Source organism: Elephas maximus, chromosome 4 (assembly GCF_024166365.1).
Source record: "Elephas maximus indicus isolate mEleMax1 chromosome 4, mEleMax1 primary haplotype, whole genome shotgun sequence".
Classification (NCBI taxonomy): Eukaryota; Metazoa; Chordata; class Mammalia; order Proboscidea; family Elephantidae; genus Elephas; species Elephas maximus.
Genome location: NC_064822.1, coordinates 86480416 through 86624594, shown reverse-complemented (window position 1 = coordinate 86624594; position 144179 = coordinate 86480416). Strand labels below are relative to the sequence as shown.

Genomic DNA, 144179 nt, shown 5'->3' with positions numbered 1-144179 from the left:
AAAGTCACAGAGCTAGCGAGAGACACAGCCAAGCTCTAAAGCTAGGTACAGAGTTCCACAGTCTAGGCTTTCCATCCCTCCACTATAACCCCATTGTTGGAAAGAGGGCTCTACAGACACCAACCAACATGTTAATGGTAGTTACCTTTGGGTAGGAGCAGTAGGGATCAAGTGTCCACATAAGCTATTGTCCAAACCAGGACACATTTGAGAGTGAAAAAAAAATTTTGCCATCAAGTCGATTCCCACTATGGCAACTCCATGTGTGTCAGAGTAGAACTCTGCTCCATAGGGCTTTCAATGGCCTTTCTTCTAAAGTGCCTCTGGGTGGACTCAAACTTCCAACCTTTCAGTCAGCAGCTGAGTATGTTAATCATCGGCACCACCCAGGGACTCCTTGAGAGTGAAACAAAAAAAGACTCAAACTTATCACGAGGGAGTAAATTTCGACTCATGGAGATCCCATGTGCTATAGAGTAGAGCTGCTCTAGAGGGTTTTCTTGAGTGTAATCTTTTTGGAAGCAGACTGCCAGGCCTTTTTGCTAGATGTCACTTGGTGGGTTCAAACCACCAACCTTTTGGTTAGTAGTCAAGCACAAAGAAGCCCTGGTGGCACAATGGTTAAGTGCCCAGCTGCTAACCAAAATGTTGGTTGTTTGAGCCTATCCAGCAGCTCAGAGGGAGAAAAGACCTGGTGATCTGTTCCCATAAACATTACGGTCTAGGAAACCCTATGTTCTACTCTGTCCTATAAGGTCGCTATGAGTCAGAATCAACTCAATGGCACACAACAACAGTTGAGCACAGACCCAGAGAATTGAGAAGGAAAGAGTGTTAATTGGAGCTGAGACTGTCATGGGTGCACTAGGATGAATGGCCTGATTGTGGATTACTGTTTTCATTGTGTCCAGTACACCAAATTTCCTGACTTGAGCATATATCATTTTAATAAGTGGAGAGGCTGCATTGTATACCATTTTTTAAAAAGAAACCTATAGTTATAACTCTTTGATTCAAATCATAAATCAAAATTCACAGAATTCAAATTATTCAGCAGCACAATCATGTAGTGCTAATAGTCACAAACATGGCAATCATTACAACTAAAATACTAATGTTTAATAATAAGTGCTGGGAAGCCACCCTATAAGTTACTCGTCACCAGCTGCCAGCGAAGCAACCCTGGCATCATGGTTTTCACCACACAGGTGGCAAACCCAGAAGTTACGTAACACCTTCCCCAAGGCAAGTTAGTCAGCTTCCGCTCCACCTATTGCTGACTTCTGCTGGTTCTCCAAGCTGAAAGACACTTTCCAGTCCTCTACACCTATTCAAAACTTTCTCCAAAAAAATAAAAGCCGGCATTGGAAGAACATATGTGTTACCGTAGCCACATCTTGCACCAATATACAAACACCATTTACATCTAGGCAAGACCATCAGTAAATAATGTATCTTGACTCAAAACAGAACGCGAACATTTCTTGTAGGGGCGGCCTTGTCTGGACCAGTTCAGATGACTAAGGAACCTCAGGAAGTGGGACCGTGAATCAGAAAGTGACCTCCTTTCCTCTGACTCAATGCTGAGCTCATGAGCCGAGGTGGTGTTGCTGGTGGTGCTGAACTCCTCACAAATATACAGAAACAAAGGGAAAACTGATGACCTTTGATACTGTACCTAAGCCAGACTCTGTGATCCCGTTGTACTATGTGCTTTACATATATTATTTAATCTCCTAACATTATGTGTCCTGTATTATTATCCCATTGTAAAGATGAAACTGAGGCTTGGAGAGCTTAAGTAACTTTCCCCAAATCCACAACCCTATTTTACAATCCCTCCCAATGAGAAGAAATGAGCAAGAATTTAAATAGTGAAAAACATTCTTCAAGCCTCCTATTCATTAATTTAACTATGGTCTATGTCACTTCAATTCAGGTAAGCTCTATCATTAGTAATATTGTTTTTATATACTTAGTTCATTTCTTCCATTATATCACAAACTGGAGAAAATTTATTACATAAATTTGAGCACAATTATGATAATTAGCACATTATCTTCCTTTCATACACAGATAGGTCTAACTTATATTGGTCCATACTTTTTTCAAGGGGGGAATAAGCAGCTCACTTTTTCAGAAAGTGTCTTAATTCCAGCCTGGTCCCTGTGGTTACCTAGTCTGGCATCTGTCTGGCAAACTCCTCAAAAGCAGTTTTTCTCAATTTGGGCACAATGCTTGCAATTTCGATTTTTCCCACTAGGTGAGTAGTCGCACTCTGTATGAAAATGGTTTTGCTGAATAAATTCTAGGCTCTCCTGCAAAACTGATAAAAATTTAAGTTTATAAAGTCAGTTATACAAACTCCAATTAAAGACTATGAGTTCTACTGAAAGACAAGACTTTAATCATTTAAATAGGATGAGGAAACAATAAAGCCGTGTGGCATTAAAAAAAAAATTTTTTTCAGTTTATTATATAAAATCCCACTTAATATGCTATTTTTTAAAAAATAATCTTTCTCAAATAAACATAAGAATGAACAAATCTGACATTAAACAGAGAAGTTGTTTTTTTCTCAAATTGCTGTAATTTAGTGCCTTTCTCACTAAAATTCAATTATTACTGACTGGTGTGGTGGTTAAGAGCTCCGCTGCTAAGTAAAAGATCAGCAGTTCAAATCCACAGGCCGTTCTTGGAAATCCTGTGGGGCAGTTCTACTCTGAGTTGAAAGGGACTTAACACCAATGGGTGTGTTATCGCTTAATCTAATCCTGGTTCTACTTTTTCTAATTTTAGGAGGGAAGTTTTAACTCTTGGTTTTTTTTTTTTTCTGTATGTGGAGTTTCATTTGTCAGGAGAGTCTAGACTGTAAATGTGACTGTGGTTAGGAGCTCCTCCAGCCCCTTACGCTACAGCTCATCCATATCCTGCAATCACCAGGAAAGACCTTACTTCCTTGTCCCTCCACAGCCCAGAACTCAGTGCCCTCAAGTCCCTCCACAGTCTCTTGTTATTTTGTGGCAGAAGACTTCTTTAAGCAAGAAATAGATGGCAGTGGTTAAGAGCTTGGCTGCTAACCAAAAAGTTGGCAGTTCGAATCCACCAGCCTCTCCTTGGAAACCCTAGGGGACAGCTCTCTTTCCTATAGGGTTGCTGAGTCAGAACTGACTCGATGGCATCGGTCTTTGTTCCATTTCCTGGTGACTATTCCCATCACTGTCCTTTGCCAAACCTGAATAATTTCTTTCTTCAAAAAACTCTTTTCCATTCTAGCTCCCACACCTTTGAATCCCAGAACCAGCATAAAACAATAATTATAGTAACAATAAATATAATAACACTTAAAAAACCAAACCAAACCTGTTGCCATCGAGTCAATTTCAACTCATAGTGGCCCTATAGGACAGAGTAGAACTGCCCCATAGGGTTTCCAAGGAGGGCCTGGTGAATTTGAACTGTCAGCCTTTTGGATAACACTCGTAGCTGTTAACCAGAGGTTTCCAATAACACTTTAAATGTCCTTAAAATGTGCCAATCACCATACTAAATATTTTATATATATTAACTCATTTTAAACTGATACATGAAATATTAAAGATTACCTATAAAAAACATCCTAAATAACTCCAAGCACCTTTTTTAAATGTTTTTGCAAAATACCATTGAATTTTAAAACACATTTGAATGATGCCATTTTGAAAGAGATTGTTAATGTATTCACACATATCTTATACACTCATACATATGTACATAATAGTCAGGTATAAACTCTTCTTCCCACCTCTTTCTTGTATATTATTTTTCTAGGTAGCTTGACCCCCATGTGTCTGTCAATTTATTGTACTGTGGCGGCTTGCGTGTTGCTGTGATGCTAGAAGCTATGCCACCAGTATTCAGGTACCAGCAGGGTCTCCCATAGAGGACAGGTTTTAGCGGAGCTTCCAGACTAAGACAGAGTAGGAAGAAGGACCCAGCAGTCTACTTCTGAAAAGAATTAGCCAGTGAAAACCTTATGAATAGCAGCAGAACATTGTCTGATATAGTGCCAGAAGATGAGCCCCCTCAGGTTGGAAGGCACTCAAAAGATGACTGGGAAAGAGCTGCCACCTCAAAGTAAACTTGACCTTAATGATGTGGATGTAGTTAAGATTTCCGGACCTTCATTTGGTGATGTGTGGCACAACTCAAAATGAGAAGAAACAGCTGCAAACATCCATTAATAATCAGAGGCTGGAATGTACGAACTATGAATCTAGGAAAATTGGAAATCATCAAAAATGAAATGGAACGTATAAACATCGATATCCTAGGCATTAGTGAGCTGAAACGGACTGGTATTGGCCATCTTGAATCAGACAATCATACAATCTACTATGCTGGGAATGACAACTTGAAGAGGAATGGTGTTGCATTCATCTTCAAAAAGAACACTTCAAGATCTATCCTGAAGTACAACAGCATCAGTGATAGGATAATATCCATAAGCCTACAAGGAAGACCAGTTAATATGACTATTATTCAAATTTACCTACCAACCACTAAGACCAAAGATGAAGCAATTGAAGATTTATATCTTTTCTGCAATCTGAAATTGATCAAACATGCAGTCAGGATGCATTGATAATTACTGGTATGCAAAAGTTGGAAGCAAAGAAGGGGGATCAGTAGTTGGAAAATATGGCCTTGGTGATAGAAACAATACCAGAGATCGAATGATAGAATTTTGCAAGACCAACCACTTTTTCATTGCAAATACCTTTTTTCACCAACATAAACACATGGACCTCACTAGATGGAATGCACAGAAATCAAATTGACTACATCTGTGGAAAGAGACGATAGAAAAGCTCAATATCATCAGTCAGAACAAGGCCAGGGCCAGCTGTGAAACAGACCATCAATTGCTCATATGCAAGTTCAAGCTGAAACTGAAGAAAATCAGAGCAAGTCCACCAGAGCCAAAATATGACCTTGAATATATCCCACCTGAATTTAGAGACCATCTCAAGAAGAGATATGACCTGTTGAACACTAAAGACCGAAGACTAGGCGAGTTGTGGAATGACATCAAGGACATCATACATGAAGAAAACAAGGTCATTGAAAAGACAGGTAAGAAAGAAAATAACAAGATGGATGTTAGAGGAGACTATGAAACTTGCTTTCAAACGTCAAACACCTAAAGCAAAAGGAAGAAATGATGAAGTAAAAGAACTGAACGGAAGATTTCAAAGGGCAGCTCAAGAAGACAAAGTAAAGTTTTATAATGACATGTGCAAAAAGCTGGAAATAGAAAACCAAAAGGGAAGAATATACTCTGTGTTTCTCAAGCTAAAATAACTGAAGAAAAAATTCAAGCCTCGAGTTGCAATAGTGAAGGATTCTTATAGGGAAAATATTAAATGACATAGGAAGAAACAAAAGAAGATGGAAGGAATACACAGAGTCATTATACCAAAAAGAATTAGTTGACGTTCAAGCATTTCAAGAGGTGCCATACGATCAGGAACTGATGGTACTGAAGGAAGAAGTCCAAGCTGCCCTGAAGGCACTGGCAAAAAGCCAGGCTCCAGGAATTGATGGAACATCAATTGAGATGTTTCAACAAATGGATGCAGCGCTGGAGGTGCTCACTCATCTCTGCCAAGAAATATGGAAGACACCTTCCTGGCCAACTGACTGGAAGAGATCCATATTTGTGCCTATTCCCAAGAAAGGTGATCCAACTGAATGTGGAAATTATCCAGCAATATCATTAATATCACACGCAAGCAAAATTTTGCTGAAGATCATTCAAAACTGCAGCAGTATATTGACAGGGAACAGTTAGAAATTCAGGCAGGGTTCAGAAGAGTACTCGGAACCAGGGATATCACTGCTGATGTGGGATGGATCCTGGCTGAAAGCAGAGAATACCAGAAGGATGTTTACCTGTGTTTTATTGACTATGCAAAGGCATTCGACTGTGTGGATTGGATCATAACAAATTATGGATAACATTGTGAAGAATGGGAATTCTGGAACAGTTAATTGTGCTCATGAGGAACCTGTACATAGATCAAGAGGCAGTTGTTTGGACAGAACAAAGAGGATACTGAGTGGTTCAAAGTCAGGAAAGGTATGTGTCAGGGTTGTATCCTTTCGCCATACCTATTCAATCTGTATGTATGCTGAGCAAATAATCCGAGAAGCTGGACTATATGAAGAAGAACAGGGCATCAGGATTGGAGGAAGACTCATTAACAACCTGCAATATGCAGATGACACAGCCTTGCTTACTGAAAGTGAAGAGGGCTTGAAGCACTTACTAATGAAGATCAAAGAACACAGCCTTCAGTATGGATTACACCTCAACATAAGGAAAACAAAAATCCTCACAACTGGACCAATAAGCCACATCATGATAAACAGAGAACAGATAGAAGTTGTCAAGGATTCCATTTTACTTGGATCCACAATCAACAGCCATGGATGCAGCAGTCAAGAAATCAAAAGATGCATTGCACTGGGCAAATCTGCTGCAAAGGACCTCTTTTAAAGTGTTGAAAAGCAAAGATGTCACCTTGAAGACTAAGGTGTGTCTGACCCAAGCCATGGTATTTTCAATCACATCATATGCATATGAAAGCCGGACAATGAATAAGGAAGACCAAAGAAGAATTGGCACCTTCGAATTATGGTGTTGGCGAAGAATATTGAATAGACCATTGACTTCCAAAAGAACTATTAAATCTGTCTTGGAAGAAATACAACCAGAATGCTCCTTAGAAGCAAGGATGGCAAGACTGCATCTTACTTACTTTGGACATGTTGTCAGGAGGGATGAGTCCCTGGAGAAGAACATCATGGTTGGTGAAGTACAAGGTCAGTGGAGAAGAGGAAGACCCTCAACAAGGTGGAATGACACAGTGGCTGCAACAATGGGCTCAAGCATAACAAGGATTGTAAGGATGGCACAGGACCAGGCAGTATTTCGTTCTGTTGTGCACAGGGTCACTGTGAGTCAGGACAGACACGGTGGCACCTAACAACAACAACAACAAGGTGGCTTGAGGCTCCCTGAAAGGTAATCTTTCCTTTTTACACCACCTATTTTTTTATTATTAATCCACTAACCTTTGCTCCTTAAAAGCAGTGACTGTCCAGTGAGAACCATATGCATTATGTGGGAGCTTGCGAGAAGTGCACTGCCTGGGGCTCCATCCCTACCCAGTGAAGAAGAATCTGCATTTTATCAAGATGCCCAGGTGAATCCTATGAACATATAAGAAGCACTACCCTTCGCAATACATCTGATTAGCAAGATAACTCCATGATTAAGGAGTTAGGAGTTAGTGTGACTGTGGTAGCAAGGCCCAGAGAGTACCAATTTAACATTCCAGAAACCAAAATCCCATTGCTGTCCAGTTGATTCTGACTCATAGCAACACTATAGGACACAGCAGAACTGCCCCATAGGGTTTTCAAGGAGCAGCTGGTAAATTTGAACTGCTGACTTTTTGGTTAGCAGCCAAATGCTTAAACATTGAGCCAATAGGGCTCAACATTCTAGAAGGAGTCACCTATTAAATCCTCTTAGTACACTATGCAGGAAACCCTGGAGGCACAGTCGTTAAGAGCTAGGCTGCTACTCAAAAGGTCAGCAGTTCAAATCCACCAGGTGCTCCTTGGAAACCCTAAGGGGCAGTTCTATTCTATCCTATAGGGTCACTCTGAGTCGGAATGGACTCAAGACAATGAGTTTGGTTTGGTTTTTGGTTTAGTACACTATGCAAGGAGGCCTAGTGGCACAATGGTTAAGGACTCAGCTATTAACCCCAGGAGAAAAGACCTGGTGATCTGCTCCTGTAAAGATTACAGCCTAGGAAACCCTACAGGCAGTTCTATTCTGTCATACAGGGTCACTATGAGTTGGAATTGACCCGACAGCACACAACAATACACTATACTAACCAAAATGTTGGCATTTAGAACCTACCCGGCAACTCTGGAGGAGAAAGTCCTGCTGATCTACTTCCTTAATCCTATGAGGCAGTTCTACTGTATCACACGAGGTCGCCATGAGTCAAAATCTACTTGATGGCACCTAACTAGGAGCACCACAACAACAGTACACCAGAGAGGAATCATACTTCTCCCTAGTGAGTAGTAAGTAGGTAGCAGAGGTAGGCCATTCTGTTTTGGCCTGTTTGGTAAAGTAACTCTCGTAAAAGAGAACACAACACTAATATCAGAAAACAAGAAATATTTTTCTCAAATATTTGATCCTATGGACAAAATACTGCACATTAGCAATCTACCTCTTTTTCAAAGATGTCTATTCAAAGTTATTCAGTTGTCTCCCTTTTCAGATTGATTCATGACCAAATGAAGCAAAAAATATTCATAAATGGTCATGATCATGAATACCATTTGTTCACACGAATGTCTCCCATTTGTACTCACCCCTTGCTTTAATTTGAAAATGAGAAGTGTAAGGTGGGAACTGCAGAGAGTTATTGAGCATCTGAGCTCTGGCTCATCAGCAACCTCAGCAAACTGCTTTAATATCTGAAATAAAACCAAAAAACCAAACCCAATGCTGCCGAGTCGATTCCGACTCATAGTGGCCCTACAAGACAGAGTAGAACTGCCACATAGAGTTTCCAAGGAGTGCCTGGTGGATTCAAACTGCCGACCCTTTGATTAGCTGCCGTAGCACTTTACCACTACGTCACTAGGGTTTCCAATATCTGAAATAGCTAATTAAAATTGAAGAGCCCTAAAATGCATTCTTTAGGTGCCAATAAGTAGAGTGTTTTCATCAGCTGTTGAACTATGTGTTTTTGAAATTTAGACTTGGAGAAAGGGGTGATTTGCAAGAGGTTGCAGCTGCTGCCACTCTAGGTCATGCTGCCTTTCCTCCAGAGGCGCTGCTAAGTTGAGGCCAGCAGTTTTGAACTTTGGGAGGTAGGAGGGAAATCACTGGTAATAAGAGGGTGAGAGAAAAAGCAGAAGTGAGATAGAATTGTGCAGCTATTTCCAGGCCCTCCTCTTGGACATGTTATCAGGAAGGATCAGTCCCTGGAGAAACACATCATGCTTGGTAAAGTAAGTCAGCAAAAAAGAGGAAAACCCCCAACAAGATGGATTGACACAGTGGCTACAACAAGGGCTCAAGCATAAGAACGATTGTGAGCAACTGGGGAGAGTAGGGGGTCTTGAATACCTCTTCTAGATAACATCTCTCTAGACTCCCTATTTGATGTACTGTTTTAAATTTTAAATACAAGTATAAGAAAATTAATGACAGGAATTAGCATTACTATATATCAATATATATTAATATATATCAACACCATGGCTTGGGTCAGGTGCACTGTCTTAGTCATCTAGTGCTGCTGTAACAGAAATACCACAAGTGGATGCCTTTAACAAAGAGAAGTTTATTTTCACTTGAAAGACAATAGATAAGTGGAAACTTTGGTGAAGGGTAAGACAGTACACGATACTGGGGAACCCAGCATAACCTGTACGGGGGCAAGGTCATAGTAGCTCCATAGACACATCCAAACTCCCTGACAGACCGAACTGCTGGGCTGAGGGCTGTGGGGACCATGATTTTAGGGAACATCTAGCTCAACTGGGATAACATAGTTTATAAAGAATGCGTTCTACATTCTACTTTGGTGAGTAGCATCTAGGGTCTTAAAAACCTGTGAGCAGTCATCTAGGATACTCCACTGGTCTCACCCCTTCAGGAGTAAGGAAGAATGAAGAAAACTAAAGACACAAGGGAAAGCATAGCCCAAAGGACTAATGCACCACATCTACCATGGCCTCCACCAGACTGAGTCCAGTACAACTACATGGTGCCTGGCTTCTACCACTGACTGCTCTGACAGGGATCACAGTAGAGGGTCCCAGAAAGAGCTAGAGAAAAATGTAGAACAAAATTCTAACCCTCGAAGAGAAATACCGTACTTGTTGGCCGGACAAAGACTGGATAAACCCTGAGAATATGGCCCTCAGACACCCTTTCAGCTCAGTAACAAGGTCACTCCTGAGTTTCACCCTTCAGCCAAAGATTGAACAGGCCCATTGAACAAAACAAGACTAAAAGGGCACACCAGCCCTGGGGCAGGGACTGGAAGGCAGAAGGGAACAGGAAAGCTGGTAACAGGGAAGCCAGGGTTGAGAAGGGAGAGTGTTGACATGTCGTGGGGTTGCTACCCAGTGTCAGTACAATGTGTGTACTGTCTGAGGAGAAACTAGTTTGTAAACCTTCATTTAAAGTACAATTAAAAAATAAATAAATAAAACAATCACTCTCTTTGGGGGTTCAATTAAAAAAGAAAGAGAAGTTTATCTCCTCAAAGTAGGCTAAAAGTCCAAATTCATGGCACCAGCTCCAGGAGAAGGCTTTCTCTCTCTGTCGGCCTTCAAATCAATCTTCCCCTGGACTAGGAGCTTCTCCGTGCAGGGACCCTGGGTCCAAAGAATGCACTCTGCTCCTGGCACTGCTTTCTTGGTGGTATGAGGTCCCCCATGTCTCTCTGCTCACATCTTTGTTTTATATCTCAAAACAGATTGGCTTAAATACTAATCATGTAGATCTCATCAATATAACTGACACTATTCCATCTCATTACATCATAGTGATAGGATTTACAACACATAGGGAAATCACATCAGATGACAAAATGGTAGATAATCATGAATACTGGGAATCATGACCTAGCCAAGTTGACAGATAATTTGGGGGGACACAATTCAATCCATGACAAGCACCTTAGTCCTTAAAGTGACATCTTTGCTTTTTAACACTTCAAAGAAGTCTTTTGCAGATTTTCTCAGTGCAATACCATTGTTTTATTTCTTGACCTCTGCTGCCATGGGTGTTGATTGTGGATCCAAGTAAAATGAAATCCTTGACAATGTCAATCTTTCCTCTGTTCATCATGATGTTGCTTATTGGTCCAGTTGTGAGAATTTTTGTTTTCTTTATGTTGAGGTGTAATCCATACTGAAGGCTGTAGTTTTTGATTTTTTCAGCAAGTGCTTCTAGTCCTCTTCATTTTCACCAAGCAATGTTGTGTCATCTGCATAATACGGGTCATTAATGAGCCTTCCTCCAGTCCAAGGCATCAGGATTGGAAGAAGACACTTTACATGTAGGCATAAATAATTTTTTTGCACTGATTTTTCCAGAACTATAACTACTATATAAATCAAGAGAAGCTTATACTTCTTTGCACTCAAAATTATACTAAGAATTGTTTACTACTATGGAAATTCATATCACTGATGGCAAAGCCACTGCTGGTACTTGAGTCACTGGTACTGGTACAACACACCTCTATCAGTCTGCATTGGTAGCTGTTGCATTCACAATTCTACATGTAGGTCCAAGTATCTATTTCACTGTCTCAGTATAGCTGTGTCCAAGCATTTAGATATTGATAAACATGTTTAATTATAATTTTTTTTCTTCCATTACCATCAGTGCATTATATCGATTTTTAATTATGTGTGTAATAAATTATGTGTGTAGGGAGGCTATATTATTTATAAATTTCATTTCAGGATAGAAAAGGAGACATTACAAAATACAATAAAAGAAACAGCTGCACGTGGTAAGGTTAAGGCCACTGTTATAGACAATTTACTTGGAACCTAAGATCCAAAAAGGGAGCAGAAAACCAAACAAATGTTCAGTAGAAACACTAGAATGGGAATTTGGAAATGAGTATGTGCTTCTGTCCTGTACAAAGATGGTCTTCGCTTCTCAGAATCTCCTTCTCAGAGGACTTCTCTGTCTGCCCCTCAAATGTGGGTATTTCACTACATTCTGTCTGTTGCCCTATTCTCATCTCACTCTCTCATCTATGGAAAATGTATCTACTCCTAAAGCTTCAATCACCATCTCAATGCAGGTGACTCCAAATTATCATTTCAGGACTGACTGATTGGAGCATCAAACACAGCCTTCAAGTTCCTTTTTTGCATGCACCACATGAATGTTGTGTTATATCCCAAATCCCTGTAGCAAATCACATTCATCATCTTTTCCCCAAAATCTAGTCTCCCACCTGTGTTCACAATATTAACTAACAACATCCTTTCCTCCAAGTTACCCAGAGTTAAAACCACAGTTTAGAAAATTCAGAATCATTGCTAACAACTTTTCAATCCCACACCCATCCCAACCAACGATCAAGGCTTGTGGTTCTACCCAAAAATTATTTCTGAAATCTAATTTATGATGTGCTGGTAAAATGACTCTTCAAAAAAAAAAGATAGTAATAATAAAAACCCCTAATTTGTAGTGTTTTCCAGTTTCTGTGGTATAAATATTCCCACTATGACCAATTTCAATTTACCAATGGCTCATAAAATTCCTAAAAATTTAACAATCAGCTCCGAAGAGCTAGCGTTCCTTTCTATTTTTACTGCCACCACCCTACTTCAGTTGCTTTGTCTTTGTTACCTAATGCTGCTATAACAGAAATACCACAGGTAAATGGCTTCAACAAAGAGAAATTTATTTCCTCACAGTCAAGTAGGCTAGAAGTCCAAATTCAGGGCATCAGCTCCAGAGGAAGGCTTTCTCTATCAGCTCTGGAGGAAGGGCCTTATCATCAATCTTCCCCTGGACTAGGCGCTTCTCAGTGCAGGAGCCTCAGGTCCAAAGGATGTGCTCTGCTCCTGGCACTGCTTTCTTGGTGGTATGAGGTCCCCCTGTCTCTCTGCTCGCTTCTCTTTTTTATATCCCAAAAGAAATTGGCTCAAGACACAGTCCAATCTTGTAGACTGAGTCCTGCCTCATTTAGACTGAGTCCTGCCTCATTAATGTAACTGCTGCCTATCCCCCCTCATTAACATCATAGAGGCAGGATTTACAACACATATGAAAATCACATCAGATGACAAAATGGTGGACAATCACACAGTACTGGGAATCATGGCCCAGCCAAACTGATACATGTATTTTGGGGGGCACAATTCAATCCATGACACACTTGTTACTTATTTTCTGAACTATTCAGGAGCTTGCAAAATAGTCTGTCTGACCCTTGCCCCAGTTCATTCATACATAAAATACTTTTATGTTTCTCTGTTGCATATAAAATAAATGTCAAGTATCCTGGCCTCGTATGCAACGACTTCCATAATATGTCCCTAGTCTGTCTTTTTTCATCTTCTGTCCACTACGCCTCCCACCCACCACCACCACCTCCTACATACATACATACACACATGGCTGCTATGCTCCAGCCCCACAGACACACTCAGCAGTCCCTGAACAATAATATACAGTGCAATTCAGTCCATCAAACTTCCGCTAAATATCTACTATATGCCTAGCATTGTGCTAGGCTAAATAAGACATGCTTCCTGTTTTCCAGAAGCATACAATCCCATGTACTTTGTTCAAGGGTTATGTTTATACTGCTAACTTTAGTCAGAAACTCCCACCACTGTCTTCATTCATTCCAGAAGCATTTACTGAAGACCTACTAGGTGCCAGATTTTGTGTTAGGTTCCGAAAATACAAAAATGAAAAGGACAAAATGTCTACCTTCTAAGTCAGATAGTGGGGAGGGGAGATGTGTAAGTACAGTGGAGGGGCATCCAACTGTCTAGCCTTATTGGTATCAGAGAAGGCTTTGCTGAGAAGATAATTCTGGAACTGATGATAAATGCAGGAAATGTGGCTGGAGAGAGAGACAAAGTCCAGATTATAAAGGGCTCTGCATCCTATGTTTCCTAGTTGTTACTCCTTATAAGTAACAGAATTTACCTTGCTTAAGCTAAGAAGAATTGATTGTGAGAATACAGATGTCTTTCATGGAATCCAATGAAATGAACAGCCAGGCCTCAGAAAGGGCTGGAACATAGCTCCAGGAACTCTGTCACAGAAGTTCATAAGCCTTTATTTCAAAGCTCTGCAATTTATGTGACTCAGCTCCTAAGAGCCTATTTTTGTGTCTCTCAATTTAAATGCAAAATAGATCTGATTGGCCCAGGTTTGGTCAAAAGTGCACTCCTGGTCCAATCAGCTACAGCCAGCTTCAAGGTCATGTGCAAAAATGCTCAACCAGAGAACAAAGATTCCAAGCTTGGCAAGTATCCTCAAAATTGTCTGCTTTAGTCAGAAACAATTCTCTGGGCAGAGGGTGGAAAAAATAGTGGCAATTGTATTAGTTAGTTATGTTTTTTTGGCTGCAAATAACAAAACGAAACAAAAACCTGCTATGATGTCCTAAAAAAAAAAAAAATTCATTATTATTACATACCAAGAAATACAGCCAAAGTTATTACTAGTATTAATTCAGTACTCATCAGTCCTAAGGCTGATAGCTCTTAAGATTCTCTTGGTTTTTCTCTCTTGGTCATATGCTACTGCAGTTCCAGTTATCGCATATGCACTCGAGGCCTTAAAAAGGAGGAAGAGTAGTACCAACTGTGCCCATTCTGTTATATAAGGAAAGCACAAATATTTTCCCAGAAAGTCAGCATAATTTGACCAAGGTAAGGTCATAGAAGGTTTACAGACACATCCAAACTCCCTGAGGGAATGAATTACTGGGCTGAGGGCTGAGGACCACAGTCTCAGGGGACATCTAACTCAATTGGCATAACATAGTCTGTAAAGAAAATGTGCTACATCCTACTTTGGTGAGTAGTGTCTGGGGGTCTTAAAATCTTGTGAGTAGCCACCTAAGGTACCTCTCTGGTCCCACCCCAAGGGGAGCAAGGGGGAATGAAGAAAACCAAAGTCACAAGGGAAAAATTAGTCCAAAGGACAAATGGACCACAACTCCCACAGCCTCCACCACACTGAGTGCAGCACAACTAAATGGTGCTTGGCTACCATCACCAACTGTTCAGACAGAGATCACAATAGACAGGCCCAGACAGAGATGGAGAAAAATGTAGAACAAAATTCTAACTCACAAAAAAATACCAGACTTACTTGTCTGACAGAGACTGGAAATTTCTAATTGCTCTTTTTGCATGATTTCTAGTTGTTTATGTTTACATTTTATTCCTGAATTCTTCCATTGTTTTGTCTGTCCATGATTTTTTCTGTCTTTTTCATGATTTTGTCTATTTTTTTCTTTTTTTGCCTGTGTTTTCCTTCATCTCTTGGAAAGCCCTGAATATTAGAGTTTTGAATTCCCTATCAGGTAGTTCCAGTGTCTTTTTTTTTTTTAATGTTTTAATGATGTCCACTACCTACAGGACATTCAGTAATTATTTTCTTCATTTATTGATTGTAGATTTGTTTGTTTCATCCTGCTTTTTTGTTTTATTTGGTTATGTCTAGGTAGGCGGACTGGGTGTTTTTGTTGTTTGCTCATCTTTGGGTACGATACTTCTCATCACTTTGTCCAAGTGCACAGGGCCAGTTGCTCACCTATGGTACAGCAAGGCAGGCCCGGTGGAGGGGGGGAGGGCCAAGGATGGGTCATTTGTGGCAAATACTGAGGCTGACAGGGGGGCAGTGCAGGGTGGGCTCTGGTGGTCACACTTGTGCCACTCTGGGGTGCAGTGCTCAGCACACAGTGCAGATAGGCAGGAAGGAAGGGGCAGGATGTGATGTGTGGGGCTAAGAGGGTATGGGAAAGAAGACAGAGAAACAGAAGCCAAAAAACAAACAAAAAAAGGTGCAGAGGGAGGCTGCTGTTGGAGTACCATGGACCTGGGGTAGTTGTGTGCCAGTGGCTTTCCAGCCAGTGGTGTGGCACAGCCCATCAAGAAGGGGTGGAAGTGGCACATGCAGTTAGGTGGGCGGTAGAAAGGAAAGGAGAGACAAGAAACAAACAAAAAAGGCATACATGGCCAGGTAGTCGGGAGAAAGGAAAGGAAAGAAGATAGAGAGAGAAAAAACTGAGGGAAAAAAATGCCCTGATGGAGCCCACCAGCATGGTGGTGCAGACCAGGGAAGCTCTGTGCCAGCAGTTCCCCACCCAAGTGGTGTGGCATAGCCCATCAATAAGCAGCAGAGATGGTGCACACAGCCAGGTGGTCAGGAGAAAGGAAAGGAAGGACAATAGAGAGAGACATGAAACTGAGGGGAAAAAGAGAAAAGAATGCCCCAAAGGAGCCCATGAGCATGGCGGCGCAGACTAGGGAAGCCATGTGCCAGCAGCCCTCCAGCTGAGTGGTGTGGCAGAGCACATTAAAAAGCAGCAGGACAGCACATGCAGCCAGGTGGTCAGGAGAAAGGAAAGGAAGAAAGGTAGAGAGCGACAAGAATCCAAGAAAAAAAATCTCTCAAGAAAGCCCACCAGCATGGTGGTGCAGACAGGGGAAGCAGCTCCCAGCCAAGCAGCCCAGCACAGCCCATCAAGAAGGAGTGGAGATGGTACACAGTTAAGGGTGGCTGGGAGAAAGAAAAGGCAGAAAGGTAGAGAGAGACAAGAAATGATGTAAAAAGAAAAAAATGCCCCGAGGGAGCCGACTGGCATGGCAACGCAGACCGAGAAAGTAGTTCCCTAGCCAAACAGCATGACACAGCCTGTCAAGAAGGAACAGAGATGGCACACAGCACCAGGTGGTCGGGAGAAAGGAAAAGAAGGAACAAAGGTAGAGAGAGACAAGAAAACGAGGGGGGGAAATAAAGGAGAAAAAGGCTTCTAGGGAGCATACCAATGTGGTCACGCAGACCGAGGAAGTGACTCCCCAGCCAAGTGGTGTGGCATAGCCCATCAAGAAGGAACAGAGATGGCACACAGCACCAGGTGTTCAGGAGAAAGGAAAGGAAGGAGGTGAGAGAGAAGAAACAAAAAGAAGGGAAAAATACAACAACAAAAATGGCACTGAAGGAGCTGGTCCATGGGGGCAGGGTGAATCCAAGCGGCAAGGAGCCAGCATCTCCCTGGCCAAGTGACTGCAGTCTGCTAGAAAGCAGCACGGTCCATGCAAAGGGAAGAATGGCAAGGGGCAGGAAAGCAAGTATCCCTGGTTACCAGGTGCTCTGTCTCCTGCTGGGAGCTCCATGAAGTTGCCTTCCCATATTCCCTGTCCACTGTTCTTGGTGGATGAGGGGTTCAAAATGGCATGTCTATGCCACATCAGCTGGTAAGGGACCTCCACTCCGTAGTTCTCCTCGTTCTCTGTTCTTCAGTTTCTTATTCCATTCGGAGCTTGGTTGAGTTCTTTATCCCTTCATTTGACACTTAGGGTTCCAGGATTGATGTTTGTATCTGTTTTACTTAGTTTTTTCGGTCTTTGCTATAGAGGGACAGTGTAGTGCTTCTGTCTATAGAGCCATGTTGGCTCCGCCCTCCATGTTTTATTATCTTTCTTAAGTTCTATCTCTAGACCTGCAACTTAAGTCTTCTTCCACACCACTCCCCTCAGGAAATCCCTTTCTTGACTTTATTTACATTGCACTATTCTTGTTTTTCTCTTCTTCTCCTCTAGTTCTGGGTATCCCGGAGATTCATTTCTTGATCTGATGCTCTTCTCTCTGTCTACAATTATCCAGTTCCCTTTTTATATCTCACTGCACATCAAATTCAAGATGGCTGAAACCCAGTATTCCTACTTTCCCTGTCCCACAAGCCAGCTTAACTCCCAAGCCCTCCCCTTCTGTTAGTAGCACCACAGTATTTTCAATTTCCCAGAATCAAAACTTTAAATAATTATTGATTCCCCAATTGTTGATTCTCCAATTCCCCTCACTAAATCCTAGAGATCTTCCTTCATGTTCCAAAAGCATGCATTTCCACTGCTACCACGCTGTTTCAGGATTTCAGAGCCTCTTGTGTATTTTACCACAATTGCTGCTTATTGATCTTCCCACCTCCACTTTTCGGCACTTCAATCAATTGCACATATAATCACATACTGAGCACTTACAGTGGTCCCCAGCTACCTACAGCATCTAATTTAAAGGATAGTGCTTCATTTCAATTTTTTCTGAAATCCTACCTTCACCCATACTACCTTATCATTCTATAGTTCTCTTAGATTAAAGGCTTTATTAAGTCTCTCTGCCCCTACCCCCATCCCACCTTATTCATATCCTACGCTCTCCTGGCCCAGTTCCTTTCTCCTTTGGAAAATCAAAGCCAACTGTATCATCTGCAGATAAAATCTCTCTTCCTTAACTATTTCACACTTATTCTGAGTACAGTGAACAGTTGTAGTTGCTGCCCCTTCCCTCTTCCCAACAGCTCTACACACACACACACACACACACACACAGAGCTACATACATACTGTCTTGTGTAAGGATCCAGACAAGCTGATTCCAGCTCTGGGTTCAGGGGTAAAGGACACAACTTACACTAAAGCAATCAGCCCAGTTCCACACTCCCTATCTCCCACCTCTGCCCTATTGCAACACAGTGTCACTTCAGTGTTACCTAAGTCAGTCCAGTTGGAGTATATCTCAGAACTTTTGCAGAGAATGCTGTGACAAAGATGATCTTTTCCCTACTGGATATAAATGAGGAACAATATAGTTATAAGAGCAGCTGGCTGCCATCTTAAAATCACAGAAGTAAACAACTCCGTGATGACACAGGAAACTCGATACTTGCTGAAATTGCTAAGCCGCTGGATCAAATCTTAAGTATCTCCTAGCTTTAGACTTCTCATTTATTTTCTATCCAATAATTTTCTTCATTGCTTATGGCAGTTTAACTTGAGTTTTCTCTTACTCACAGTCCAAAATACCCTGGCAAATTACCCCACAATTAACATACTGTTACAGTAGAACTCATTTTGGGATCAGTATATAACACAAACATAAAGGACACTCACTTTTCTCTACTTTTCTTAATCTCCAATTCAGATCTGTCCCTGAACTCGATTGCAAGTTCCTTTAGACAGGACATAAAGTTCCTATTTGTTTATATTCCATTGGCAGCAATGACATAGTGTAGTTGCTTAATAAACACATTGAGGGAATCTTAGAATTTTGTCTACCATGAACTTCTACTTTTTAGCTTGACATATGGATATCCAGAATAAAGACTTCGAACAACCAGAAATCATACAAAAACAACAATTATAAACCCAAAATAAACAGGATTTCAGAAATGGACAGTGTCATAGAAGATTTTAGGAGCAAATTTGAAACAATGGAAAACAAGATCAGCAAAATTGAAGACAAATCCTTGGAAAATGCTTTGAGGAAAAATCAGAGAAAAGAATGAAGAAAAATTAAGAAACCCTGAGAACAATGTGAGAAACAATTAAAAGGAAAAACTTGAGTGTGACTGGAGTTCCAGAACAGGAGGAGAAAATGGAAAACACAGAGAGGATCATTGAAGAAATGCTGACAGAAAAATTCCCTAATACATCATGAAAGATGAAAAGCTGACCATTCAAGAAGCTCAATGAAACTCACATAAGATAGACCCCAAAAGAAAATCACCAAGACATATCATAATCACTTTCGCAAAAACTAAAGACAAAGAAAGAATCCTCAGAGCAGCTCAAGAAAAAATGAAAAGTCACATATGAAAGGGAAACAATAAGACTAAACTCTGATTACTTGGCAGAAACTATTCAGGCAAGAAGGCAACTGGATGACATATATAAAAGATTGAAAGAAAAAGATTGCCAACTGAGAATAATGTATCCTACAAAACCTAGGTAATGACCCTCAAAGATAAAACAAAGCTAAAAAAGATTTACAACAGAGTACCAGAGAGGTCAATTTGTAAATGACAACAACATCAGAAAAATAAAACAGGGAATAAACAGTGTAGGTATAGAACTTTCAAATAGAGAAGTCAAGGCAATATCAAGTAATAAAAGACTGATTCAAACTTAGAAAGATAGGGATAAATTTCAAGATAACCACAAAGAAAGTTAACAAACCTACTTATCAAAATAAAGAAGAAAAACACAAAGTCTCAGTAAACACAAAATCTACAACATCCCAGGACCCTGTGTGCACGCCATAAGCATTACTTTAGTGTGATGGTTAACACTGTGAGTCAGCTTGGCTGGGCCATGATTCTCAGTGTTATGGCAATCATATGATATTGTGATCGCTTCCCTGTTGAGATTGGCTATGTAATCACCCCTATGATGGGATCTGCTGTTAACAGCCAATCAGTTGAAACGGACTTTCTTGGGTGTGGCCTGCATTGAAATATAAGCAGACATTCTAGCAAGTCTCAGGGGCTTTTTGCTCATGCTGGATCCTGTACCTGGCTCCTGTATGTCTGAGCTCCGGTTCTTGGGACTTGAGCTAGCAGTTTACCTGCGGTCTTGCCTGCCGATCTTGAGATTCATTGATATTTGCAGCTTGTGAGCAAGAGCCCTGCTCTCTGACCTGCCAATCTTGGGTTTGCCAGCCCCTGCAGCTATGTGAATCAAGAGAAGCCTCTATTCTGACCCATGGACTTGGGATGTTCCAGCCTCTACAACCAAATAAGCCATTTCCTTAATAAAAATCTCTCTCTGTATATATATTTATATGCTTTACTGGTTTTGCTTCTCTAGAGAACCCAGCCTAAGACACTTGGCAACACAACCCCTTTAAAAACCCAGTTGGCTGCTGGTCAATTTGATTTCTGGCAACTCTGTGGGCTAAAGACCCAGACCTGTGGAGCCCAGTTTCTTGAATCTAGAGACCACTTTGTGGTTTCTGCCTTCCTGCCCATTACCCTTTGCCCTCAGTTTGATGGCTCCAATTGTTTCATCTGTGCCGGGAAAGGCTGAAACAGTAGGGGTCTGCCCTTGCCAGTGAATGCTGCTTTACTGCACATGGTTACCTCTGCCTAGCAGGAGATAATTGGGATCAAATTCCCACCCTATTTCTTTGCCTCCTCCAAGGGCCCAGTCTTACTATAGTTTCCTAACTGCTCCTTCACGCACCTTTGATAGAAGCAGAAAACCTAGTGCTTGCGGCTCTACAAGGCACATATTATCTGACCCTCTGCTGTCTGCTGGCTGTAGGCAGAAGCGTTAAAAGCATGGACCCTGGAGCAAGACTGTCTAACTTTGCTTCCCAGTTCTACAGTATCCTAGCTGTGCAGCCTTGGTCAGGTTAGTTAGGGAGCCTTGTTCTCTAACCCCATAGAGAGCTATACCTAAGTAGTATGCTGGTAAATGTCAAACAACCAGCTCTCTTGGGGGAAAAGTCCTAATTTGTAGCATTTGCCAATTTCTGGGATGTAATTCCTTCACCTTGGTCAATTTCAAGCTGCCAATGTGACATGACTGAACACAGAGTCCCGAAGAGATGCTAACAGCCAGTTCTGGAAAGCTGGAACAATCGGCTGCAGCACAGCACTGGCTATACCAGCTCCAGGGTGCCTGTTTCCACAATTCTTTTCCAGAAGAGAAAAATCAACTCTATCTTATTTAAGGCACTGTTATTCTAGGGTTTCTGTCACATGCAGACAAACCCAATCCTATGGTAATTTTCTCCAGTTTTCTCTTTCAACATTCACATTTTCTTTATGTGGACTTTGCTGTATGTTGGATGTGTTTGGATCTAAGCAGGGTAGTTAGCGTATAGTACTAAGTTTCACTTCACACAGTGTTCACAGCAGCTGCCATTTCATTTCAGCCTCTTGCCAGCAAGATTTACCCAGCTTCTCATATAGGAGAACCTGAATGATTTTTATAAGCCCCAGAAAGAAACAGAGGGGTGATTGTGCCAGAGAAAAAAATCAACATGCTTTGCAGAGACCCCTGGGCAGGCACCATGATGGGAAATATTTTGAAGTAATGCAACAAATCTGGGAGTACAAGACATTAAAACACTACTTTACAAAGCTGTCTCTGAAGATTGGTGAAGTTCGAGACCCACAACAGAGCAGAAAAGACTTCAGAACAAATAAACATCAGCTCTGCTAGAAAACACCTATTCACCTCTCAGAAAACTGAGCCAGGAAAACACAGACTGAGCTTTTTTTTTTTTTGATTTTACAGCATAGAATCACTCTATATTGTAATATGCCTCAGCAAAGGAGCCAGCAATTTACCCACCAGCCCGGGGGCCAGAGCTATCTGGAAAATGCCCCCCGACCCAATAACAGGAATTTGTACCAGGAACACTGGCTCTGCCACAGAACAGAAACCAACAATGGCTCTGACCATCCGCAGAAACACTGAATCTTCTTACTCTTTCAGCTCCACTTCGCCCCAGCGTCTCTTCCAAATAAAACTTAGATGTAGACGTCATCCTCCGCTTCTTTACATGTGAGTTATTTTTGAACAATTGCACTGACTGCACATGACCCACCTGGACTCTCTCATCAAATCTCCTTCTGCAGACACATCAGATATTAGGGAAGAGAGGAAGTCATTAAATATTCAACTGGATTTCTGCAAGGTCTTTCATAGCCCAAGAATTATGATCAGATGAATAAGTGCAGCTGCCATGTATTGGGAGTCACTAGGTGGTGGAAATGTTTAATGTGCACCCTGCTAAAGGAAAGGTTGGAGGTTCACGTCCACCCAGAAGCATCTTGGAAGAAAGGCCTGGCGATCCACTACCGAAAAATCAGTCATTGAAAACCCTGTGGAGCACAGTTCTATTCTGACACACTTGGGGTCTCCCTGAGTCAGAATCAACTTGACGGCAACTGGTTTTGTTTTTTATCATGTATTGAGTATCTAACATACGTAAGCTCCTGTGGTAAGTATTTTACAGGCATTTTCTCATGTAATCCTCATATGAAACCAATGAAGTACCTCGTATTATTACCTTTATTACACAAAAGAGAAAACTGAGGTCTGTGGGGTTAAATCTAGGCCATTAGCTAGTAAGAGTGAAGCTGGTATTTACATCCAGGCTGTGTGAATCCATACTTGTTAGACAGGGGTCTCTGGGTATGGCATTCTTGATCCTTCATACAACAGTGTTGAGGCATAGCAACCAGGTGGGCATTTTTAGGACTGAACGCAGGGCCAACTTATCCACGAGGCACAGTAGGCACAATCGGCCTAGGGAGACTTTTAGAGGCATAGAAAAGTGTTTTAATTGTAATTTCTTCTAAAATCAGATGAAAAAAAAACAAATAGAATAGTAATGAATACATATAATTAAGTTTGGATTATATTGTCTTTATACAACATAGTCATAAAATACAATTTTTAATATTTTTTATGGAGGAAGGAGCCCAGAAAAGCAAAAGTGATGAGTGCCCCATGGAAGTTATAATGCAGCACGTATTAAGGGTAAAGTAGATGGCACTGCTGTGGTTACCAACTACATGGAAAAAAGTCCAGAATGTTCATTCTCTCACAGTAAGGCTCTCTTGGTTAAAGAAAGTGTATTCCAAGTCAATGTCTCAGAAGGGTTATGCAGTTGTCAGCATTTGGGATATAGAATATTCAAGAAATATAGCAATAAACAGTGTTAATGAATATCCCCAGTCTGTTCTTTCTCCCCTCAATGGCTTTTCAGAAAAGATAGCTGAATAAACAAGCAGCTTTTTCATGATATCTCATTGGAAACCCTGGTGGTCTGGCAGTTAAGTGCTACAGCGGCTAACCAAAAGGTCAGCAGTTTGAATCCACCAGGTGCTCCTTGGAAACTCTGTGGGCCAGTTCTACTCTGTCTTACAGGGTCACTGTGAGCTGGAATTGACTCGATAGCAGTGGGTTTGGTTTTTTTGGTTTTTTGGGGAGGAATACGTCATATCTTGAGCCCTGGCATTGGATCTGTTTTTGTCATTTTTCTTAAAACAGTGACAGGGCAGGCCTTTGGTGACTTTCCTTTCCCCACAAGTACTCACAGAAGAGGAGGGTTATGACGACTCTGGTATGCAGAATGTTATGGACTGAATTGCGTCCTCCAAAAATATGTGTTATAAATTCTAACCCCTATACCTGTGGTTGGAAACCCTGGTGGCGTAGTGGTTAAGTGCTACAGTTGCTAACCAAAGGTTCGGCAGTTCGAATCCACCAGGCGCTTCTTGGAAACTCTATAAGGCAGTTCTACTCTGTCCTATAGGGTTGCTATGAGTCGGAATTGACTCGACGGCACTGGGTTTGGTTTAGTTTTTGGTATACCTGTGGTTATAATGCCATTTGGGAACAGGTTTTCTTTGTTATATTAATGAGGCAGCAGTAGCACACAGCGTGTCTTAAAGCAATCTCTCTTGAGATATAAAAGAGCATATTAAACAAGCAAGCAATAATGGGGGAAACAGGTGACATACCACATGAAGACAGCCAAAGAACCAAGGAACAGAAGCTGGTCTGACGGTGACTGGAGGAACCCCTGAGACTACGGCCCCCTGGACACCCTGCTAACTCAGAACTGAAGCCACTCCTGAAGTCCATCTTTCAGCCAAATGTTAGATAGGCCTATTGTCTTAGGCTGGGTTCTCCAGAGAAGCAAAACCAGTAAAGCATATAAATATCTATATAGACAGATTTATATCAAGGAAACGGCTCATGCAGTTGTAGAGGCTGGAACATTCCAAGTCCATGAGTCAGGCTGGAGGCTTCTCCTGATTCACATAGCCACAGGGGCTGGTGAACCCGAGATCAGCAGGTGACACAGCAGGGCTCTTGCTCAGGCTGGGAAGACCAACAAATCCCAAGATTGGCAGGGAAGATGGCAGGTAAACTGCTAGCTCGAGTCCCAAGAACCAGGGGTCAGACAAACAGGAACCAGCTGCAGGATCCAGGGTGAGCAAAAGCCCACAAGCCTTGCCAGAGAGTCCACCTATTCTGGATGCAGACCATGCCCCAAAGGAAACTCCCTTTCAACTGATTGGCTTCTCACAGCGGATCCCATCATGGAGGTGATCACATTATATCAAATCTCATCATAGAAGTGATCACATCATCATACTACTGCCAAACTACATCATAACTGCCAAACCACTGAAAATCATGGCCCAGCCAAGCTGGCAGATAACCTTAATGCTCACTCTTACAAAACAAACAATAACACACGTGAGGAACATGGTTCTTAGTTCAATCCAGTATATGAGACCAAATGGGAAACAAACACCTGCTCAAAAGCAAAGATGAGAAGGCAGGAAGGGACAGAAAAACTAGACGAACGAACACTGAGAACTCAGGGTAGAAGGGGAAAGGGGGAGAGTGCTGACACATTGCAAGAATTGCAACTAATGTCACAAAATGGTTTGTCTATAAAATTTTTGAATGAAAAACTAATCTGCTCTGTAAACTTTCACCTAAGACACAATAAAATTTAAAAAAGAGAGAGAGAGAAGGACCTTTCTCCAAAGTGGACAGAGAAAGAGAGGCTTCCCCTAGAGCCGGCACCCTGAATTTGGACTTCCAGCCTCCTAAATTGTGAGAAAATAAATTCCTGCTCCTTAAAGCCACCCACTTGTGGTATTTCTGTTACAGCAGCATTAGATAATTAAGACACAGAAACATAAGAAAAACATGTCAAGATTTCTACAGTGGGAAACAACTGCCCCGACTCCACCCCTTAGTTCTTGGCTTTGCTCTGGAGAATCACCCCTACCCCACTGGGTACTGTCTTGGTGAAACTTTCAGTCAAGGTGTTCTGCCCTGTTCTATGAGTGAGCATGTGACAACAGCTGGACAGTTAGGATGCTCACTTCTTGAATTTCCATCTTGAGCTGATGGTACCAGACCTACAATTCAGCAGAGCTCATTCATCCATCAGTGGAGCCCTGAAGAGATTGTCCTGGAGTTTCCAAGAGTCAGAGCTGCTGAAGTTTCTGGTTCTTTGACTTCCTTTTAAATATTGAGTTAAACAATATCTTTTCAGTAAATTTTTCTTTATTTCATTTTTAAAAATTAGCCACAGTCCATTTCTGTTGTTTGAGAAGAGTCTTGACTGGCGGGTACCTCCCAGGTACTAGAGGGTGGTAGAAATTAGCCTGTGTGAGACAATGTTCAGGGATGGCATTGAATTCACAGACATTGACATATGTACCTGCAAACTCATGATACACTCTGCTAAGAAAGACATCTTGTTTACAATTAAAAGTAGAAATCAAAGTATGACTAACAGGACAGGATTCATCTATCCTGTTTGTCTTAGTTTCTTAAGGGCTGCTGTAACAAAATACCACAAACTATGAAGCTTAAAATAACAGAAATTTATTCTCTCACAATTTTGGAAGCTAGAATCTGAATTCAGGATGTTGACAGGGCCATGCTGTCTCTGAACACTGTAGGGGAAGATATTTTCTTGCCTATTCCAACTTCTGGTAGCCTCAGGTGTTCCTGAGTAAGCATAACTCCAATCTCCGCCTCTGTCTTCATACGTCCTTTTTCCTTTTGTATGTCTTTGTCTCTTCTCTTTTTATAAGGATACCAGTCATACTGGATGAGGACTCACCCTACCCCAGCATGACCTCATGTTAATTTAACTAGTTACAACTACAAAGGCTCTATTTCCAAAAAAGTTCACATTCACAGGTACCGGAGTTAGGACTTAAACATCTTTTCGGGGGACACAATTCAAGCACTGTTCTTTTAGCTGCATGGTAATTATTAAATAATACTGCATTGGAGGGGGTGTGAGGCTGGGGAGAGATATGTAACTCATTTCATGCAATGCCCTTCTTGATGAAATGACATTATGCAGAAAAATGGCAAATTTGAAAAGCTTTCTGAGATGAGTTTTAGTATCCATTTGACTTTCAAAAATACATTGCCTCAACTGCAGAAATTTTGGCAAAATAAGAGCAGCAGGCAAACACATACCTACATATCAGATTTTATGACAAAAACTCACCTCCAGCCACAAATCACTTGCATTACAGTGCCTTTTTCTAAATCTCTTGCCTCTGATTTCTTGTCCTTCCACCCAGCACCAGCTCAAAATCCACCAGGACTAGAAGTGACATGAGCTGTGTTATTTCTGCTCCCTGGATTCCTTTTTCCTTGAGGAAGCCCTTCACAGGCCCACAGGGGAATCAGACCATAGTAGAAACCAGCCCTATGTCACTGACCCAATACAGTTTCTGGCAACAATATCCCCCTTATTTTTCTACTACTTCTCATTCTCTCTAGTATTCAAATTCTGGAAACTATATTTGTGGCATTCAACTCATTTTACAGAAAGAATGTTTGTATGGCATATCTCAGAGATATTGCATGTTCAGTTCTGGAACATTGCAATGAAGTGAATATTGCAATAAAGCTAGTCACATAAATTTTTTTGTTTACTGGTGCATATAAGTTATGTTTACACTATAATGTATTAAGTGTGCAATAGCATTATGTCTAAAAAACACTGTACATAACTTAGTTAACAAATAATTTATTGCAAGCCCGCACACAAATAGATATATGCACACCCACGTTCGTTGCAGCACTGTTCACAATAGCAAAAACATGGAAACAACGTAGGAGCCCATCAACCCGTGAATGGATAAACAAATTATGGTATATTCACACAATAGAATACTATACAACAATAAAGAACAACGATGAATCCGTGAAACATCTCATAACATGGATTAATCTAGAAGGCATTACGCTGAGTTAAATGAGTCCATTGTAAAAGGACAAATATTGTATGAGACCACTATTATAAGAACTCAAGAAAAAGTTTAAACACAAAGGAAAACATTCTTTGATGGTTACAAAGGTGGGGTGGGAGGGAGAGGGATATTCACTAACTAGAGAGTAGTGAACTAAACCAAAAGCTAAGAAGTTTCCTGAATACAACCAAACACTTCGAGGGACCAAGTAGCAGGGGCAGGGTCTGGGGACCATGGTTTCAGGGGACATCTAGATCAATTGGCATAACAAAGTTTATTAAGAAAATGTTCTGGATCCCACTTTGGTGAATGGCATCTAGGGTCTTAAAAGGTAGCAAGCAGCCACCTAAGATGCATCAATTAGTCCCAACCCACCTGGAACAAAGGAGAATGCAGAACACTAAAGACACAAGGAAGAATATGAGCCTAAGAGACAGAAAGTGCCACATAAACCAGAAACTCTATCAGCCTGAGACCAGAAGAATTAGACGGTACCTGGCTACCACCAATGACCACCCTGACAGGGAACACAACAGAGAGTCCTTGTTGGAGCAGGAGAAAAGTTGGGTGCAGAACTCAAATTAATATAAAAAGACCAGATTTAATGGTCTGACTGAGACTGGAAGGACCCCAGAAGACATGGCCCCCGCACTCTCTGTTAGCCCAAAACTAAAACCATTCCCAAAGCCAACTCTTCAGGTAAAGATTAGACTGGACTATAAGACATAAAATGATACTTGGGAAGAGTATGCTTCTTAGCTCAAGTAGATACATTGAGACTAAATGGCCAGCTCCTGTCTGGAGGTGAGACGAGAAGGCAGAAAGGGACAGGAACTGGTTAAATGGACATGGGAAATACAAGGTGGAAAGGAGGAGTGTGATATCACATTATAGGGAGAGCAACTAGTGTCATGTAACAATGTGTGCATAAATTTTTGTAGGAGAAACTAACTTGAACTGTAAAGTTTCACTTAAAGCACAATAAAAATAAATAAATAAAATAATAAATGCTAAAAAATGATAACCATCATCTGAGCCTTCAGTTAGTCATAACTTTTTTTGCTGATAGAAGGTCTTGCCTTGATGTTGACAGCTGCTGACTGATCAGGGTGGTGGTTGCTGAAGTTTGAGGTGGCTGGGGCAATTTCTTAGAATAAGATAACAATGAAGTTTGCCACATCAACTGACACTTCCTTTCATGAAAGATTTCTCTCTTAGCATGCTGTCTTAGTTACCTAGTGCTGCTGTAACAGAAATACCACAAGTGGATGGCTTTTTTTTTTTTTTAATTGTACTTTAGATGGAGGTTTACAGAACAAACTAGCTTCTCATTAAACAGTATACATTGTTTTGTGACACTGGTTACCAACCCCACGACATGTCAACAATCTCCCCTTCTCAAACTTGGATTCCCTATTACCAGCTTTCCTGTCCCCTTTTGCCTTCTAGAACTTGCCCCTGGGCTGGTGTGCCCCTTTAGTCTCATTTTGTTTTATGGGCCTGTCTAATCTATGGCTGAAGGGCGAACCTCAGGACAAGTGGATGGCTTTAACAAACAAATTTATTCTCTCACAGTCTAGCAGGACAGAAGTCTGAATTCAGGGTGCTGGCTCCAGGGGAAGGCTTACTCTCTCTGTTGGCTCTGGAGGAAGATCCTTGTCATCAATCTTCCCCTGGTCTGTGAGCTTCTCAGCACAGGGACCCCAGGTCCAAAGGACACGATATTCTCCTGGCTCTTGTTTCTTGGTGGTATGAGGTCCCCCTGTCTCTCTGCTCACTTCTCTCTTTTACATCTCAAAAGAGATTGGCTTAAGACACAATCTAATCTTGTAGATTGAGTCCTTCCTTATTAATATAACTGCCACTAATCCCATCTCGTTAACACCACAGAGACAGGATTTACAACACAGAGGAAAATCACAACAGATGACAAAATGGTGGACAATCATACAATATCACACAATACTGGGAATCATGGCCTAGCTAAATTGATACACATATTTTGGGCAGACACAATTCAATCCATGACACATGTGATGCTGTTTAGTCGCATTTTACCCACAGAAGAACTTCTTTCAAAACAGACAGTCATCTCAAATCCTGCCACTGCTTTATCAACTAAGCTTATGTAATATTCTAAATCTTTTGTTATCATCTCAACAAGGTTCACAGTGTCTTCAACAGGAGTAGATTCCATCTCAAGAAACCACTTACTTTCCTCATCCATAAGAAGCTACTCCTTATCTATTAAAGTTTTATCATGAAACTGCAGCAATTCAGTCACATTTTCTGGTTCCACTTCTAATTCTACTGTTCTTGCTATTTCTACCACATCTGCAGTTACTTCCTCCACTGAAGTCTTGAGCCCCTCAAAGTCATCCATGAGAGCTGGAATCACCTTCTTCCAAACTCCTGTTAATATTGATATTTTGACCTCCTCCAATGAATCACCAATGTTCTTAATGGTGTCTAGAATGGTGAATCCTTTCCAGAAGGTTTTCAATTTACTTTGCTCAGATACATCAGAGGAATCACTACCTATGGCAGCTATAGCCTTACCAAATGTATTTCTTAAATAATAGGACTTGAAAGTTGAAATTACTCCTTGATCCACAGGCTGCAGAATGGATGTTGTGTTCAAAAACCAAAAACCAAACCCAGTGCCGTCGAGTCGATTCCGACACATAGCGACCCTATAGGACAAAGTAGAACTGCCCCATAGAGTTTCCAAGGAGCGCCTGGCAGATTTGAACCGCTGACCCTTCGGTTAGCAGCCGTAGCACTTAACCACTACACCACCAGGGTTTCCAATGTTGTGTTAGCAGACATGAAAATGACATTACTCTCCTTGTACATCTCCATCAGAACTCTTGGGTGACCAGGTGCATTGTCAAGAAGCAATAACATTTTGAAAGGAATCTTTTTTTCTGACCAGTCATTCTCAATAGCGGGCTTAAAATATTCAGTAAACCATGTTGTAAACAGATGTGCTATCAACCAGGCTTTGTTGTTCCATTTACAGGGCACAAGCTGAGTAGATTTAGCATAATTCTTAAGGGCCCTAGGATTTTCAGAGTGGTAAATGAGCATTGGCTTCAACTTCAAGTCACCAGCTGCGTTAGCCCCTAACAAGAGAGTCAGCCTGTCCTTTGAAGCCTTGAAGCCAGGCACTGGCTTCTCTCTAGCTATGATGTCCTAGATGGCGTCTTCTTCCAATGTATTGAAAATCTGCTGTTCAGTGTGGCCCCTTCATCAGTTATCTCAGCTGGATCTTCTGGAGAACTTGCTACAGCTTCTACATTGCTTCACCTTGCACTTTTACGTAATGGAAATGGCCTCCTTCCTTACACCCCATGAACCAACCTCTGCTAGCTTCAAATTTTTCTTCTGCAGCATCCTCACCTCTCTCAGCCTTCATAGAACTGAAGAGAGTTAGAGCCTTGCTCTGGATTAGGCTTTGGCTTAAGGGAATGTTGGAGCTGTTTTCATCTTCTATCCAGGCAAGCCTTCTCCATGTCAGCAATAAGGCTGTTTTGCTTTCTTATCATTCATGTGTTCACTAGAGTAGCACTTTTAATTTCCTCCGAGAACTTTTCCTTTGCATTCATAACTTGGTTAACTGTTTGGTTCAAGAGGCCTAGCTTTCAGCCCATCCCCAGCTTTCTACATGCTTTTCCAATAAATGTAATCATTTCTAGGTTTTGATTTAAAGTGAGAGACATGTGACTCTTCCTTTCACTTGAACATTTAGAGGCCATTGTAGGGCCTCTAAATTAACTGGCCTAATTTCAATATTGTCATGTCTCAGGGAATAGGGAGGCCCAAGGAGAGGGAGAGAGACAGGATGATGGCCAGTCGATGGAGTAGTCAGAACACACAGAACATTTATCAAGTTCACCACCTTACGCGGGCACTGTGTGTGGCACCCTCCAAAATTACGATAGTAACATCAAAGATCACTGATCACAGATCATCATTAACAGAGATAATAATAATGAAGAAGTTTGAAATGTTGCAAAAATTACCAACATGTGACACAGAGATACAAAGTGAGCACATGCTGTTGGAAAAATGGTCCCAACAAACTTGCTCGATGCAGTGTTGCCATAAACCTTCAATTTGTAAAAAACACAGTATCTGAGAGGCACAATAAAATGTGGTATGCCTGTATAAGTGACAATAATTACAACACTCAAGACCTAACATTGATTTCATTGACAAGAAAATACTGAAGTGATGGAGCTCAACTCCCACTGACTTGCAGTTCTCCTGAGCTACTAAGCATTGTAATGACTACTGTTTATAGTCAGATTCCCTTTTCAGCCACAGTCAGAAGCTCAAGCATCTTCCACCTGCCCCATAGGTTATGTATATCGGTGGAAGTGAAAAGTACATTGCAATATTTTCCTAATAAAATATGTTCAAGAAAATACTACATTATTTTCTATAAGGAAGTTTTAGTGGTGGATAAACCAAACACCAAACACCTACATTTCTTTTTAGACAACCCAGGGAGACAATAAGATCTTCCAGATGCAACAAATATTTTAAGAACCTACTGTGTACAAAGCTCTACTAATATGCCCTTACTTAGGGCGATAAAAAGATAAATAGAATACTCTTCCTACCATCAAGGAAACTGCAGTCTAGAACAGGAATAAGAAATGAACAAGTATACACGCCTTAAGAGAGAAATGTGGGGGCACGGGTGGCTCAGTGATAGAATTCTCACTTTCCGTGTGGGAGACCTGGGTTCAATTCCTGGCCAATGCACCGCACGCACAGCCTCCACCTGTCTGCCAGTGGAGGTTTGTGTGTTGCTATGAAGCCGAACAAGTTTTAGCAGAGCTTTTAGACTAAGACTAGGAAGAAAGGCCTCATGATCTACTTCCAAAAATCAGCTAATGAAAACCCCACAGATCACAGGGGTCTAAACCTGTTGCGTGTGGGGCTGCCATGAGTCAGGGGCCAACTCAACAGCAGCTAACAACAACAGAGAAACAACTTAAGCTTTAACCAGAAGCAAGGAAGACCTGGGAACCCTGGTGGTGTAGTGATTAAGAGCTATGGCTGCTAACCAAAAGGTTAACAGTTCAAATCCACCAGGCACTCCTTGAAAACCCTATGGGGTAGTTCTACTCTGTCCTTTCGGGTCACTATGGGGCAGTTCCACTCTGCCCTTTAGGGTCACTATGACTTGACTTGCCAGCAATGGTTTTGGTTTTTTGGTTTAAGTAAGACATCTTCCATAACACCGTGAATCAACTAAAAAATAGCTTACTTACCAAGACTAATAGCTTCTTGTCAAGACTATGTCCTAAGATACCCTTTTAATCTGGAACTAAAGCCATTCTTTGAGATCACTTTTCAGCCAAATAATAAATTGGCCTATAAACTATAATATCTGTGAGGAATATGCTCCTTTAAACAATCAACTTTATGAGACAAGATTTACACAAAAGCAAAGATGAGAAGGCAAGGAAGGGCAGGGAAACTGGATGGATTGAAATGGGGCAAAACCCACTGCCGTCGAGTTGATTCCGCCTCAGAGCGACCCTGTAGGACAGGCTGCCCCATATAGTTTCCAGGGAGCACCTGGTGGATTCAAACTGCCGATCTTTTGGTTAGCTGCTGTAGTGCTTAACCACTGCGCCACCAGGGTTTCCCAGAAATGGGACAGGTGGGGTGGAAATGGTGAGAGTGCTGACACATTACGACGACTGTAACAAATGTTGCAGAATAATGTGTGTATGAACTGTTGAATGAGAATCTAATTTGCTGTATAAATTTTTACCTAAAAACAATAAAGTATTTAAAAAAAGAAAAAGACTAGCTTCAAGACTTACTCCTCGTGGTACCCATGAATCCAAAGATTTTATGTCATAAACTCTCAAGTCTCAACCAGTTCCCTACCTTGTAAGACCTGCCTTAAAACTATCCAGTCTAGGCCCTAGAACCTGATGCATCCCTTCCCGACTCACCCCTTCTGAAACACTACTAGGACTCTGTCAAGGTGGCCTCACTTATTGCAGAAAGTGTAATAAACTTAGCTTTGGTTCATCAGCAGATTTTTCAAATGGTGTTTTGTGGAATTAGCAGCATTACCCTTCTTTTTACCCTTCTTTAGGTAAGCAGACCTCTGTTATCTGAGATGAATCCGTTCCATGTGGCTGTGCTGGAGCCTCCATCGCCCCTCCCTGGCCCACAGGGATTAGCTTGGGGATGGACAGACACATGCTCTGGGCTGGTCCAATCAAAATCTTAATAAATGCTTTGCTATTTGGTATGTTATGTTGCTAATATCTAAAACTGAAATATGGAACTAGCTAAATCAAGGTGAGGGATGGAATGGAACCAGGGAGCGTTTCCCCATACCTATCCTCATACAGGAAGCAGAGCAATTGGTTATACTGATGTACTTTGGGATTCAGACCACATGCCAAACAGCTTTTTAGAATGGTAAACATGCCAGCATCTTGGATTTTGTTAGCTATTTCCTAATGGCTTCGGTAAGGTATTTTAAGGAAGGCATAAGCTTCCAGCCAAGCTGGCTAGTTTGAAAGCATGAAGGAAATAGCCAACAGTTTGGTGATAATAATGGCTCCCACTAGTTGTATGCTGACAAAGTGCCAGATGCTGTTCTGAATGCTTTACATGCATTTTCTCATTCAGTTTTCACAATGGTCCCCATAGGATGGATGCTGTTATTACTCCTACTTTACAAATAAGGCAATTGAGGCACAGGGAGATGAACTCACCTGACCAAGGGTGCAGCAGAACTGGAAATCAAGGTTAGACAGTCTTGCTCCAGAGTCCATGCTTTTAACACTTCTGCCTGCAGCCAGTAGATAGCAGAGGGTCAGATAATATGTGCCTTGCAGAGCTGCAAGCACTAGATTTTCTGCTTCTATCAAAGGTGCATGAAGGAGCAGTTAGGAAACTACAGTAAGACTGGGTCCTTGGAGAAGGCAAAGAAATAGGGTGAGAATTTTTTTTTTTTTAATTTTTATTGTGCTTTAAGTAAAAGTTTACAAATCAAGCCAGTCTTCTCATACAAAAATTTATATACAGCTTGCTATATACTCCTAATTGCTCTCCCCCTAATAAGACAGCCTGCTCTTTCCCTCCACTCTCTTTTTGTGTCCATTCCGCCAGCTTCTAATAGAGTGAGAATTTAATCCCAATCACCTCCAGCCAGATAGAGGTAATCATTTGCAGTAAAGTAGCATTCACTGGCAAGGGCAGACCCCTACTGTTTCAGGTTTTCCCAACACAGATGGAAAAACTGGAGTCATCAAGCTGAGGGGAAAGGGTAATGGGCAGGAAGACAGAAGCCACAAGATGGGCTCTAGATTCAAGAAACTGGGTTCCACAGGTCTAGGTCTTTAGCCCACAGAATTGTCAGAAATCAAACTGACCAGCGGCCAACTGGGTTTTCAAAGGGATTGTATTGCCAAGTGTCTTAGGCTGGGTTCTCTAGAGAAGCAAAACCAGCAAAGCATATAAATATATATAAGGAGAGAGAGAAATTCATATCAAGAAAGCAGCTCATGCTGTTGTAGAGGTTGGAACATCCCAAGTCCATGGGTCAGGATAGAGGTTTCTCTTGATTCCCATAGCCGCCCCACCCCCAGTGCCATTGAGTCAATTCCGACACATAGCGACCCTATAGGACAGAGTTAAACTGCTCCATAGAGTTTCCAAGGAGCGCCTGGCAGAATTGAACTGCTGACCCTTTGGTTAGCAGCTGTAGCACTTAACCACTACACCACCAGGGTTTCGCAGGGGCTGGCAAATCCAAGATTGGCAGGTCAGAGAGCTGGGCTCTTGCTCACAGGCTGTGAAAACCAATGAATCCCAAGATCGGCAGACAAGACCGCAGGTAAGATGCTAGCTCAAGTCCCAAGAACCAGAGATCAAATGAACAGAAGCCAGCTGCAGGATCCAGCGAGAGCAAAAAGCCCCTGAGCCTTGCCAGAATGTCCACTTATATTCGATGCAGGCCACATACCCAAGGAAACTCCCTTTCAACTGACAGGCTATTAACAGCAGATCCCATCGTGGGGGTGATCACATTATATGACTGCCAAAACACTGAGAATCACGGTCCAGCCATGTTGACACACAGTCTTATCCATCACACCAATGCTTACTGCCTGCACACAGGGTCCTGGGATGGCCAAGCCTCTACAGAAATCCTCAGGCTCCCCTCCATACACCTTCTATAATCACACCAACAGGAAGAGGGCTGCCACATGGCCATGACCCACCTGTGCACAGCCACGGAACATCCTCTTGTAAAACAGGCCGAGTGTTCCCAGGCTGACCTAGATATCCATCCACTCCCCACCAGGGCAGGGAGTCTTTGCTAGCCCTCACCAGCAGGAAACAGTACATACCCTGGACCAGCAACCACTGGATGTAGTTTCCCCTTCTCCTTTTTTGCAAATGGCAACTTGTAACCTTTGGTGTTTTGGTTTTCTCAACTATAAAATGAGCATAATATCAGTATTTACCTCATAGGATTATTGTGAGGAGTGAATGAGTTAATAAACAAAAAGCACTTAGAAGAGTGGCTGGCACAGAGTAAGTGTTCAATTAATGTTTGGTGGTAGTCTCTGGTTGTGTTTGCTATACTCTTCTTCCTCTGCCATTGTGTGCAGGAAGTGGCTAAGGTATTCATTTATTCATAGATTATCAAAACTGACAATCCCATGGACCTAGGAGGGATATACATCCCCTACCAACCTAGACTTGGGAATCTATGAACCATGTTACCACCTTTGAATGTGGTAGCTGGATCTGATTTGGGGAGGTGAGGGAGGTGGATATGTTTTTGTTTTTTTTATGGAGTAGCTGTGCAAATGGTTAGCATGCTCAGCTATTAACTGAAAAGTTGAGGTTTGAGTCCACCCAGAGGCACCTTGGAAGAAAGGCTTGGCAATCTACTTCTAAAAATTCATCCATTGAAGATCCTGTGGAGCACCGTCTACTCTGACACACATAGGGTTGCCACGAGTAGAATGGACTCACTGGCAATGAGTAGTAGTGATATTTTAAGTAGAACTATTCTTAAAATTGGATGTATAAGAAGAGACAGAGTGTGTGTGTGTGTGTGTTTCCACACATTGGACAGAGGATGGGATATCTTCTAGTAACTGACACTTCCCTCCACATCTCACTTCCAACTGCACGGTCAGTCAGTCTTGACCAACACAGCAGGAAAACATGGAGCTGTGTGTTTCAGTTTTCCTGGAATGAAGGGTGTTCAAAACAAAACCATGGGAAAAGTTTGAAAACATAGGAACAGATAATGGTGGGCCACAGCTGCTAAACTCTAGGGCTTAGATTTTATTTTATTATTAATAATTATAAAGAGTCATAGACTACAAGAGGTAGATAAAGACATCCAGAGATGCTGAACCCAGTCTCCCACCACATCTATACCTTGTGGGTTCCTCTCTTCCAAACTCTAATGCACTTGTCACCTATGCCACTCAATATGGTCCTTCCTTCCAACAGGATCACTCCTAACCCGTCTGGCATTCTCTGTTAGCCAGGAGCTCTTCACCGGCAGGAACCTGTCTCATACCTCACCCATTTCCTCCTGGTTCTGGCAGAGTCCTGTGTACACAGCAGTACATAGTACCCAAAAGACAACAGACACTGATTTAGAACTATTTTATTGGAAGAGATTTTTCTTTTATAGTTCTGTTTATAAACACAAAATGAATGCTGTTATAGCGAGTGTTTCATAGGCATCATTGTATTTAAATGAATCATATGATAATGTTTACTCTTTTAGGCCACACTTGAAATTTAAGACTCAACACAGCCTTTTTTTTTACAAAGAAAGTATAACAAAACATAACATAATAAAACATAAGTATTCTGTGTTTTTTGTATTCATTCTACAGATCACTGTTTTTCCTAAGATGACTACCAGATATGAAACCATTGCAGGGACAGCTGAAGAGTTCCTCTTCTTAAGATTTTTAAAGAAAAATGACACAATTATACAAATTACAAATATTTTCCTTTCCTAGTTAATAAATTATGGCATCCACTTGAGAAAGCACCAGCCGACCCTGCAAAAGTCATTCTACCACCCCTTTGTTCTTCAAAACTGACCATCTTTTATATTTCATCTGTCTCCTGTAGGAATGGATAAAAATGGCTATGTGAAGTGCAGAAGCCAGTCTGTGTTAATCAATGTGTTTTATAGTGTTCCTAAGTTAACAAAGGAGCCCTGGTGGCGCAGTGGTTAAGAGCTACGGCGAGCTACAGCTGCTAACCAAAAGGTTGGCAGTTGGGGTTCACCAGCCACTCCTTGGAAACCATATGGGGCAGTTCTATTCTGTCCTACAGTGTGGCTATGAGTTGGAACTCACTCGATGGCAATGGATTTGGTCTGGTTTTTGGAAGTTAACAAAAGAAAATGAAAAGTGTATGAGCCATAAAGATGGAAAGCTACCCTTTGGTAATTACCACAAAAGCAAGGTCAACTGACTTTTTCTTGGGACTAGTGTCTTAATGAACATTTATTAATACTTTTTATGGTAGAATTTTAAAGGCATAAATGTACCTGCTATTGCCTGTCCCCCAATATTCATTTCCCTGGCTTTGTTCCTCCCTTTCACTGGATCCAGCAGCTGAGCCCTGAGCTGTAAAGGCAGTGGTGCTTAGGGAGTATCTTTAAACAATGCAGATCACATGGCAATCTTAATTTTTTTCACAAAAATAAAGTACAGAGAAGACTTTCAAAAGTAATTAGAACAAAAGCACAGAGTAAAAAAAAAATAAAACATACGATGAGGTTCTCAAATTTGAAGAAAAACTGGTTTGTGATGGTTGTTAGTAAATCATGAAGCAATGGACAGACTGGCCCAAGACTGAAAAAGCTGCCAGACCATAGTGCCCCAATGTGCCTGACAAATAAGATGGGGGATCTTTGAAATGGACACCCTGGTTAAGGGGGTTACAGCTAACTTTTTCACAGGCTGTAATCTCTTCAAGGGAAACTGTGGTGGCGTAGTGGTTAGCTGCTACACATGCTAACCAGAAGGCTGGCAGTTTGAATCCATTGGGTGCTCCTTGGAAACTCTATGGGGCAGTTCTACGCTGTTCTATAAAGTCACTATGAGTCAGAATCAACTCCATGGCAAAGGGTTTGGCTTTTTTTTTTTTTTTTTTTTTTAAGCTTTTCAAGGTCAAAGGCTGTGGCTTACTTATATCTGTACCCTCAGTTCTTAACATAGTCTTGCAAATGACAGATAATCAATATGTATTTCTGGGAAGCAGGGAACCGATTCAACTCAGTTCCCTCCTTTCAAAGCCATGTGGGGTAATATCTATTCACCTAATTCATTCACTCCTATATCTAAGGCAGGAGTAGGTAATCTCACTCTGATGGTAATGGAACCCCTGGTGTTGTACTGGTTAAGTGCTATGATTGCTAACCAAAAGGTCTGCAGTTCAAATCCACCAGGCACTCCTTGGAAACTGTATGAGGCAGTTCTACTCTGTCCCATAGGGTCGCTATTGGAGGTGGTGGGTTTGGTTTTGTTTTTGGTTTTCTGATGGTAATGGGTGCCTGGAGGCACTGATTGATATGACATGGGTTCTAACACCAAGTCCTAGCACAGCAGAAAGGAGTCCATGCTCATTTGTAATGCCACCTTGAAAGAACGGTGACACTGACGTTATGTAGTTCCCATCCTGGGGATAGAAGAAAAGTATATGACACTCACCCACTTCCGTTTATGCTGCCCTGCTGCCTCTCGGGTGCTCTGTATTAAGCCACTGCTCACCAAGTGCTAACTGACCAGGAAGGCCAACACCTTTCCACTCAATTTACCTGTGCGACTGAATAGGTAGGTCAAGACTTTACCTGGAAATCTGAAAACACTGCACCCACAATGCTCAATAAGCAAGTGTTTCTTGGAAGACAACAGCCATTTATAGAGAAAGAGCTTTGTCCATCTCAGAACAGCTTGAATTGATAGCTAAGGCATGTGGAAATACTTGGGATCTTGGTTCAAAAAAAAAAAAAACGCAGACTTAAATTCTCTTTGGTTTTCATGCTCAATCTTTAGCCTTTTTGTTTGTTTCTTACTGGTATCCATAACCTTCTTAGGACTTGTTATGACTTAACACTGTCAAAATAATCAACACACTTCTCAGGGAAGAGGCATCTATAATTAAGGGTGCTGAAGGGAAAACCAGAACGAACGATGGAACAATCAACAATCTCCACCAATTCACATTCAGGACTCACTGCCATTCAGACCATTCTCTGTATCACAGGTGCTTCCCACAAGGGGGCTGCCACCAGAGGTCCTCTCAGTAATCACCCTTTCCGTGGTGGGAGGAGGTCAGCACCCTCAGCAGTACCTCAGAAAACAGGACTAACACATTTAGAGAAATGGATGGCACAAAGAGAGGGATATTACCAAAGAGTAAAGGATAGTCCTAGAGACAAGCGGGGATTTTTCAAGAAACATTGCCTTCATCATAGGTAGTCTTCAACACATCACTGGCATCAACAAGAGATCCTAAGTAAATTAAAGCTACCCTCAAAATGTCAACACAGCTGACAGCTGACATACAGAGAAGGAAGAAGGACTTGTAGATCTGCCCCATTGCACATTCCACCTTTCCCAAGCACTGCTGCCAGCTCAGAGTAACAACCGTGTTAGACCCCTGCGTCTCAGAGAGCTGTGACATGCAGGCGCACACACACACATACATACACACCTACGCACGTACATCAAACCTGGTTTACAAAAGAGTTTTGTGGATCACAGTATCCCTTGGTCCAAAAATCTAACTGTCGGCATTAACGGACACAAAAAATGTAATCTGGAGTACATTTTGGTAGGAATAATTTACATTTTATCCAATGCAGTTATTTACAAGCTAATCTCCAATCGGTTCTCTATATTAAATAGGCTGGTTAAGATGTTCTGAATACACAGGGGTAAGCCTTAAAAATATTAAGCTCTATAGCAACAAAAGGTAACACTATGTAAAATATAAAATAAATTAGATTTTTAAATATATCTAATGAAACTGTAGATCACTGGAAATTCAATTCTACAACAAATATAAATTAATATAAATCTATTATTAAAGTACCATTTCTGGGAAGATTTCAGTTCAGAGTTTAAAAAAAAAAAGGCTAAGTATTTCAGAATAAATGGATATGGCTTAGAAACCCTTAAATAGGGTTGTAAATAAACCACTGATAACATTTCGTGACAAGATATAAAGATGTCTCCATCCCCAAAATAAAGGCTTACCTCATTTTACCTACCAGAAGTGTTCCTGAAAAGTTGTTCAAATACCATATAACTAGACCCTCATTTTAAGCATAAGGATACCTGACAGCACAGTGGTTAAGTGCTTGGCTGCTAACTAATAGACTGGTAGTTCAAACCCACCATCCGCTCTGTAGATGTGGCAATATGCTTCCATAAAGATTACAGCCTTGGGAACCCTATGGGGCAGTTCTACTCTGTCCTATAGCTTCGCTATGAGTCAGAATCGACTTGAACTGCACATATTTTAAGCATACTAGGAGACCAAGGTTGTAAGCAAGCCCTGTGGTGACTACTTTAATAAACTGGAGAATTCCACTAATTCCCCTGAACTACATGTGCACAGTGAATGGCGTACTGGAGGCACTCAGTGAGTATTTGTTAAATGCATGAATTTGCCATGACAGTTTGCTTTTCTATGGGGCTTTCTTAAAGTGAGGCACACACTGTAACTGGAATGGTTCTGCTTACTATTAAGAGTGGAGAGATGGAATCCAGTTCAGTCTTACTAAGCAATTCCCTTATAAAAAAGGTCAGAAAATTTCAGAAAGTGTTTTTTCAATCAAAATGAAATTTCCACAAGCATGTGTGTATCTATTTTTTAAGGAATGCTGATCTATGATTGGCAGAGGCTTTCATTCATTGTTAACTGACTTACTGAAAACAAGCAAACAACTGCTTGAGTTGGCTTCTATCTGATTTAGCAACCAAGGCAAAAATTAAGTACCTTACCTAATTTCAGAAATATCACCAGAAGCCATTCCTCTTCCATAAAAGCTTCCTCCCTTCTCTCCAGCACAAGTGTTTTACAGCTGTCCTCACCTTGCCCCACAAAAGCAAAGCAGAAATTGAAAGGTTAAGATTAAATTAAAAAGCTGCCTGATTGGAAATGTGAAGTTATTTTTTCAGTCTTAAAGTAAAAACTAAGTCAAACACATTCAATAAACAACTATAAAAGGCAAATTTTTTCTCATTTGGTGTTCCGTTCCTATTTAAATTCAAGACTACAGCTCAAATTATATATATACATATCCTTTTAAACAATATATATCCTCTTTTAAACAATATAGAATGACTATCAACACAACTTATCTGAAAGGCAGCAATCTGCTACATAACTGAAATGAAAGGTTATATCAGACTATTTTTCTAGCATTCATAATTGTAAAAAAAAAAAAGACTAGAAAAAAACAGCTAAGAATGTTTTTAATGCAAGCTTTTGGGAGTACTGGATACTTGCAAGGATTCACTGTAGGGCTCCATCACTGTAAGTTTCCTGAAAAGTAGTGTGCAAATAAAGCATGTGAACACAGAACTCTATTTTCAACAAGCTAGGAGTATCTGTGGTTGCGACTGGGGGAATAGTGATATTAATGTAAGTGTTTGTCAAGTAAATTGACAGAAAAAAAAAAAAACTCTCACTTAAGGTATTAATGTTATTTCAAGTGACTTAATAAAACAGATTCTAAGATAATCTTTACCATTCATACCAGTTATTGACTTTGGCCCTTTGCTAAGCAGACACAATGAATCTACTTTCTGATGATCAGTTTCAATCACTGGCCCAAGAGTAACAGATTTGGATAAAAACATCATTGTGGATTTGCTCCCATAATTAAAAAAATAATAAAGTTGGTCTCTTTTCTCCACAAGTTTTCAAGTAATTAGTTCAAGTAAGCTTATTTACAGCCGCTGTATCAGTGACCTAATCTACCACATTTTCCCTTTACAAATCAGTCTCCCTTGAAATGGGACATTGTATTTTCTTTGTTTTGTCTTGAAGCAGGTTTCTCTTAAATACTAAATTAGTTCAGTCATGTTTCTATCTTACTGGGCAGATAAAGAGAGGAAACCAGCAAGTTATGTCCAAAGGCTGGGAAACGCCTAAATGCTTCCCAACTATCTGAAAAGATGTTGTACTTGAGGAAAACGCGATGTTCCAGGCTGGTTGATAAGGTAACGTCCCTGCTCATGATGTAGATGCCATCATTGTGGAGCGCGCAAGTCAAGTTAAGCCCCGATTTGGATGTGTTCTCCTTGAGGTAGAGCCACTGCCGGGTGACAGTGTTGTAGGACTGCACGGTGAGCATGTCCTCGCTCTGGCTGCTCCTCCAGGTGGGCCCCAGTTCGTGGAGACACCCTCCCACGATGTAAATGGTCTCCTCCACAGACACCATCTGCTGTTTGCGAATGTGGACATCACATGTTTCAAACAGTGTCCAGATGTCCGAAGAGGGGCAGTACTGCAAAATGTTCATGTTCCGGTCTGAAACAAAGAAAGAAGCCAAAGGGTGGCATATCCACAAGTAACAGCATTTACAGCCGAGGCTGTGATAAACATCTACCTGCACCTGTAAAATGTGGTAACACAGAGGCAGCACCACTTCAGACACACAGAGGCTGGGGAAAAGGGTACAACAGTTTTCCGAATGGCTAGCAGGAGATACATTTAGATTCATCCCTACCATCCTCCCATTCAGACATGTTCCCTCCTTGAGAGATTCTCAAGAACCTGTAAGGCCAGAGACAGGTAAGGCCAGAGATGGGCAGCTATGATTTGGACATATTCCCTCTTCCCTGGTACCCTTACAATGTTGAGAAACACATAAAAACACATTAAAAAAGAATAACAGCATTAGAACCCTCATCAACATTTACAGAATTACTGACAATGCTACAGAGAAGCCAGGCTGAGTCCCAAAATCATATGTTCTTTTTTTACTCTTAAGAAAACAGCAAAAATATGCACCAATTCAAGTTTCTACATGTACAATTCCGTGACACTGGTTACACTCTTCGAGTTGTGCAAAAATTCTCACCCTCCTTTTCTGAATTGTTCCTCTTCCATTAACATAAACTCCCTGTCCCCTCAGGTTCCTATCTTATTTTTTAGTTGCTGTTATCAATTTCATCCCATATAGATAGGCCTTAAAAGAGCATACTGCTCAAAGCAGATATTCTTCACTAAAAACCAAAAAAGCCTGTTGCTATTGAACAGATTCTGACTCATAACGACCCTGTAGGACAAAGCAGAACTGCCCCATAGAGTTTCCAAGGAGTAGCCGGTAGATTCCAACTGCCTACCTTTTGGTTAGCAGCCTAGCTCTTAACCACTGCTCCACAATGGCTCCATTCTTTACTAGTTAAGCTAAACTATCGTTTGGTTTTAAGAATACTTCAGGGGATACATTTGGTTTACAGTTAAAGATTATCTTAGGGCAATAATTTCAGGGGTTCAGCCAAGAGCATATATTCTTGACAGGTGATCCTAAGAAACATGGCCAGTGTGCAAAGCCAATCTCTAGGGACTGTCTATGGGAAGGGATGCGAAGTTACAAGTGAGGAGAAATGCAAGAAAGTCTCCTCACTTCTGGCTTTCTATCAAGCCATAGAATCATTTGGCAATTCTGCTTCCCCACTGTAACAAGGGAGAGACACTACAAATGCCTGTTTCACCACCCCCACCACCACCCCCTATTTCACAAGAGATGGTTCCTTATTGTGTGGATAAAATCAGATAATAGATGAATGAGTGCGCTGACATTATTTTAAATGAATAGCTATTTTCTTTAAGGGAAACTCTTGTCTACTCTCTTTTTTAAAAATGCTGATGAGATTTAGAATTTAGTTTTTAATTTATATTTAGAATTTAGTTTTACTTTTTTTTCTGTTAATTTTTTTTTTTTTTTTTTTTTTTGGTTTTTCTCCTCTACGAAAGAAAAAATGGAATATTTTAGTCTCAGCAGAAAGAAAATGCTAAGTTATCAGAAAGAACATACTTTGTTTGTTGTTGCTGTTTAAACAAACACCAAAACCTATCAGTGGAGGAGACGGCTCAAGTTGAGAACTAAAGTGTGGCATTTTGATAGCTGCAGAAGCAGGCAAAAGAAGACAGTTCATTTTCTTGAGGGTTTTACTCGTCCTTCAGCTTTTACTCCTGAGACAGAGGACCCACCCACTAGTTAGCAATGCCTAAAAAGGTCCACAGCCACCTTGGGTACTAAGTTATATACATCTTAAGGGGAAGCAGTGGTTCAATGGTAGAACTCTCGCCTTCTATGCAGGAGACCGGGGTTCAATTCCCAGCCAGTGCACCTCATGTGCATCCACCACACTGTCAGTGGAGGCTCGAATGTTGTTGTGATGCTCAACAGGTTTCAGCAGAGCTTCCAAATTAAGACAGACCAGGAAGAAAGGCCTGGCAATCTACTTCAGAAAATCAGCCAATGAAAACTCTGTGGATCACAACAGTCTGATCCCAACCTATCATGGGCATTGCACAAGAACAGACAGCATTTCTGTTTTTCTGTCATGCATGGGATCACCATGAGTCATGGGCTGACTCGATGGCAGCTAACAACAAGAGGGCAGAGGGAGATGAAAGGAAACCAAGTGCTGGGTGTACAATAGGCCCCTAACCCTGTAGAAATTTTAGAATTAGTACAGCTTTAAGGATCTGTCCTTCTGACTTCCACCCATACTAACACCTAGGTTTCTTTTTTTACCATAGCTATTTTTTATTATGATAAAGCTCTTTCTACTGGATAGCTGAAGGGACTCTGGTTACTACTCTGTCAAAAAAGTGCTCCTTAGTAACCTGGTTTCCCACCGAATGAATAAAGGACTTATTCTAGTAAAAGCTTCTATGTATTTCTCAGTTCCAGGCCTGAAGGTCTTTCCAGGTCTTCTGTAAATGTTTTCTCTCCTCACCCAACCAACACTCAGACCATGATGAGGTGGTTTGAGTTGGTTGAATGATTTTTTTCACTTTTACATTTAGAGTTGATTCTGAAGTTTGACAAGTCACCCTTCTTCCCTTTAGTGGTTACTATTACTTTCTATTGAATTTCTTTTCATTTCTTCAGTGCCTGCTAAATAATTAATCGAATAACTATCACAAAAATTATGAACTATTATTTGCTGAATTTTAAGTCTCACCTAACTTGGGCAGCAGGCTAAGATCCAAACTTTAAATATTGACTTTGTTTTCATGACAATCACGATGACTTCTTTTACAGGAACTATTAGGAATCGCTGGGAAGATCCCCAAGTAGACAAGAGGGACAGCTTTGGAATACAAGTAACTGCCCTGCCCTCTCATCTTAGAAAACTAGTTTTCAAGCCCTACACAAACAGTCATCCATCCACATCACCTAACCATCCCATCTTGAGTATTTTGGCTTGGGGAATCCAGGACAGAAATCACAGTGGGTGGCCCAAGTGAAGAAGGTACATTAGTAGTAGCTTGTGAAGCTGGAAAATACACAAACAAGGGTTTTCCAGGTCAAATCTAAAGGACATTTGCTCAACCAAGGTCATGGAAAAATTAGGAAATCTACCAGCAGAGTCCTCTTTGGGGTACAGTGCAGTGTGTTAGTGTTTAACAACTCCCGGTTAAAAAGAAAGTCAAGGGACCATGTGTACGTTATTTCAGCCCACAGGATGCATTCTGTGTTGCTCAGTCTAGGAGGAATCAGAATTCTTAGAAATGTACATAGGTGAGTAACGTATTTACTTTCCTAGGAGAAAACACACACACGTACTTACGCACATACAGGAGTTCTCTGGTGCTATGGCTTAGTTGTTTGGCTGAAGTCCCTGGGTGGTGCCAGTGGTTAACTTACTTGGCTGCTAGCCAAAAGGCTGGAGGTTCAAGTCCACCCAGAGGTACCTCAGAAAAAAATGCCTGGTAATCTACTTCTGAAAAACCAGCCACTGAAAACCCTATTGAGTTGTCATGAGTCAGAGTCAACTTGACAGGAACTGGATGGCTTAGTTTAAGCATATAAACTTACATCACTGTAACCTGAACACCAATGTTGAAGGTTAAAAAAAAAAATGACTGCTGGGCCTCATATTTTTTTCAATTATTTGTAAAGAAAAAGCTGGCATTATACCTTATCAGTGTCAGTAGGGAGGGACCAATAAGTGGTGAAAATTTGAAGTGAAAGAAACAGCTCACTGCTACGGCCATCTAAGATACATCTGTTGGTCTCATCCCATTCAGGGCAAAGAAGAATGAAGAAAACCAAAGATACAAGGAAAATAATAGTCCAAAGCACTAACGGACCACGTGAACCACAGGCTCCACCAGCCTGAGCCCAGAGGAGCTAGACAGTGCCCAGCTACTGCCACCAAAGGCTCTGACAGGAATCAAAATTGAGGGTCTTAGACAGGGCAGGAGAAAAATGTAGAACAAAATTCAAATTCACAAAAAAAGACCAGACTTACTGGCCCTGACACAGACTGAAGGAACCCCTCAGACTATGTTCCTGGACACCCTGCTAACTCAGAACTGAAGCCACTCCTGAAGTCCACACTTTTCAGCCAAAGGTTAGACAGGCTTATAAAACAAACAATAACACAAGCAAGGAACGTGCTTCTTAGTTCACTCAAGTATATGAGACCAAATGGGCAATATCTGCCCAAAAACAGAGATGAGAAGGCAGGGAGGGATAAGAAAATTAGACGTATGGATACAGGGAAACCAGGGTGTATGGAAAGGGAAAGCACGAGAGTGCTGACACATTGTGGGGATTGTAACCAAAATCAGAGAACAATTTGTGTATAAATTTTTGAATGAGAAGCTAATTTGTACTGTAAACTTTAATCTAAATGACAATTAAAAAAAAAAAACAGCTTACTGCTTCCAATACATTCCTCTTTGTCACAGACTCTCCTTAAATGCATAAATATACATACCACTTGCAGTGAGTTGAATGGTGGCCCCCCAAAATATATGTCAACCTCTTAAACCCCAGAACCTATGAATGTGAACTTATTTGCAAATAGGGTCTTTGCAGATGCAATTAAGTTAAGGATCTTGAGATGAGAGCATCCTGGATTACCTGCCCATTGCCACCTATTGCCATTGAGTTGATTCCGACTCATAAATTTTTTTTTTTTTTTTCATAGCAACCCTAAAAGACAGAGTAAAACTGCGCCATAGAGCTTCCAAGGAGTGGCTGGTGGATTCAAACTGCTGATCTTTTTGGTTAGCAACTGAACTCTTAACAACTGTGCCACAGGGCCCCTGGATTGCCTAGGAAGGTCGTAAATCCAATGGCAAGTGTCCTTCTAAGAAACAGAAGAGAAGACACAGATTGGAATTAGGCAGCCACTAGCCAAGGAACGCCAGGAACCATCAGAAGGTGAATGTGGAAACAAAGGTTTCTTCCCCAGAGCCTTCAGCGGGATCATGACCCTGCTGACCCCTTATTCTGGACTTCCGATCTCCAAAACTGTGACAGAATAAATGTTATTTTATACCACCAAGTTTGTTATGGCAGCCCTGGGAAACTAATACGCCACCCACCATGTTCCCCACCAAATCAACTGTTCAGAGGGACTCTGAGAAGTGCTCATCAAAATATTTTGCTGTTGTAAGAAAATAAAAATAAATTAGATGCCCATAAAACATCTTACATTTAACTTCTCTAACATATATCCCCAAAACAAGACAAATTTGGGTATGGTGAAAATGATTTTCATCACCAATTTGAACACTATCTTAGCCAGTGGATTTGTGTCCTGTACGTAGTTACAGATGGTTGCATGCTGCCCCGTGGATCATCAGGGTCATTTCTCCATGCATGTTACCAGCCAGAGTCGAGAGGCTCTGCTTGCCCATACCATATCATAAACACGTAAAGGAATGTTAGCGTTTCACTTTGTCAAATATAATGGTTTTAACTCTACTCCTTTAATGGGGCTAAAAGTCCCACAAGTTATTGCTTTTCTGTAAGTTAAAGGATAACTTGGAGACAACCGCCTTAAGTGGGGGAAGGCGAGAAGAGGGAAAGGTATGCCTCTCACACTCTTCTTGGCTGTTCCCTGGTGCGTTTCTTAGCATTGCCGAGCAGTTTGTATCACCACCATGTAAAATGCTTCCCTACCAAGAGCAGCAGTATAAAACCTGCCAGAGAAACTTTTTACTTTCCAAATTATAAACTATAAAATACCTGCAAAAGAGTGAAAAACACACATGTGCAGTTTAATATACAGCATAACCGCCTCCTATCCCTGGTCAGGAAAGAAGTCCCTTTTGTACTTGTGTTCTCGCTCCTCCTACTTTACGGGAACAAAGGTGTCTCCTGAACCTGTATCTGACGTGTTTGTGCTGGAGAAAGGAGAAAACAGAAACACAATCTGGCACTAAATTCCATTGGGTGGGGGGGGGATGTTTTTGAAAGGGGGTGGGAGTTACCCAGAAAATAGGCCTCTCCAAAGATCTACCCAACCTCAGAGAGCAGCTGAGAGACCTGAACTGCCTCCATGAATCAGGCCCAGCCAAGTCACAAGCTGACTAAGCACAAAGCTGGGTTTCCAGAAGCAGAAAGAACCTACGTATTTTCTTTACATTCCCTCCCCCTCCCCCATTCAAATCTCATGCCCACATTGGGTCATCAAAGGTCCCTCCTGTTGAGACCACCCCTGTCCTAGAGGACCCTCTTCCTTCCAGATATGTAGCAATATCTAATGCATACAGTCGCACTCAGGCACACTGGAGCTTTGCCCCTGGCTCTCTTGCCCTATCCAGGCTGCCAAAGCTTACACGTAGTATACCACTTACATGGCCCCTTCACTTACCTCTGGTAGTATATCCTCCAATGACATAAATTTTTCCCTGACACTCACACGCAGAGAACTCAGCCAGAGGATTCGGTAAGGGTGCCACAAAATTCCACGTATCCTGCTCTGGACTGTAACACTCAACGTTAGAAACAGCCTGCCCACCAATGGCATAAAGTTTTGAATTAACAGCCACGAGTTTGAAGTTGGACCTGAAAAAGAGAGACACAAGGGCCCACAAAGTCAGTTCTTTTGATCATTACGGAAGTAAGATGATGGAATAAATTGTTAAAATGAGAGTATGGTATCCGTTGGATATTTGAAGAAAATTAGCTTTCCAAGTTGGATGCCACTGTGCCTGGGGACAAAGGAATCACTGGATGGCTTCTCAAAATCCATTCTTGTCCCTGAGATTCTACAAAAAAAAGAGCATTCTTCAAACTTCAGCAGCTGAAGATGAGCAGTTCAATATAATAAGTTCTAATCTTGTTCAGCCTTAGGCCAGGAGCCAAAGACATTTTGTACGTTTTAAACTCATTACCTTCTTTCAGGAGCAAGTGGTAATGGAGAAAAGCCCCCACCATGTGTCTCTCTCAGCTCAGAGTGCTTCTCTCATTCTTCCTTCCAAGCGGGAAGGCTCCAGCTTAGGTACACACCAGTGCTGCGGACAGACAAGTAGCTAAAGACATATGCAAAGGGTGGTTGCTAAAGGGTGATCCTGGAGATCCCCTTCACCATGAGTGCAACCGAGCAGGTCACCAGCCCTCCCTCCTCCAACACAAGGACATCTTATGCACTGCTTCACAAAAGGTAGGGGGAAGTAAGGACTGAACTAATTAAAAATATTTTAGGGTACTGACACATATTAATACAACTCAACAGCAAAGGCTTTTTTGGTATATCAACTTACATCAACAAATGCTCATCTATCGTAATACCAAACAAGTATTTAAAAAAAAAAAAAACAGTAATAGAATTAAACGAGCTTATCAACTTCAGAGATTAAAGTCTCATGACTTTTGAACTGAAAAGTAAGACAAATTTAATTTGGTCCAATGTAGCATGGGCTTAACTAATTCCTTGAAGGCTAGCAACGATACAAATCTGGGACTGTGGAGTCATTGTCCTAGGAGATGTGCACCTGTGTCACATTTGCTATAGAATCAGCAACAGCATGATGCAACAGAAAAGACCAGCCAGACCGGGCAACCCCAGGTCCAGTCCAGCTCTGCTGATAACAATCTGCCTGACCCTGACACAGCCACTTAACTTCCTCATCTCTAAAATGGGGATAATACCCATCACAGGGAGACTGAGATGATTAAATTGTTTATCAGAAAGTATGACACAGAGCCAAGATACTATCATTATAACTTCTCAATTTCCCACTGTTTCAAATGAGAAGGCTAGTGTTTGAATAGAGAGGTGAATTCAGAAGCACAGTGATTTCTTTGAAAATATAATGAATAAAAACTATGTCCTAAGAATATGGGGGTCGATTACAGATGACACACACACCAATAAAAAGTACACAAGAGGGTAACCTAAGAAGAAGCAGTGAACAAGAAGCCCATGCCTGATCTGTTAACAGGTGTTCAATAAACACTGATGCATGACGGCACAGAACATATATTAGTAATGGCCACCTACTAAAAAATTAAAAATTTGTAAGGTGCCTGTAATGTTATATTTAAATGAATTTTTAGTTTAGTTTTGTTTTTCAAATCAGAGTGAAGACAGTCCTCTTCCTCAAGAACCTCATATTGTCTGTTAAACCTTGCCAGCCATTCAATCTTCCATGCCAACAGACAGCGCCGGGGTGGCAGTTACTGGGGGGTCCCTGGTTCACGCTGCTTACATTTTCTGCCGCCAATGGGCCTTAAAATCTGACCATGATGCCCCCTCTGTATGTAAAAATGTGGGGAACCAAAGGAAATAAAGTTTGTAAGAAAGCACTAAATTTTACCAGCCCACAATTTGTTTTTGCTCCCAAAAGGTACACAGATAGTAAATTTTGTAAGATCAAAACAGTTTTTAGTGTTCACCCAGCATAATCATTTGTCTTAAGCAGACATGCAAGTGGGCTCTTTCTGAGACTGAACTGAGTAGGCAGCTAAAAGTAAACAGTTCCATCTCTCCAGACCCCACCATGCTCAAATTCACTTGAAGAGAAATACTTTTCAATGCTGTATTTGTTTTAAGATGAAAACTGCCACCTAAAAACAGATCATTTAATGAAATGTCACACTGCTAAGGGTTACAAGGCCAAGCTCATACAGGAAAATCTCAGCTCCACTATTCAACAGCTGTGTGACCTTGGGGAAGTTACTGAACATCTCTGAGCCTTGGTTTCCCCATCTGTGAAGCAAGGATGAGAAGAGCACAATCTCGACATAGCAAGAGTTGAAAAAGGCAACACTTGCAGAAAGAGGTCACTCTCTATTGGCGTTTTAGGGTCTGCTTTTCTGTGTGTCATAAGCCTAAGTTACTTAACTTAGGGGGAGGGTCGGTTTCCTCGTGTGTCAACTGCAAAAGTCACTGGCCATGATGTGCCCTGTGTTTCTGCACAAAGTGCTCTCTTATCCACAAATTCTCACCACTTACTGCTCCATTTCCAACTTTCTGAAAATAACTCTTCTACTCTCCACCTTCTGAATGTTAAAGGTATGAATCCAAAATCTCAATTACTTTACAAATTACAAAAATTATCATCTCTACAGTACTTTCTTAATGAGGACCCCTGATATACCACATTCAGGAAGCAAAAAGAATTTTAAAACTAAATTTTGGTGAGTGCACACTTATTTGCAGTAAATAGAACTATTTGAGAAAAATTAGGTAAGACGAAGATTTAAGTTCTATTTCAATTAGAATAAATAAAAAGCCCTTTAAATCCTTAAGCAAGTAACATTGAACATGCTGAATACTACTAGTACACGATTAATACCAAAAACCCAAACCCATAGCTGTTGAGTGGATTTCGACTCATAGTAACTCTACAGGACAAAGCACAACTGCCCCATAGGGTTTCCAGGGCTGTAACCTTTACAAAGCAGACTGCCACATCTTTCTACTGTGGAACGGCTGGCGGGTTCGAACTGCCGTCCTTTTGGTTAGCAGCGAGCACTTTAACCACTGCGCCATTAGGGCCCTGGTTAACAATAGCTATATACAAATGTAAGGAGCCCTGGTGGCATGGTGGTTAAGCATTCGGCTGCTAACTAAAAGGTTGGTGGTTCGAACCCACCAGCTGCTCCATGGGAGAAGGACATGGGTCTGTTTCTGTAAAGATTACAGCCGTGGAAACCCTACTGGGCAGTTCTACTCTGTCCTATAGGATCACTACGAGTCAGAATCAACTTGATGGGAATGAGTATATACAAATGTGGATTCCCAGGGTTGTGCAAATAGTTAACACGCTTATCTGCTAACCAAAAGGTTAGAGGTTTGAGTGTACCCAGAGGCATCTCAGAAAAAAGGCCTAGTGATCTATTTGCAAAAAACCAGCCATTGAAAGCCAGTGCATTCCTATTTGAACCCTTGCTGAGAATTTGCATTTCTAACAAGTTCCCAGGTGATACTAATGGTTAGGGACCAATTCTGAGAACAATTAGCAGAGTAGTGGTTCTCAAAATTTACTATACATAAGAATCACCTGGGGATCTTGTTAAACTGTAGATTGATTCAGTATGAACCGGAAGGAATCAATTCGAAGCCCTGGTTATGACCAGCTATCTAAAGAAATTTGTTACGATTAGAGTAAAATGCCAAGATCCTATCTCGACCACCCAGATGCGATTGTACAGTGTGTGGGTCAGGCAGGTCCTTTGTTTCTTCTTCCCCTTCCGTGGCCTGCCCTCTGTCATTTCCTTGCACATTAACCTCCCCTAGGAAACCTTGGTGGTGTAGTGGTTAAGAGCTACGGCTGCTAACCAATAGGTCTGCAGTTCGAATTCACCAGGCATTCCTTGGAAACTCTGTCGGGCAGTTCTACTTGACTCGATGGCAACGGGTTTGGGTTTTTTTTATAGGCCAGGAAAGGGAGAACGGGAAAGATCAGGAAACAGAAGTGGTCATTGTTGCCACCTACTATCTACTCTGAGAAATTCTAATGCACAAAGCAACTTAAACTTGGCCAAAATTAAATCGGGGGTGGGGGTGGGGGTGGGGGTGAATATACAGTTTTCTTTCCTCCATAATCTTTCTGGGATCCACTGCAACATTAGAGGACAAAACTTCTCATTCTCCATCAATCTAGAAATGCTCTGAAAATGTTAAACTTTGGCTCAGAGGGCAGGGGCCAGTCTAAAAAACACTAATGCTGACAACTACAATGCCTCTCTTCCAGGAGGCTATTGTTTGTTAGGTCTCTTTCTGAGCCATGCTGTCTTGACACACAGAACAAGAGGACACACCCTCAACTCCATTTCCAGAGCAAAAGTGCAGAGCAATGAAAGGAACTATAAACAACTCTACAAATGGCATCAGCAGACCGACTGCTGCAACAGTGGCCAGTTGCTCCAAGTTACCCCCAGTTAAAGCGAGGAGGGAAAGAAAGCAATTTTGTGGTCACACAAGCGTTTGCTTACATGTGATGAGTTATGACCTGACAACTCCTGAGATCAAATCCATGCACAGACAACTAGGCAGTGCTGCGTACGGACTTCAAAGCATCCTCTTGAAAAAGACTGTGTACTAATATAGACATCTTCAAGTGCATGGGCTCAGCACTAAACTTTTTTTTTTTTTTTACTTCATTTCTGGTCATAGAGCACCCTTTTCTCCAGGGTGCAAAGGGCTGTAAAGGCAGTCCCCGGGTTACAAACGAGATCTGTTCCTAAGTTTGTTTTTAAGTTGAATTTGTAGGTAAGTCAAAACAGGTGTACACATTCTTACTTAGCCTTACTTTAGAGCAAGGGTGCCCTGGTGAAGCAGTGGCTAAGTGTTAGGCTGCTAACTAAAAGGCTGGCAGTTCAAATCCACCAGCTGTTCCTTGGGAACATTATGGGGCACTTCTACTCTGTCCTATAAGGTCACTATGAGTCGGAATCAACTCGACAGCAACATGTTTGGGGTTTTTTTAGTGCAAGAAAAGGCTTGAAACCTTTTCAATGCTTTAAACGCTGCATGTGGAACAAATGAAGGTAACTGTGATGAAGACTTTGTTGTGAGTAGGAATTGGTTCAATCGTTTCAAAATGAGGGCAAATTTACATGACATTAAAGGGCAAGTATGAGCTGTCCCTAAGTCTGGCGTTCCTAGCCCGGAGACAGGACTTGCCCAGAGACAGGACTTACCATATAAAATCTCTCCATCCTAGGGTTCCTGTCTTCCTCTTGACATTTAAGACTCTGGAATCACTGCAGTGTTCAGTCCCTGGAGAAAGTCTATTGCTCTGCATTTGGCCCTTTGTCAAATTAAAAGTACTGATACACACCACAGCCCAAAACTCCACTGCCGTCGAGCCAATTACTATTCACACCAACCCTATAGAACAGGATAGAACTGCCCCATAGGGTTTCCAAGGCTGTAAAATTTTTTTGTGTGTGTGGTATTTTTTTTTCAATTGTACTTTAGATGAAAGTTTACAGAACAAACTAGCTTCTCATTAAACACTTAGTACACATAGTTTCAGGGCATTGGTTAACAACCCCATGACAAGTTAACTCTCTTCTCAACCTGGGGTTCCCTATTACCAGTTTTCCTGTTCCCTCCTGCCTTCTAGTCCTTGCCCCTGGGCTGATGTGCCCCTTTAGTCTCATTTTGTTTTATGGGCCTGTCTAATCTTTGGATGAAGGGTGAACCTCAGGAGTGACTTCATTACTGAGCTAAAAGAGTCTCTGGGGGCCATACTCTCAGGGTTTCTCCAGCTTCTGTCAGGCCAGTAAATCTGGTCTTGTTTTGTGAGTTAGAATTTTGTTCTACGTTTTTCTCCAGCTCTGTCTGGGACCCTCTATTGTGATCCCTGTCAAAGCAGTCAGTGGTGGCAGACAGGCACCATCTAGTTGTACTGGACTCAGTTTGGTGGATGCCGTGGTAGTTGGGGTCCATTAGTCCTTTGGACGAATCTTTCCTTTGTATCTTCTCCCTTGCCCCTGAAGGGGTAAGGCCAGTGGAGTATCTCAGATGGCTGCTCACAGGCTTTAAGTCCCCAGACGCTACTCACTAAAGTAGAATGTAGAACATTTTCTTTATAAACTCTGTTATGCCAATTGAGCTAGATGTCCCCCAAGACCATGGTCCCCACAGCACTCAGCCCAGTAAATTAGACCCTCAGGGAGTTAGAATGTGTCTATGGAGTTTCCATGACCTTGCCTTGTACAAGTTGTGCTGGCTTCCGCAGTATTGTGTACTGTCTTACCCTTCACCAACGTTACCACTTATCTATTGCCTATTTAGTGTTTTTCCACCCCCACCCCTCCCTTCCCTCATAACCATCAAAGATTGTTTCTTTTTGTTTGCAACCTTTTCATGAGTTTTTATAGTAGTGGTCTCATTTGTCCTTTTGTGATTGACTTATTTCACTCAGAATGATGCCCAAAGTTCCAAATTTTTATGGAAGCAGACTGCCACATCTCTACTTGTGGAGCAGCTCGTGGGTTCTAACCGTCGACCTTTCGGTTAGCAGCTAACCACCTTAACCACTGCACCACCAGAATCCCTCATCTCGTGGCAACCAAAAAAAACCACTTTCCCTCAAGTGAATTCCAACTCATCGTGACCCTACCATACAGAGGAGAACTACCCCATAGGGTTTCCAAGGAGCAACTGATGAATTTGAACTGCTGACCTTTTGGTTAGCAGCTCAGCTCTTGACCACTGTGCCACCAGAGCTCATCCCATGGTAGATCCTGTCAAATGTGAATTAAGGTAGACGTGAAATACTGTGTAACTGCAGGCTAGAACCTGCCCTTCTAATCCAAGGTTCCAAGCTTTCTCCAGGGTGGGACTTGTACTGGATGTATTACCCAGAAACAATCTCATTCTAGGTTCCACTTTTACTTGTCTCTTCACCTTAATCCAACTTGAAACCTCTTGAGAGCAGGAGCCATGACATGTTTCTGAACACTTAGCAGTGACTAGACAAATGTTGGACATAAAGGCTGTGGTGAAGCCTATGCACATAAAATTTTAAAAAGCAGTATAGTACCCTCAAATACCTGTGCTCCCCTTCTTGAATAGGAAATAATTTTTAAAAAGGAAAAAATAATCTGCAAGAAGACGGTCACTGCAAGTCTACAAGCTAAAAATTGTAAACAATATAAATGGTTACATCTATTCAATAGATATTTACATATTGGTTCCTCAAATTATTACACACCCTTGGGCAATCTGCTTAACTTTTGTGTCTCAATTCCTGCCTCTGTAAAATGAGAACCTGCCTAATATAATCCTTGTGAAGAATAAGCAAGATGAATACATGCAGAGTAAAGTGGCCATCTAAGATGCATCAATTGTTCTCAACCCACCTGGAGTGAAGAATAATGAAGAACACCAAAGACACAAGGAAAATATGAGCCTAAGAGCCAGAAAGGGCCACATAAACCACAGACTCCATCAGCCTGAGACCAGAAGAACTAGATGGTGGCCAACTACCACCAATGACTGCCCTGACAGAAAACACAACAGAGAATCCCTGATGGAGCAGGAGAAAAGTGGGATGCAGAACTCAAATTAACATAAAAAGACCAGACTTAATGGTCTGAGACTGGAGAGACCCCAGAGGACATGGCCCCTGGACTCTCTAGAACTAAAACCATTCCTAAAGCCAACTCTTCAGACAAAGATTAGACTGGACTATGAGACATAAAATGATACTGGTGAGGAGTGCGCTCCTTAGCTCAAGTAGACACATGAGACTATGTAGCCAGCTCCTGTTCTGAGGCAAGAGGAGAAGGCAGAGGGGGACAGGAGCTGGCTGAATGGACAGAGAAAACACAGGGTGGAGAGGAAAAGTATGCTGTCACACTGTAGGGAGAGCAACTAGGGTCACATAACAACGTGTGTTTAAGTTTTTTTATGAGAAACTGACTTGAATTGTGAACTTTCACTTAAAGTACAATAAAAACAAATACATGCAAAGTACCAACAACAGTACCTAGACAGAATAAGTGCTAAATTAAATATTAGCTATTATTTTTCAGCTACTAAAAATGTGCTGTGTTAGTTATGAACCTGGGGATGGCAGATTTATCATAGAGCTGGAGATGGGTGTGATAAAGGTGACAGAGAATACCCATCCCTTTCATCATCGGAAAAAAGGAATACTTTGCAAAATCAATTTTACATTAAAGTAGAAATAAAGGCTGTTCCCCAAATAATCTCCGACCTGGAAGAATCCTCAATCCAGTAAATACGTGCTTAAAAAATAACAAAAGTAAACCAGTTGCTGTCAGTCAGTTCTAACTCATGGCAACCCCACGTCAGTCAGAGTAGAACTGTGCTCCATATGGTTTTCACGGCTGTGACCTTTCAGAAGCAGATCATCAGATATTTCCTCCCAGGTGTCTCAGGGTGGGTTCGAACCACCAACTTTTTAGTTAGTAGCTGAGCACTTAAGCATTGGTGCCACCCAGGAACTCCAAATACATATAAAGGCCTCCCATTCATGTTAAGATTTTCTTTGCCTGGTTCTGTGAGTTCACTTGCTCAGCACTTCAGGGTAGGGATCATGGTTGGGCCTGAGATGTAAACGGGTGGTGAACCAGAAGAAATGGTATTCCTATCCCTTCTTGGGTTACACGATTTCCTCCCATTTCTGAATGGCTCTGAACCATTTTATGCTCTACCATCTTTCTTTCCCACGACCTCTTTCTTTATCTGCTCTTTACTCTAATTTTTCCTATTCCTGTCCTGGTTCCTTTCCCAACTCACCATCACCACCACCCCCCCTCCACACTCCTTCTTTTTTTCCTCAAGTTACCCATATTCATGGCAGGAGGGATATGCAGGATGGGAAGGGAGAAGGTTGGGATGGATGGAAACATTCCATTTCTGTAGGTGACCATTGTAAGGCTCGATCTTTGGGTCAATGGCGATGGCTATCTGAGAAGGAAGTAAGATGCAAAAAAGGATAAAATTATAAAAGTCAATCCTATATAGCAAATAAAAATAAAATTCTAAAGATTATCTCCTGATCATGGATGGACTGACGCCCAAAGGGGAGGCTTCTAAGTCATTAATAAGGAAAAAAAAAAAAAAAACCCTCAAAGCCTGCCTTAAAGGTTACTGGCCAGTGTGTCACTACAAACACAATCCTAAAAAAGTAAAAAAAAAAAAAAAAAGGCAAAATTAAAGAGCAGCTCTCTTATAAAGTATCCTAGGAAATCTAGGAAATCACATCATCTTTTTTTCCACTAGGATAGAGGCAAAGAAAGCAGTTTTGCCTAAAGGCGCAATACCTACAAGAAAACTACTCAGCTGGTTTACTTTACTGGGGCCTTTTCTTCCTTGCAAGTTCTTAATTCATTGGAAACTTGGACAGAATCAAGGCCAGAAACAGATGTCATTTCCACCTCAGCACCATCTCCTGTGACTGCCCAATAAACATTAGTGGAATGAATTAACGAACAATGAATGAATGGAGAAAAAAAGCAACACTACTGGAGTGCTTACCTCTTCTGGTTCATGGAGGCCACCTGGAGCCACTCATTGGTGCTAGGGTTGTAGGAATGCGCAGCAGAGATCTCCTGGCATGTGATCCTGTACCCGCCCACTATGAAGAGGTAGTTGTCCAAGATGGCAGACCCGTACCCCCTGACATTCACCAGGTCAGGAGGAAGGTTGTTGGCCAGCGGGAACCAACGTTCAGTCATCTCCTCGTACCTGAGCATGGATGGGGGCTCACCCTGGTACGGATGCGGGGCCAGGGGTCCCCCCAAAAAGTCCCCCAGGGCCACAAGGACCGGAGTCCCAGTCATCCGGCCATCCCTCAGCCTCTGCTTGAGGCTGATGTCCCCTGGGGTTTGAGAAGGAGACCCCAGAAGGTGGAACTGGGGTTTGCACAGCACCTCGTGGAAGTGGATAACCATGAAGCGCAGGCAGGCCTCCTGCAGGTCAGGCAGCCCGTACACCTGGGCCAGGCGATACATCTCCAGGCAGTTGTTGAGCCGTACTTGGGACAACAGAAGCTGCAGCAGGGACGTGACCTGCAGGAAGGAGGCTGCTTCCACCAGCTCGGACAGCAGGCTTACCTCGTCCATGTCCTCGTCCTCCTCTACCCCCCCGCCCTTCTCCCCCCGTGGGCCCAGGAGCCAGCCTTCGCGAGCCCCGCCGGCGTTGATGAAATCCAGCACCAGTCGCAGGCCCAGGGCGCTAAGGCCGCGCAGCTGCTGCACCTCGGGGCCGCCGGCCTCCTGGCTCAGGGCCTCGCGCATGCCGGAGCGGTAGAGGGCGCGGAAGTAGTCGCTCTGCTCGATGAGCTTCCTTTTGCTCACCGGGTAGCAGCGGTCCTCCAGGCGGATCTGCACCACCTCCTCGGCGGACATGGTTGGGAGGCCGGGGGCTGAGGGTCGTCCCGCCAGATCTGCCGCTCTCCTCCCCGCCCCCACGCACTCGCGGGGTTCCGGGTTGGGCGCGCAGAGGGATGGCGGCCCGGGAGGAGGGAGGCGAAGGGTCGCCCGCTCCCGCGCTCGCCCGGCCTAACTGGGTCACTGCGAAGCCCCCCAGGGAGTCCCTCCTCAGTGCCCGGAGGCTACGATTCAGACTTTCTCCCCCAAAGCAGCGGTCCTGTCCTTGTCACCCGTAGCGACACAAAAGGCCCGGCTCCCGCCCGCCAGGCATCGGAAGGCGGCCGCAATCCTCGCTCCGAGGCTCCCGGGCGGTGTCAGGCAGGGAGGATATCCCAACCCCCAGCCTGCAGCCTCCTCCCACGCTCCCTTCTCACTTCCGCCCGCAGGACCCCTGCAAGCCGCTAGACCTGCGAACTGGATCCGGCTTTCGGAGAGAGCTGGAAGGCTGCAGGCCTTCAGCGCCGGGGTGCTGACACGCAGGCGGCAGGATCCTGGAGGGCGCGCGTCCCCGCAGCCTCCTCGGCACGCCTGGTGCGCACGGGCTCTGCCCCCTGCCAGTGTCAGGAATGATGCTTTTGAGTGTTAAAGGAGGAAAGATGAACCCAGTTTGTTTTTTTTTCTTTCTTCCCTTCTACTTTATGGGGGGGACTGGGAAGAGAAAGAAGCGATGTGGCAGGAAAAAGATGAAGGGGTGGGATCCATGGGGTCAAAGACATAATGTTTGGGGTCCATCATCTCGCCCAGTTTGGCATCGTGTCCCAGAAGGCTCAGGCACACAGGTCATCTCTCGACATGTCAGTGGCACCTAGAGCTGATGCTTAGGTATGATCATCATTTAGCAGCCATCTTGCAGAAGGCCCAGGCAGATGGCTGCGAGTTCTGGAGGGCTCAGTTCATGGGGTCCACAGTGCACTGGATGATCTGTGTTTCTGGGACCCTATTATCTTCTTCGTGATATTAAGAAAAAAAGACTGAAGTACAATTCAACTAAATAAAGTTAGGTCACACGTGCCTTCTTTTTTTTTTTATCATAGATTATTTCTACCAAATATTTTCTAATAGTCATTGCTTTTCCTATTTCAGCTTGGTTGGGCTAGCCATTATGAAATATTATCTTTGGGTATCAGGCCTGGCCATTTTTACTCATATTTACCTACAGAGGTGGCTTTTCTTATCACCAGTTGTCTCACCCTGGCCCCCAAAGTCTGAGGACTACTTAAGGGGAAACCACCTATTCCCCATCTTCTCTCACTGAACAAATAAAAAGTTCACCCCAATTAATAAAAAGGACCCTTGTGTTGCTCATGAGCTATGAATCCCTGAAAAGGAGGGGGTGAGGGAAAAAATATCGTTGTTACCTTTGGGTAGAAGGAAAGGAGAAGGGTGTGCCTACTCTATCTTACAAAGAACCCTTGACCAAGATTTGAGAACCTGCTATAATAGTTCTCAATGTGAGAAAAATAGTATTGGACATTGTTTAAATTTCTTCTTGAAGGACAAGCTGTTAAACAATATCTTCTTCCAAGTCTACTTCCCCTACTACAAACAGAAGATAACCCCTACGAGGCAAATTAACATTTGATGTCAGGAAGAGGAAAGCTCACTTGGAGCTGTTGATAACCCACACCACCCCACCCCACTTGTTTCATAGTGGATCTTTCCTCGTATTAGAATAAGTATCACGTTAGGTGAGGTGCTGTCACCTCACTTTTTCTTAAGTTTTACAATATGATTTTCACTTCCATGATTAGGAATTACCAGCGGAAACCAAGCTGTTTCAATTCTTCACTGAAAAACCAAAACTAGGACCAAATTATAAACCTATTTTTCCTTAGCCAAAACCTCTTGCATTGCATATTCTGTTGATTGATATTTTCTGCCATTAATACTTATCAATTGTATTTTGGCAGAATCACTGAGCTAGAAAGAAGTTTAAATACCACCCAATCTAGTCCCTCATTTTACAGATGAGGAACTAGAAGAGACACTGTGACCTGCCTGAGTTCACAAGATAAACAGGCAGTGCCTGCCTTGGAACCTCCATTTTGCCAGTAGGTCCAGAGCTCCATCAGCCACAGAATTAGCTGCACAGCCAGAGCACAGAAAAGGATTAGAAATGTATCACGTATTAAGGCAGTAATAATTTTACTAATTTTGTTAGGTGTAATAATGGCATGACATGGTATTAAATTTAAAAAAATCTTGCAACTTAAAGGTGCATATCAGTGAAATAATCTCTGGGATTTAATTTAAAATAAAGCAAAAAAGTGGTGGAGGTAGAGAAACAAAATTGACAAGATATTGATAATACTGAAGCTGGGTGATGGGTTCTTGGGCATCATTAAACTATTCTCTTATATATGCCTTTGTGTACAAATGAAGTTTTTTCATCATAATAAAAAAGTATCTCAGAATTATTTTGCAAAAGGGCCATAAATTTTTTTTTTTAATTACAAGCTTCAACTTGACAAGTTGTTCAGTCATATCTTCTTCAAAAGTATATTTTCCCTATTCCAAAAAGAATGCACATCCTACAATGCTGATTTTGTTAGGAACAGGGGGATGGTAAAATAATAGAGGAAGAAAGCAAAGTCATATTAGTAAAACATGAAATTCTTTAGCATACTATTTGGTTATATTTGTGCTTCTTATCATGTAATTTAGCTGCCTTATAGTGAGGTATTGACATCCATTATTTTCATTATAATACACCATGAACAAGGAAACTGACATTTAAAAGACAGAAAAGAATTCTAGTAGATCCTGGCCCACATGGGAAAAATGAAGGAAACAGTTTTCTTAGATTCTTTTGAAAACATCCCGCTCTTCACCTTGTTTCACCTGCCCTTTAAATCATACTGATAAAAACACCATTCTCACAACTACTTCTCACTCTTCTGTTCTCAATGAGGGTGTAGTTGAGACATTCTAAGGGGGTGAGTGACCATGCATTTCGCAACTGCTTTGAAATTGCAAAGGACCAAGTGCAATATTAGGCAGTAGACTTGGGGCTTTTGTGGGGAGGGGAGGTCCCCCTCCACCCTCACCATAGCTAAGAGGCTTGGGCTTATTTGGGCCTCAATTCAGCAGGTCAGCCAAGAAGAACAGACTCTTAGTCTCTCCTCTGTCCCTTTAGAATCTTTCACCAATGGATGCTTTTGTCTCCCAACTGTCATAGATATGCCTCTGACCGGTATTTTCTTGTCTTTGTAAAACAGACACCATGCCCCCCCCCAAAAAAAAAAAATCACACTCCAAGAATGATCTGCATTACAAAGGCACTTCAACTACAATAATAGCACTGGGGCAAGATAAGCCTGGACAAGGAATTTGGGCTGTTAGCCTGACAATATAGGGACCAGATCCTGAAAGCTTTTTGGTTCCTGAAAAGATAATAATGTCATTTAGGACTGGGGCCATCTTAAAAAATGATAGTATCTTATTAACTCACACAGTAAGTTTCTGTTAAGCTAGAAATGCAATGTTAAATCAATATAAACTTCTGTATTCAAAAAGATCTAAAATATTATTTCCAGGCTTCATGAAAATATTGCTTGTATATAACTGAACTCCAAACGTCTGTCAGTTTGTCTTATTATGGGGACTTGTGTGTTGCTGTGATGCTAGAAGCTATGCCACCAGTGTTCAAATACCAGCAGGGTCATGCATGGAGGACAGGTTTCAGCTGAGCTTCCAGACTAAGACAGAAGAAGGACCCAGCAGTCTATTTTTGAAAAGAAGTAGCCAGTGGAAACCTTATGAATAGCAACAGAACATTGATACAGTGCCATAAGATGAGCCCTTCAGGTTGGAAAAAAAAACGGCACTCAAAATACGACTGGGGAAGAGCTGTCTCCTCAAAGTGTCGACCTTAATGACATGAGTGGAGTCAAGCTTTCCAGACTTTCATTTGCTGATGTGGCACAACTCAAAATGAAAAGAAACAGCTGCAAACATCCGTTAATAATCAGAATGCAGAATGTATGAAGTATAAATCTAGAAAAACTGGAAATTGTCAAAAACGAAACGGAACACATAAACATCAATATTCTAGGCATTTGTGAGCTGAAATGGACTGGAATTGGCCACTTTGAATCAGATAATTATATGGTCTACTGTGCCGGGAATGACAAATTGAAGAGGAATAGCTTTGCATTCATCATCTAAAATAACATTTCAAGATATATCCTGAAGTACAATGCTGGCAGTGATAGGATAATATCCATACGCCTACAAGAAAGGCCAGTTAATACTACTATTATTCAAATTTATGCATCAACCACAAAGGCTAAAGATGAAATTAAAATTTTTTACCAACTTCTGCAGTCTGAAATAGATGGAACATGCAATCAGGATACATTGATAATTACTGATGATTGGAACACAAAAGTTGGAAACAGAAGGATCGGTAGTTGGAAAATATGGCCTTGGTGATAGAAACAGTGTCAGAGATCACACGATAGAATTTTGCAAAACTAACGACTTCTTTGTTGCAAATACATTTTTTCAATGACATAAATGGCAACTATACATGTGGACCTTGCCCGATGAAATACACAGGAATCAAATCGACTACATTTGTGGAAAAAGACGATGGAAAAGCTCAATGTCATCAGTCAGAACAAGGCCAGTGGCTGACTGCAAAACAGACCATCAATTGCTCATATGCAAGTTCAAGCTGAAACTGAAGAAAATTAGAAGTCCATGAGAACCAACGTATGACCTTGAGTATATTCCACCTAAATTTAGAGACCATCTCAAGAATAGATTTGATACACTGAACACTAATGACCAAAGACCAGATGAGTTGTGGAATGACATCAAGGACATCACACACAAAGAAGGCAAGAGGTCATTAAAAAGATAGGAAATAAAGACCAAAACGGATGTCAGAGGAGACTCTAAAACTTTGCACTTGAACATCGAGTATCTAAAGCAAAGGAAGAAATGATGAAGTGAAAGAGCTGAACAGGAGATTTCAAAAGGCAGCTTGAGAAGACAAAGTATTATAATGACATGGAGATAGAAAACCATAAGGGAAGAACATGCTCGGCATTTTTCAAGCTGAAAGAACTGAAGAAAAAATTCAAGCCTCGAGTTGCAAAAGTGAAGGATTCTATGGGCAAAATACTGAAAGATGCAGGAAGCATCAAAAGAAGATGGAAGGAATACACAGAGTCACTGTACCAACATTCGATCATTTCAGGAGGTAGCATCTGATCAAGAACCAATGCTACTGAACGAAGAAGTCCAAGCTGCACTGAAAGCATTGGAGAAAAACGGCTCCAGGAATTGATGGAATACCAGTTGAGATCTTTCCACAAACGGAAGCAGTGCTGAAAGTGCCCACTTGTCTATGCCAAGAAATTTGGAAGACAGCTACCTGGCCAACCAATTGGAAGAGATTCATATTTATGACTATTCCAAAGAAAGGTAATCCAACTGACTGTGGAAATTATCGAACAATATCATTAACATTACATGAAAGCAAAATTTTGCTGCAGATCTTTCAAAAGCAGTTGTAGCAGTACATTGACAGGGAACTGCCAGAAATTCAAACCGAATTCAGAAGAGGACATGGAACAAGGATATCATTGCTGATGTCAGAAGCATCATGGCTGAAAGCAGAGAACACCAGAAAGATGTTTCCCTGTGTTTTATTGACTATGCAAAGGCATTCAACTGTGTGGATCATAATAAATTATGGATAACATTGGGGAGAATAGGAATTCCAGAACACTTAACTGTGCTCATGAGGAACCTGTACATAGATCAAGAAGCAGTCCTTTGAACAGAATAAGGTGATACTGTGTGGTTTAAAGTCAGGAAAGGTGTGCATCAAGGTTGTATCCTTTCACCATACTTATTTAATCTGTATGCTGAGCAACTAATCCAAGAAGCTGGAGTATATGAAGAACATCAGGATTGGAAGAAGACTCATTAACAACCTGTGTTAAGGAGATGACACCACCTTGCTTGCTGAAAGTGAAGAGGACTTGAACACTTACTGATGAAGATCAGAGACTACAGCCTTCAATATGGATTACATCTCAACACAAAGAAAACAAAAGTCCTCAACAATTGGACCAATAAGCAACATCATGATAAATGGAGAAAATACTGAAGCTGTGAAGGATTTCATCTTACCTGGATCCACAATCAACACCCATGGAAACAGCAGTCAAGAAATCAAATGATGCATTGCATTGGGCGAATCTGCTGCAAAAGACCTCTTTAAAGTGTTAAAAAGCAAAAAACGTCACTTTAAGGACTAAGGTGCGCCTGCCCCAAGCCATGGTGCTTTCAATCACTTTATATGCATGCGAAAGCTGGACAATGAATAAGGAAGACCAGATATAGAACTGATGACTTTGAATTGTGGTGTTGGTGAATAATATTGAATGCATCATGGACTACAAAAAGAATGAACAAATCTGTCTTGGAAGACATATAGCCAGAATACTCCTTAGAAGACAGGATGGCAAGACTTCATCTCACATACTTTGACATGTTATCAGGAGGGGTCGGTCCCTGGAGAAGGACAACATACTTGGTAGAGGGGTAGTGAAAAAGGGGAAGACCTGCAATGAGATAGACTGACACAGTGGCTGCAACAATGGGCTCAAGCATAGCAAGGATTGTGAGGATGGCACAGGACCAGGCAGTTTTTCATTCTGTTATACATAGGGTAACTATGAGTCAGAATCAACTCGAGGGCACCTAACAACAACAACATATAACTGGAAGCATAATTTCATAGATCTATTATTGACTAATCACTAAATAACACAGATTGGTCTTCGTAGTGCTATAATTCACTTGAAGCACTTCACTTAGTATCTGTTTTACAGACTAAGTAATGGTCAAACACAGTTGGCTATTTAAGAATTTATGGAAAGCATACCTTTTGACCTAGTAAGAGGAAAAGAAAAAACATTTAAGTACAAGGTGTTTATCATAGTATTCCTTTTAATAATGAAAACCTGGGAAGAAACATAACGTACAATAGTTACTAACATTTATTGAGTGCTTATTATGTGGCAGACATTGATGTAAGTGTTCTATGGATTATACTACTATTTTTATACTATTTTACAGTTGATGAAACTGAAGTGCTGAGTAAACCATAGTGCATTTATCCAATGAAATACCGTAGAGCCATTACAAATTTTGATACAGATCTTTCTTCAGAGATGCTGAAAGACATTTTGCATTGGATTTTTAGAAAAGTTTCTGAAACCGCATACATAGTATGATTCTATTTACGTAAGATTGCGTGTGTGTGTGTGTGTGTGTGTGTGTGTTTTAATAGTGCTGTCTAAAAGAAGTTTACCAAACTGTTAGGACTGTATGAACTTGAATAGTTTTTATGTTTTTTGTACTGCTCTGTATGTCTTAGATTTTCTTAAATGAGCAATCCATTTAAGAAATGCAAAGATACATTTTTCAAAGAAAAATAACACTTAAATTTCTCAGGCCGCATTTTCTTAAGCAACTATTAATTTTACCACTAATGAAATGAAAATGTTAAATAAATAATAAACTTGAATATTTAAAATAAGGGTGAAATACTTTTTTAAAACGTTTTTAAGTTAGTACACCTATAGTATTACTTCGCTATCATTTAAAATTATTTCTATTTAGTCTGTACAAAAGGAATTTGCCCAAAATAACTTTATTTCTTTTTGTTTCTTAAGTAATGTCTTCCTTTCACTAAAGCATATAGGGCAATTTAAATGAGTTTAAAATGGCTCCCATTTAATTCAAGTCAAGCATCCTTATGTAGCAAAACTTCCATCTATTTCAGTCATCTATGTTAGTGTTTCCCAAATATCTTAAGTTAATCACCTGGGACACTTGTAAAAATAAGAATCCTGGTTCTCGCATCAGATCTACTGAATCAAGCTCTTAGGGGAGATGAGTGGAAAATGCCGGTTTTTAAGGTATAAATATGATTTTTTAAACTCCTCTTAAGAGTACCTCACTGAAAGTAAACAAGGTATCACTGAATTTCAGTAGTGTATTAGTTCTGGATATTTGATAAGATTTGCACAATGCCTATATAGCAATTGTTGATTCAGAGTTCCAGTTGCTTCTGGTTTCTGCAGTTTCAATTCACACGGACAAGTTTTGAGACTAGATATTCCTGTGGCACATATCTCAGACCCTTGTGGATTTCTCCTTCTGCCCGTGTCCAGTTTCTTTCTTTTTCAAAATACTTGGCCCCAAGATGTTACCCATTTCCAGACTCAATGTTTATGAAATCATCATGAATTTTTTTAAAACTTTAAAGCATGGCTTTACATTGCAATTTGTAGATTCTCTAAAATGAAACTTTGATCTCCATTCAAACATCACTTGACAGCAAAAGGGTTAAACAGTTGTGGATTGTTCCATTATTCCTGCAGGGAACTTGAGAACTTCAAGGAACTATAAATCACACAAAAGAACTACATTTCATGCCACTGAAAGACTTGGAGGTTAAAAGGTAAGAAAGTAGACTTTCTGGTTTGTGTCCCAAGGGCACGTCCTAATAGGAATAGCTATGAAACCCCACTGAAATACAGGAATAATTTTTTGTTACTGAACTGTCTCTTGCTTTGCCATTAGAAAATCTCTCTTTCCCCTTCCCTCAAAACAGATGGAATAGTCTGTTTGCAGGTAAGCAACTGAAACTTGGTTTCTAAAAGTTCATTAGAATAAAACGTTTATCATTTTATTTTACGTGGCTTTGGTAAGGCTAAGAGTTAGTACACGATATAAATTTGCTCAGAAGAAAGTAAAATGTTTTGTTTTTAAAGTTAGCATTTTAAGCATTTTTCTTAATTATTAAGACGTTTCTAAATATAAAAAAAACTGATAATTAGACTTCCTACTTTACTAGGAAATAGGTGGGGAGGTGAAAGTTCAAAGAATGTTAGCAACAACTTAAGGGAATAAGTCATCATGTAAAAAGGTATGAAAGAAAGATCGCAGGTTATAAAAACTTTTTTTTTTTTAAAAAGGAGTAGTAACAGTACTTTATGCCCAAAACTTATTGTCATTAATGCTTGGTTAAAAATTGAGTACAAAAGAGCAACAATTTTATGCTTTGAACTAATGTGTCACTTTGGACATCATGGGAGATGGAAACCACAACCTTGACAAAAAGCAAGAGGCCAATGTCAGTACCTTTAGTATCTTTTCAAATGTTTTTGTATTACAACTGAAATAATTTTATTAATATTTAAAAATTTAAAACCCTGTCACCATTTTCCTAATGCACATTTCTGAGCAAATACCCTGGCTTCAGAGATACTATTCCTTTCTACGTATACTTTACAAAGAAGTTTCCTTTTTAACTTATGAACATGAATATCAGAAAACATATTAGACAACCCCAATTTGAACTTCTTCACAATTTTCACTGTAAATTACACTTTTTATTCTTCATTGAACAGTATACACCTTAATGGGTGTTCCATTCCATCTACATTACAAGCATGTTCTATTGGCTGAATCTTCAGTCTTCTAGGAAGACAGCCTGTGGCTGACCTTTATGAAAAATACCTGGCCCTAAGAAGTGACCAGGATCCAGATTCAATGTTTATGCAATCACTGCAAAGTTAAGATTTTTAATTCTATTTCATTTTCAGTTTTTACTTATTTTCAAGTTTTACTGTATACTCTTAGCAAAAACAAAAAGTTTAAACCAATGTTTAAAAGTTTGAACTACAAACTGGCTTTCTAGTGAACCTGAATATCGTAACTTAAATTCAAAGGAAAGAAAAAAAAAAGAGAGAGAGAACGAGAGATGATTGAACAATAATCTGTAGTCACAGGTTCCTTAAAAACCATACAGAAAGAAGTATCCTCACAGTGATGTCTTGTTTCTGGTGAAACAGAGCTTCCCTTTATCTGATGCTCAAGTGACTAAATTATTGTTTCCCTCAGAAAGAATCTTGACTAGGATTTCCATCTGTCTTTATATTTACTTAGTAAAAGGTGTCTGTGACTATTTACCTTCAGAGAAAGAAGGAAAGCAGAGAGAGTCCACTTCTTCAAGAGGCTAATGGACAAAGTATTGAAATAACCTGGAAAGTGTTCAGAAAAGACACTAGAAAGTCAAGCATTCACCTGAGGCTCAGTTGAGAAGGAACAAAAATCAATATGCGATCCAAGAGTGGCCTCATTTTTCTAGAAGGTGACCCTCCAGAAGAGTCCCAAGGAAGTTTTCTCTTAACAAAAGCCTCAAAGTTCCCGAGACTGTCCTAGACCCTGCCGGTCAGCTCTGGCTTCTGTCTGGAAATCAGACTTATTGCTGAGTCTTCATACCAGAGAAATGCATGTGTCAGTGGTGACTGCAGCTGTGATATTGCTCCTGAGTATGGGGTGGACATCAGACTCTCTCTGCTCACCCACAACTTTTTACAGAGATTGCTGGATCCGTCGCTTTCCGGGTCTTCTAGTTGACCTGGATGAGTCTCAGAAGCTGGGAGCCCAGTACTTGAAGTATTATTCTGAAAGCAATGGCCAGAAGTGCAGTAGGAGCTGCTGTCTTAGGAAGGATGGTAAGTACTAATGTTATGCCTGAGCAAAAATAAGGGGAAACTTCTAAGAATGAAGACCTAAGAAAGAAGCCCTAAGCAGAGGGCCAGTAAGCAGTTAAAAGAACTAGACAAGATGCTCTGGGATGGGGGTGGGGGACAGCAAGAGAGAGAGAGACTCCAACTCTGACTATACTGACTCAGAGTGTTCTGCAGTTTGGGCCAGACTAGGCTCTGTTAACAAATTTAGTTATGACCCCAGAATGTTATGGAACCTCCAAGTAACAGAGAATCTCTTTTCCTCACCAAAGTGCTAAACCCTCCAGAGTTAACAATATTTTTAAAGCCCCAAAATAGACCACATGATTTAAGAAATGTTTATAATTTCCTCTTCAAAGTACCTTTTAGTGATACACCTATACTCCTCACTTATTGACTATCTCATTATCTAACATCTCCCATTTATGACAATAGTAAAAAAATGTACTATCTATTTCATGCATTAACGGCGTACACCTGGCAGTAATGAACACTGAGATGCAAGGTGAGAGTAACGTTGGCTGTGATGGTTAAGGCTATGTGTCAACTTGCTGGACCATGATTCTCAGTAGTTTGGCAGTTATGTAATCATGTATTTTGGCAGTTAAATAAGGATGTAATTTGGCAGTTATGTGATGATGTGGTCATCCTCCATTTTCACGTAACACTGATTTTCGCATAATCACCTTGTCTTTGAAACTTTACCATGGTGTTAAGTGAGGAGTGGGTGTATTGGTATCACATCAAATTTTTGAAATGTACTTGCTTGGGTTGACCATAGGTGAGATGTATTGGACAGGAATTTAGACGGTGATTCTGGTGCTCTGAGAGAAATAAAAAGACATACGTCAAGTAGAAAAAAAATTCCAAAATATCCAGATAGATTTTTGTCTCGATCTATATATGATCAAGGCCTTTCATTAGGAAAATATTTCACTGTTGTCAAATTTCAGGTTATGATTGTCTAAAGCCTTTATTTTTCCAGTTTTCTCAAGATTTTAAAGCTACTTGGAAATAACAAAGGAACACAACCCTTTAATTCTTTTGGTTGTTCTGTACTTTCTCTCCATGGTTGGATACGTACCTATTAATCACCAATGCCTCATACCCAATTATGCACACATTATTTCTGGGATGCAAATCAGAGCTACTTGGAGAGTCTAAACAGACCGTCAAGAGAACACGTTTTGAGCCGATGTCATAGGTTAAGCCCTCAAAAGTTAATCAGGCAGGAAGACATCATTTAATCAAGGGGAATCTTTTGAAAAGGTAGACAATTCAGATTTTTACCTTCCAGCAGCTTTTCATCCCCATAAGCTTTACTAGTGGAGGGGCTGGGGCATGAATTTTCCCAGGGCATGAACTTACCTAACCTTCCACATGAAGCTGGGGCCTTTGGATTTTCAGGGATACTATAAGCACCTAGGACAATTCCATGCTTTTAGAGCCTCTGTGACTGTCTTCCTCCAGAAAAAAGGGTAGGAAGACATAACCCAGTTTTTAGCTGGCAACTGGAACTTAAAAATGCCACAATCCTGCAGTAGCTAAACTACTCAGAGCTGGGACTCTGAAATGTACACAAAGAATGTAAAACGTGTCTTTAAAAATTATTCTCTACAAATAAACTCAAAATTTCTTATAGGATAGTCCTCAGGGGATGTATTTGTAATCTATACTAGAAAGAAGCCCTGGTGGCACAATGGTTAAGTGCTCGGCTGCTAACTGAAAGGTCGGGAGTTTGAACCCACCAGCTGCTCCATGGGAGAAAAGACCTGGCAATCTGCTCCTGTAAATACTGTTGTTGTTAGGTGCCATCAAGTCAGCAACCCTATGTACGACAGAATGAAACACTGTCCAGTCCTGTGCCATTCTCACAATCATTGCTGTTTGAGCCCACTGTTTCAACTGTTGTGTCAATTCATCTCGTTAAGGGTCTTCCTCTTTTTTGCTGACCCTCTACTTTACCAAGCATGATGCATATGAATTATGGTGTTGGTGAAGAATGCTGAATATATACCATGGACTGACAGAAGAATAAACAAATCTGTTTTGGACAAAGTACAGCCAGAATGCTCCTTAGAAGCATGGATGGTGAGACTTTGCCTCATGTTACTTTGGACATGTTATCAGGAGGGACCAGTCCCTGGAGCAGGACAACATGGTGTAAATACTACCGCCTAGGAAACCCTGTGGGGCAGTTCTACTCTGTCCTATAGGGTCACTATAAGTTGGAATAGACTCAGTGGCACACAACAACAACAATGTATTAGCAATGCATTATTAATTGCCTTTTGTCTTACTCTTTCTACTTCTGGAAAAATAAAAAGTGTAGAAACACTGGGTGTCCTAGAAGTACCAGTAGAGATGTAACTCCCCACAGTTCACTTTACACAGAAGCAGCACAGGCTCTGCCCATAGCAATTCCACAGCAGCTTTAGGCATGCTCTGAGGTCTGGTAATCAATCATACACTATGTCTCTCTAATCTTGCTTTATTAGAGAAATTGATACTTTTTGGCCAATGGATATTCCACATCACATGGTTCCTACTGAACTGCAGTGGGAGGAAAGCCTGTGCTGTACTTTATGGAGATAAACTCAAGATTTACATTAAAAAAAATCTGACTTAAGCTTTTCCAGAAACAACACAAAATTTAACACAAATTAGCTTAGAAAAGGGGAGACAGCATGAGCAAATGATGTGCCCCTCCACTGCTAGAATTTCAAGTGCTAACATCCCTGTCTATCCACTCCCTTACTCTTCAAATGACACAGATTAGGCTTCTCTTCTGATGTGGTTTTGCTACATGGGCCTAGTGCACACCTGCGGTCCAGGTCAAGGGTGATGTTCACTTGGCCTGCTGCCTTTCCACCATCTGGGCCTCACCTAGTAATACAGTCATTACTGTTTTTGCCCTTCCTGTTTTCCCTCTTTTTCTGTTACAGCATTTGTCCCTCTATTTTCCTATTTTTTCTCTGATGACCCTCAGCACCTTAGCATTCTGAGAAGGCGTTGCACTGAGAAACCTGATACATAAATCACCAGAAGTTTTTCTAGCAAATTCAAATTTTTCACTAACATAAACTACTGGGTTGGGAAATAATGATTCCAGGTAATGCCATGTAGAATGGAATGTATGAAAGATTACTAGAGAAAAATCAGTAGATATTTGCTTTAAAAAGGCATTTTCCAAATTCACAGAAACACAGTTATAATTGTTCATAATGCTCGGTAAGGTTTCTGAACATAACGTTACAACATACTCAAGCTAACTCAGTGTTCTTGGAAGAAATATAATTACTCAGAACTCATGTGGAAATCAAGACCATCTGCAGATGTACTTTGCTTCCCTTACAGTTCATTGTAACCTGGCTGTATTCTACCATGATCCCATTCATGACAATGTCAACTGCCTTCATATTCACTGCCCCACGTTGGAGAGCTGCGTATTACAGCCTGGAACCAGCGCCATCTTGTACAACATAACAGAAGGTAACAATTTATATAGTTCAAGACTTTTGAAAAATGTTAGTAATACATTTATTGTGCCATATAGCTAGAAACTGGCTGGCAATAGTGTATGAGTCCCTAAATTATTATTTTCCATTAAGCTGTTTCTGGAATGTTTTGAGCATCCAGGCAGAAAACTAAAATGAAATTCCCTTTAGTTTGGCATGTTCAACAGTGATGAGCTTATTCCAGGTAGTAACAAATCACATGCTATTGAAGAACAGTTTAAGCATTATATTTCATTTATACCAAGTGCCATCAGCAAGAGCCAAAGTAGGCATTTCTACTGCAGTGGCTGAAGGTGCTACTAGGAAATAACGAAAATGCTCAATGGTAGTTTTGTGGACTGTGAACACTGCATGTAAGGATTCTGCATAATGGAGGTTAGGGACTAGGAAACAAACTTATCACCACTTACTGGGATACATCAGCTTACCACTGGTCCCAAGATAACCAGTATATTTTTAGGAAAATATATATTTAAGTATCCTTTGCCTATGGTGGAGCCCTGGTGGGGCAGTGGTTAACAACTCAGCTACTAACAAAAAGTCTGCAGTTTGAATCTACCAGCCACTCCTTGGAAACCCTATGGGGCAGTTTTACTCTGTCCTGCAGCATTGCTATGAGTCAGAACCGACTTGACAGCAACAGGTTTGGTCTTTTGGGTTTTTGCCCACGTAGGTAATCTCAGGGTATAAACCAGTGACCACAAAAGGTTTTTGCTATCAAAATATAAAGGAGATACATTTCTTTATCAATTTGTACTTCTTGAACACCTAATGATACAGGCTGTGCTCAACATTACAGAAGATCACAGCCATGTCTCTGCCCTCAAGTTCCTTATAATCCAGTTGATGTGACAAGTCTTACAAATAGTGTAGGGCATAATTAAACAAAAAATGTGTGATACTGTCTCAAGTACAAATGCTCAAAACAAGAGGAGATTAATGCAAACTAGATTATTCAGAGGGAGACTTTATCAAAAAGGCAAGGTAAGGAATTCTATATCAAGCCATGGAAAAGAAAACTGGTCTGGCTACGATAAGGACACATTTTGGCTTGGAATGAAAATATGGCTAAGACAGGGAAGGGCCAGGTGATAAAAGGGCTTGGTTGGGCAGAGTGAAGTTTTCGTTTAACTTTATCAGAGGTATTTATTAAGAAAATGCCTAAATGATATGAGTCTGGTTACCTTAGTCTAGAAAAAGTATATGCAAGGTGATCATAGTTTTAACAAAGAGGAGGGATGATTACCGCAACATTGGGAAGGGAAATTGGATAGGACTTAGCTACTCTTTGAATGAATGAAATGAAGGGGAGAAGAGTCAAAAATCACTCTGAAGTTGAAGGAAGAATGGTGGCAGGGGGCAGGCAAAATGGCTTTGGGCATACTGGGTTAGAGATAATGTGAGATCCCTGGGGGAACCTCCAGTAGGCCACAGGAGAAATGACATCAGAGCTCAAGAAAGAGGAAAGAACTGGTGACGGGGATTTTAGTGCCATCAATGTAGTGGTGACAGTTGATTAGGATAACCTCTTTGAAGGGGGATGTAAAGACAAAATACAGCAGAATACCAAGGACTGACAATTGTACAAACTGCACGATTAAGGGTTAGAGCAAGAAGAGAACAAGCAAAAGAAAGAGAAGAGAAACAGGGAGTCTGGGGTAAAGTGCCAAGGGAGTCAGGTCCAGAGAGTCAAGGGAGAAGAGCTTCAAAGAGAGAATGACCAAACGATGTGTAGAGGATAGGGAGGCCAGAGCAAAGAGTCATAAACAATCAAGAAGCATAATTCTCACAGAGTAGTAAGGATGGAAACAAGCTTATAGAAGGCAAAATAATCAGAAAGGAAATAGATGTTGGTATATTTGGCAAAAAAGACAATGGAAAGAAAAGAGAGGAGAGAGAGAAAGATAAGAGATTGCCAACAGGAACAGCTGGAAAGCTGTTAAACTATTCAGAGGTTCCCCCCCCCCCCCCTTTTAAAGACAAAGCAGTATGATCTGAAGTCAGAGGGAAGGGAGTTCATATACAGAAAGTTAGAAAATACTGAAGACAAAGTCTGGACCTTCAAGGACTGAAAAGGGATGAAAATTAGGGCTTTGCTCATCTGAATAGTTACACTTCTCAAGCCCTATTTTGTTTATAAAAAATGTTGCACAGTATCTCCAGTGGATCTGTGGCTCTTGTACTAATATTTGCTTTTGTTGCTCGAAAGTCCTGACAGACACAAAGCATTCTCCTTGGTTTGGCCAACTTTTTTCATAACAGAATGTCCTAAAAAGTCAAATTCAAGTGTAGCCAGTGGTTGTTAAGCCTCTCACAGGTGTGCAACGACAAAAAAAAAAAGAAGCAAGCAAACTCTGTTGCTATCAGGTGGATTCCAACTCATGGCAACCCCATGAGAGTACAACTGCTCCATAGGATTGCTTTGTTTTGTTTTTTTAAATATCTTATTGTGTTTTAGGTGAAAGTTTACACAGCAGATTAGGTTCCCATTTAACAATTTCTATACAAATTGTTCTGTGACATTGCTTACAATTTTCACATTGTGTCAGCATGCTCCACAGGGTTTTCTTGACTGTAATCTTTACGGGAGCAGACCACCAAGTCTTTCTTCTGCAGTGCTGTTGGATAGGTTTCAACCACTAACCTGTAAGTTAGTAGATGAGCACAAACTGCACCACCCTCAAGAAAAATTCAAGCGTAGCCAGTATGTCTTTTAGCCTCGCAGAAGCAGGCAATGATAGAAGTTGAGATTGGCTTAGTTGGGGAACTCATAATGGCAAAGCCCAAGACCTCTTCAAACTGTGCTTTAAGGTCCTCTCTTTGAAAGGAAAACAAAAACAAATGATGCTTTATTTATCTTTCAGGTATAGATCCAGATTTGCTGGTCTTTGAACAATCACTTCCCAAATATCTAAATACTCGTTCTTCATCTAATAGGTGGGACAGACTAAGGATTCTAAAAGCTATGAATTTAGATAAACAACAAACCACCATGGTAAACCTGATGCTATTGTCAATAGAGGCTCCATCACAAACCACACATCAAGACTTGGTCGTAAACACAAACAACACCAGTTATTCCAAGGAATTAACCACAGATTCTTGGGCAAGATTCATTTCCGGGAATGATTCCATTACCACAAAGGTAAATATGGTGTCACCAAGTACCGATTTCATCAGCAATCCAGATAATAAGACCATTTCTCCTTTCTTTGTGCCCACAGACACAAAACTTTCTAATATACCTATTCCATCCCAACTCAATAGTAGCAAACAATTTCTAAATAAAACCAAGGGGTACGACATCAGAAACCACACATCTGAGACTGAAAATGAGACACCTGATGGGGCATCTGTGATTTCAAAGGCGTGGTTGGTTCCTGTGGCATTTTGTACCTCTGTTATCTTTCTTTGCTGTTGTGTAGTCCATCCTGGTGTCTGGATGCTATCAAAAGCAACAAAGCCCGTATAAACCAGGACAGAGAAAGTCAGAATCCAGGCAAATTAAAAATGGAACATGCTAAAGGAGAATTCTTAAAAGTTATAGACAGATTGTAAACTTTCAAGAGTATCATTTTTAGTTTTCTGTAAGACAAAGGTAGTTGATTTAAGAAATAATTATAGAGGATGCCCACTCCTACTAATTTCTAAAAATTAGTGCCTGATAAACCTTATTATTTCCATATTTTCCATATGTATACATTGTCTCTCCATGTGTAAATTTTGTTATTGTTGTTGTTTTATGCCCTCGAGTCCATTCTGCCTCACAGCAACCCTAGAGAACAAAGTAGAACTGCCCCATAGAGTTTCCTAGGCTGTAATCTTTACGGAAGCAGATTGCCAGGTCTTTTCTCCCACTGAGCAGCTACTAGGTTTGGACCACCGACCTCTCAGTTAGCAGCTGGTCGCTTAACCACTGGGTCTCCAGGCCTCCTTGTGTAAATACGAGCTCCAGTTATTTCAGATTTATACCTTAACTCAAATTTCTAATGATCTTAAACTTTAGGCCCTTAATCTCATCCCCCAAAATCACTTTTTTCCTATAAATAATATTTAACTAGAGAAATGTAGACATCCTCTCATTTTCACACAGGGATAAAAGATTTAACTGTATTTGCAGTACACTGTCTTCCTGAAGTGCAAATTGAAACTAATTCAACTTCTTTCCTAATACGTTAGGGGGAAAAATACCAACGTGCTATTTACGGGGAGGGTGTCAAGATTTAAATCACCCTAAAATTATATTTAAATAAATAACTCAGGATGCTGTCTTTAAAAATTATTGGTACAGTCTTTTAAAAGTATTTACTTTCTTTTTTTTAAGTATATATGAATTGTTTAAATGTCACCCAACGAACTAAGACTGCTAGAAAAAATTTTATTTTCTTCTTTGGGGTTTCTCAAAATTTTACTCATTCCCTAAAGTTGATATTATTTTATTATAAAGATCATAATTTGAGAAAAACAAATTTAGCTGTGAAAGAAAACAAACCCATACCCCTATCTCTTCTTCGACCTGTACCTCTGACATCAGATAAACTGAGTACAGTAAACTTAGGCTGGAAAAGAACCAGACCAAAGAGTCAGCCAAAGAGCAAAAACAATTGTGGCTAGAAATCATGTCCTTACTAGAACTCAAAGGGATCTGAGAACTTCTGAATAAAATTTAAAATTTTACTAAGAAACAAAGATCTCAGGGTCCAGTCAATACCTAAGGCTAAGATTGATATACCTATTTAAACTGGAATCTCTCCAATACTGCAACTAACAGACCTTTAAAAAAAAAAAAAAAATCAACTGTTGTTCAATTTTAAAATATCAATACTAGAAAGAAAATATGCAAAAAAAAAAAAAAAAAGCCAAAGTACTAAAGTACCTATACAATTAAGGAAACAGACTTGTTCTATTTCTTAGTTGTATAAATGTTTAAGCAACTTCTAAGCTATATTAGAGTTTGAAGTCAGAAGTAAGTAACTACATATTAACAAAGCAAAAGGTGTCCCCTAGAATCCTCACTATAAGGATAATACAATGTTCACTGTAAATACTGGATTGATTTTAAAGGCAAAAACAAAAACCCATTACCAATGAGTCAATTCTGACTCAGAGATTCCATGTGTTACAGAGAACTGCCCCATAGGGTTTTCTTGGCTGTAATCTTTTTTTTTTTAATCTTTAAGAAAGCAGATTGTCAGGCCTTTTGCCCATGGTTCCACTGGGTGGGTTCAAATTCACCAAACCTTAGGTTAGTAATCGAGTGCAAATCTTTTGTGCCACCCAGGAACCCAAGGAGTCCATCTGCTTTCCTCTGCACTGTATTCTTACCACATTATGGACCACCCCAACCTACCACCTCTTCACAGGTTCTTAAATGACCACCTCTCTTCTGCTTCTACTGTTTTCAAAATGTTTCCTTCTTTAATCCTGTTTCTGTATCTTGAGTTTTCCTTAACTCCACATAGGTCTCTAAATATATGGAGGCTTTATATTTCTTAGAGTATGCTCTAAACCTGATATAAAAATTGTTTTATTCACCCTGCTTTACATTTGCTATTCCTTCCAATGAATACAGCATTGCTCCAGTCTCCTTTTTAGTATTCACGGCCCTATTGTTGTGCTTTATAACCTACAGGCCCTTAGCCTTACTAACACCAAATCATACGTTCATTTTATATCAATCTTTCAGGCTATTGTTTTGAAATTTCTTTTGGCTTTCATTCACGTTCTCTAATTCTCTAAGGCAAATAACAAAACCAAAACAAAAAAAAAGCCAAACCCATTGCCACTGAGTCATTTCCAACTTATAGCAACTCTATAGGACAGAAGAGAACGCTTCGTGGGGCTTCCAAGGAGCAGCTGGTGGATTTGAACTGCCGACCTTTCGGTTAGCAGCCAAATGCTTAACCACTGCGCTACCAGGGCTCCAGGCAAATAACAAACTCTTAATAATTCCTTTATTTTGATTTTAATCACTTATTCACAACTTTGGAAAAGTCAAGAAATGATTTATAAAGTATTCTTACAAAAAACACTGAATTGACAGCAAAACTGAATGGAATATTTAAGGCACCTCTTGGTTTTTTTTTTTTTTTTCATTTACTCCATTTCCCTCCCAACTCCAATTAAATTCAAGATTGTGATACCTCATCTCTTTCCTGGGAGGTGGAAGCTGTAAGTGGGGCATCCAGAGGGAGGAATAAGGCTAATGTTTACTCCCACTATTTTGTAAGCTTGGGCTTGGAAAAGAACCCCTAGAAAACAAAATGCTAACAAGAGTTGAGTGAACATAAAGTGACTCCAAAAAAGAGGGATGGTGGAAACAGTTTAGACTAGAACATACCTGTGCAGCCCTATTTCTAACCAGAACTGACAACTACAAACAATGGAATGAGGAGAGAGCAGCTATGTGAAAATGAAAAGAGCACTGAACTGCAGGGCAGGGCACTGGGTTCTGGGTCTAGCTTCCCAAACAAAAATGATTATTCAAAAGTAACCAGTATATGCTAATTTATGGCGAAAGAAATGTAACAGGTGACAAAATACTAATTATAGCGGAAACCCTGGTGGAGGAGTGGTTAAGTGTTACGGCTGCTAACCAAAGGGTCGGGAGTCCAAATTCACCAGGCGCTCCTTGGAAACTCTATGGGACACTTCTATTCTGTCCTATAGGGTCACTATGAGTCGGAATCGACTCGACGGCACTGGTTTGCTTTTTTTATATATATAAAAGTTCTTATGTTGGAAATAAAATCAAAGCACTTTGAACCAGAAGAAAACACAGGCTGCGGTGTGATTAATTACTTTTGTGTGTGGCACTGTAGCTCCCACCTAGGTGACTGTATAACAGGGTAATTGTGACCTACCAAGAGGACTGCTCAGTTTTGTCTTAAAGAGAGCCAATTCCTGAGCACAGAGGAGGAGCCCACCACCAACAAGGAAGGAGAGACAAGCAGCAGAGACCCAGCATTAGGAGCCAGCAGAGTGGGCTTCCTAGCCCATGGAGAAAGCTGAGCGCCTCTGGCCAGAGACTGAGGGTCAGGGAGAGGCGTGCCTGAGGGCATGGCTGGGAGAGGCTATTCTGATGGAAGAACTGTATCCTGAGTGTTCTTAAGCCTAAATTGTAAGGGTTACTTGCCTAATAAAAATAAAACCCCTAGTTATGAGTATGATCTGTGAGTTCTTGTGGCCATTGCAATGAATTACTGAACCCAGTAGAGAGTACTGTGGAAAGGACAGGTGGTGTTAAAATTGGTAGAGATGGCAGACAGAGGAGGCATGCTGACCTCCACCTCATAGGAATCAGCCTTGGGCTGTTGATCTTGGTTCTCCTTCCCCCTCATGGGGTTGGAGGAGGTCAGACACTGCCCCCCAAGCCGTTTTCACACAAACCCTTCTGATTAGGTAAAACGCCCAAGTGTATAAATAAGGAAACTTTTGAATAATCACTGCTATATAAAAAAAAAAAAAAAAGTTTGCACATTAGTATGAAAAGAATGTTAACTCTGATGTTAAACAACAGTTTTTTAACATTTTCAATTTTATATCAAATTAGATATCAATTACATACATATCATAAAATTAATAAATCAAGCAGATTTTTCTACTTCATGCCAAATTCAATAGTCTCTTCACTGATTCTTTGTACTGAGAAATGGTATTTTCATTTTCACCTTCATTCTTAAGACTAGCAACAGACTTTTTATAGTCTTCAACTTCTGGAGCACCAAGGAGTTCTTCTTTATTCACTTCCATATCTTTCTCAGCAGCTTTAATCCGGAGAAGCGTTTCCAGGACATTTTTTTCTGAGGAGCTATTTTTCCATACATACTCCTCCATGTCCGCTTCAGTCTTGTTTTTCTCCCATTCTTCAGTTTTCTGAAAGAAAAAACAAGTTATGAATTATGCGAAATATTATCAAAAGACTTTTTAAATTGATTTTGGCAGCGGTGGTGGTGAGAAGTTTGCAAAATTGGAGAGCCCTTGATCAACAACTTATATCTACACTTTGACTTATTTTCCTTCTCCAGCACTGGTGTTCACATGGACCAACAGCTTCAGGGCTGCACACTGTATTACGTGAATGCTGGGCTGTCAAGCTCCATTAGCACTCAATAACTCTATCCATATAATTTACACTTTATCTGACTTCAAAATTTCCTTGTTTCCCAGGAGAAAAGTCATTTTTTTAATAGCTTTCTATTCCCTAATCCTAATATATCAACATTTCACACATTTTTGAGGTTAAAAATAATGAGAGTTCAGAGGCAACTGATTTACCTTTGTTATATGCCTGTAGGGATGTCAGAGAAGACTATTATAATGAAATTAAAACACATGTACAATAAGTGATTTTTTAATCATGATTTCATGTATTCTGGAATTTTTTTGTTATAATCTTTATTTCCTAGTCCCATAATGGAAACTTTTTTTTTGCTACTACCTGTTTTTTCTTGCATAAAATGATTAACATATTATTCTAAAGAACACTGGTAGGTTTTATAGTAATGTAATTCAGATTTGTGGTTTAAATGATTATGTAACATTCTGCGAAAAATCAAGCAACACAGCTAATAAAGAGTTTGCTCTGGTTCAGAGAAGTGATGAATACCAGCCACATTCCTTCCAAATTAACACATAACAATACTATGAGTTACAGGCTCAGAATGTTGTTGTACTTAGGTGCCCTCAAGTTGGTTTCGACTCATAGCAACCCTATGTACAACAGAACAAAACACTGCCCCATCCTGCTGCATCCTCACAATCACTGCTATATTTGAGCCCGTTGTTGCAGCTACTGTCAATCCATTTCGTCTTCTTTTTATGCTGACCCTCTACAAAGCATGATGTTCTTTTCCAGGGATTGGTCCCTTCTGATAACACGTCCAAAGCACATGAGATGAAGTTTCACCATCTTCCCTTCTAAGAAGCATCCTGGGTGAAGTTCTTCCATGACAGATTTATCTGTTCTTCTGGCAGTCCAAAGGATATTCAATATTCTTCATCAATATCATAACTGAAATGCATAAATTCTTCAGTCTTCCTTTTTCATTGTCCAGCTTTTGCATGCATGAGGTGATGGAAAACACCATGGCTTGGGTCAGGTGCACCTTAGTCCTTAGATTTGCCCAATGCTATACAAATTGAAGAGGAATGGCATCACGTTCATCGTCAAAAAGAACATTTCAAGATCTATCCTGAAGTACAACACTGTCAGTAATAGGATAAAATCCATACGCCTACAAGGAAGACCAGTTAATACGAATATTTTTCAAATTTATGCACCAACCTCGAAGGCCAAAGATGAAGAAGTTGAACATTTTTACCAACATCTGCTAACTGAAATTGATCAAACAAGCAGTCGTGGTACACTGATAATTACTGGTGATTAGAATGCAAAAATCAGAAACAAAGAAGGATTGGTAGTTGGAAAATATGGCCTTGGTGACAGAAATAATGCTGGAGATCCCGTTTTGCAAGACCAAAGACTTCTTCACTGCAAATACCTTTTCTCAACAGCATAAACGGCGACTCTACAAGTGGACCTTGCCAGATGGAATACACAGGAATCAAATCAACTACATCTGTGGAACGAGATGATGGAAAAGCTCAGTATCACCAGTCAGAACAAGACCAGGGGCCAACTGTGGAACAGACCACCAACTGCTCATATATAAATTCAAGATGAAGTTGAAGAAAATTAGTGCAAGTCCACAACAGCCAAAGTACAACCTTGAGTATATTCTACCTGAATTTAGAGACCACCTCAAGAACAGATTTGACGCACTGAACATTAATGACCGAAGACCAGAGGAGTTGTGAAATCACATTAAGGATATGACATGTGATGAAAGCAAAGGGTCATTAAAAAGAAAGAAAAGACCAAAATGGATGCCATGAGAGACTCTGAAACTTGCTCTTGAACGCAGAGTAAAGCAAAGGAAGAAATGAAGTAAAAGAGCTGAACAGAAGGTTTCAAAGGGTGGCTCGATAAGACAATTTCAAGTACTAAAGTGAAATATGCAAAGACCTGGAGATAGAAAACCAAAAGGGATGAACACACTCAACACTTCTCAAGCTGAAAGAACTGAAGAAAACATTCAAATCTTGTGTTGCAATACTGAAGGATTCTACAGGAAAAATATTAAATGAAGGAGGAAGCAACAAAAGAAGATGGAAGGAATACACAGTTATTGTACCAGAAAGAACTGGTTGACATTCAACTATTTCAGAAGGTAGCACATGATTGAGAACTGATGGTACAAAAGGAAAAGGTCCAAGCTGCTCTTAAGGCATCGGTGAAAAACAAGGCTCCAGGAATTGATGGAATATCAATTGAGATGTTTCACCAAACGGATGCAATGCTGGAAGGACTCACTTGCTTATGCCAAGAAATTTGGAAGGCACCTACATGGAAGAGAGCCACATTTGTACCCATTCCAAAGAAAGGTGATCCAACAGAATGCAGAAATTATCGAACAATATCATAAATATTACACTCAAGTAAAATTTTGCTGAAGATCATTCAAAAGTGGTTGCAGCAAGCAGTACATCGATAGGATTGCCAGAAATTCAAGCCAGATTCAGAAGAGAATGTGGAACAAGGAATATCATTGCTGAAGTCAGAAGCATCATGGCTGAAAGCAGAGAATACCAGAAAGATGTTTACCTATGTTTTATTGGCTATGCAAAGGCAATCGAATATGTGGACCATAACAAATTACGGATAACATTGTGAAGAATGGGAATTCCAGAACACTTAATCATGCTCATGAGGAACTTGTACTTAGACCAAGAGGCAATCATTTGAACAGAACAAGGGGATATTGCATGGTTTAAAGTCAGGAAAGGTATGCATCAGGTTTGCATCCTTTCATCATACTAATTCAATTTGTATGCTGAGCAAATAATCCAAGAAGCTGAACTATGTGAGGCAGAACACAGAATCAGGATTGGAGGAAGACTCATTAACAACCTGCAATATGCAGATAACACAACTCTGCTTGCTAAAAGTGAAGAGGACTTGAAGCACTTACTGATGAAGATCAAAGACCCCAGCCTTCAGTATGGATTGCATCTTAGCATAAAGAAAACAAAAATCCTCACAACTGGACTAATAAGCAACATCATGATAAACGGAGAAAAGACTGGGGTTATAAAGGATTTCATTTTACTTGGGTCCACAATCAATGCCCATGGAAGCAGCAGTCAAGAAATCAAAAGACACGTTGCCTTGGGCAAATCTCTGTTGCAAAAGATCTCTTTAAAGTGTTAAAAAGCAAAGAGGTCACTTTAAGGAACGACTAAGATACACCAGACCCAAGCCATGGTGTTCTGAATAGCTTCATATGCATGGCAAAGCTGGACAATGAACAAGGAAGACAAAAGAACTGGTGCCTTTGAATTTTGGTATTGGCAAAGAATACTGAATATACCATGGACTGCCAGAAGAGCAAACAAATCTGTCTTAGAAGAAGTACAACCAGAATGCTCCTTAGAAGTGAGGATGGTGACACTTTGTCTCACATACTTTGGACATGTTATCCAGAAAGACCAATCCCTGAAGAAGGACATCATGCTTAGTAAAGTAGAGGGTCAGCAAAAAAAGAGGAAGACCCTCAACGAGATGTACTGACACATGGGCTCCAACAATGGGCTCAAGCATAACAACAATTGTGAGGATGGTGCAGGACCAAGCAGTGTTTCGTTCTGTCATACATAGGGCCGCTGTAAGTCGGACCTGACTTGATGGCCTCCATGGGTATTCTTTATGGATCCAGGTAAGAGGAAATCCTTGACAACTTCAGTACTAGATTGTAAATTAACAGTATCTTACGAAGATGTTATACTTAAAAGTAACAACTTGAAATAATAATATTTTAACATTTATGGCATTTAAAATTACCTTTTTGCTTTGGTTTCTTTTTTAAATGTTTTTAACTTCAATGTCTTTAAGCAAAAAGTTCACTGTTACTTAAAGACCTCTAAAAACAGGGGGTTGGTTAATAATCAAAGAATAAAATAATCCAGAAGACAGTTCTAATTCAGTATCAGTAGGCTACAGTTCTACATACATCTTCACAGTAAAAACAGAAATTATTGAAAAGTAAAAGGGTTAAAAATCACCTATAATTCTACTACTGAAAGATAACCAACCAATACTGCTGCCATTTGGTATATATGTCTGTCATGGATTAAACTGTGTCCCCCCCCAAAATATGTGGCAACTTGGCTAGGCTGATTCCCAGTATTGTGTGGTTGTCCTCCATTTTGTGATTGTAATTTTATGTTAAAGAGGATTAGGGTGGGATGTGACACCGTTACCAAGGTCACATCTGTGATCAAATGTAAACGGAGTTCCCTTGGGTCATGGCCTAGCCATCACCTTTTATCTTACAAGAGATAAAAGGAAATGGAAGCAAGCAGAGAGTTGAACCTCATACCACCAAGAAAGAAGCACCTGGAACAGAGCATGTCCTTTGGACTGGGCGTTCGTGCACAGAGAAGCTGCTAGTCCAGGGGAAGACTGATGACAAAGACCTTCCTCCAGAGCCGACAGAGAAAGCCTTCCCCAGGAGCTGACACCCTGAATTTGGACTTCTAGCCTAGTAGGGGAAACCCTGGTGGTGCAGTGGTTAAGTGCTACGGCTGCTAACTAAAGGGTCGGCAGTTTGAATCCGCCAGGTGCTCCTTGGAAACTCTATGGGGGCAGTTCTACTCTGTCCTATAGGGTCGCTATGAGTCAGAATTGACTCGATGGCACTGGGTTTGGTTTTTTGGTTTAGCCTAGTAGGCTGTGAGAAAATACATTTCTCTTTGTTAAAGCCCTCCACTTTTCGTATTTCTGTTATAGCGGCACTAGATAACTAAGACAATGTCCATCTAACGCCACTGTTTAAAAACTGCTGTGATTAAATTTTATTTACAATTTTCAACCCCGACGTACCCAGTGTTGATATGGTCAGTTGTTTTAAGAGTTTCTTTTTCTAAAAGTGTAGTTAGATTGTATTAATTTTAAAGCATAAATAACTACACACTCAAATTACTGGAAGTAATTAAAAATACCACTGTAAGCTCAAATTCAACATCATTTGGGCAAAGAGCTCGATTAATTTATAGACTGCTATTTTAATACTTTAATCATTAAACATTTATAATCATACCATTTAATTTACATGTTAGTATATGTGAGTGTGTGTGTACACACACATGTATCTTTTCTTCCCTGCCTACAATGGGAGAACCTGCCCTGAGCCCTGACTGCAACCCTGGAAGACACAACCTTCCATTCCACATAGTTCTGTTCTCTTTTTCACTGCTGGCTCAATTATTCACTCACTCATTCATTCATTTATAACAATTACTACTGTGCCAGGCACTGTGTTCTCCTGGAACTTCCAGTCTAGTGGGAGACCTGACATCAATTAGGAGCCAGATAAAGATTCTGATTCCAGTAAAGGAAATAGCATCCAAAAGGGCCTTGAAGCAGGAAAGAGCCTGGTGTATTTAAGAAGCTGAAAAAAAGGTCACTGTGAGAAAAATGGCATGGGATGAGGCTGAATAGCTTTTAGACTACTTATATGAACCAGGCGAAAACTCTGGTGGCATAGTGGTTAAGTGCTACTGCTGCTAACAAAAAGGTCAGCAGTTCAAATCCACCAGGCGCTCCCTGGAAACTCTATGGGGCAGTTCTACTCTGACCTATAGGGTCGCTATGAGTCGGAATCGACTTGACGGCAACGGGGTATATGAACCAGGCACTGTTCTAAGCACTTTACATATAGTAACTTACTTAACTCTCACCACGACCCTATAAGGCAGTATGACTACTGTCTCTATTTTTCAGACGAAGAAATTGAGGTCCCTGGCAATTAACTAACTTGACCCAGATCATACTGTGTGTAGTGGTAGAACATGTTCTAAGAAACGTAAACAGAGACATGGTAAAATAACATCAAAAGAGCAAAATAATCATTTAATTTGAACCTATTATCCTTTGTTTTTACTTGTAAGCATAAATTCAATATAAAGAAAAACATAGAACAATTAATGCAATGGCCAGTATGTTCTGATGTAACAGAAGTCCAAAAACAATTTGTTCCACTAAACACACAAATCTGTCCCCTCTTACCATCTTATTTACAACTCCCTTTGCCTAGGACATGAATCATAGTAATATTCCACTTCTCATGATCACAAGTAAGCCATTGTGCTATCTGAGGAAAAACAGCTTAACTACTTAAAAAAAAAAAAAAAAAAAACCCTGAATTTGAAAATCTGAAGAAATAGGAAGAGGGAGATATCCATAACGAAAAAAATATTGGCAACTCTTTCACCTACCAAAGCTAAATCCTGAACTGAATATGTTAAGAATTCAATTCAGATAAGTTTGAAAAAAAAAAAAACATTTACTGAATGCTTATACAGATAGACCCCAATTAATGATGTATGAGAGTTATGATGAATCACACAACTGTCTTGTTTTTTTTGTTTTTTCATCTTATCGTTAGCAATATGTATGTATGTATTAAAACATATCTGTAAGTTTATATGTAGTTTCCAACCTCCAAAGACAAGGATCATATTTATAAAAACCCTAATAAAAGGCAATAAAAATGAAGACCAACAAAAAAAAAAAAAAGAGGTATTCAACTTACATCAGAAATGGCTTATGATGGAGTCAATGGAAAAGAACCCTAACATAAGTCGGGGACTACCTGTATACCAGACACTGTACTAGATGAGGGAAATACAAAGATGAATGAAATGCATGGTCCTTCATCTAAGTGATCTCACAGTCTAATGCGGTTAGGCAGACATGTATACAATAGGAGTAAAATATGTAATGCTAACTGCAGGAAAGGAGGGGGAGAGGATGGGGAGAACATATCTAAGAGAGGTTACACTTGAGGTGTATTAAAAAAAAAAAGGACTCATGTAAATTTACAAGACTGATCAATTTGAAAAAAGAATCATAACCAAAGAGAAGAGCATATGCAAAGTTATGAAAAAACACAGTATGTTCATTATAGCTAAGGTATAGGGTAAACCAAAACCAAAAACCAAACCCACTGCCGTCGAGTTGATTCCAACTCACAGCAACCCTACAGGACAGAGAACTGTCCCATGGGGTTTCCAAGGAGCAGCTGGTGGATTTGAACTGCCAACCTTTTGGTTTGCAGCTGAGCTCTTAACCAGTGAGCCACCAGGGCTCCGAGCTATAGGGAACATAACCTATATTTTCTGAGTAGCTGCTACTGAGGTGGTATATTGCTGGCAATGACTTGCTAACAGTTTGGATCTTATCCTAGGTAATGGGGAACCACTGAAGGATTTTATGAAGAAATATTGACAATTTTAGAACAATTACTCTCATAGCAATATGGAAGAAGGACGAGACAGAGAAATCAACTAGATGGCTATTACAGTTACTCCAGTCAAAGATCATAAAGAACTAAAGGAGGATTGTAGCAGTGGGGATGGAGACGAGGAGATAGTTTTAATGGATATCTAAAAGCTAAAACTGAAAAGACCTGATGAATCAGATATGAGGGGAGAGGGAAGGAAATGGTATGCCTCTTAGGTTCCTGACTCAAGCCACTGAGTGGGAAAGAACATAAGCTTTTCTTAAAGGTTTTTAAAATAAATGGTAGACTCCTCAGTGTGAGTAGTAAAATGAGGATTTGCATGAAGCCAAAGAGACGTGAGAAGTGCTGCCTGCATCACCATCCCCATTCCATCAAGGATTCCGAACAGCCGCCTAATGCCTCCTACCTCAATTCTAAAACCGTACGCATGTATGACAGACAAATCCCTCCATATTCTTGCCCCTCTCATTCTAGTTCCCACCTCATACCCTTAGCTTTGGCACTAAATACATGTACAAAAACTGTCTTAAAAGAGATGTGCCAACCTTTAAATCAGTTTCCTTATTAACAATACTCAAAGGCTGAGGAAATTATTCACAATCAGGGGTCAGCATCAGGATCACCTGTGGACCCTTTAAAGCTCTCCACGCCTGGGTCTCACAGCTAGAGATTCCGATTCAGTAAGGTCCTAGCATCTGCAGACTTAAAACACTTCACAGGTAAGTCTGATGCAACTCCCAGCTGAAAACAGGTTATGGAGGTAGATGAATTTTCAATTAGTCAATTGTTAAATTTGAGAAGACAATAACTTTAGCAGCTAAAACTCCAGAATTGATTTCATTTTATTTTTATTCCATAATATTTTATAATGGAAGTCAAAGTTAAACAAAACTAAGTAATACGACACCTTGGATAAAATATGAATCCTTGAATCTGCAGTTCTGGTCTGAGTTCTACTAAAAAATTCTGTGACCTTGGGCAAGTACTTGCCTTCTCCTTTAAGCCTTAATTTCTTCACATATACAATGAAGAGTTGTAATGATTCCTTTTATTCCGGACCTTCAAAGTCTGCACTAATTTAAAATGGATGGCCAAAATAAATGCTTTTGTGTTCAAAAAAAAAAGACGTACTATTTTAAAGCACTTTTAAAAAAGGGAACAATCCCTATTTTTTTTGGCACCTTCTATGTTCATCCAACACGATCATGTGAATCAGCACAGAGATGAGGCTCAGACACATGGACACTCAGAGCAACAACACAGATCCACTTTTAGAACAAAAGACAGATGTGCTACCTGTCTGAAATCAAGTAAAAAGTAGCACTGAGTCTCCTTTTACTGGTGCTGGTCTACCATGAATTCTCACACCAATCATGGAAGTTCAATTAATGTGCTTAATTAGTTGTTTATTTTTAAATGAGTACGGACAGGGAGGAGGGTAAATGAGTACAGGTGACCCCCCCCCCCCCCCCCGCTTTTTGAAAGTTCAATTTATGCCACTTCGCTTTTAGGAAAGACCTACATTAGTACCTGTTCTCGCTAACCAAAAGAAATCGGAAGAGGCGTTTCCCTTTTACAAAAAAGGCTAAAACTGGAAATAGTATTTAGCATTTGTTTTGCAGTGAGCTGTTAAAGAGGCAACGTGCACCCTGGGCAGCAAGAGTCACACGTTGCCAAGCTCTTTCTCCGGGAGCTACAGTCAGCATTTACTTTATATAGGCTGTGTATTTATCACATCATTCCTGCTTTTACTACATGTTAGTGTTATTTAAAGTTTTATGTGTTATTTGGTATGATTTGGTACATGGCTTTTTGGGTCCTGGAAGGCTCAAAAAATTCTCCCATATAAATTAATGGTAATTGCTTCTTCATTTTACGCCATTTTAGCTTACTAAAGGTTTCATAGGAACCCTGTACTTTTGGAGAGGAGGGGGAACCTGTTATTATTAACAGGTAATATTAATAAGCTTACGCGTAAAAGTGTCAAATAAAAATAAGCACTTGAAGTAAAAGAGATACATTTTGCTAGTAGTCTGTATTTTTCTAGAGTACAGATTCCATTAACATTGTCAAATATAAATTTACATCATAAAATAAATCCACAGAAGCAAACATTTGTGGAGAACTTACAAAGTAATGTAGAATGAAAACGCCTTTCTTTTAAATATTTGAAAAAGAAACGTGATCTACACTTAATTCAAATCATACATCAATAAAAATTAAGTATCTCAAACAGCCAGACAGATATTTCTTAAAACTGAGCATGCTTTTTTTTTTTTTTCCCCCAACTACCAACTGCTTTTATTTGAACAAATGTTTTTCTTCCAAAAATTGGGCCAATGTCTGCGTATCACTGCACTTTAAAGAATCAGCTCTAATAACAAAATACGTCCAGAATCACTGTCTGCTTTTTCGTCGTCGTCTTTTTTTCCCTGAACGGGTAGATGTTTGAGTCTCTTGGGTTTCTTCTTTTACACCAGCCACAGGCTGTTTGAAAATGATTTCGTTATCTTCCTCATCATCATTTATTTCAGCCACTTCACATTTTCGCCTCTCCAAAAATGTTGATATACAAACTGGTGTGGAGCCCTGGCTATTTGTAGAGTTCTGAAGATCTGTGTTTGAAACATTTCCTTTTTTCTTCTTTGGTAAAATCAATGCTGGAAAATTACACACTATTCCTTTTTTAGCTAACTCTTTCCTAAGTAATTTTTCTTTGTTTTTAAATCGCTTCTCCATCCGTATCTTCTGTGTAAGTGACCGTTTCTTATTGTACCGTTTTACTGCTGGATATGATGGCTTTGAAAATGGAACATCCCAGTCTTTGAAAACTTTTTCATGTACCTTTTCAGGTGGCATAAAATCACCTTTTTACTTCTGGACAATTTGAGTCTTGTAACAGTGCCAAACTGGGAGAAATATGCCTTAAGCTGGGGTTCAAAAAGGCCTCGAGGTATGTGGCCCACATAGACTACTCCAGAAGTAAGTTTTTCTTGCTGGGTCGTGCGCCGGCGGGCCTGCGCCACCTGCTTCTGAAACTTGGCCTGCTCCTATGGGTTCAGCGACAGGAGTGGCTTAGCAGGGCCGGCAAAATCCGCCATGTCCAACACACCCCAGCGCAAACGCTCCATGCGGAGCTCCCTGGGCATGCTTTTTTATTAACCATTCTATTAATAAATTATTAATAATCTATATCACTAAGCTAATTATTGCTAACATCTAACAAGTGTGCTACATTTGATATTACAGATCTGTTGATCTGTCACCTTGCCTTTGAATATACATATAGGATTGAAAACCTACTTCAAAAGTTTATTTATGGAAATCCAAAAAGGAATAAACCATGTTTCAATAGCTGTTATTAAACATTTAGGGTTCTTACCTAGCACTGGGCTAGAGGCTGTGAAGTACAAAAACAGTAAGATCAGATTCCTGCTAATGAGGACCTCCCAATTAGTTAGGAGGACTTGGAACAATTAGCAACTAAGACAACTGGCCAGAGTCAAGTAACCTAATAACCAATACAGAACATAAAATAGGATGATATAACTTGCCCCTATGCAAAACACAAGACTCAAAGTGGGTATTAATCAAAACCATGAAAGATATGTAAGAAATGAATGAGTAGAGAAGAATAAATAAACAGGAAGTTATACAATCCTTATAACATTTATTACTAAGCCAACTTGTTTCTACTAGATTGTTATTCAGAAGAATAGACTATGTTTTCTCCCTTATTATATTAGCCTCTATATCCAACAACATCCTGTAAATAACAGGCAATCAGTAAGCGTTTGCCATTTCTACTGAAAGCATGGTTTAAAATCAAGAAAGGTGTGCATCTGGGTTGCATTCTCTCACTATACTTATTCAACCTGTATGCTGAACAAATAGTCTGAAACACTGACTATATGAAGACGAATGTGGCATCAGGATTGGAGGAAGACTCATTAACAACCTGCAATTTGCAGATGACACAACCTTGCTTGCTGGAAGTGAAGAGGACTTGAAGCACTTGCTGATGAAGATCAAAGACTACAGTCTTCATTATGGATTACACCCCCACGTAAAGAAAACAAAAATCCTCACAACTGGACCAATGAACAACATTGTGATAAATGGAGAAAAGACTGAAGTTGTCAAGGGTTTCATTTTACTTGGATCCACAAGCAATCAATGCCCATGGAAACAGCAGTAAGGAAATCCAGCGACGTATTGCATTGGGCAGATCTGCTTCAAAAGACCTCTTTAAAGTGTTAAAAAGCAAAGTTGTCACTTTGAGGACTAAGGTGCGCCTGACTCAATCCATGGTATTATCAATCGCTTCATATGCATGTGAAAGCTGGACAATGAGTAAGGAAGACCAAAGAAGAACTGATGCCTTTGAATTACGGTGTTGGCAAAGAGTATTGAATATACCATGGACTGCCTGAAGAACAAACAAGTCTGTCTTGGAAGAAATACAGCCAGAATGCTCCTTGTGAGTAAGGACGGTGATACTTCATCTCACTACTTTAGACACGTTATCAGGAGGGTCCAGTCCCTGGAGAAGGATATCATGTTTGATAAAGCAGAGGGTCAGCAAAAAAGGGGAAGACCCTCAAAGAGATGGATTGACACAGTGGCTGTTAACACTGGGCTCAAACATAACAATGATTATGAGGACAGAGCAGGACCAGAAGTGTTTCGTTCCATCGTACATAGGGTTGCTACGAGTTGAAACTGACTCAATGGCATCTAACAACAAAAATAAATGAAAGCACACTTGACATCTGATTCTTTTATATATAGTAAAACAGTGGAAGAGGTGCCTTTTCAAGCAACTAATGAAATGCTACATCAGCTCAATGCTGCCCCGTTGATACAAATCCACACTCTGTAAATTAGCTATAAAAATGTGCTTTACAATCTACCTCTTACATATTTTTCCAGTCTAATCTCTTTAGTTCTATGCCCTGGCCACACCAAATTTCTGCTTGTTTTCTAAATCTGCAAAGTCTAGAAAGTCATTCTGTATCACAAACTCCTGATCATCTTCCAAAACCTGTCTCCACTTTTGTGAAGCTTCCAGGGAGAATTTGTCCTTGTTGGTGCCTCCCACAGCACTAAGCCCAGACCTCCATTATCTAATTCAACGGACTATTAAAACCATCAGCCTAAGGGCAGAAGCTCATTTGTTTGGATAACCCTATCAATAACTAACACAGTAACTCATACACAAGAGCTAAACTGTTGTTGAATGCAAGAAAGAGTAACCAACAAATATTGTTCAAATGTTCTCTAACCTGGAAGTGTGTGTGCGTGTATGCGCATGCATGATCACAACCAACTCAGAGACTAGACAGATTAAATAGTGACTTACGGCTCTACAGAAGGATTCTTCATTTTTATGTAAAATGTTTGCAATAAAATCCTCTTTAAAAATGATCTCTTTGGTTGAGTGTAAATTTCTCAAACTTAGAAAATTTTATTACATTACTTTTCAGGACAATTTTACTACAAAACTAGATATATTTTTGTCGGGCAATAAGACTATCATGAAATCCAAATAAGACAGTCAAAAACTGCAAATATTACAAAAGCAATCATTTAGTATCAAAATCATCTAAGAACCTTTGCCATTTGACTTCAGATCTCTACATTTCCTAAAGCAAACACCTTTTCTTTCTACCAGTGTCTATGTTTCAATCGAAAGGTTACCACATAATGAAAGCTAAAATTTGAAAAGTTTTGATATTATCAGTTACGTTAGAGTATGAGTAGGGGACATATTCTAAAAATTCAAATACTGCAGAGAGCAGATTTTATTTATTTGAATAAACTGAAAATTAAATGCAAGCTGTATATGGAAATTGGAAATAAACTGGAAATTCTAAGACAGATCTTTCTTCATGTTAGTATTAACAACATTAATAGCCACCATTTACTGAGAATCTACTATTTGCCAGAAACTTTACATAACTCTCCCTAATTCATCCAAGAACACTTAGACGAAAACTAAGCCTCAGTGGCTAAATGGTTCACCCAAAGCCACACAGGTAGCAACAGAACTGGGATTCAAATCCAGGTCTGTATGGCTCCAAAAGTTAAAAAATAATTTACTTTTATGCTAACAATGTGTAATACTGAAATATTAAAATCTAATTTTTGCAAGTCTCTTTGCTTCTTTAAACTGCTAAAGGAGAACTAGTCTATGTGTACATCTTTATGTTATCATCTTCCTAGCGCCGCCTGAAGTCTATGTTTTGTGGTCTACTTTGATACTTTTATAGTCAAATTGTTTTGAATGGCATACAACAAGAGACCTTCCCTACACTAAAAAAGAAAACAAAACAAAAAACCAGTTGCCGTTGAGTTGATTCCAACTCAAGGCTACCCTATGTGTGTCAGAGTAGAACTGCTCCACAGTTTTCAGTGCTTGCCTTTTTGGAAGTAGCTCACCAGGCCTTCCTTCCAAGGCACCTCTGGGTGGACTCAAACCTCCAACCTTTTGGTTAGCATTAACCATTTACACCACTCAAGTCTAGATGAACACTTTTTCAGAGAGGTCTCAGTACTATGTGCTATATAAAACTGCCAACTACTTTTCTCCCAACACTCCTTAGAGGTGATCTCCATGGAAAGGTTAAAAAGCTAAGAGCAGCACACATTTGAGTATTAAATACTCTAAATCTAGACTGAAAAAAAAAAAAAGCAATGACCTCCTAGTTCAATGCATAGTGCCTTAGGTCTTATAAGCTTATCCAAGGCCCACCTATTGGTCACTATTTGCTTGGAACAACAGAAGAGGAAGGAAAGTCAGGAATAGGAGGAGGAAATGCAATGTGCGGCTAATTGCTTCCATGAACAACTGCCTCCTTTGCCATGAGACCAGAACTGGATGGTACCCAGCTACAATTATTGAACATCTGATCAAAGATTCCACAGAAGAATACTGATCAACGGGGGTAAATGCAGAAGAGAATTTCAAAGTCTCATGGACTCCAGACTTCCTGAAGCCATGAAGGTTGGATAACCCCCTGAAACTACTGCCCTGAGATAATCTTTAAATCTTAAACCAAAAATATCCCCTGAAATCTTCTTAAAACCAAACAATAGTTTAGCTTAACTAGTAAAAAATGTCTGCCTTGAGCGTTATGCTTTTTTAAGAACTACGTACATGGGATCAAAGTAACAACAGCAACTCAAAAGATTAGACAGGAACCTTAGGGCGTAGTGAATTCATGTTAATGGAGGAGGAACAACTCAGAAAAGGGGGGTGAGAATGGTTATACAACTTGAAGAATATAATCAATGTCACTAAATGATACATGTAGAAATTGCTGAGTATATTCTCAACAACAAAAAAATAAATAACATTTTAAAAAAGCAATGGATTAAAGAGCTTCGCTAAATATGTGATTAAATATCAGGTGGTAACATAAATTTCAAGTATGAATTCCATGCTGGTAAAAGAATAAAGATTTTCAATTCAATAAAAATTCTGTTCCAGCAGCTCTACAAAATTTCATGGCTCATCTGCATTCTCTTCAAACTTCTTCACGGATGGCATTTGTTTAGAAAGGATTAAGAGCCAGGTTTAATATAGGAATTCTTTAATTATATCTGTTCAGGACAGTAGTATGTGGCTACTTATTCTGGCATCAAAGTAACTAACAATAAAGATCAAAAGCAAGATTTCTTTCATAAATCCAGAATACAAGCTTGTTAGGATTCTGTCATCGAACCACACAAAGAATTCAGTAAGTCAACTTTCACTGAATTTATTTGTATCTGTCTTTTCCTTTGGGGCAAATTCATTTTACAGGCTTCTGGCAAAATAAGGGACTCAAACTGGTTGGCTTTTATTATTTGGTATTAACTCTTTAAGAGGCAGCCATAGAGCTGCAGTTGATTCAGCTATATTGCTGGTTCAAAAGAGAATTTAATTACTTTAAGCCAAAGGCATTTCTAAAATCAAGTGACAGGAAAGAGAGATTAACTACTATTATGATGATGCTCTTGAAGCCAGGAAGGAGAAAATCCAGCTATTTATGACAATGAGAAACTTCAAAAGAAGAGCTACCAGCTACTTTTTGTTCGATACTAACCTTGCAAAAAAGTTTTATTTTCTTTCCCTTTCCACTCATCCTGCTTGTGTTACAACTGTTTTATTATTAATGTCAGTGACATGCTGAATGGTTTAGAGATTAGCTACATGTATTCACAAAATTGCAATATCTCAGGGATGGAAGGAGATTCCAAAAACCAACTCATGTAACTGCTTATGTTCCTTTACCATATCCTCCCTAAGTGGCCAATGGATGTAGCACTTTGTACCTATCAAATAGCCCACTCTATCTTTGGATGCCTCTGTTAGAAGGTTCCTACTCAGTAAACTGAAGTCTCTCTCACTATTGCTTCCAAATTTATTATATCCCTAAGGGTCATGAAAAAACAAATCTAATTCCTCTTCCTACATGAAGTCCTTTGAATACCTAAAGATAGAAGTCCTGACCCCTTCTCTAGCTATCTCTATTCCTTCAAACGCTCCTACTATGAAACACTATTAAGTCCTCTGTCTGTGCTGAGCATAAACCAAAGAAACCAAATCTACTGCCGTTGGGTTGATTCTGACTCATAGTGACCTTATAGGACAGAGTACAACTGCCTGCCCCATAGGGTTTCCAAGGAACAGCTGGTGGATTTGAACGACCAACCTTTTTGGTTAGCAGCCAAGCTCTTCACCACTATGCCACCAGGGCTACATACTGAGCATGCTAGCCCCCAAAATAAGTAAATTTATATACATGCCTAAAGTTACCTTAACTTTTAAAAATAATTTTTAAAACTTTGAGTTACCTAAAAATATTAGCTATCAACTTCAAATCAGATGAGCTGATGCTCAAGCATGGCAAAATTTTCTTTATGTGTGTACTTGTACTAAACTCCAAAAATTCAGTCAGACATAACACTGTTTTTAATACTATTAAAAAATTATATTGCCCTCACTTGCCCCTAATGTAGAACAGTCACGCCAAAGGCTAGGTGTTGACTAAATTTTAAACAAACACTTAAAATACCTTTCTACAAAGTTTTTGGGCTTTGTTCTGTAGTTTATTTAGCTAACAGGATGAATTCTAAATTCTCAAGTTATACAGCAATGATTACTCTTCCATTACTGTGACAACTTCCAGCCAAAGTCAAACAACAACAAAAAAACAATCTTCAAAACTGAATTATCCAGCCCAAGTCAAAAACTCTGAATTTTAATTTTAAAAAGACATTTTAATCATCCGATTGTTGTAAGGTCCTAGACGGCACGCATTATCTATCTCAAGATCTTCGCTTTTAACGCCAGCTTAGCTTGTTTAGTAGATCATAAAACACTCAACTGAGTACTTGCCACACAGACTGCTGTAAAAAGTTAACATCACTAACAAAATTATTAAACATTCACACACACTTACCCAAGATTCATGATATAAAACTGTTAGTAGATACATCGCATAATCATAATTCTGTCTCTTTAAAGGGCACCTTTAAAAGAGAGAGAAAGTAAAAACTTTAAACATTCAATATAGAGAATAATTTGCAAAATATACAATATAAAAAACATAGAGGATAACTTATAATCAGGTATTCCCTGTCTGCTTGAGCAAAATTCAATTCTTAGAAGAAGAGTCTATGTAATTCATTACTTGAAGATACTGAATACCAGTATTATTTCCATCTACAGCTACACAATATTGTACTGTTGCTGCTGTATTTAAAATGGAAGTAATAACCTAACACTAGATAAAACTTCTACATAAATATGATATGGCATATTAAACTTTTAGGTTAACTAATACAGAAAAGGAAACGATTACTTCTAATTTCTTTAATTATACAAATAAAGCCTTCACATGACAAATGACTTTACCAGTACTATGGTATTATAATAAAGCTTCTGTTTATTTAATAGTCTTCTACTCTAAAAAACTGTTACCATAAAAGTATATATTCATATTGATTCTTAGAAACTTAAAAAAAGGCAACATTATCTGACATTGACAGAATTTGAAACAAGAACATTTTAAAGGTATTTTTTAAGTTGTACAAACATCTTATATTTTCTAAAGACACTAAAATATTAATAAAAAATTTTTTTTTATTAATAACATATTTCAAATCTATTTCTTTCCATATGGTAATAATTCAAAACCATGGTCCCCAACCTTTTTCTGTTTCCATACTGTTGTCACTCTATGTGTCATGCTACTTCTTCCCACCATTAAAGATCATAATTAAAATCTAAGTGATTCTGACACCCTCAAAGGCTTTGAAACTGGGAGGGAGGAGGCAAAGAGGAGACAAAGGTATCTGCCCAATTCTTCCTTCTCTAAAGGCAAGTCTTTATATTGTGACATAATTTAGAAATAAACTATAATTCTAGAAATAAAATAACCATTTAGTAAAACAGCCTTTCTTTGCTCTGTAAGATAAATTTAATACTGCTTTAAAAAATTTCTACCCTGGCTCTGAAATTCTGCTTATTTACAAAAGTGTTTTTAATAATTTTAATTTTGAACTACAAAATTTTTATATATTTTGGCTTTGTAAAAAACTGTTTAAGAATTAATCATTAGCAAATCATCCTTTGTCTTCTTCTAATATCTTCCCTGAGTTTTACATAGAGATATATTAAAATCAAGATTAAACATAACAATAATTTCGCTAGGCAAGCCTCTTCATGTACATAAAGACCTCAGCAGCATCAGGCTAGTGTCAGGATGATATTAAAAATAGGAATTATACAAGTTCTCTGATCTAATAAGTTGATACAAGGAGAGGCTACTCCTATCTCCAATGTAATTTCTTAAAAGGGGATTACCAGGGCATTGGAGGACAATAAAACCACATGTGGCCAATCTGTTGAACCTTTCTTTCTTTACCTATCTGTTTTGATGGTAAGCACATCTGTGGTCTTGCAGTATCGCTCTCCTACAAGTTTAATAAGTTTCTTCTTCGCGTGATCATCTAAATTCAGACTGGAAAGTTTAACCTTAAAAATAAAAAAAAAAGAAATTTGAAAAAATTACTTTATGTACTTTGTTTAGTGAAAAAGATGGCAGCAATATTATTTATATTAACATTGAAACAGTAAAAGGGAATCTTTTAACAATAAAATCTAAAAACAACTTAAAAATTTACCATTTAGAAAAGTTAAGTGTTCTAGCTTTTTATGTAACAAGTAGATGAGGAAAAAAAAAGCAGTGACAAAGCTAATCCTTACTGTAGTAACTGCTTTAAAATTCATGTTCACATAACATTTTAATGTTCAAAAAATACATAATGTTCACGCCATAAACTCAAAAATACATTAAAAACAAGTTGTGTGGTACACTCACGCCACCTGCTAGCACTCCAAGGCACTGCAAAACTGTTGTCTCCAACCTAAACTAATACTATGACTTTGAAGTTGAGTGGCACTGAGTGTCATTCCTTTTCCAAAATTCAAAAGAATTCTCAAACTTTTGTTTTCACGTTGCTATATTCCAATATTCCAAAGAATCAATACTGTACTACTAACATTATCTCCAAAATAAACCATAGGAAGTCATGGTTGTGTGTGTGTCTTCGAATGCCCGTATTTTAACATGAAAGGTGCTACATGAATTGAGAAGTGTTCAAATATGTGAAATACTTTCTCTATGTGCAAGTATGGTACAGTTAAAGAACTCTGGTGCTACGCATAAGAATTGGGTTTATTTCTAAATTTGCCATGTATCAGCTATCTGACCTTACACAAATCATTTTCCCTCCCCAAGACTCAGTTTCCTCATTTATAAAGTAAAAAGGAGCACTTGATTCACAGGATTTTTGTCAGGAATAAATGAGTCTACATATAAGGCAACTCTAAAATCCTAAACAAATATGAGCTGTTTTTAATTTTGATCTGCTTTTTGACTGTGAAAAACATGATAAATAAAAAATTATACGATCATCTCTACTGATGTAGAAAAGGCATTTGATAAAATCCTACACCCTTTCCAGATACAAACTCTCAGCAAAAAAAGAATAGAAGGGAAATTCCGCAACATAATTAAGGGCATCTCCGCAAATCCTAGGCGCTCCTTGGAAACTCTACGGGGCAGTTCTACTTTGTCCTACAGGGTTGCTATGAGTCGGAATCAACTCGATGGCACTGGGTCTGGGTTTTATGCAAACCCAACACCAACATTACACTCAATGGAGAAACATAGGAATGAGACAAGGATGTCCGTTATCTCCACTTTTATTCAATATTGTACTGGGAGTCCTAGCCAGAGCAATAAGAAAAGGAAGAGAAATAAAAGGTTTCCAAATCAGCAAAGAAAAAGTAAAACTATCTCTATTTGCAGATGACATAATCTTATACACAGAAAATCCCAAAGATTCCACAAGAAAATCCAGTAGAAGAATTCAGCAACATTACAAGGTATAAGATCAACACACAAAAATCTGTTGCATTTCTTTACACTAACAAAGAGAATTTCAAATAGGAAATCAAGAAAACTATACCACTTAGATTCCACTGGCAAGAGACTAGGAAAACTAGATGGTGCTGGGCTACCACCAATGACCACACTGACAGGGAACACAAAAGACAGTCCCTGATGGAGCAGGAAAGAAGTGTGGTACAGAACGCAAATTCAGGAAGGCGGGGCCAAGATGGCGGAAGAGCCAGACGTCTCCGGTGATCCCTCTTACAACAAAGACCCAAAAAAACAAATGACGTGATTATATTTATGACAAGCTAGGAGCCCTGAACATCTAAGGCAAAGTCAGAAAACAGACTGAGCAGCAGAGGGAGGGAGAGACAATTTAGAAGGGGAGAGGAGTTGCCGGACCTGAATCACCGGGATCCCTCAGGCACCATTCCCAGAGCAGCTGCAAAGGGCTGGTAGTAGCACTGGGCTGCAGTTTCCTCAGGAAGAAGCAGCCAAACACACAGCCTACTCACACCTCCGGAACCAGAGAAGAACAGTGCTCTTGGCAAAACCTAAGTACTTGCATACATTTTTCTGCACCCCCGCCCCTAAACCAGCTACAGAGGCTGTTGATTTCACTGGGCCTGAGATAGGCCATGTTGAGCGCCTGGAGCCACCCTCCTGGCCTTGGAGAAGGAATAAATTCGCAATTGGGGGAAAAGATAATTTGACAGCTCCACTAACCTGGGGAGCTCCAGACAGAAGAAGCTCCTGTCCAGGCACAAATGATCCATGGACTTTGAATACCTTTCCCCCACTGCATGGATCTGTGTGGACCTACTTCATCAGAATAGGCCCTTGTTGGCAGACTGCAACTGTTTCAGCTGTGTGGTGGAGAGGTGGGTGTTGGATGATTGATACCATTTTGCCTATTAAACAGGGTCCTCACCTATTCAGAGCGTGACCCCCTGCAGCAACCAGATACCTGTACCTACACCAATCACCCTGTCCCTCTAAGACTGTAGGACAGAGCCTGTACCACAGACTTGATGACCAGCTACCTGGACACCTGAGCTGAATCCATACAAGAAAAGTGAAAAATTAAATAAGTTGCAAGAATCCATACAGAGACAGCAATCAGAAATTCAGAAGATTAACAATACAATTACAGAATTAGACAACTCAACAGAAAGTTAGAGGAGCAGAATTGAGCAAGTGAAAAGCAGAACTGGTGAGCCTGAAGACAAAGTACTTGGTACCAATATATTTGAAGAAAAATCAAATAAAAAAATTTAAAAAAATGAAGAAACCTTAAGAATCGTGTGGGACTCTATCAAGAGAAATAACCTACGAGTGATTGCAGTACCAGAACGGGAAGGGGAAACAGAAAATACAGAGAGAATTGCTGAAGATTTGTTGGCAGAAAACCTCCCTCTTACACTGAAAGATGAGACAGTATCTATCCAAGATGCTCATCGAACTCCACATAAGGGAGACTTTAAAAGAAAGTCACCAAGACATATTATAATCAAACTTGCCAAAACCAAAGATAAAGAGAGAATTTTAAGAGTAGCTAGGGATAAATGAAAAGTCACCTACATAGGAGAGTCAATAAGACATGGGCAGAAACCATGCAGGCAAGAAGGCAATGGGATGACTTACATAAAGCACTGAAGGAAAAAGACTGTGAGCCAAGAATCATATCCAGCAAAACTGTCTCTCAAATATGAAGGTGAAATTAGGACATTTCCAGATAAAAAGAAGCTTAGAGAATTTGTAAAAACCAAACCAAAACTACAAGATATACTAAAGGGAGTTCTTTGCTTAGAAAATCAACAATACCAGGTATTGACCCAAGACTATAACACTGGACAGAGCAATCAGAGGTCAACCCAGACAGGGAAATCACAAAAATAAATCATGTTAAAAAAATGCTCAAAACAAGGAAACAGCGACGTTACTATGTAAAAGAAAACAACATTAAAACAAGAATGAGGGATTAAGAAATGTAGTCATAGATCTTTCAAATGGAGAGGAAGACAAGGCGATATAAAGAAATAAAAGGTTTAAACTTAGAAAAATGGGGTAAATATTAGGGTAATCACAAAGGAAACTAACTATCCTACTCAACAAAATAAAACACAAGAGAAAAACAGAGACTCAGCAGAAACAAAATCAACAACAACAAATAAGAAAAGAAGACAATATATAAACTACTCAGCACAAAAAATTAAGTGGGGAAAAAGAAACTGTGAACAACACAAGAAAAAAGACATCAAAATGACAGCATTAAATTCATACCTATCCATAATTACGCTGAATGTAAATGGACTAAATGCACCAATAAAGACACAGAGAGTGGCAGAATGGATTAAAAAACATGATCTGTCTATATGCTGCCTACAAGAGACACACCTTAGACTTAGAGAAACAAACAAACTAAAACTCAAAGGATGCAAAAAAATTTATCAAGCAAACAACAATCAAAAAAGAGCAGGAGTGGCAATATTAATTTATGACAAAACAGACTTTAAAGTTAAATCCACCACAAACGATAAGTAAAGGACACTATATAATGATTAAAGGGACAATATACCAGGAGGATATAACCATATTAAATATTGCACCCAATGACAGGGCTGCAAGATACATAAAACAAACTCTAACAGCATTGAAAAGTGAGATAGACAGCTCCACAATTATAGTAGGAGACTTCAACACACCACTTTCGGTGAAGGACAGGACACCCAGAAAGATGCTCAATAAAGACACAGAAGATCTAAATGCCACAACCAACCAACTTGACCTCATAGACATATACAGAACACTCCACCCAACAGCAGCCAAGTATACTTTCTTTTCTAGTGCACATGGAACATTCTCTAGAATAGACCACATATTAGGTCATAAAGCAAGCCTCAGCAGAATCCAAAACACTGAAATATTACAAAGCATCTTCTCTGACCATAAGGCCACAAAAGTAGAAATCAATGACAGAAAAAGCAGGGAAAAGAAATCAAACACTTGGAAACTAAATAATACCCTGCTCAAAAAAGACTGGGTTATAGAAGGCATTAAGAATGGAACAAAGAAATTCATAGAATCCAATGAGAATGAAAACACTTCCTTTCCGAACCTTTGTGATGCAGCAAAAGCAGTGCACGGAGTCAATTTATATCAATGAATGCACACATACAAAAAGAAAGGGCCAAAATCAAAATATTATCCCTATAACTTGAACAAATAGAAAGAGAGCAACAAAAGAAACCCACAGGAGGCGGAGCCAAGATGGCAGACGAGGCAGACGCTACCTCGGATCCCTCTTACAACAAAGACACGGAAAAACAAGTGAATCGATCACATACGTAACAATCTACGACCCCTGAACAACAAACACAGATTTAGAGACAGAGAACGAACTAATACGGGGAAGCAGCGATTGTTTCCAGAGCCTGGAGCCAGCGTACCAGTCAGGTACGGCACAAGCACAGAGAGCTGCTCCACCTCCCTGAACTAACCCCGGGAGGGGGACCAGCCGGTTCCGTTGGCGGCGTGGGACGCAGCCGGTAGGAGAAGTCCCCGGGAGGCAGTGACTGGTCTTGGAGCAGGAAGAGCAGCGTCCCAGCCAGGAAACCATCCCACCGGGATCTGGACTGAATGCAGGTACGGCATAAACACGGAGAGCTGCTCCACCACCCTGAACTAACCCCGGGAAGGGGCCCAGCCGGGTCGCGCGGGCGGCGTGGGACGCAGCCGATAGGAGAAGTCCCCGGGAGGCAGCAACTGGTATTGGAGCGGGGAGAACAGCGACCCAGCCGGGACACTCGGTCACGGCACAAGCACGGAGAGCTGCTCCACCCATCTGAACTAACCCCGGGAGGAGGCCCAACAGGTTCGCTGAGGCGGCACGGCCACGCGGCTGGAGGGACGAGATGTCCCCGGGAGGCAGCAACTGATTTTGGAGTCGAGAGTGCACCGTCCCAGTAGCAGAGCCTTGACGCTGGGCGTGGGGCTGGAATCGGAGGATCTGACCGTGACTCCCGCGGGCCAGACCCCCCGGGGGCAATCTCCACAAAGCCAGCACACATAGGCGACGCGCCCCGCGGGAATCTCAGATATAATAGTCATTCCAAGCAAGACTAGCAACTCTGGCTATATTCTGAGGTGCTACTCTCCTATCTCTCTGTTCCCTCCCCCACCCTCCCCAGGCGACTTCATTAACATCCGAATAGCATGAGCCAGAGGGAGAACTCTGATAGGGATCTGACTGCATTTTTTTTTTTAGCGGATTTTCTGGAAAAACTAGTTTCCCAGTGATGGCTCGGAGACGACAATCCATATCAAACCACTTAAAGAAGCAGACCATGACAGCTTCTCCAACCCCCCAAACAAAAGAATCAAAATCTTTCCCAAATGAAGATACAATCCTGGAATTATCAGATACAGAATATAAAAAACTAATTTACAGAATGCTTAAAGACATCACAAATGAAATTAGGCTAACTGCAGAAAAAGCGAAAGGAACACACTGATAAAACTGTTGAAGAACTCAAAAAGATTATTCAAGAACATAGTGGAAAAATTAATAAGTTGCAAGAATCCAGAGAGAGACAACATGTAGAACTCAAAAAGATTATTCAAGAACATAGTGGAAAAATTAATAAGTTGCAAGAATCCAGAGAGAGACAACATGTAGAAATCCAAAAGATTAACAATAAAATTACAGAATTAGACAACGCAATAGGAAGTCAGAGGACCAGACTCGAGCAATTAGAATGCAGACTGGGACATCTGGAGGACCAGGGAATCAACACCAACATAGCTGAAAAAAAATCAGATAAAAGAATTAAAAAAAATGAAGAAACCCTAAGAATTATGTGGGACTCTATCAAGAAGGATAACCTGTGGGTGATTGGAGTCCCAGAACAGGGAGGGGAGACAGAAAACACAGAGAAAATAGTTGAAGAACTCCTGACACAAAACTTCCCTGACATCATGAAAGACGAAAGGATATCTATCCAAGATGCTCATCGAACCCCATTTAAGATTGATCCAAAAAGAAAAACACCAAGACATATTGTCATCAAACTCACCAAAACCAAAGATAAACAGAAAATTTTAAAAGCAGCCAGGGAGAAAAGAAAGGTTTCCTTCAAGGGAGAATCAATAAGAATAAGTTCAGACTACTCAGCAGAAACCATGCAGGCAAGAAGGGAATGGGATGACATATACAGAACACTGAAGGAGAAAAACTGCCAGCCAAGGATCATATATCCAGCAAAACTCTCTCTGAAATATGAAGGCGAAATTAAGATATTTACAGACAAACACAAGTTTAGAGAATTTACAAAAACCAAACCAAAGCTACAAGAAATACTAAAGGATATTGTTTGGTCAGAGAACCAATAATATCAGATATCAGCACAACACAAGGTCACAAAACAGAACGTCCAGATATCAACTCAAATAGGGAAATCACAAAAACAAACAAATTAAGATTAATTAAAAAAAAAAAAATACACATAACAGGGAATCATGGAAGTCAATAGGTAAAAGATCACAATAATCAAAAAGAGGAACTAAATACAGGAGGCATTGAACTGCCATATGGAGAGTGATACAAGGAGATATAGAACAATACAAGTTAGGCTTTTACTTAGAAAAATAGGGGTAAATAATAAGGTAACCACAAAAAGGTATAACAACACTATAACTCAAGATAAAAGCCAAGAAAAACGTAACGACTCAACTCACATAAAGTCAAACACTATGAAAATGAGGATCTCACAATTTACTAAGAAAAATGTCTCATCACAAAAAAGTATGTGGAAAAATGAAATTGTCAACAACACACATAAAAAGGCATCAAAATGACAGCACTAAAAACTTATTTATCTATAATTACCCTGAATGTAAATGGACTAAATGCACCAATAAAGAGACAGAGAGTCACAGACTGGATAAAGAAACACGATCCATCTACATGCTGCCTACAAGAGACACACCTTAGACTTAGAGACACAAACAAAAACTCAAAGGATGGAAAAAAGTATATCAAGCAAACAATAAGCAAAAAAGTAGTAGCAATATTAATTTCTGACAAAATAGACTTTAGACTTAAATCCACCACAAAGGATAAAGAAGGACACTATATAATGATAAAAGGGACAATTGATCAGGAAGACATAACCATATTAAATATATATGCACCCAATGACAGGGCTGCAAGATACATAAATCAAATTTTAACAGAATTGAAAAGTGAGATAGATACCTCCACAATTATAGTAGGAGACTTCAACACACCACTTTCGGAGAAGGACAGGACATCCAGTAAGAAGCTCAATAGAGACACAGATGATCTAATTACAACAATCAACCAACTTGACCTCATTGACTTATACAGAACTCTCCACCCAACTGCTGCAAAATATACTTTTTTTTCTAGCGCACATGGAACATTCTCTAGAATAGACCACATATTAGGTCATAAAACAAACCTTTGCAGAGTCCAAAACATCGAAATATTACAAAGCATCTTCTCAGACCACAAGGCAATAAAACTAGAGATCGATAACAGAAAAACTAGGGAAAAGAAATCAAATACTTGGAAAATGAACAATACCCTCCTGAAAAAAGACTGGGTTATAGAAGACATCAAGGAGGGAATAAGGAAATTCATAGAAAGCAACGAGAATGAAAATACTTCCTATCAAAACCTCTGGGACACAGCAAAAGCAGTGCTCAGAGGCCAATTTATATCGATAAATGCACACATACAAAAAGAAGAAAGAGCCAAAATCAGAGAACTGTCTCTACAACTTGAACAAATAGAAACTGAGCAACAAAAGAATCCATCAGGCTCCAGAAGAAAACAAATAATAAAAATTAGAGCTGAACTAAATGAATTAGAGAACAGAAAAACAATTGAAAGAATTAACAAAGCCAAAAGCTGGTTCTTTGAAAAAATTTACAAAATTGATAAACCATTGGCTAGACTGACTAAAGAAATACAGGAAAGGAAACAAATAACCCGAATAAGAAACGAGAAGGACCACATCACAACAGAGCCAAATGAAATTAAAAGAATCATTTCAGATTACTAAGTAAAATTGTACTCTAACAAATTTGAAAACCTAGAAGAAATGGATGATATCCTAGAAAAACACTACCTACCTAAACTAACACATTCAGAAGTAGAACAACTAAATAGACCCATAACAAAAAAAGAGATTGAAATGGTAATCAAAAAACTCCCAACAAAAAAAAGCCCTGGCCTCGACGGCTTCACTGCAGAGTTCTACCAAACTTTCAGAGAAGAGTTAACATCACTACTTCTGAAGGTATTCCAAAGCATAGAAAATGACGGAATACTACCCAACTCATTCTATGAAGCCACCATCTCCCTGATACCAAAACCAGGTAAAGACATTACAAGAAAAGAAAATTATAGACCTATATCCCTCATGAACATTGATGCAAAAATCCTCAACAAAGTTCTAGCCAATAGAATCCAAGAACACATCAAAAAAACAATTCACCCTGATCAAGTGGGATTTATACCAGCTATGCAAGGCTGGTTTAATATCAGAAAAACCATTAATGTAATGCATCACATAAATAAAACAAAAGACAAAAACCACATGATCTTATCAATTGATGCAGAAAAGGCATTTGACAAAGTCCAGCACCCATTTATGATAAAAACTCTTACCAAAATAGGAATTGAAGGAAAATTCCTCAACATAATAAAGGGCATCTATGCAAAGCCAACAGCCAATATCACTCTAAATGGAGAGAACCTGAAAGCACTTCCCTTGAGAACGGGAACCAGACAAGGATGCCCTTTATCACTGCTCTTGTTCAACATCATGCTAGAAGTCCTAGCCAGGGCAATTAGGCTAGACAAAGAAATAAAAGGTATCCGGATTGGCAAGGAAGAAGTAAAGTTATCACTATTTGCAGATGACATGATTATATACACAGAAAACCCTAAGGAATCCTCCAGAAAACTACTGAAACTAATAGAAGAGTTTGGAAGAGTCTCAGGTTATAAAATAAACATACAAAAATCACTTGGATTCCTCTACATCAACAAAAAGAACACCGAAGAGGAAATAACCAAATCAATACCATTCACAGTAGCTCCCAAGAAGATAAGATACTTAGGAATAAATCTTACCAAGGATGTAAAAGACCTATACAAAGAAAACTACAAAGCTCTACTACAAGAAATTCAAAAGGACATACTTAAGTGGAAATACATACCCTGCTCATGGATAGGAAGACTTAACATAGTAAAAATGTCTATTCTACCAAAAGCCATCTATACATACAATGCACTTCCGATCCAAATTCCAATGTCATATTTTAAGGGGATAGAGAAACAAATCACCAATTTCATATGGGAGAGAAAGAAGCCCCGGATAAGCAAAGCACTACTGAAAAAGAAGAAGAAAGTGGGAGGCCTCACTTTACCTGACTTCAGAACCTATTATACAGCCACAGTAGTCAAAACAGCCTGGTACTGGTACAACAACAGGCACATAGACCAATGGAACAGAATTGAGAACCCAGACATAGATCCATCCACGTATGAGCAGCTAATATTTGACAAAGGACCACTGTCAATTAATTGGGGAAAAGATAGCCTTTTTAACAAATGGTGCTGGCATAACTGGATATCCATTTGCAAAAAAATGAAACAGGACCCATACCTCACACCATGCACAAAAACTAACTCCAAGTGGATCAAAGACCTAAACATAAAGACTAAAACAATAAAGATCATGGAAGAAAAAATTGGGACAACCCTAGGAGCCCTAATAGAAGGCATAAACAGAATACAAAACATTACCAAAAATGATGAAGAGAAACCAGATAACTGGGAGCTCCTAAAAATCAAACACCTATGCTCATCTAAAGACTTCTCCAAAAGAGTAAAAAGACCACCTACAGACTGGGAAAGAATTTTCAGCTATGACATCTCAGACCAGCGCCTGATCTCTAAAATCTACATGATTCTGTCAAAACTCAACCACAAAAAGACTAACAACCCAATCAAGAAGTGGGCAAAGGATATGAACACACATTTCACTAAAGAAGATATTCAGGCAGCCAACAGATACATGAGAAAATGCTCTCGATCATTAGCCATTAGAGAAATGCAAATTAAAACTATGATGAGATTTCATCTCACACCAGCAAGGCTGGCATTAATCCAAAAAACACAAAATAATAAATGTTGGAGAGGCTGCGGAGAGATTGGAACTCTCATACACTGCTGGTGGGAATGTAAAATGGTACAACCACTTTGGAAATCTATCTGGCGTTATCTTAAACAGTTAGAAATAGAACTACCATACAACCCAGAAATCCCACTCCTGGGAACATACCCTAGAGATACAAGAGCCTTCATACAAACAGATATATGCACACCCATGTTTATTGCAGCTCTGTTTACAATAGCAAAAAGTTGGAAGCAACCAAGGTGTCCATCAACGGATGAATGGGTAAATAAATTGTGGTATATTCACACAATGGAATACTACGCATCGATAAAGAACAGTGACGAATCTCTGAAACATTTCATAACATGGAGGAACCTGGAAGGCATTATGCTGAGCGAAATGAGTCAGAGGCAAAAGGACAAATATTGTATAAGACCACTATTATAAAATCTTGAGAAATAGTAAACCTGAGAAGAACACATACTTTTGTGGTTACGAGGAGGGGAGGGAGGGAGGGTGGGAGAGGGTTTTTTATTGATTAATCAGTAGATAAGAACTGCTTTAGGTGAAGGGAAAGACAACACAAAATACATGGAAGGTCTGCTCAATTGGACTGGACCAAAAGCAAAGAAGTTTCCAGGATAAAATGAATGCTTCAAAGTTCAGCGGAGCAAGCGTGGGGGTCTGGGGAACATGGTTTGCGGGGACTTCTAAGTCAATTGGCAAAATAATTCTATTATGAAATCATTCTGCATCCCACTTTGAAATGTGGCGTCTGGGGTCTTAAATGCTAACAAGCAGCCATCTAAGATGCAGCAATTGGTCTCAACCCACCTGGAGCACAGGAAAATGAAGAATACCAAGGCCACACGACAACTAAGAGCCCAAGAGACAGAAAGGGCCACATGAACCAGAGACCTACATCATCCTGAGACCAGAAGAACTAGTTGGTGCCCGGACACAATCGATGACTGCCCTGACAGGGAGCACAGCAGAGGACCCCTGAGGGAGCAGAAGATCAGTGGGATACAGACCCCAAATTCTCATAAAAAGACCAAACTTAATGGTCTGACTGAGACTAGAGGAATCCCAGCGGCCATGCTCCCCAGACCTTCTGTTGGCACAGGACAGGAACCATCCCCAAAGACAACTCATCAGACATGAAAGGGACTGGTCAGCGGGAGGAAGAGAGACGCTGATGAAGAGTGAGCTAATTATATCAGGTGGACACTTGAGATTGTGTTGGCAACTCTTGTCTGGAGGGGGGATGGGAGGATAGAGAGAGAGGGAAGCAGGCAAAATTGTCAAGAAAGGAGAGACTGAAAAGGCTGACTCAGGGGGGGAGAGGAAGTGGGAGTAGGGAGTGAGATGTATGTAAACTTATATGTGACAGACTGATTGGATTTCTAAACGTTCACTTCAAGCTTAATAAAAGTTATAAAAAAAAAAAAAAAAAAGAAACCCACAGGCACCAGAAGAAAACAAATAATAAAAATTAGAGCAGAATTAAATGAAATCGAAAACAGAAAAACAATGGAAAGAATTAGTAAGGCAAGAAATTGGTTCTTGAAAAAATTAACAAAATTGATAAACCACTGGCCAAACTGACAACACAAAAACAGGAGAGGAAGCAAATAACCTGAATAAGAAATGAGATGGGCGATATTATAACAGACCCAACTGAAATTAAAGAATCGTATCAGATTACTATGAAAAACCGCACTCTAACAAATTTGAAAACCAGGAAGAATTGGATTAATTCCCAGAAACACACTGCCTACCTAAACTAACACAAACAGAGGTAGAACAACTAAATAGACCCTTAACAAAAGAAGAGATTGAAAAGGTAATCAGAGGCGGGGCCAAGATGGCGGACTAGGTGGACGCTACCACGGATTCCTCTTGCAACAAAGACTCGGAAAAACAAGTGAATCGATCACATACATAACAATCTACGAACTCTGAACAACAAACACAGACTTAGAGACGGAAAACGAACAAATACGAGCAGACAGCGACCGTTTTCAGAACTAGGAGCCAGTGTACCAGGCAGGTGACCTTCGGAGCCCGATCTGGGGCAGAGCCCAGGGGGGCAGACGGCACAGACAAGGGGCCCAGCCCTACCCCCCTGAACCCATCCCAGGAGGGAGTCTGGCTGGTTGGCGCGGGTGGCATAGCGGCACAGCCGGTGGGAAAAGCACCCGGGAGGCAGTGACTAAACTTGGAGCAGGGAGAGTAGCGTCCCAGCCGGGGAGCCGTCCTGCCGGGAGTTTGGCAGGAAGCGGGCGTGGCGCGAGCGGGGGATCAACTATATTTCCCTAAAGCGACCCCGGGGCGGGGCCCACACGTTCGTGCGGGGGACGCCCACCCAGTGCGCGCGTGCGGGGCGGTGCACCGGAGGGAGAAGTTCCCGGGAGGAAGTGACAGGTCTTGGAGCTGGGAAAGCAGCGTCGCAGCCGGGGAGCCGTCCCGCTGGGATTCGGGCGCACGCGGGCGAGGCGTGAGCGCGGGGTCCTATTATATTCCCCTGAATAGACCCCGGGGGTGGGCCCACCCGTTCGTGCGGGAGACGCCCACCCAGTTCGTGCAAGTGGTGCGGCGCACCGGAGGGAGAAGTCCCTGGGACGAAGTGACTGGTCTCGGAGCAGGGAGAGTAGCATCCCAGCCGGGGAGCCGTCCCGCCGGGGTTTTGGCGGACGGGGGCGGAGCGTGAACGCGGGGATCAGCCCTATATTCTGTGGTGCTACACTCCTAGCTCTCTGATCCCTCCCCCACCCTCCCCAGGTGGCTCCATTAACATCCAAATACCCTGAGCCAGAAGGAGAATTCAGATAGGGATCTGACTGCATTTTTTTATAGCTGATTACCTGGAAAATCTAGTTTCCCAATGCTGGCTCGGAAACAGCAGTCCATATCAAACCACATAAAGAAACAGACCATGACAGTTTCTCCAACACCCCAAACAAAAGAATCAAAATCTTTCCCAAATGAAGATACAATCCTGGAATTATCAGATACAGAATATAAAAAACTAATTTACAGAATGCTTAAAGATATCACAAATGAAATTAGGCTAACTGCAGAAAAAGCCAAGGAACACACTGATAAAACTGTTGAAGAACTCAAAAAGATTATTCAAGAACATAGTGGAAAAATTAGTAAGTTGCAAGAATCCAGAGAGACAGCATGTAGAAATCCAAAAGATTAACAATAAAATTACAGAATTAGACAACGCAATAGGAAGTCAGAGGAGCAGACTCGAGCAGTTAGAATGTAGACTGGGACTTCTGGAGGACCAGGGAATCAACACCAACATAGCTGAAAAAAAATCAGATAAAAGAATTAAAAAAAATGAAGAAACCCTAAGAATCATGTGGGACTCTATCAAGAAGGATAACTTGCGAGTGACTGGAGTCCCAGAACAGGGAGGGGGGGACAGAAAACACAGAGAAAATAGTTGAAGAACTCCTGACACAAAACTTCCCTGACATCATGAAAGACGAAAGGATATCTATCCAAGATGCTCGTCGAACCCCATTTAAGATTGATCCAAAAAGAAAAACACCAAGACATATTATCATCAAACTCACCAAAACCAAAGACAAACAGAAAATTTTAAAAGCAGCCAGGGAGAAAAGAAAGGTTTCCTTCAAGGGAGAATCAATAAGTTCAGACTACTCAGCAGAAACCATGCAGGCAAGAAGGGAATGGGACGACATATACAGAGCACTGAAGGAGAAAAACTGCCAGCCAAGGATCATATATCCAGCAAAACTCTCTCTGAAATATGAAGGAGAAATTAAGATATTTACAGATAAACACAAGTTTAGAGAATTTGCAAAAACTAAACCAAGACTGCAAGAAATGCTAAAGGAGATTGTTTGGCCTGATGACCAATAATATCAGGTACCAGCACAATACAAGGTCACAAAACAGAACGTCCTGATATCAACGCAACTCAAATAGGGAAAGCACAAAAACAAACAAATTAAGATTGATTCTAAAAAATAAATAAATAAACAAAATAATACACATAACAGGAAGTCATGGAAATCAATAGATAAAAGATGACAATAATCAAAAACAGGGACTAAATATAGGAGGCATTGAACTGCCAGATGGAGAGTGATACAAGGCGATATAGAACAATACAAGTTAGGTTTTTACTTAGAAAAATAGGGGTAAATAAAAAGGTAACCACAAAAAGGAATATCAATTCCACAACTCAAGAAAAACGTAGACTCAACAAACATAAAGTTAAACATTATGAAAATGAGGATCTCAGAAGCTACTAAGAAAAACGCCTCAGCACAAAAAAGTATGCAGAAAAATGAAATTGTCAACAACACACATAAAAAGGCATCAAAATGACAGCACTAAAAACTTATTTATCTATAATTACCCTGAATGTAAATGGACTAAATGCACCAATAAAGAGACAGAGAGTCTTGGACTAGATAAAGAAACACGAGCCATCTATATGCTGCCTACAAGAGACACACCTTAGACTTAGAGACACAAACAAACTAAAACTCAAAGGATGGAAAAAATATATCAAGCAAATAATAAGCAAAAAAGAAGAGGAGTAGCAATATTAATTTCTGACAAAATAGACTTTAGACTTAAATCCGCCACAAAGGATAACGAAGGATACTATATAATGATAAAAGGGACAATTGATCAGGAAGACATAACCATATTAAATATTTACGCACCCAATGACAGGGCTGCAAGATACGTAAATCAAATTTTAACAGAACTGAAAACTGAGATAGACACCTCCACAACTATAGTGGGAGACTTCAACACACCACTTTCGAAGAAAGACAGGACATCCAGTAAGAAGCTCAATAGAGACACAGAAGACCTACTTACAACAATCAACCAACTTGACCTCATAGACTTATACAGAACTTTCCACCCAACTGCTGCAAAATATACTTCTTTTTCTAGTGCACATGGAACATTCTCTAGAATAGACCACATATTAGGTCATAAAACAAACCTTTGCAGAGTCCAAAACATCGAAATATTACAAAGCATCTTCTCAGACCACAAGGCAATAAAACTAGAGATCGATAACAGAAAAACTAGGGAAAAGAAATCAAATACTTGGAAAATGAACAATACCCTCCTGAAAAAAGACTGGGTTATAGAAGACATCAAGGAGGGAATAAGGAAATTCATAGAAAGCAACGAGAATGAAAATACTTCCTATCAAAACCTCTGGGACACAGCAAAAGCAGTGCTCAGAGGCCAATTTATATCGATAAATGCACACATACAAAAAGAAGAAAGAGCCAAAATCAGAGAACTGTCTCTACAACTTGAACAAATAGAAACTGAGCAACAAAAGAATCCATCAGGCTCCAGAAGAAAACAAATAATAAAAATTAGAGCTGAACTAAATGAATTAGAGAACAGAAAAACAATTGAAAGAATTAACAAAGCCAAAAGCTGGTTCTTTGAAAAAATTTACAAAATTGATAAACCATTGTCTAGACTGACTAAAGAAATACAGGAAAGGAAACAAATAACCCGAATAAGAAACGAGAAGGACCACATCACAACAGAGCCAAATGAAATTAAAAGAATCATTTCAGATTACTAAGTAAAATTGTACTCTAACAAATTTGAAAACCTAGAAGAAATGGATAAATTCTTGGAAAAATACTACCTACCTAAACTAACACATTCAGAAGTAGAACAACTAAATAGACCCATAACAAAAAAAGAGATTGAAACGGTAATCAAAAAACTTCCAACAAAAAAAAGTCCTGGCCCAGACGGCTTCACTGCAGAGTTCTACCAAACCTTCAGAGAAGACTTAACACCATTACTACTGAAGGTATTTCAAAGCATAGAAGAAGATGGAATACTACCCAACTCATCCTATGAAGCCACCATCTCCCTGATACCAAAACCAGGTAAAGACATTACAAAAAAAGAAAATTATAGACCTATATCCCTTATGAACATAGATGCAAAAATCCTCAACAAAATTCTAGCCAATACAATCCAACAATACATCAAAAAAATAATTCACCCTGATCAAGTGGGATTTATACCAGGTATGCAAGGCTGGTTTAATATCAGAAAAACCATTAATGTAATCCATCACATAAATAAAACAAAAGATAAAAACCACATGATCTTATCAATAGATGCAGAAAAGGCATTTGACAAAGTTCAACACCCATTTATGATAAAAACTCTTACCAAAATCGGAATTGAAGGAAAATTCCTCAACATAATAAAGGGCATCTATGCAAAGCCAACAGCCAATATCACTCTAAATGGAGAGAACCTGAAAGCACTTCCCTTGAGAACGGGAACCAGACAAGGATGCCCTTTATCACCACTCTTATTCAACATTGTACCTGAAGTCCTAGCCAGGGCAATTAGGCTAGACAAAGAAATAAAGGGCATCCAGATTGGCAAGGAGGAACTAAAGCTATCACTATTTGCAGATGACATGATCGTATACATGGAAAACCCTAAGGAATCCTCCAGAAAACTACTGAAACTAATAGAAGAGTTTGGAAGAGTCTCAGGTTATAAAATAAACATACAAAAATCACTTGGATTCCTCTACATCAACAAAAAGAACACCGAAGAGGAAATAACCAAATCAATACCATTCACAGTAGCCCCCAATAAAATACTTAGGAATAAATCTTACCAAGGATGCAAAAGACCTATACAAAGAAAACTATAAAACTCTGCTACAAGAAATTCAAAAGGACATACTTAAGTGGAAATACATACCCTGCTCATGGATAGGAAGACTTAACATAGTAAAAATGTCTATTCTACCAAAAGCCATCTATACATATAACACACTTCCGATCCAAATACCAATGTCATATTTTAAGGGGATAGAGAAACAAATCACTAATTTCATATGGAAGGGAAAGAACCCCCAGATAAGCAAAGCACTACTGAAAAAGAAGAAGAAAGTGGGAGGCCTCACTCTACCTGATTTCAGAACCTATTATACAGCTACAATAGTCAAAACAGCCTGGTACTGGTACAACAACAGGCACATAGACCAATGGAACAGAATTGAGAACCCAGACATAGATCCATCCACGTATGAGCAGCTGATATTTGACAAAGGACCACTGTCAGTCAATTGGGGAAATGATAGTCTTTTTAACAAATGGTGCTGGCATAACTGGATATCCATTTGCAAAAGAATGAAACAGGACCCATACCTCACACCATGCACAAAAACTAACTCCAAGTGGATCAAAGACCTAAACATAAAGACTAAAACGATAAAGATCATGGAAGAAAAAATAGGGACAACCCTAGGAGCCCTAATACAGGGCATAAACAGAATACAAAACATTACCAAAAATGATGAAGAGAAACCTGATAACTGGGAGCTCCTAAAAATCAAACACCTATGCTCATCTAAAGACTTCACCAAAAGAGTAAAAAGACCACCTACAGACTGGGAAAGAATATTCAGCTATGACATCTCAGACCAGCGCCTGATCTCTAAAATCTACATGATTCTGTCAAAACTCAACCACAAAAAGACTAACAACCCAATCAAGAAGTGGGCAAAGGATATGAACACACATTTCACTAAAGAAGATATTCAGGCAGCCAACAGATACATGAGAAAATGCTCTCGATCACTAGCCATTAGAGAAATGCAAATTAAAACTACGATGAGATTCCATCTCACACCAACTAGACTGGCATTAATCCAAAAAACACAAAATAATAAATGTTGGAGAGGCTGCGGAGAGATTGGAACTCTCACACACTGCTGGTGGGATTGTAAAATGGTACAACCACTTTGGAAATCTATCTGGCGTTATCTTAAACAGTTAGAAATAGAACTACCATACAACCCAGAAATCCCACTCCTCGGAATATACCCTAGAGATACAAGAGCCTTCACACAAACAGATATATGCACACCCATGTTTATTGCAGCTCTGTTTACAATAGCAAAAAGCTAGAAGCAACCAAGATGTCTGTCAACGGATGAATGGGTAAATAAATTGTGGTATATTCACACAATGGAATACTACGCATCGATAAAGAACAGTGACGAATCTCTGAAACATTTCATAACATGGAGAAATCTGGAAGGCATTATGCTGAGCGAAATGAGTCAGAGGCAAAAGGACAAATATTGTATAAGACCACTATTATAAGATCTTGAGAAATAGAAAAAACGGAGAAGAACACATAGTTTTGTGGTTACAAAGGGAGGAGGGAGGGAGGGAGGGAGAGGGCTTTTTATTGATCAATCAGTAGATAAGAACTGCTTTGGGTGAAGGGAAAGACAACACTCAATACAAGGAAGGTCAGCCTAATTGGACTGGACTAAAAGCAAAGAGGTTTCCAGGATAAAATGAAAGCTTCAAAGGTCAGCGGAGCAGGGGCTGGGGTTGGGGGAACACGGTTTGAGGGGACTTCTAAGTCAATGGGCAAAATAATTCTATTATGAAAACATTCTGCATCCCACTTTGAATTGTGGCACCTGGGGTCCTAAATGCCAACAAGCGGCCATCTAAGATACATCAATTGGTCTCAACCCACCTGGAGCAAAGGCAAAGGAAGAACACCAAGGTCACACGACAACTAAGAACCCAAGAGACAGAAAGGGCCACATGAACCAGAGACCTACATCATCCTGAGACCAGAAGAACTAGTTGGTGCCCAGCCACAATCGATGTCTGCCCTGTCAGGGAGCACAACAGACAACTCCTGAGGGAGCAGGAGACCAATGGGATACAGACCCCAAATTCTCATAAAAAGACCATACCTAATGGTATGACTGCAACTAGAGGAATCCCAGAGACAATGCTCCCCAGAACTTCTGATGCCACAGGACAGGAACCATCCCCGAAGACAAATCATCAGGCATGAAAAGGACTGGTCAGTGCGGGGGAGAGAGATGCTGATGAAGAGTGAGCTAATTAAATCAGGTGGACACTGGAGAGTATGTTGACAACTCTTGACTGGAGGGGGGATGGGAAGATAGAGAGAGAGGGAAGATGGCAAAATTGGCACGAAACGAGAGACTGAAAGGGCTGACTCAATAGGGGGAGAGCAAGTGGGAGAAGGGAGTAAGATGTATGTAAACCTACATGTGACAGACTGATTGGAATGGTAAATGTTCACCTGAATAAAAATTAATTAAAAAAAAAAAAAAAAGTAATCAAAAAACTCCCAACAAAAAAAGCCTTGGCCCGGATGGCTTCACTGCAGAGTCCTACCAAACTTTCAAAGAGTTAACAACACTACTACAAAAAGTATTTCAAATCACAGAAAAGGATGGAATACCCCAAACTCATTCTATGAAGCCAGCATACCCCTGATACCAAAACCAGGTAAAGATGCCACAAAGAAAGAAAATTACAAACCTATATCCCTCATAAGCACAGATGGAAAAATCCTCAACAAAATTCTAGCCAACAGAATTCAACAACATATCAAAAGATAATTCACCATGACAAAGTAGGATTCATACCAGGTATGCAGGGATGGTTTAACATTAGAAAAACAATTAATGTAATCCAACACATAAATAAAACAAAAGACAAGAATCACATGAATTTATCAATTGATGCAGAAAAGGCATTTGACAAAGTTCAACACCCATTCACGATAAAAAAAAAACTCTCAGCAAAATAGGAACAGAAGGAAAATTCCTCAACGTAATAAAGGGCATTTATACAAAGCCGATAGTGAACGTCATCCTAAATGGAGAGAGTCTGAAAGTTTTCCCCTTGAGATCAGTAACCAGATAAGGATGCCCTTTATCACCACTCTTATAACAAAGCCGATAGTGAACGTCATCCTAAATGGAGAGAGTCTGAAAGTTTTCCCCTTGAGATCAGTAACCAGATAAGGATGCCCTTTATCACCACTCTTATAACAACATTGTGCTGGAGGTCCTAGCCAGGTCAATTGGGCTAGATAAAGAAATAAAGGGCATCCAGATTGGGAAGCAAGAAGTAAAATTATCTCTATTTGCAGATGACAAGATTTTATACATGGAAAACCCTAAAGAATCCTCAAGAAAACTACTGAAACTAATAAGAGTTCAGCAGAGTATTGGGATACAAGATAAACACACAAAAATCAGTTGGATTCCTCTACTCCAACAAAAAGAACACTGAGGAGGAAATCACCAAATCAATGCCATTTACAGTAGCCCCCAAGAAGATAAAACACTTAGGAATAAATCTTACCAGAGATGTAAAAGACCTATACAAAGAAAACTATAGGACACTAACTATTGCAAGGAACCAGAACAGACCTACATAAGTGGAAAAATCTTGCTCATGGATAGGAAGACTTAACACTGTAAAAATGTCTATTCTACCAGAACTCAAATTCACATAAAAAGACCAGACTTAATGGTCTGACTGAGACTAGAGGAACCCCAGAAAACATGGCCCCTGGACTCTCTGTTAACCCGGAACTAAAACCATTCCCAAAGCTAACTCTTCAGAGAAAGATCAGACTGGAGTATAAAACATAATACTCGTGAAGAGAGTGTTGCTTCTTAGTTCAAGTATATACACAAGACTAAATGGGCAGCTCCTGTCCAGAGGCAGAGTGAGAAGGCAGAAAGGGGCAGAAGCTGGCTGAATAGACATGGGAAACCTGGGGCGGAAAGAGGGGATGTGCTGTCACATTACAGGGATTGCAACTAGAGTCACAATATGTGTATAAATTTTTGTAGGAGAAATTAACAACCTGTAAACTTTCACCTAAAGCATAATAAAAAAAAATACCATTTAAATAGCCCCAAGACCATGGCTTCAGGGGACAGTAGATCAATTGGCATAATAAAATCTATTAAGAAAACATTCTGCATCCCACTTTGGTAAGTGCCGTCTGGGGTCTTAAATGCTGGCGAGCGGCCGTCTAAGATGCATCAATTGGTCTCAACCCACCTGGAGCAAAGGAGAATGAAGGACACCAAAGACACAAGGTAATGATGAGCCCAAGAGACAAAAAGGGCCACATAAACCAGAGACTACATCAGTCTGTGACCGGAAGAACTAGATGGTGCTTGGCTACAACCAATGACTGCCCTGACAGGGAACACAACGGAGAATTCCTGTTGGAGCAGGAGAGCAGTGGGATGCAGACCTCAAGTTCTCATAAAAAGACCAGACTTAATGGTCTGACTGAGACTAGAAAGACCTCGTAGGTCATGGTCCCCAGATCTTCCGTTAGCCCAAGACAGGAACCATTCCCAAAGCCAACTCTTCAGACAGGGATTGGACTGGACTATTAGACAGAAAATGATATTGGTGAGGAGTGAGCTTCTTGGCTCAAGTAGACACATGAGACTATGTGGGTGGCTCCTGTTGGGAAGGGAGGTAAGAAGGCACAGGGGGACAGAAGCTGGCCGAATGGACGCGCGGAATACAGGGTAGAGAGGAAGGTGTGCTGTCTCACTGGGGGAGAGCAACTAGGAGTACATAGCAAGGTGTATATAATTTTTTGTATGAGAGACTGACTTGATTTGTAAACTTTCACTTAAAGCACAATTAAAAAAAAAAAAAGTGAAAAATAAATAGGCCCCAAAATGATAAAATACTAACGGATAAACCTAACCAGGGACATAAAAGACAACTATAAAACACAAGAGACTAAAAAACCTACACAAATGGAAGGATATTCACGCTCGTGGATTGGAAGACTTAATATTATGAAAATGCCAATTCTACTCAAAGCAATGCAATCCAATTCCATCCCAAACTCCAACAACATTCTTTACTGAAATGGAAAAACTAATCACCGACTTTATACAGAAAGGAAAGAGGCCCCAAATAGTCAAAGCAATATTGAGGAAGAACAAAGTAGGAGGTCTCACACTTCCCAACCTCAAAATATACTATATAGCTACAGTAATCAAAATGGCCTTATACTGGTTCAATGACAAACATAATCGAACACCTTGTGGGACTGGTTTTCTGGGTTTGAAGGCTTAGGACCATAGTTTCGTGGGACAATTTGGTCAACTGGCATAATACAATTCATAAAGTTTATGTTCTACATCCTAGTTTGGTGAGTAGTGTATGGGATCTTAAAAGCTTGCGAGAGGTCATATAAGATACCACTATTGGTCTCCACTCAGTCAGAGCAAAAGAGAAAGAAAGCAAAGACTCAAAGAAAAACTAGTCCACAGGACTAACAGTCCACCTGAACCATGGCCTTACCTATCCTGAGACCAGAAGACCTAGATGGTGCCTGGCTATCACTACTAACTATTCTGATCAGGGCTAAAATAGATGGATCCTGACAGAATGGTGGAAAACGCAGAACGGAACCCAAGTTCTTAAAAAGTCGAGGCTTACTGGAACGGTTGAGACTTAGAGGATTCCCTGAGACTAACACCTTGAGATACTCTTTAAACCAAAACTATCCCAAGACCACCTTTTAACTAAATAACAGATTGGTTCATAAAATAAAATATCATCTGTGAGTACCACACTACTTTAAAAAATCATCTATATGAGACCAAATGGTTAACCACTACTGTAAAGCAAAGATTACAAGGTAAGGAAGCAAGGAAACTAGATTACTGGAAATGGAACAAGGATGGAAATAATGACAATGCTGACACATTAAGAAAAAGGTAGCCGATGCCACTGATCAATTTGTGTAGAAATTGTTGAACAGGAATCTAATTTGCTGTGTAAACTTTTACTGAAAACACAATATTATTTAAAAAAAGAAACATATGATATCACCTTTCTTTGAATTAAAAAACTTCAATATCTCCAAATAATTTTTTTTATAATACTTGGTCACCTCTGCAACATTACTTTAATCACGTCAGACTGGACATGCTTTAGTTCTACTGTTTAACCTATTTTCATCCTTGAACCATATGCAAGCATCCAGAACACCACACTGAGCTTCAACAGTCAGCAGGTAGAGTGAAAGAGTCTAGAGGGGCAGACATGAGTCAGGTAGAAGGGATACAAGGGAATGATGAAGGTATCGCATGGTGACATGAGACACAGAAAGGAAGCAAGAGAGAACGGCTGCATGACACAATAAGTGGTGCACAGTGGAGTACTTCAAATAAAGTGATGAGTTTTTTTTTTTTTAATGTGAAATAAAAATAAGCAAATCTTAGAACTAGTAAGGACTTTACCTATCATCTACTCTATCATAGAAGACTCAGGCCCAGAAAATATAAGTTCAGAGATTTTTAATACACAGCAAGGAGCTCAGCAACTGTTGGTTATTATTGTTATTATTACTATGAAAAAAAAAATTTATTAAGTTCTTAAAAATGTACTAGGTACTGCTCTGTAAGCATTTTACATCAATCTGTGGAGTGACATCAGTATGGTGGAATTTTAAGTTCTTTTTCCTTTTGCTTAACCGGATTTTCTAACGTTTATATAATAAACATATTGCTTCTTGTGGTTTTAAGATAGTTTGACCTCTCTAAAAACATAAATATATTACTATGATATTTAAACTGTTCTACAGAATAAAAAAGCCTGGAAAGCTTCATTTTTTATTTCATAAAAATGACACAACTGATAGCTAAGCCTGGCAGAGAAAGAAAATTACACATCAATCTCGGCTATATCACCAGAAAAATCTTTAGCAATAAGAAAATTGTGTGTCTATTTGTTACCAAATCATTTAAAAATGGTTGTATAGACTTTCAACAAATACTTGGAATGCTGTGAATTAAGATTCAGGCTACATGGAGCCCAAAATAAAATTCTGAAGATCCTAGAACACACCTCAAAGAGGTGGGCAGTCACACTCCAGGGCAGATGAATCAAAAGTTTATCAGTCACTAGGAGGCTGGCTATTATCAGAATAACAGAAAACAGTGTTAGAGAGGATGTGGAGCAATCAGAGCCTTTATCCACTGCTGGTGGGATTGTAAAATAGTGCAGCCGCTCTGGAAAAGTTTGTCAGTTCCTCAAAAAATTAAATACAGATTTACCCAGCAATTCCGCTTTTACGTATATACTCAAAAAACTTGAAAACAGGGGCTCAAACAGATTCTTGTTCATCAATGCTCACTGTAACAATATTCACAATATGCAAAAGGTGGAAACAAACCAAGTATCCATCAACAGATAAATGGATAAATAAAATGTGGTATATATCTCCCGCTGCCGTCAAGTCAATGACAACCCCACAGGGTTTCCAAGGCTGTAAATCTCTACGGAAGCAGACTGCCACATCTTTCTCCCATGGGGCAGCCAGTGGGTTCGAACTGCTGACCTTTTGGTTAGGAACCAGGCACTTTAAGTGATACAGATATACAATGGTGTATTATTCAACCATAAATAGAAATAAAGTTCTGATACATGTTACGATATGGATGCACCTTTGAAACATTATGCTGAGTGAAAAAAATCAGACACAAAAGGACAAATATTATATGCTCTTACTTATATGAGAATAGGCCAATACATATAGACCAAAGTTCATCAGTGATTACCAGGGGCAGGTGGGGGGGAGAAAGGGAGAGATATTGTGATGAAAACATTCAGAAACGGATAGTGGTAATGGTTGCACAACATGGTGAATGTAATTAGTATCACTGAATTATACACATAAAAATGGTTCAAATGGCAAATGTTGTTTTATATGTTTCGCCACAATGAAAAAAAAAAAGTTAGGGCTCCTTGAAGAAATGGCTGGTTCTAGGACCGGTGCAGGGAATATACAAAATGAGCCCGGAGTACCTCGGAGTGCCAGAAATTAAGGAAGTGCTCAGAAAACAAAAGTATGGGGGTATGTCAAAGAGACAGAGGAGCCAGTAGGAAGAGCTCCCGAATGGCCAGGGCTGGAATAATTTGAGCAACAAAATAAATATTGTGTATTGCATTATTACCCAAAGTATAAATATCCATGAGTTCATACTCACATCAATCAATGTTTGAATAAACTTTTTAAGTGAGGGAGAATAGACAAATCTCTCATACAGAAGAATTCCAAATAATTTATGTAAATAATCCCCTTAAGGAGGTGAAGCTTAACTCCCCACCCCTTAAGTATGGGCTTTGGAAGGCAAATTCTTTCTATAAAGTACAGTACAGAAAGGAAAGGAAGTCTTGGATGGCACAAACCAAATGGTTCAGTGCTCAACTACTAGCTGGAAGATGGGCAGTTGGAACATATCTAGATGCACCTCAAAAGACAGGCCTGGGAATTTGCTTCTATAAGGACACAACCCTGAAAACTCTGTGGAGCAGTTTTACTCTGCACACATAGGGTCATGAATTTGCATGTGAATTATATCTCAATACAGCTATTACTAAAAAAAAACTTAAGTATACAAAAAACTAACACACCATCAGAATGGGCAAATGATAAAAAAACAAGCATTTTGCAAAGGAAGAAGTTCTCAACCTCGCTTGTATTCGAAGACACACAAATTTTACATATGAAACACAATTTTCTTTAACCTATCAATTTGGTGGGTAATAATTATCTAGGGTTAGTGAGGGTACAGGAAACAGGTTTTCTCACAATCTGCAGGTATCGTATTTTTTATATTTCCTACTGAAAGCTTCACAATATCTATCAAAAAACTTCAAAAGACCCCTGGACACCCTACTAACTGAGAACTGAAGCCACTCCTGAAGTCCACCTTTCAGCCAAAGATTAGAAAGGCCTATAAAACAAACAGTAACACGTGTAAGAAATGTGCTTCTTAGTTCTACCCAGTACATGAGACCAAATGGGCAACACCTGCCCAAAAGCAACGCCGAGAAGGCAGGAAGTGACAGAAAAACTGTATGAATGGACACAAGGAACCTGGGGTATAAGAGGAAGAGGCAGAGTGCTGACACATTGCGCGGATTGCAACCCATGTCAAAAACAATTTGTATATAAATTTTTGAATGAGAAGCTAATCCGTGCCATAAGATTTCACCTAAAGCAAAATAAAACTAAAAAAAAAAACTTCAAAAGATCTTCACCCTTTGACGCAACAGTTCCCCTTTTAGGAAGTTATCTTAACATAATTATGCATATACACAAATACTAATCTCTAAGGATATTCACTACAACATTTTTCTAATAAAGAAAGCTTAAAAAGCCTAAATGTCCCATAATATGGATAACTGAAATACATTATGGTAGATCTATGTTATGAATTATCTGTACCTCCCAGTTCAGTCTCAGAAAAGGATTATGCCTAAATTGATCAGCATTGTACTCTGTTATGGACTGAATTGTATCCCTCCAAAATATGTGTTGGAATACTAACCTCTATTCCTATGAATATAACCCCATTTGGGAAGTTTTCTTTGTTATGTTTATTAGGCAATATCAGTGTAGTGTGTCTTAACTCCAATCACTTTTGAAATATAAAAAGAGCAGATTAGGCACAGAAGCAAGCAAGCACAGATGGGGGAAGACAGATCACCTGCCACATGAAGATCACCAAGGAACTGAGGAAAAGCAGCTGAAAAGAGACAAGGGCCTTGCCCCACAGCTGAGAGAGTGAGAAAGTCTTCTCCTAGAGCCAGTGCCCTGAATTCAGACTTTTAGCCTTCTCAGCTGTGAGAAGAAACCCTGGTCGCATAGTGGTTAAGAGCCACTGCTGCTAACCAAAAGGTCGGCAGTTCGAATCCACCATGCACCCCTGGGAAACTCTATGAGGCAGTTCTACTCTGTCCTATAGGGTCACTGTGAGTTGGAATCAACTTGATGGACTATTGAGAAGATAAATTCGTTTGTTAAACCCACCCACTTGTGGTATTTCTGTTACAGTGGCACTAAGAAACTAAGATACACCCGCAGCATCAAACATTGTCCTAGCACGTAACAGATCTTCATTTGTATGTTACCACGTGTAGCCATTAAAAATAATGTTAAAGATTGTTTATAATATTAGAAAATGTTTAATTCATATTGTTAAGGGAAAAAGAGCAGATTACTAAACAAATACAGTATTATCCCATTAGTATCTACAAAGGCTGGCTATATATACTACAGTGAGCTCCTGTAGTTAATAATGGTTATTTTTCAGTGGTAAAATAATAAGCAATTTTATTTTGTACTTTAAAACATTTTCATATTTTTTTAATTTTCTGTAATAGATATATATTAGTCTTCTAATTAAACACACAAAATGCTATTTTAAAATAATGTATTACAATGATTCTTTTTTTTTTTTTTTAAACATCTCTTACCCTTAAGGTTACTACTCGCGCTTTAGGGTTTCGAACAGATGGTCCTGCTGACACATAATCCGCTGTGTCAATTTCAATCGGAAAATGCTTCTCACATTTCTCATCACTGTCTAGTGCAGCTGGCCACTCCGTGCAAAAATCTAAGAAATAAAAAAAAAGTATCTCAATTATAGTTTTGCAAGCAAATTCTTATTGTAATATATGCTACCAGACAAAACCAAATTACTAAGGGAGATCATTCTCAGGTTACATGAAGTGAAAGTACAGGTTCTCTTCTGCACTTCACATACAAATCTCCATCCCTCACCTCTTGTCTTAGAGGTATTCTAATTACGGAACTTAAGGAAATGATTTGGATATTTCAGGTTTGATGGGGAATGGTGAATTGAGTTAAAAGGGAGTTGTGACTTGATGGGAGCTTATTATAATTTTGCATGTATCTGCTATGGTATAATTCAATTACTCTTCCTCAACTAAAAGCAAAGAGTTAATAGTGTCTAGTGTTTTTAAAAACGCAACAGATAATATTCATTCACTTCCAAATGAAGGTTACTAAAAATCAACTGAAGGGAATTGAAAGGAAGATTTGAAAAAGCTCTAATAGGGAACTGAGGTATGGTCAACAATCCTCCAGAAATTGAGGTGAATAAAGCCCCAACTAAAGCAGGTTCAAAAATGGAGGCCATCCTTAAATGGCTTCTTAAAGTAACTCACGCCTTTTCTATGCGGCTTCTGTGCCAACTGGGCTAAACAGAAAGAACAGCACTGTCCTCATATTCAGGCAAGACAGCTAGTCTAGAGAGGAGGTGGGACTGGGTCTGACACATGGGCTACAGTGGGAACATGGCTCTCTACCTCAACACAGCACAGGGCTATAAACTCAAGCCCAATTCAGAATAAAACTTAAAGAAAAAGAGGTCGCTCCCTGCCTCTTGCAAGTTATCAATATTGATGTACTCCATAAGCAGTAGGCTGGTTCCCTCTTGCCCTATTCCTACCAAGTCAGCATAGTAAAGAGTTCTCAGGTTGGGATGAAAACTTCTGGCACTATCAGTTTCCTCTCAGTAGAAATCTCATTCCTTAAACAGCCTCACTCCAAGAATAGATAAAAGTAACTGGCTGCTTAGGTCAAACACATTAGGTCTCATGGATTCAAGCTTCCTTCACAAAAGCATGACTGCAGGTGTGTCTGGTCATAATCACAGGCAGATGTGGGAGCTCCTCTAGGTGATGATCTAAGGGACAGTGAAAGGTACTTTGCTAATTATATTCCCCTGAGCTAAAAATTTTCTTACACTATATTTAGCTCCGATTTAGGTTTTAAAATCAGAGTCAGTAAAATGTCATTTTGAGTTAGAGACTCTCTGAGATCTGGAACTAAATACATGTTAGCAAATTAAGTATAGCTAATACCATTCCCTAAACATTCTGTTTAAGAGATCAGTACTCAGTCACTTTGATGGGAAAGGAATACCTTTGCAATAAAGAACATTTTGACATTTAAAATGAACAGAGCAAGATTACTGAGGTTGAATTTCATTCCCATCATGGACTAATTCCAATATCTTGCACTGTAAGATGCATCACAGCCAAAAGAGAGACTAATTTGGGGAATTTTATAAGCTTTTGGGTCATATCAAATCTTTTTTGTTTGTTTAAACTTTGGATAAGTCATTTCAATCACCAAAGGATAATTATAGTTTTCAAATTAAATTACCTAATTATATGTCTCAAAAAACACAGGCGGTTAGAAAGTACATAATAGGCTGCCATTGGTCTTTATTCATCTGATAGGTAGAGCAACAGACTAGACTTTGGAAGACCTCAGTTTTTATTTAATTTCTGCCACTGATTATTAAAGATATGGTAAATTTCTGAACTTTCCTGTGCTTCGGATTTTCCATCTGTAAGTTAAGATATAAAATCTGAACTGACCTACTTTGAAAAGAAAATTGAGAAGAAATATGTGAAAAGCCTTTTAGTTATTTGGAAGATAAAATCTAAATCAAAAAGCTGACACAAGTGTAAAGATAAAATTTTAAAAAGTTTAAAACACACACTTAAATATTGTAAAATACAATGCTATTCTTGTGAATGCGTATGAAAGCCTTTCATTTCAAAATTAGAGAGTATTTTAGAAATATTTCATAAAGGCAACCAGTTTCTAGATTGGGTACACGTTTTAAGAAAATGTTTAAAAAGTAGAATTACGCAACAATGAAGAACAACGATGAATCTGTGAAGTATCTCATAACATGGATGAATCTGGAGAGCATTACGCTGAGTGAAATAAGTCAACCACAACAGGACAAATAGTGTATGAGACCACTACTGTAAAAACTCATGCAAAGGTTTACATACAAAAAGAAACAATCTTTGGTGGTTATGAGGGAGGGGAGTGGTAGGGATGGAAAAACACTTAATAGACAAAAAGCAAGTAGTAACTTTGGTGAAAGGTAAGACAGTACACAATCCTGGGAAGCCAGCACAACCTATGCGAGGCAGAGCCATGGTAGCTCCATAGACACATCGAAAGCCCCCGAGGGACTGAATTGCTGGGCTGAGTGCTGTGGGGACCATGATCTCAGGGAACATCTAGTTCAACTGGCATAACATAGTTTATAAAGAATATGTTCTACATTCTACTCTGGTGAGTAGCGCCTGGGGTCTTAAAAGCCCGTGAGCAGCCATCTAGGATATTCCACCGGTCTCACCCCTTCGGGAGCAAAGAAGAATGAAGAAAACTAAACGTACAAGGAAAGCAAACAAAAAAAAAAACCAAACCCAGTGCTGTGGAGTCGATTCCGACTCTTAGCAACCCTGTAAGACAGAGTAGAACCACCCCATACAGTTTCCAAGGAACGCCAGGCAGATTCGAACTGCTGACCCTTTGGTTCGCAGCCACAGCACTTAACCACTATGCCACCAGGGTTTCCATACAAGGGAAAGAATAGTCCAAAGGACTAATGGACCACATCTACCACGGCTTCCACTAGTCTGAGTCCAGTAAAACTAGATGGTGCCCAGCTACCACCACTGACTGCTCTGACAGGGATCACGATACAGGGTCCTGGACAGAGCTGGAGAAAAATGTAGAACAAAATTCTAACACAAAAACAAAGACCAGACTTGCTGGCCTGACAGAGTCTGGAGAAACCCTGAGAGTATGGCCCCTGAACACCCTTCCAGCTCAGTAATGAGGTCACTCCTGAGATTTACTCCTCAGCCAGATTGAGCAGGCCCATAGAACAAAACCAGACTAAAGGGGCACATTAGCCCAGGGGCAGGAACTGGAAGGTAGGAGGAAACAGGAAAGCTGGTAATAGGGAAGCCAGGATTGAGAAGGGGAAGTGTCGACAAGTCGTGGGGCTGTTAACCAATGTCATAGAACAATCGTGTGTACTAACTGATGAGAAACTAGTTTGTTCTGTAAACCTTCATCTAAAGTACCATGAAAAAAGAGTAGAAAAATGGAATTTATCACAGTATAATGTATTGATTAACTGGTTTTACAAAAGGCCAAAAATTGATATATGATTTGTCCAAATAAACCAAAACCAAACCAAACCTCTTGCCATCAAGTTGATTCCAACTCAAAGCGACCCTACAGGCCAGAGCAGAACTGCCCCAGAGAGCTTCCAAGGAATGCCTAGTGGATTTGAACTGCTGACCTTTTGGTTTGCAGCTGCAGCTATTAACTACTATACCACTAGTGTTTCCTTTGTCCAAATAGGGTACAAAAATTCATTTGGACATAACCAAACACCTCACGTGATTGGTTTACTGGGTTTGAAGACTTGGGACCACAGTCTCATGGGACAACTCAGTCAATTGGCATAACACAGTTTATAAAGGTGATGTTTTACATCCTAGTTTAGTGAGCAGTGCCTGAGGTCTTAAAAGTTTGCAAGCGGCCATCTAAGATACAACTATTGTTCTCTATTTGTTTAGAACAAAATGAAGGAAACCAGAGACCCAAAGAAGACACTAGTCCACAGGACTAACAGCCCACACAAATCACGCCCCCATCTACCCTGAGACCAGAAGAACTAGATGGTGCCTGGCTACCACTACTGACCAGTCTGACCGAAAATACAACAGAAGGTCCTGGATAGAAAGGGAGAAAAATGTAAAACAAAACTCAAATTCCTGAAGAAGGCCAGACTTACTGGACTGACAAAGACTAGAGAAACTCTGAGCCAGTGCCCTAAATACCCTTTGAACTTAGAACTGAAGCCATTCCCGGTGGTCACCTTTCATCTGAATAATATACCCACTGCCATCAAGTCAATTTCAACTCACAGTGACCCTACTGGACAGAGTAGAACCACCCCGTAGAGTTTCCAAGGAGCGCCTAGTGAATCTGAACTGCCAGCCTCTTGGCTAGCAGCCATAGCTCTTAACCACTATACCACCCGGGTTTCCATCCGAATAATAAACTGGCTTATAAAATAAACAATAATCCCGTTGCCTTTGAGTCAATTCCAACTCACAGTTACCCTAAAGGACACAGCAGAACTTCCCCATGGGGTTTCCAAGGAGCGGCTGGTCGGTTTAAACTGTCAACCTTTTGGTGAGCAGTCGAGCTCTTAATGACTGTGCTACCAGGGCTCCAAAATAAACAATATCCCCCGTGAATACTGTTCTGCCTTAAGTAATCAACTATATGATACCAAATAGTCAATATTTACCCTAAAACAGAGATGAAACACTAAGGAGGGGCAGGGAAGCTACATTAATGAAAACAGAACAAAAAGAATGAAAATAATGAGAATGTTGACGCACTGTAAAAAATGTAACCAATTCCACAGAACAAGTCCTAGAAAAATTGTTAAACGGGAACCTAATTTGCTATGTAAACTTTCACCTAAAATATTAAAAGTAAAAAAAATTCATTTGGAGTGGTGGTCACTGTTACTCCAATTCCAGGTACAATCAATCATACTGATTTGTATCTGCTGGAAAAACTCTACGAATATGTTCTTTCATCTTTTTATGTATGTGTTTTCTAAAAATCATCAGTAAATTCCCAAATTACCTGTGAAGAAGGATTATAATTTGGTTCTATTTATTACAGCACCTTGTACAGTGGTCTGCAAAAACATTTTGCAGATTTAACATCTAACAATTCACTGAATACAACTTAAAAATTCTTCTTAAAAAAAAAAATCAACAATGACTCAGAACATAAGGCTGAGAGACTTATAGCAGTATATCAGAAATGACATTCTTGATTTTACATTCAAAGTCAATATTAAGTTTATATAGGAAAGCAACCACTTACCTTTAAGAGCTTCACAGTGTTTTTTAATTGCTACAGGCGTCAAATGAAGAAAATTGGGGATCTAAATAGAGTAATTTAAAGGATAAATTAACCAAATATCTTAAAAACATGAAAAAGATAATTTTCTCATAGAAGTAAATCATAGGTCCAACAAGCACTGTAGTAAATAAAATTTGATAGCTTTTTACAAAATACTGTATGTCACAGATGCTGTGTATTTAAGATATAAGTTCCTTGAAATATAAATTAAGTACTCTGTACCTTATGACAAAAATAATGTTGGAAAAATAAACGTCACTTCATAGTATTCTTCCTGGTATTAGAGCTACAGGTATACACGTGTGTTCCCCTTATAAAACTGAAAGCACCTAAGGATATAGTTTATTATTTAATCATCTCCAGATCCCTGGAATATACAGCATGGTGGTATATTTCTACTTTGTACTTAATAAACATTTTATGATTTAAATGAAGTTAATAAGAAGTTGGGAATTCATTTATGATAGAATATTAAGAGGCTACCTAAGCATTCACAGGGTGAATGAAAATTTAAGAAAGGTCAGAGATTTGATTAATGCAAATAATCAGCATTTACTAACACATGTCTTAAGCATCTAAATAGATAATTTAATGTAAAGAGACTCATTTGGAAAGAAAATTTTACTTCAAGAAATGAAGAAGTTAAAGCTGATAGACTATAACAATAATATTAAATAATAGTCTACCTTTCTGGAAAGTAAGAACATCTCTTTTAAAAGTGGAACCCTCATGTAAACATGTCATAGGTGAACAGTTCTGTATGTTTCAAAGAAGTCCTTTAAGTCCTGTTTAGACATGTCAAGAACAATTTATTTACAATGTTTTAGATCAATTAAAAGATATAATCTTGTCTCCAAAAAAAGTAGAACCCTCAATTTCCAATTCTCAATCCAAACTAGGCTATTTCACTTTTCTCAGGTCAACTAGACAAATAAAATAAATATAGAAAAGATACATTAGAAAAGAAAAAGCAAAAAGGAAAGTAATCGGGCCAATTAATTACCTTCTTAAATGCCTAGGAGGTTCTTTTAGTCAAAATCAAAACACAACATTCATTACACGGAAAAAAAGTTAAAATACAATAAGCTGGTATATACTGAACCTTGAAGTATAATGGGGGAAGGGGGCGTCAACAGTATTTAAGTCTTAGCCAATGAACTAGCAACTTATCTTACCTTTAGAAGCTCTAGATTTCCCTCCTTTGGCATGGGCACTCCCCTTTTTACTGGATAACCCATTCGAACAGGAAGAGGTACTGCAGATGGTTTAAATGGTGCTGCAACAGGGTAAACACTAGGCCAATCTTGGTCAACAGCCATTTTCTCTGTTCTAGGAGGTAGTGACTAAGGAACATAAAGCAGTTTAATATTTTAAATATGAGGATGTTCTTTAATTATAAAATTTAAAAAGCTGCAATTAAGAGAAAATATAAGCAGAGATGCAAGCTACATAAAAGCTGGCCTCCACAGAGCTGCTGTTTAAATGAAAAATAAATAAAAAACAAGCCTACCTAAATCTTTGCATTGTTTATTCAAACCCTCTAGCAAGGATCCTCTTTAATATCATATTTCTTTCCCTAAAATCTTTTCTATTTTATTTAATTAGGCTTTAGGAAACTTTTTATATTTTGTTTATGTAGGGGTAAGGTACCAATATATTTTGAAATAATTTTTGTTTAATTTCTCTGATCGAATTCAATACATGAGGTGACACTGAGACCTTGGAAATAAGGAATAATGAAAATAAAAGATGAGTTAAACTAACTGAATAAATACATAAAAAATTACATACTATCTCCTATGCCCAGAGAATAGCTATTTGAAGCTTAGTTAATCTCATTAACATGTGTTTAAAAGGGAAAAAAAAAGCTGTATTAGGTAGAAGGGGATGGCCAACATACAAAAGTAGGGCTTAAAGAAGCAACTTCAGCAATGCCCATCCAAGCACCATCAAAGACAGTGTAGCATGTGTCCTGCAGGCAGGACAATACGCCTGTGATGATGACGGCTTTAGACTATGGTTAATTTGGTACCATTAACTTCTAACTAATATGCCTTTGCACTGACTCCCTGATCACCAAGTGACCTTACGATCTGGATTCCCATTTACAGGGTGACACTTAAATGGTGAGACTCATGCATACATTCCAGGCTGCATGACTGTTATACATATCATTAAAAATAATTCTATATTCTTGCTTACATATCTGTTTCCTAGGAGTATGTGAGTCTATTTCTCAAGGATGATCTATTTTCTAGGTGCTGATCGGTTGAAGACTAGACCCTGCCAGACTGTGGAAGTCACCAAGTAAATGTCACGTGAGGCATATATACTCATCCTGAGTATATATGCCTCACGTCAGAGCTTCAGAAACTATTAAGATAGTATACGGTAAACCAAAAAAAAAAAAAACCAAACCCAGTGCCGTCGAGTCGATTCTGACTCATAGCGACCCTATAGTACAACATACTGTTTACCTTTCTTCTCACCAGCCTTTCACTTCTGGATGTTTCAATGTTTTCTCTTGCATCTATAAGACAAAACAATAGCTATAGAGAATTTTATAATGTAAACATCAATCATGATCCCATAATTCTAGCAAAATTTAAGGTATTCAGTAACATAAAAATGAAACAATAATGAAATTTTTGTAAGCTTCTGGGCTAAAATCATCTTAATAAAAACAAAAAGTCAGAAATAGTTAAGAAAATCCCAGTTATTTGCTTATAAAGTTTACTGTGATTGCTGATATTGTGAACTCATCACCTAAAGAAATATTTGCATAATATTAAGGTTCATAGTAAAATACAACTCACTAAAATATCTAGTTAGGTACAACTACTTTGAATTTTTAAAGATATTTTGTTTGAAATGTTCTGATTATAAATATACTTGTTTATATTTGGATTTTTCTATTCTTTATAAACCACCCTCAAAAGACAACTCCTCAGTTTTTCCTTTTCTGTTATATATTAGAACTGCCAGTGCAACAATAACACCAATAACAAAAATCACAGCCAATCCTAATAAAAAACATGACTGTAAAAGGAGGTAGATTATTTACATACATACATTTTAAAATATTACCTTATACCTCTCTAAATGTTTTGCTATACTGAAACAATCACAATTCTATTTATTGATTGTTTCCACATGCCAGACCCTTTGCCAAATGCTTTCCATCATCCCATTTAATCTTATTCCTCACAAAACGTAAGCACTAGTATTATCCTTATTTTACAGGTCAGTGAAGTGAAGCTCAGAGAGGTTAAGTGACTCTCCTAAAGTTAAGTGCTAGCATGCAGGGGTACTAACAGAACCCAAGGTTTTTTGATTCTCGAGCTTGTGCTTTTAAACACTGCCCTATATACTGTTTTCAATGGAAAATGCATTATTCCAATGTCAGGGTTAGTGCAAAAACATTAGTATCGAGGACTTTTGCTTGCAGCCATGGTGCAAGAACAGGGATCAGGTTTATACTCTGTCATGGATTGAACTGTGTCCCTGAGAAATATGTGTGTCAATTTAGCTAGGCCTAAATTCCCAGGATTGTATGATTGTCCACCATTTTGTCATCTGATGTGATTTTCCTGTCTGTTGTAAATCCTGTCTCTTAATGATGCTGATGGGATGGGAGTAGTGACAGTTATGTTAATGAGGCTGGACTCAATCTACAGGATTGGATTGTGTCTTGAGCCAATCTCTTTTGAGATATGGGAGAGGCAAACAGAGAGACAGGGGGACCTCATACCACCAAGAAAGAAACACTAGAAGTGTAGCATGTCCTTTGGACCCAGGCTCCCTGCTCTGAGAAGCTCCTCGACTGGGGAAGAGTGATGACAAGGACCTTCTGTCATAGCTAACGGAGAAGAGAAAATGTTCCCCTGGAGTTGATGGCCTGAATTTGGACTTACAGCCTACTAAACTGGTAGAAAATTAATTTCTCTTTGTTGAAGCCATCCACTTGTAATACTTCTGTTGTGGCAGCACTAGATCACTAAGACAGCCTCCAACCTGAAATAGCTGAAAAAATGGACAAAATATACGATATCGATGGTTTTCAGACACTGGACATAGGTGGCACAGGATACTGATCTCTGAGAGAAGAGAAATGAGCAAGGTGAGCCCAACGTCCAACAATTGACCCAGCTAGCTTCTTGGAGAGAATTTCCAGGCCTTGGAGCACTCAAACGGAGCCCAGCAATCTCCTTCAGTTAAGGAGACAGATTTGAGAATTTGGAGAGGCTTGCAGTGCAGAGTATCAGAAAGGAGAGAGCTGCACAGAAAGACAGCAATCTTCAGAAGGTTATGCTTGGGTCTTCAGCTGAGTAATGGTCAGTACACGCATGAGAAGAAACTATCTGAATCAGGATGATAACGCCCTAAAAGGAACATGTGGAACAATCATTGAAGCTCATAAATACACAGATAGCTGCTGTCAGGTCAACTCCAACTCAAATTTTTAAAAAGACCTAATCTGAATTTGTAGAAATAAAAACTACAATGTCTGAAAATGAAAACCACAGTAGATACCATTTAAGATGGATTAAACAATGCAGAAGTGATCTTAAAAATGCAGTAGTAGGAACTAGCAAAATAAAACATAAAAATAAAATGCGAGTTGTGGAATAACTTGAACCAGCCTAACAGAACAGATGGACAATTGCAATATAGTAAGGAAAGGAGAGGCAAAAAAAAAAAAAACTGAAGAAATAATAACTGAAATTTTCCCAAATTTGATGATACTATAAACCCACAGATCTAAGACACAATGAACCTCAAACAAATGAAACATAAAGAGAACTATGCCAAGGCACAGAATAATCAAGCTGCTCAAAAGCAGTTGGAGAAAAAAATATATCATGGTACAGAGGAACAAAAATAAGGATGACAGCCGACTTCACACCAAAAACAATGAAATTGATGAGAAGTCACAACTTAAAAGTATGAAAAAACACACAAACAAAAAACTCTGTTAACCTAGGAATCCATATTCAGCAAAACTATCTTTCAAGATTGAGGTGTCCTTCATTCAATAACTGGTGCTTTGGTGGCACAGTGGTTAATTACTCGGCTGCTAATAGAAAGGTCAGTGGTTTGAACCCACCAACCACTCTGCAGGAGAAAGATGTAGCGGTCATTTCCATAAAAGATTACAGCCTTGGAAAACCCTATGGGGCAAGTTCTACTCTGTCCTATAAGGTTACTATGAGTTGGAACTGACTTGACGGCAATGGGTTTGGGTTTTTTTGTTTCGTTTTCACTCAGTAGAGATTATAAGATTGCTTGGAGGAGTCTAGTGAAAATGACAGATTTGTAAACAGAGAAGTGCCTTGTAGTGTGAGAGGTGCTGTAAACCTCTGATTTTTTTTCAGACAAAAGCTGCAAAAATTCATCTCCAGCAGACCTACACCACAAGAAATATGAAAGTGCACTTGCAGTTCCCTATGTAACAATGTTCTTCCCCCCAGATATTTGCGTGGCTCTGGGATTTGCTCAAAAGCCACCTCCTGAGAGAGGTCTTTCCTGATTACCCTCGTATCTTACCCTACAGTCACTACTTCCCTGATCCATCCATCTCAATACCCTGTTTTTCCTTCATAGCACTGATCTCTACCTGACATTTTACTTAGTCATCTACTTGTTTATAATCCGATTTCCCCAAAAGAATGTAAATCCCACGAGGCCAGGGACCTTCCTGTATCCCCAGTGTCTACAACACTGCCTAACACATAGGAATTCAGCAAGTATTTGTAGAATAAATGAATGAATAACAGGCAAGTGTTAAAACTATGAAGAGCCGCGTATGACACATTAAGGAATTTAATTTATAATTTACCTCAAAGCAATAGGAAATCTTTAATACGTTTTGAACAAGAAAGAGGCAGGAAAAGATCTGCTTTTCAAAACACTTCAATGTAGGTGAGCAAGAGTGGAAGGGGGACCAATAAGGAAAACTATTGTAGAAGCAAGAGATGGTGGCCTAGAGTGGGCTGTTAGTATGAAGACAGTAGGCCACAGACACTATAGAAAGCAGCACAGATAGGACTTAGTCAATCACTGGACGTGACCCCTCCTAGTTGAACCTTTCTTGACTCTTGTCGATTTCTCCTCAATGCTCCCCTATCACTCTATTCGCTCTTGTGTTACAACACTGCGTAATACTTCCCTGTTTAGAAAAATGTCTTTTCCAGGCATCCCGATAATCTCTGTTGTATGAAGGTCATCTCAATAATGCCTGTTGAAGGTCACCCCATTTGGAACCCGAACTAGACCTGGAATCTGATCTACAGCTCGTTCTAGAATACCTGTATCCTTCTCTTAACGTTGGGGAAATACAGCGGTTCAACACTGCCCCACAAATATGACCAAGCATCAGTAACTATTAAGAGACCCCGTGCCATTGGCGGTGGGAGGGAGCACCAGAAAGCGCAGGCCACGGGGTAGGGTGGGCGGAAGCTCGCGGCACCAGCACAGGACTCAGAGCAGAAACCGCCAGGTAGGAACCGGGTAGCATACACACAGAGGATAAACCCAAACCCGCGACTTCCACACTAGTCTGACAGGCAACAGGCGGGCAGAGAATGTACGGGCCTCCCCTGGGCGGCACTGGCCCTGCCACGGCGGCGGCCATCATGGGTTCGGTAATGCGTCCTCTCACCTACCCCAAAGCCCGGAAGCGACGCGGCAAACACTTACACGGGCTTGATTTCGGCGTTCGAGTGGCCGGAGACACGGCGGTAGAGAAGGCACGCAGGGTCCTGACCCCCAGCTGCAGGGCCGGCCGAGCCGGGAGCCCGGCGGCCGCCATAGCTGCGAGGACGGCAAGCCGGAGGAGACAAGCGTGCTCCCGCGTCAGAGGGGCGGCCCGAGGCCGCTTCTGCGCAGGCTCGCCCGGTCTTGCCACGCCTCCAGGATGGGGAAACCGGGAAGTTGGAGCTATGAATTGAGGGTCTGAGCCAGATGTTCGAAGAGAAACTAACCAGAAAAACAGAAAATGGTAATGAAAAGGAAACAAAAAGATTAAAAAAAAAACAAAGTTCGAAGCAATCAGGTCAAAGACAGTTTCAAATAAAGACCACAAAGGGATGAGGGAAATTGCGGCAAACAGAAGGTGTGGGCCGGGTGAGGACCTAAAATGACCCAAGAATCAGGCAGTTTACCCTAGAATCCAAGGAGTCCCTGGATGGGGCTAACCGTGACTCCAGTACTAACTAAAAGGTTGGCGGTTTGAACCCATCCAGGGCTGCCTGGGAAGACAGGCCTGGTGATTTGCTTCTGAAGTTACAGCCATGAAAACCCTATGCTGTAGTTCTACTCTGCACACATGAGGTTGCCATGAGTCAGGCCCTAATCTAATCACTAGTGTCTTTAAGGCAAATCCGTAGCCCTTGAGTGGATGCTGATTTATAGCGACCCTATAGGTGCCTTAAAAGGAGAGGGAAATCTGGACAAGAGACACAGACGAGAAAGAACACCATGCGACCACGGAAGCAGAGATTGGAGTGATGCACCTACAAGCCAAAGAATGCCAAGAATTGCCAGGCATGTGCCATAAGAGCTAGGACAGAGGCATGGAACAGATCGCCCTTATTGCCTTCAGGAGGAACCAACCCGGCGGACACCATGATTTCGGACTTCTAGCCTTCAGAACCATGAGACAATAAATTTGTTTTAAGCAAATCAGTTTATGGTACTCTGTTTTGACAGCCCTATGAAACTATATAGGAGCCCTGGTAACAAAGTGGTTAACACCTTGACTGCTTTCCAAAAAGTCGGCAGTTCGAATCCACCAGCTACTCCTTGGAAATCCTACGGGGCAGTTCTACTCTATCATATAGAGTTGCTATGAGTCAGAATCCACTCAGTGCCAAGAGTTTTTTTTTTTTGGTATGAAACTAATAAAACCATTTATTTAAAGAGTAATCTTAAGCAAGTATTGACATACAGTTAGCACTGTGTGTGCCTTTAACTGTTATCAGTTATTCAGCTAGCTAGATTATACATCAGATTAGAATTACAAAAAGTAAGAGCTCATCAAAAAAAACTTGCCGTCGAGTCAATTAGGACTCATAGTGAGCCTTCAGCAGTCCAGCTCTTAACCACTGTGCTACCTAGGGCTCCCAGAACTCATCAAGACCTAGATAATGTTCATCATTTAATGAGCTTTTATTTTCTACCCTGGGATGGATCAACATACAGTCCTTAATAAAATTATTCTCTATTTTAAGATTAAAAGCATGGCCTTTTTAGTCACGGATGTGGGGTTTGAGTCCAGATTTGCTTCTTTGTGATCTTGGGCAAGTCTACCTAACCTGTTTGAGCTTCAGTTCCATGGAATATACATGAGTTACTAAGAATCACATAGTTTTTCAATTGGAAAGGATCTGAGAGGTGCAATAACTCACTCATAATAAAAATCTTTTCTTCAGCCTTCATGACAAAATGATCCAACATACAAGAAGGGCTGGCTTCATGGACATGCAACTTAGAAGGGCCCTGTGCTTAGCTGAATGGTCTACTGGCGCCATCTTGAAATTTTTAATAATTTTTTTAATAAGAGGCCTCACATTTTCATTTTGTAGTGGGCCCCACAAATTATGTAGCCAGTGCTATGTAGAACAATTTTAAATGTTAAGGTTTTTTTACAATGGGTTTTTACTATATCTAAAACCTGGATTAATTGAATGACTTTCTGTCAGAGAACTACTTTTAATGAAAATTAACTTCGTTATAAAAAGTGGGTGAATTATAGTATGTACGTACAAGTATGGTGAACAGACAATATTCAAATATCTAGGTGTAAGAATGGATCTTGCAAACTTAAATGTCTGTCAAACCTATTGATTAATATACATACAATAACCAGTTGCCTTCGAATTGATTCCAACTCATGGCAACCTCATATGTGTCAGAGTAGAACTATGCTCCATAGGCTTTTCAATGACTGATATTTTGGAAGTAGATCACCAGGCCTTTCTTCTGAGGTACCTCTGGGTGGACTCCAAGCTCCAGTCTTTCTGTTAGCAGCCAAGTGTGTTAACCATTTGTACCACTCAGTGACTCCATACATACAATATAGGGTACCATTTAGAACTATGAATCTCAGTCCTGTTTGAAAATTAGAATCCCTTCAGAAGATTTTTTTAAAACACTGCCCTTGGGGCTTCCCTTCTGAGATTCCAATCAATTGGTCTAGAGTGTATCGGGGGCATTTCTTTCTTAAAGCTACCCAAGTGAATCTAATATGCAGGTAAGATTGAGAACTGGTGATGTCAGCTTTAAAAAGGATGAAGTGGATATAAACCTATTAGCATGGAAAGATAGCCACAAAATGCTTAGTTTTTTAAAAAAGCAGGTTATAAAACATTTATGGATCATATGATCCCATTTGTATAAAATATTTTCATACTCGATCTGTGTTCTGGAATGACAAACAGCAAACTGGAAGTAGTAGTCATGGGGTGGAAGTGTGTCTACTGAAGACTTCACTTTCTCTACTTCTCTACTTGAATTATTACATCAAGAATGCAGATTTTAAAACAAGCAAGAATGAAAAAAATGTGGTATATTTAAAATCAGCAAAAGCATCACATTTTTCTCTTTATATATATATATTTTTTTATTGTAGGTGAAGGTTTACAGAACAAACTAGCTTCTCATTAAACAGCACACATATTATTTTATGACATTGGTTAACAACCCCACAACATGTCAACACTTTCCCTTTTGACCTTGGGTTCCCTATTACCTGCTTTCTTGTCCCCTCCTGCCTTCTAGTCCTTGCCCCTGGGCTGGGTGCCCCTTTAGTCTCATGTTGTTTTATGGGCCTGTCTAATCTTTGGCTGATGGGTGAACCTCAGGAGTGACTCCATTACTGAGCTAAAAGGGTGTCTGGGCGCCATACTCTCAGGGTTTCTCCAGCTTCTGTCAGGCCAGTAAGCCTGGTCTTTTTTTGTTTGTTAGAATTTTGTTTTACATTTTTCTCTAGCTCTGTCTGGGAACCTCTACTGTGATCTGTGTCAGAATAGTCAGTGCTGGTAGCCGGGCGCCATCTAGTTGTACTGGACTCAGTCTGGTGGAAGCTGTGATAGTTGTGGATATTTTTATTTTTTATTAAAAAAAACTTTAGTGAGCCTTTAATTGGTAGCTTCCACATATTTATAATGTGAATGCTTATAATTTATACAAGATTCTCATAAATTTTGGTAAATTGTTTAATTAAACACCTTACATTTCACTACATAAAATATTTTCACAAGTTTTGTCCCCCTTGAATTAGCTGAAGTCATTTGCATTTTACAGATAAGAAAATATAGTTAAGCCATTTGACTCTGCTCTTCTGAGCTGAATTGAGACTCAAATCCACATCTGATTTCAAATTGAATGCTCTTTTTATTGTACTACACAACCATCAAACGAGCCCTGGTGGGTCAATGGTTAAGCACTCAGCTGCTAACCGAAAGGTTGGCAGTTAGAACCCACCCAGCAGCTCCAGAGGAGAAAAGACCTGGCGATCTGCTCTCGTACAGATTACAGCCCAGAAAACTCTATGGGGTAGTTCTACTCTGTCCTATAGGGTCACTATGAGTCAGAATCAGCTTGACAGCACACAACATCAACAACGCACTACATACCTTCTTAGTAGCTTACACTACAACGAATTTCTGCAGACAGGGGTCACTGTACACTGAGGAAAACATTTATTGCTTTAACAACTTCAAGAGATGCCTCCTCAGTGGGATGC

At 39.9% G+C, this 144179-nt stretch overlaps 3 protein-coding genes and 1 pseudogene across 3 annotated transcripts; 1 reads left to right on the top strand and 3 right to left on the bottom strand.

Moving 5' to 3' along the window:
- Positions 1-32064: 32064 nt before the first annotated feature.
- KLHL42 (kelch like family member 42) lies at positions 32065-60335 on the bottom strand. Its single transcript, XM_049882712.1, has 3 exons — positions 58925-60335; positions 49328-49521; positions 32065-43004 (listed from the first exon to the last, which is right to left on the bottom strand). The coding sequence occupies exons 1-3, from the start codon at positions 59794-59796 to the stop codon at positions 42553-42555; spliced, it is 1518 nt and encodes a 505-aa protein (XP_049738669.1). The 5' UTR covers positions 59797-60335; the 3' UTR covers positions 32065-42552.
- Positions 60336-70141: 9806 nt separating this feature from the next.
- Positions 70142-77427, top strand: MANSC4 (MANSC domain containing 4). The gene is given in 4 exon segments (XM_049884847.1): positions 70142-70370; positions 73743-73877; positions 76768-77330; positions 77332-77427. Coding segments are annotated over 4 exon segments (1023 nt in total).
- Positions 77428-78861: 1434 nt separating this feature from the next.
- On the bottom strand, positions 78862-140298 carry MRPS35 (mitochondrial ribosomal protein S35). Its single transcript, XM_049882714.1, has 8 exons — positions 140132-140298; positions 135910-135962; positions 134608-134775; positions 133394-133454; positions 128110-128249; positions 100185-100294; positions 98718-98787; positions 78862-81778 (listed from the first exon to the last, which is right to left on the bottom strand). The coding sequence occupies exons 1-8, from the start codon at positions 140241-140243 to the stop codon at positions 81509-81511; spliced, it is 984 nt and encodes a 327-aa protein (XP_049738671.1). The 5' UTR covers positions 140244-140298; the 3' UTR covers positions 78862-81508.
- On the bottom strand, positions 91425-98705 carry LOC126075272 (MKI67 FHA domain-interacting nucleolar phosphoprotein-like; annotated as a pseudogene).
- Positions 140299-144179: the final 3881 nt, after the last annotated feature.

What these genes read in the sequence shown, in the direction of transcription:
- KLHL42 (XM_049882712.1), bottom strand. Translation starts at nt 59,796, where the DNA reads ATGTCCGCCGAGGAGGTGGTGCAGATCCGCCTGGAGGACCGCTGCTAC. An exon ending in GCCTCCATGAACCAGAAGAG is followed by an intron (nt 49,522 to 58,924) that starts GTAAGCACTCCA and finishes TCTCTTTTTCAG; the next exon opens with GTCCAACTTCAAACTCGTGG. An exon ending in TGGAGGATATACTACCAGAG is followed by an intron (nt 43,005 to 49,327) that starts GTAAGTGAAGGG and finishes TCTTTGTTTCAG; the next exon opens with ACCGGAACATGAACATTTTG.
- MRPS35 (XM_049882714.1), bottom strand. Translation starts at nt 140,243, where the DNA reads ATGGCGGCCGCCGGGCTCCCGGCTCGGCCGGCCCTGCAGCTGGGGGTC. An exon ending in ACACTGTGAAGCTCTTAAAG is followed by an intron (nt 128,250 to 133,393) that starts GTAAGTGGTTGC and finishes TTTATTTCTTAG; the next exon opens with ATTTTTGCACGGAGTGGCCA. An exon ending in TTTTATATCATGAATCTTGG is followed by an intron (nt 81,779 to 98,717) that starts GTAAGTGTGTGT and finishes TTTTTCTTTCAG; the next exon opens with AAAACTGAAGAATGGGAGAA.